We start from the raw sequence: 144,179 nt of genomic DNA, 5'->3' as shown, positions 1-144,179 counted from the left end.
CGATCCAGCTGTAATTTATTTATCAATTCAACTAAAAATTAAACATTGACCTCGTTCTTTGAAAATCCCCCCCTTTTAATCTTGCGGTACGCAGTGACTTGAATACCAAGCAAAACGGTCAAAACGCAGGGGCCTTTCATCCCCAAAAGTGAAACAAGTCGTGGTGGGAGCAGCATCTTCCTCTTACTTTAGAGTTCAAAAGCGAGACTATTAAGCCCTGTGCTTCGACTCCTGCTCTTGCTGTATCCCCCAAACCCTCAGGACTTCTACTTCTGACAATAAACAACTCATAGGATTCTCCCTGCCGTGGCACAACTTCAGTTCCTCCGCTCCACCAATCCGTATTCCCGTCACTCCTCCCTCTCTTCTGATCTTTTTCTTTCCTCTCTGGCTATCACTGGGTGCTGCCTTTTCTTTCGCCGCTCTTATTTTACTCACAAATGCCAAAATATACCTACATGCGGTAACTTGTTTTTTATCAGCACATCGAAGGCTCGTCTCTTCTCATACGCCAACACTCCGTCTCTGCCCTCCTTTGTCCCCCCCCCCCCCCCCCCCCCCCCCCCCCCCCCCCCCCCCCCCCCCCCCCCCCGCCGGTCTCTTAAAACACAAATCCTGCTGACGGCAGAAAAAGTCAAACACTCGTCACATCAGCCTCTCACTTCCTTCCAGTATCCCCGTACCCTTGTTTCTGCCCCTCTGCTTGGACAGAATAACAGGGTTATCTCGCTCGTGCTCATGTCAAACAGCCTGTCCCCCCTCGTCGCCCTCACCTCGCTCTCCGCTCTCTGTCGTCCTCCTCACCCCATCCTGAACCCTCCCCATGACCGGCCCTGTAATCCAATTAAAAGCACATTAGGGGCCAAATGAATAGCGGCAGATTTAATTAGCTGCTGACGAAGGTTGGCTGAATGGCTGGCTGGCAGTTAGGTGGGCGGACGAGGCACAGAGGCTCACGGGGGGGGGCAACGTCCGCCTTTAACCTGCCAGTGTCGAAGGGAACCGAAGCCTTTCACTGTGAAACTTTTTTAAAGGAATAGACCACCAAAAAAAAATCTACATTTAGTTTCCAATATGTTATGCCTTTGTGCTTTGAATCTATAATCTATATCCTCACTAACACTCCACATACGAGCCGAATATATGAACCCATGCTGCCCGGAACCGTGAATCACAAACATTTCTTTCTTAATCTCGCACAAACTTCTCGAACACCAAACTCTCTGTTGTCGATGGTCAGTGTTTGTGTGACAGTGAGCGAGAGAGAGAGATTGGCATTGACGCATAGAGTGCTGCACACAGCTCTACAATGTAACAGCAGTGCAAAAACACCAGAGCCTTCCTGTTGCATGAGCATTTTTAATAACTACGAAACTTAGTTTTGGGATAAATCTTGTGTATATATAGTGTTAGCCTAAATGCAACAGGGGTATGGATCATCCTGATGCTATTCATAACTTGTTGTGTTCATTAAATTCATATGATATAAATGCAGTATCTTTAGGTTTCAGACTAGCATTTATCTGAAGAGAAACCAACCGCCATGATGGTCCGTACAAACACACCGACGCAGACGTATTATACATAGGTGCGGGATGTGCCCGAGTTTCATGAGTTCCTCCCACTTTCTGTCGAGGACTTACATTGACGGAGCGTCTCAGGCCTCCTCCTCTGTTGAGGGAGGGGTTCTCTCTATTTGAACGTAGATTTAATGCCAAAGGTTTCACCACAAACCTAGTTAGAACTGAAGAAGCCCCTTGGATGAGAGGTGAGACGTCTTCGAGAAACTCCATCCGAGTCCCGCTGCTCCTGATCCAACGCCCTCGTGGATATAAACCACGACCCGAAATGAATGAGGGTGACGTGTGTCACAGGAGTCGCAAACCGCAATAAAAGAAGGTTTTTCTGCGGTTACAGCCAAGTTTCAAAGTCACAACAATAGGTGCGTATTCGGCGTTCTCCTCATAATGTCTCTGCCGGGCGGCTGGGGGGGGGGGATTCAAAATTACTAGAAACTCGTGAAACTTTTGCGCCGCCCCACGACATCCGCCAGCACATCGCCTTTCTGCTTTCTAGCCTCCTCGTGTCTCATCCTCCCCTTCGCTCCGCAAAATGGATGCAACCTTTCCGACTCGCAGCCTCACAATGTGCACCGTCAGCAGAGTAGTCAGCGTAACCCACGGTGGCATTTGCATCATGCCCGCCTGTGAGCGGGTGTGTGTGTGTGTGTGTGTGTGTGTGTGTGTGTGTGTGTGCGCACGCGTGTGTGTGAGAGAGAGAGTGTGTGTGTTCGACTCCTAATGAAGAGAGACAGCCTCTGCTGGGGTCCACTCTTTTTTTCCGAGCCACCAGGGGTCTCGGATACAGCGGGTGGACAGTTGGTGTACGTGTCGGGCGCACGCTCGAACGCCTGTTTGCGTATTTGTTCGCGTGTTCATGCAAGTGTGACAGTTTTTATGTTTGCATGCACGCAAGCCTGATCTCTCTCTCTTTGTGTGCGTGTGTGTGTGTGTGTGTGTGTTGTGTGTGAAATGAGATCCAGGTCCCGGCCTCTCCATTTCTCTCTGCAGGTAATAAAAATATAGAGTGCCCTCCAGATCCCTTTATAGAGAAAGAGTTGAGACCGCAGCGAAATCTAGGACAGGCTCCATTGATTTGGAGGCTACAGTATTACTAGCCATCACAGCCAGGGCAATATGAGAGGCCTTTTTTCTCTTCTTCTTTTTTTTAAATCACACAACTACCCCAAGCCCAGAGGGACAAAGAGGAGGAAGAGAGAGAGTGAGATGGAGAGAGAGAGAGGAAGAGAGAGGAGGTGGGGGTTAATTGGAAACCTATCCTTATTTTGTGTCCTCTCCCTGCCACCCTTGCGTCGTTGCACATTTCTGCTCACGTTTACTCTTGAGCGATGGCTTCTCGCCCTTGCAACGCCGGGCGATCAAATCTCCGCATCTTTAGGAAGACACGGACGACGCGGCATGAGCGCCGCGTCGCTCTCGGCAAAGTCGAGTCCCCTCGGTGTCGCGATCGTGTGTTGTCTTTGTCATTTCGGATTGAAATTTACATTTGGGGAATCGACTGAGCCTGCTGGGGTGTTCTATATCACTTCTGGGTCCATTAAACCTGTTCAAACCCCATTATGGTTTCCCAAATGTCAATCACAGGGAGAGAAAAAAGAAAAAAAAGACGGCATTCTGCTCTCAATTTGGTTTTCATCCAACAGCAGTGATTGGTACCATTTCAAGACCGGGGTTTTTCACACTTCAAAGGTGTGGACAAATGGGGGAAAAAAATGTTTCCATAGTGTCTACTTCTCCTGGATTGGGGCTCTTCCAGGTCTCAGGAGAGGGGTGGAGTGTTCTGGGTCGGACTGGGAACCGACCCCTCTGTCTGGCTAAATAAGATAAGACCCTGTCATTGTATCCCACCACTCCACAGCCCTGACCACATCAAATATTCATGGGCCACAGCAGCCTCTTAAGTAAACTGGCCAATTTGTTGCGGAAGACGTGCATTAAGATTGGCTGGGCCGATACGCGACTGGCCCCCCCCCAGGGGACGGGCCAGACAGGGGCAGGCGGCTGCCATTTTGGCTCTCCTGTCTCTATTGTTGTCACCCGTCAGCGCGGTGAGGGCCGGGGAGCAGCACGTGGCGGTCTGTCTGACGGCAACGGCTGGGTGTGAATGGGGGGGGGGGGAGAAGAAGGCGAGGCAGGAGAGCGGCACTGGATGGAAGATAACATGAGGTCACGAGCTGTCTCTCATCCTAGATGTATGTTGCGAGAGAGTTCAGCAGGAAGAGCAGAACAATGCAGGACAGAGACGGAGTCATGTTTGAATGACAAAAGATATTCAGTGGGGCGAGTTGAGGGGCTTGCATTTGGCACGAGAAGAAAGGGCAGAGTGGAGTGGCGGCTCACAGACATCATGTGACTCGCGTCACGGGTTGTGCGATGGCTGCTGAAAGCGTATGGACGAGCTGTCTGCAGTGCAACCGTGAAAGGGTAACGATTTAATAGATCATATCGCAAAGAAACAAACAAACCCATACACGTGTCGCGAGCGCACACGCGCAATCATACAAACACGGCCGCAACTGTTCAACAGCAACACTTTTGAAAGATGGCTCACGCAGCGCGTCCAAACAATAGATTTCAAGGATAGCCCATCTACACATTATATCTCCCCGAGGGCACAAGTTGACAAATCACTAAAGCACATTTTATTTTGCTTTACGAGCGCGGAAGTTGAGCGGCGACCAGGGAGAGGCACAACTTTACGCTCGGCGGTTCCCCGTAGGGCATCCGATGGAAATGAGCTGAGAAGGCAGTCTGCGGAATCGTCTGTTCGAAAAAATAAAAAAAATAGAAGAAGAAGAAGGACGGAGACAATAAGTAGCAGAAGCACATAGTGAAACAGTTTGAGCGGATCTGAGAAGTGAGGATTCCGTGAGGGAGGAGAAGGAGGCAGAGGGAGAGTGGGAGCTATAATCCTCATCAGCAGCAGGGGCGAGATCGCGATCGGCGGCCGCTGAGCGGGGCGGCGGGGACGGCGGCGGCTAGGGCGCAGCGAGGGCCTGGCACAGTTATTAGGTCACTTCCGCAGAGGACCAGCGGGGTGTTCAGAGAGCGAGCGGGTTGCCGGATGACCCCTGACAGCCTGCTCGTCATCTGGCCCCAGGAAACCCGGGGGGATTGGCGAGGCGCTTGTGGTGAATATTAAATGTGTCATTCTGCCTTTCACTTAAGCAGAGAAGAGGAGGGGAGTTGGAGAGAATGATTATCTGAGGTTAAAATGGACAAAACTGCATTCACGTCACTTGAAACCTGCAGTCGCAGCATTGACGGAGCTTATTCCTCATGTCCTCCCAGAGCTTTGATTGTTGCCTCAATGGACTCGACAGTGCAATGAGGCCATTTACATGCTAATACCCATGCAGGGCAATTTTCTTATCACGTATGTAAATGAACACATTTGCCGGATCCATGTTGGCCAAGCGCAAACAGCAAACAATGTGCTGACTTCGTGTTGGCGTTTCACGTTATTTATTCATGCGGCAATTAGACACTGCCGACACTCGCGCGATTCCTCGTCGATAGGCTCGTTAGCATTAATTAGCTCGAATTAGGAAAACGAAACCCATCTCACACACCTGTGTTTTCTATTCACACGTTTGGATTTTGTGCATCCACCAACATGAGATTCTCCCGCCTCCTATAGCGTTGTACCTCAGGCAAACCAAAGCGTTGACATGTGTGGGAGTTCGAGGGGCCTGAATGCAGGAGCAGTTATTAAAGTAGAAGCTGCAAAATGTATGAGTGGAGGAGAAGAAGAAAAAAAAAAAGAGAGGTATGTATGCAGCCGGTGTGCGTGTGGATGAGGATTATACTGAGCTCTGCCATCTGTAAGAAGGCGGACAGGTTTGTTTTCCAGAATGATGAGACGGTGCAAGTAAAAAGGCATAAATAAACAGTTAAAGTCGGCAGAACGCATGCCTAAGATGAGAATAATGATTGTCTTGTTGGTTTGTAAGTGAGGAAGGTAAAAAAAAAAAAAATATTTGTGAAAGAGGAAATATTGCATTCTCTGTATTTTTTTGCCCGATAGGAACTTCAGCATACATGGCTTGGCGAGCAAATTTCAGCACGATGCCGCCAGTTGTCGCAGCTTCCGTACACGTGCTACATTGTGATATAACATTAGAACAAAAAGGATCAAGCAGACAGTATGTTTTCTTTTGAGCTTGTGAGCACATGTTGTGTTTGTGCAGTTTAAGAGGCCTACAGCAGCATTATTCACATTTTAAAACCAGCTTTAAGGTTCTTATAATCATCCTACTCCTAGTGTCTGACAGTTTCGTGTTTACTTTTTTTGGTTCATCACTTCTTTCCAGCTCGTCACTGAGGCTAAATGATTATTACATCAGCTGAAATTCAAGTTTAATGGCGGCACAATTCCAGCAAATGGAAATATAAATATGAAAAAAAAGAAGAGTCTTAAGCATCTCACAATGTGTTGGTTTAATAGTGAGTCCACTGGAATAATGAGACACCGCCGTCCCTGCACCGTTCCCACAACTTCTGTGGTGCCTTAGTGTCTGTGTGTGGCCATTTATGCACACAGAAACAGTGCTATGCATCGCTTTAAGTGCTTGCCTATAGCATTATTTTCATTTTCTCAATTCATCACTTTTTATGGAAGGCAACAAAATAACAGCAATATGATCCCCGTAGAGCGGCTTGGATGCAGCATCCTATTAAATGAATACGGCCTGTGGTCAGACAGGTGTTTGCCCAATGACCCGATGTGTTTGACTTATTATTATGTAATTATTCAGTCACGTAACTTTGATTAGAATGGCCATAATGACGTGTACAGACTAGAGATGAATTTGGAAAGGAAACCTGTGTGTTTGTGGCGCATCAATCGAACAATGATTGTGCGTTTTGGCCTTTATTTTGTACGTTCATGTTCAAACACATTACCAGTGAAGCATTGTGCATTTTCAGGTGAAAGAAGTGTGTATTTCCTCTCAATCTGGATACTGACACTTGAAAAAGTGTGTTTAATTATGTGAGTGACTGTGTGTGACCGACTCAGAGGTCACTCCCATAAAAAAGTAGAGGGGACGTTCTAGGCGAGGGAGGAAATCCAATTAGGGCCGCGGTACAGTTGTAGTGGCATTTAACAAATAACTCTGCTCCGTCTCTCTCAGCAGCGGCTGGGCAAGCGAGCCCCGGCACACCACTAATAACACACTCGTTCTAAGTTATAGTCTTATACCGTGCTATGTCTCCTCTACGTCCGATAAGAGTTACGTTTCCATTCGCACCCATGATGAAAGCATTAGTCAACACCTACTGTAACGACAAATCATCAGCGGTTTTATCCATCATGTGTTTATGCATGTGCACACACACACGTGGGCCCATCCATTCACTGAAATACGCGTATTATCCCAAGGTGGACAAAAAAATCAATGAAAAGCAATATTCCTATTGGATTTAGTTTATGCCATCGACCTATTTCAGTGAGCCAGTGTGTAGATCATCCGTGTGGCGGTGAGTGCGTGACCTGCTAACCTCCATCCAGGGTCGCCGCTGTGCTCCAGAGGTGGTGGGAGGTTTACCCGTTGCTTATGTCACAAAACGTCAATCACAGCATCTCCTGACAAAATTCCGTGAAATTAAGCTAGTTTTGTGATTGTAGACACTCACTGTAGTATTGAGGCACAATGTGTAGGACCTGACACAGGTTAATGGGAAATCTGGATTTGTGTTTTTTCAATACTTTCCATTATTTTCATTGCATTAACTTGTTGTCATTACGGTCTTTTTAATTTAGTTTTTTTTTTTTTTTTACACTGAATCCACTTGGCTGGAACCATTACAACTTCAGGCAGCAATGTTGTTTTCCAGCACTTTGAAAAGTGGTCCGACAAATGAATCATCCAAACCTCCACGGACCCACCATGTTGTGATTCCCCGGAGACCAAAAGCGGGTCCCGTGCACCAACCTGACGTCTTTGCGTCTCCTTTTTGGCCCAAGTGGCTCTCCAAACTGTATATTTACCCCAACGTCACAAAGTGACGCGGTGGCAGGAGACCGACCCCGCTGCTCGTGGCACCACTCGTCTGGGAGGATAATGAGTTCCCATAGGCCAGAGATGGGGCGCCATGTGTGTGTGTGTGTGTGTGTGTGTGTCTGTGTGTATTGACTGAAGGTGTGCATGTGTGTCTTTTCCCTCGTTATTACAGTACAGAGAGATAGCGCTTGAAAGAGAGAGAAATACTTTAAACCTTAAACTTCAAATCGCCCCAGTTCGGTCAACCCCCAGCAGGATTTGGCTGTAATGAGGACCGGTTCTGCTCTGTCTGTCTGCTGCCCTCTGTCAGTTTCTCTCATTCTCTCTTCCTCTTCTTCTGTCTCCGCTCGCCACAGTTGATGGTACAGACAACAGATCACTCCCGGGAGACCTAGCCCTAAAACATTATCCGTCACGCTGACAGCCGTACAGCTCGAGACTGTTTTAAGTGAAGAAAATATCATGTACTACACATAGATGAGCTCCTCCTCAGGCTCTTCCGCACTCCTCATTTTCTTTCTTTCCTGTTGCACCGTATCTCTTTCACTTTCACTGACGGAGCATGTGCTGGAGAAGCTGTCGTTGTTGTTGTTGTTGTTGTTGTCTTCACAAGTTCAATAGCTGATGTTGAAGAAAAAAAAAAAAAAAAGGCATCCTAAATCCATATTTATCTGACAGGTAAACGGCAGCGGGAATACTGTGATACAAGTAAACAGGCGATCGTTGGCGGTAAGTCATGCTGGCTTTATACGTCCTTGTAAAAATAAAACGTACATGTGTGGACAAGAGGGATGGGGTGCAATACATTACGAAGAAAGGGAGGAAGGAAAGAGGACAAGAGGGGGAAGAGGGGGAGTGAGAGGGGAAGGACCCAGATAAAACTACTGCGCGTATAGCTTTAATTTGGTAGCTTTAAAGAGAGAGTTGAAGTGAAACTGTGTCCTAATCTCACAGTGCGTACTAATACTGTGATATGAAATATGTACTATATACAATCTTGTATAATATTGTGTTTTGCAGTTACAATAAATCTGTGTATTTTACCATTTTGAGAGCACATTTTTTACCTGATTTAACCACGATTTATTCAACTTTTATTGTTCATTGTGTTGTGTAACAATAAGATCCACTCAAATATCAGTGTTTTTAGTTTGAAATGTGGTCTGTGACTTTGGAACTGTTCTTTTGTTCCTTATGATCGATTAAGAATATCTCAAAGGTATTTTTTTTTTTTTACACACATTGCTGTGGTTTTAAAATTCTCCCGTTCTGCAACAATATCCGTGCATGAAACTGTTGGTACCATACTGTACATTAAGATGGACGCACTAACACCCATTGTGCAAAATGGATGCTAAAATATCACGGATACAGATGCTACCATCTTGTACTTTTGGTGTCATTTGGAGCCAGAGTCTGTGCAGTAGTGATCGTGGTGATTTGGAACCACGGTCTCGAGGTCCCGCTAATACCCAAGCTCCACCCGAGCGCGAGTCAGTCTCAGCCGTCACTCATGATATTTCATCCAAGGTAAAATAAAAACTTAAAAGTAAAATAGGACCTAACAAGTTTAAAGGCCAAACAACTGAAATAAACAATGACAAGGTTTCAAAAAGTCCACACGTTTATTCTACAATCCCTCATGGGACAGATCCAAACACTATGGTGAAAGCATGGGCTTATGAAAGACTCCTCAAACTCAATGATTAATTAGAAAAATGCCCAGCAGTCCTTCTGAAAAAGGAAAAAAATGGTGCCACAAAAAAAAAAGATAATGGGCTGAACCTATTTTGACAAGTCAGAGAAAGTGCACTTGGTTTTTTGCAGGAAACTAAGGGGCATGCAGAACAATTTTTCATGTGTCGCGAGTGCATTCAATTACAACTTTTCCCAAGGTCTGGGCGGGCTGAAGGAAGCCGGGGTAAGGAGTGGGCAGAGAGAGAGAGATGGAGGAAGGATGGGGGACGGATGTGTTGAGGTGTGCGACGACTCTGTAAGGAATGATAAAGAGACAGAAGGGGAGACTGCTGGTTTTATTGCGCCAAGGCCGACGCGTGGATTTATGGACACAAACGTGTGTGTGTGCACGGTATATGTGCAAAGACCACAAGTGTCCCAACTCCACTGCCGACCTTGTGCAACTCCTAAAAACTGTTTTCTGAATTCACTCAGTGCAATGACACTTGCTATTTCCAGTGGGTTTATTAAGTGAGGAGCAATACGCAGACATTTTAAGAGGGTCTTAAAAGACAGATCTGCCCTCAGACACTTGCACGGCGATAAATCAAGAATCTGTGATGTTCCAGGCTCGCAGGAGTTATTTTGTGATTAAATGTCGCGGCCTCATTCTTTGATTTGTCCAATTTTCTCCTGCTGGAGAATTGCTGAACATTGGTGTAAAACGAGTTTGCACGAAAAAAAAAAAAAAAGTCCTCCCTCCCTGATTGAGATAAATCATGACATTTTGACAAATTATATTTTAGACGTTGGAGAGATCTCAACACCTTGAAAACCATCGCAGCAAGAGAGGAATATTGAGTGAAGGTTCACCAATATGCAACAATAAACCTATGAAAAACGGAAGCAGCTGAATTAAATGCAAGAGCTGAAGAAAAATAAATAAAAAGACAAACGCAAGACATCATGGATTTCATTGCTGGATATTCTAATGTGCACCCAGGAAACATGTAGAGTAAAAGGGGGCGCTGTACTGTATGTATATAAATTGACATCAAGACTCGATTACCAGAGCCTGATCCGGGTATAATGATATAAGCACACTGTGAAGTCAGCGAGGGGGGAGGTGAAAAACACTATTCACAGCAGAGGGAAGGGAGAGAAGAAAAAAAAAAAGAGCGAGAAATGAATAGTCAGGATGTTACCGCAGATCAGCAACCTTGAAACCTTAGGTGGGCGAGAGAGGAGCCTGAGGGGGCTTTATGTTAGTGAGAGAGCGAGCGAGGGAGATCATAGGCATGTCGCAGGCACAGTGACAGGAGCCTGCATGCAGGGACAAGGACACGTGTGCGACTTCACTTCTCTCCTGCTTTCTGTCAGTGAAGGGACACGGCCTGCGCGTCCGCAACCCCCACTGTGCAACGACCACGGTGGAGGTTCATTACTGCATGTCCTCATCTCAGAGTGTGACACGTGTGGGTATGCATGCACACACAAGCGCACACATGCGCGCCGACAAAGTTTTGTAGCTGTCGTGTTATTCAATACGGCATGTTCTCACCCACCCCGGGGTTGAGTTTTGCCATGCAGATGTGTTCAGTTTCAGTATCTGAAACTCTGGTTTGAATGGAAACCGTTAGTGAGGTCTGTGGATTACCTTTACTAATCCTTCACACTGCATCTGGAAGTGATCAAATATTTGCCTGCTGACGTTTTCAAGCAGTTTTCATGTAGAGAAAACAAAACCTTTCAATCCCTTGACTGTAGCTGTTACAGACTTCTCAGTCTCTTAACTTTACATGAAAGTGTCTAGGCCTGATTCCGGCAGTTGACAATGGGAGATTATACCCGCTCACCAAAGTTACATAGGGCAAGGGCAGACGTTCAGGGAACGGAGTGGGAAAGCTGCTAGTATTATCGATTATTGGTGGATTGGCCCTTTAAAAAGGAACTCTTATCACTGTTATACCTGTTGGTAACTTATTTCATGAAAACTAAATCTCTCACAGGGTAATTTTGGGTATATTTTTTTTCAGACGAAGTTGGCCCACAGAGATACAAGCACAAAATATGCACACAGACTCACACACACATACCTTCATTCCCTTTAGGATAGCATCCGCTGGATGAAAGGTGCAGCCCCCCCCCCCCCCCCCCCCCCCCCCCCCCCTCCAACACCACCATCACCACCACCACCACAACCCCTCCTCTCTCCTCTCTCCTCTCTCCTCTCTCTCAGTTGTCAAACATCAAAAAGAAGTGTGCTGTCTCCAGAAAGACTTACCCAGGGCTCGGAGGGAGGGGGGTAGGTGCTGGATTTTCTTCTTTTTTGGGGGGGGCGGGTGGGTGGGTGATAGATAGAAAAAAGGGAACATGGCTGACGTGGTGGCTCTGAGCCTGGCGCCTTGTTCTTGTCTCATTCGCGCCTCGTGTATGTTGGGCGACGACAGTTCCGCTGATTAGTCCGAGAATGTTCTGAAGAAAGAGAGAAGGTGGCGAGCCGCTGCCCTTAGCAAAGTTGCACAGAGGGAGAGAAGTGTGTGTTTGTGTGTGTGTGTGTGTGTGTGTGTGTGTGTGTGTGTCAGTAGAGCAAAAAGAGAAAGAGAGGGTGAGGGACACAGTGATTGTGCACTGGCGCAATGATTAAGTCATTTCTTCTACTCGCCTTTGAGTGTCTTGTCTTTGATGCTGTAAAAAAAAAAAAAAAAAAGCCCCTCCCACACAGACATCATTAAGGAACAGAGGAATTGTCTCTCAAGGTGGATGAGGAAGATGAGTAGCAGTGGGGTGGTGGTGAGCATGACGAGGAAGGGGGTTCGTCAAACAATTCATCCGCAAAGACACTTCAGATTTGTATCACAGTCATGGCATTTTGCTGTCTTTGTTCTGTTGCACCAACATGTCTGCGAGCACGTTTGTTTAGCTAAGAGCTCCGCCGCCTCACTGAAGGCTAATTTAACAACGTGGCATCGTCGGCTGAATCACTTCTTGATGCATATTTTTACATAATGCCTTACCTCCTGCCTGTTTTATTCTTGTCGTACCCCACATTAATCGCTATTGCAGTCACCGGGGTAGCAGTAGCGGGGCTGCTCAAATTAGTACGTGGCAGTAGAGAGGGGTACTCACAGGAGATGTATTTGTGAGTCAGTGAAGAAAGACGTGTTCACATCCTCCGATTGAAAAGCGGCATAACAACAAGGCAGAAACAACTATCGGGTGCTCAAGTTTAAAAAAACAAACAAACAAATTCGCCAATTTCTCAGGGAATAATGCATTAATCTGGATGAAAACAACCGGGCATATTTAGGTGATATCTATGAGTGTGTGCAATGTGGAGCAACAGAAAGAAAGAAAAAAAAGCGGATCTAGCAGAGGCCTCCCTCTGCAATTTTCCCCCAAATCACACCCTGGTAGTACTGATAGTAGTGGTTGTACTGAGCTGTAGCAGTGGCAGTGGCAGCAGTATTGGTACTACTAGCTGGCAATAGCAGTGGATAGAGACTGAGCAGATACAGATCTGTCAGCGTGTGAGCCGTGCGGTGCCATCACAGTCACCGATTTTGTGTCCTCAGTTCAACTATTAAACCATAAAATCGACATTAAGCGGCCGGGGCGCCCGACACAAAGAGCCGCGCACTTGATCCTGTCAGATAACAGCAGATCGCACCTTTGATTTATGTGTCAGTCAGGTAGACCATGAATAACATTACCTCGAGTATTTGAGCGTAAGGTTCTCCTACGGAAGTTATGGTGATTGAAACGTGCATTTAGATAAAATATGGCTCAAAGTCATAATCTCTTAGTTTTTACTATTGAGTGTGTGATTGAAATACACAACGATGGCGATAGGATACAAGACGACATTGAATAATGACAGCTGAACTCCACTTTAGATGCTAAAATGAGACAGACAATCCCACTAAATCCAAATAGGTATCCTAAAACTAATATTGTATCTATACGTGGTGCCTATAAAAAAAAAGTGGTCCATGTGCTTGGATGGAGGAGAACATAACTGGTGTGTTTGTCTTCCTTCATCCTCGGCAAGATGAGAAGAATGCCGTTGAGTGTGATGTTTGTTGGTTCTCTCTGCCGTCAAAATGAAAGAACTCCAAGACTGACAAACACAAAAGGGCTTTTTGAGATTTCTTGCAACTGCAGGAAGCTGCCTCTCCCTCCAAATTTGCCACTTGACAGTGACGGAGTGCCTGTCTAATACAATAATGTGTTAGTCCGCACACGTGCGCGCAGAGGCGCACCCCGCAAACACAACTGGGAGTGTGTTCAAAGACTAGAAGGCTGTCTGACAACATCATTAGTGTGTCTCTGTCTGCGTGTATTATGTCTCCTTTCTTCTCTCTCTCTCTCTCTCTCTCTTACCTCTTTCCCCCTCTCCGCCGCTTCCTCTCTGTCTGTCTCTCTTGACGGAAATCGCGGGGAAACAGGTGGAAGAGTATTCACGGGGAACAGACATCATTGGTTCCCTCCGTTATGTCTAAGAGGCAGATCAATGTGCCTGGGTGGAGATGTGCACCGCTGCCGGGTGACAATGGGGAAAAGCGTAGCTTATTCCCGCTGCAGAAGAAGAGAGAGTCTGAGTTGTACAGTATTTTCCCCAGCAGAGCTCACACTAAGTGTTCATCGCACACCTACGAAGCGTGCACTTGTCGACCATGCCACTCATTTCTGTTTCTTTCGTCAGTTTGAGCCGTTGTTTGCCCAGGAAGAGTTCATATGTCAGCCATAAATTTCAAATCGGGTGTGCGCGATTTGATGATATATATTGTATGACGGTAGAAAAACTGTTTTTTTCATTGTGCTGCAGATCACTCTTTACAGCAATATTCCAAAGTATAACGTTCTTTGCTGGATGCATAGACTGTAAGTGAAGATGGACAACATGTCTCCACTTACTCTCACTATGCAAAGATGAAGCTATCTTGCCCAATTGAAGTTAAAGCATCAAATAGCTAATTAAAACCAAACTCACCGAAAAAAAAAAATTACACTTGAAAATGTGTCAGTGCGATGAAACTACCTGAAAACTACCATGGAAATTCAAAGAGGACAATGTGGCGCAGAGAGAGAGAAGAACTCCAGCCAAGGCAAGACAAGGAGCTCGTACCTGAAAGAGTGGACGTGATTTGGAAATGAAAAGTTTGTCATGGACCAAAACACTGCTGCAGATCGAAACCCCACGATAGACTCAAAACACCACTTCCCTGTGTTTCCACCTACGCAATAAACATGTACAGAGAGAGAGTCCATGGATGAGAACCACTGAAGAACAGTCAAGTGCCTCAAAAGAAAACCCCAATCTGACACGAAGAGTCATGAAGATGGGAGGAGACAAGAGCTACTGCTTTACATCTGCGAAGACATGGACCCCATTGACATGGCCATCAAATGTGACCTCTATCTCAATATGAGTTTTTTTTGGTTGTATCACACAGCCCTACTCCAGATCCTCTTTTTGATGCAACTGCTAATCGTGTGCTTTGTCCACATTCCCTCATGCGCCAGACTTATTTCCCTTTATAAAATAAATTCCTCTTTTTTTGTGTGTGAGTTGTGATTCCACTTAAAGGCCAGGCAAAATGACAATAAGTGGTAGCATTTCATTTGCCGCTCATGGGCCCTCTCGGCTGCAGACAGCTCATCTCGGCTTCATAACAAATGAAATGAGAAAAAGCCGGTAGTTGAAAAGCAGCTAAAGTGAATAAACTTGCAGTTAGTGTGCGTGTGAACCTGTTCCCGATTTGCATCTATGTCACGTCAAGTCCGACAAGAATTGATGCGAATGCAAAATTGGAGAGGAGCAAGCCCACAAAGGGCACAGAAAAAGAGAAGAAAGGGGGGGAAGAGACAAGGAGGTAAAATGGTGCTCTTCACTTCTGGGCCTCATGGGGGGGGGCTTCTCTCCACATGAGAGGGGGGCCTCTGATGAGGTGTTGATTGCCTGTGGGCACAAGTGGTTTCTCCAAACACTCTAAAAATGGCCTATCCTCTGATTAGATTCGAGTGTTATACCGACAAATAGGCCCCGACACTCAACCATACATTACAGTGCGGAGGCAGACCTCGAGGCGAAGGCTTTCATCAGAACGGTGTCTCATAAAAAAGACCCCCGGATGGACCCAAAGGTCGTTTTGAGAGGAAGTGCAAGTTATAGTGGGGGTCTTCTCATACCTGGCTGTGTGGCTGCAGCCTCTTGGAGACACAACAAAGTGCTTGAGTCCTGCAAAGCCTATAGGATGCTCACAGATCCCAGAAGGGTCACCGATAGTGTTTTGTACCTCGGTGAAAACATCCAGTGTTTTCCTCAAGAGGCATGTAAATTAAGTGAACACATGTAGGACCATACATGCTTTAGCCCCTCAATCATACACTCACATTTAATTGAGCAGTCAGGGTCATTATATGACTGAAAAGGCACAATTGCTCTAATGTATACCCGTTTTTTTCCCAACAAATCATTTATTTTTCAAGGAAAATGACTCCCTAAGACTTGATGACACCCCGACTTTTGATTCGGTGTCACTGTCAAGGCAAACTTCTAACTAATCCAGTATGAAATCAGATTGAAAACATTAAGATTGCAATAAGATATTGCACAGACATCGGTGGTGTAGAGAGGATTCTTGTATTGACACTGGCATGGATTGCAATTCAATTTTGGTACAGTTATACACAGTTATTGAAGACGCGTCTCTAAGGCAATGGCTGCGGTCTGCGTTTCGTCGGCGTCTGACGTCAGGTGGTAGTGATGATGATGATGATGATGATGATGAAGATGATGATGGCGATGATGCTACTCACAGCTGGTTGTAGCCAAAGCAACTTCCTAAGACAAATCCTCACCTGTGGCAGAGCCATGCTTGGCTTATTTCATATCAGTCATCTGCACTGTGATAGGTTCTTTGAGATTAACTGCCACCTTGGAACAGTTTCAAGACTTTGTCTGGTCCAAGCAGCTCTGCAAAGAATTTTTTAAACAAAAAATGTACCTTTTTTAAAAAAAAAATTAGACTTTAAAGTCTAAATAACAGAAAGATATTTGTTTTACATTGTGCCATGCTGACCAGGCCTCTTTTGAGAGGACGCTGATAATGATCTCCAGCGAGGATTTTTAGTGTAACCATCAGGTGACGTGTTCAAAATGGCCTGTGATGTTTTAAATGCAAGAGCTGAAATCAGATTTGATTTCTCTCCTGTTGAGATGTTGTACGGAGTCACAGTTTTTACAGCTGACAATGTGGGACGAAAGATATTCACAGATGCAGGATAAGTGTACAATCATGTACCGATATTCAGCCGATGCGTGCACACAAAGAGTGTCCAGACTGACATCTGTCTGCATACTGAATGGATGCACACGCACGCACGCACGCACACACGCGCGCACGCACGCACACACACACACACACACACACACACACACACAAACACACACTGTCTGTGATGCACACAGCGATGCACAGACACACTGACGAGACATGAATATTTAAGAGGCTTCAGTCTCCATGTGTTCCATATATGTCACCATCACTGTCTCGAGAGCTGGTTGGAGGGCAGGGGGCTGATGAGCATCGTGTGTGTGCGTGTGTGCGTGGGTGTGTGTGCATGTGCTTGTGTGTGTGTGTGATGGCGGGCTCAAAGTGGCCATCTTTATATATCATGTAACCCCTCCTTGCCAAGAGCACTGCTTCTGTCAAGTGTGTGTGATGAGCACCCACAAGACCTCGGCGCGCCTCATCCCCCCATCTGTGTGTTTATATATATTTATATTTATATGTGTGTGTTGGGTGTGTGTGTGTGTGTGTGTGTGTGGTAAGTATGAAGAAAGAAGGAAAGGAAAGAAGGGAGAGGGAACGTCATGTGCAGCTGCTGTGTTGAGAAAGCAGGTCAGCGGGGTAAGGTTGGACTGTATCTGGGTTCGTATATAAATCACTCTAAGATCAGTCGAAACCCACGAAACAGATGGATACTTCACATTTACGACCGATACTGTCAATCAGAATTCAGTATGTGAGAAGGCAGTGATTCTAAACAATTTTTTTTTTCATCATGTTTTTCCAATGTAATTAGACAATATCTGATACTGGGTTTTTCCAAACAAGTACAGATTTTGATAATTAAAAGTAGAAAAAGTACTTATATTTTGACCGATATCCATCCAATAAAAATACCTTTAATAGATCCTTTAAATGAGGTTATTACCATGTTGGTTGGTTTGTTGGATTGTTGATGGTTTGCCAGCAGGATTATGGTAAAAACTACTGTGCCGATTTCCACAAAATTTGGTGAAAGGATTTGACAGGTTATAGTAGTTTAGGGCTCCTTGGCGGTGGTGCAGCCTATCAAACCAAAAGAAATTTACAGTTAAAAATAATTAAAAATGTGCAGAATTGCAACAAGGCCCTGTAATACGCTGGTGATCTGACCAGGGTGTACTCCGCCCTCTCGCCCCAATGTTGGCTGGGATTGTCTCCAACCCCCAATGACCCTTAAAAGGATGAAGCGGTACAGATAATGGATGGATGGATGTTAGGAATTGCAATAAACCATTCCAAATAGCTTGGTACCGCTGCAGTGGTGACTCCCATACAGGCCAAAATCAGATGCAGCCCGGTGTCTTCTTGTTGAGACGCGGCCACGCGCAACGGGTTAATGACACGACCGGTGATGCCTCGCTTTCCACAACACTGCGCGATGGGTAAACGACACCACTGCAACCGCCGGCCCCCCCTGCAGCGTTTGACAGTAGCTCGCAGCGGTCCGTCACCTCGTGTCCCGTCTCAGTGTGATGCCTGGCACTCGTTATGTTATGGGATATGCACACAAAAACCACAAGCCTGCACGGGGGCGCCCATACACTGCTACTCCCACTGATCTGAGTGCATCTGAAGTAAAGCTGATGAAACAAGAGAGCCGCCATCTGGAAAATAGGACACTGAGCAAATAAAGGCTGGCATGAAGGTAATACTTATTTATAAGCTACCTACCACAGCAACTGACTATAATTAAATGACACTGAAAACGCAGGTTTTTTCGCTGTAATCAATCACGTAGTACATAACTGTGGTTTCCCAAAATACAAACGTAACTTTCTGAAATCAAGTGGCCAAAGTGAAGATACTTCATTTGTGGGACACGGCTGTCTCAGTGAAATTCATTATCATTCAACAAAGATACAGCTGGCAATAATTTATATTTTTCTTCTTCTATCGCTGTCTTCTCAACTGTTCCAGTCCAAACCAAAAGTGAATTTGTCTGTGCAGCCAAAGCTCAATACAAAATCCTCCGTGGCGCACACTTTCATTGTTGTCCAAATCCATCAAATCACAACCATTATTGTAGTGGAGGACATGTTCCTTCACTCCCATGAACCATGGTGTCACTAAAAAAATGCAGCACCAAGACATTTGAGGACATTAGATTTTAATACAAGGAAATCATATATTTATTTATGACCCATCTTGAGAGAGTTACGTCTTTGGGAGAACTCAATAGCCCCTGGGGTCAAAGGTCATGGACTGGGTTGGGGGTGTTGGAAAATAATGAAAAAGGTAAAAAAAAATGTAAGCAATAAAGAATAACAAATAACCTTGTTGTTTAAAGTATTATTCCAAAAAATTAGTTTTAATACCCAGAGTGTTTTATCATCCAATATCATGTGTGTTATATTGGATTGTTATTTCTGAAGCATGAATGTGTAAATTGCTTTCTCTTTTAACAATTTTGTTTGTAAATTCTTATCGTGAAAACTACTTTCCAGCATTGATTGTTTTCTCATTGCTGAAGAAAAATCAGTATAATAACCCGGCAGCTGTGCTGTGCACTGGGTCACATTGTATAATATGTTTCTTCTCAGGTAGCACAAACAGCTTTTTTACTTCAGAAAATCCGATCCCAGGCTCGAGCGCTTATTTACGGAGTGTGCAACATGGTAATGTGACTTTAATATTTGGCAGATATGAGGCAGAAACAATTGTGCAACACGTCGCCCTCGTCCGTTTGAGCCCAGCTCCGTCGTCGAGAGCCTCCGCTACAGAGCAATCTATAAGTACTTAGCTGCTAAGGAAATTAGCTGCTCCACAGGCTGGAGAATGGAGAAATCATTGTGGAGCCCGGTATACTTCTGTGCGCCTGTGTAATTGTATTTCTTACAAATGTGCTTGCAAAGTAGGGAGCTCCAGACCCTTTTTTTCCCCCCTTTCCACTCCTTCCACCTCCCCCTCCTCCCTCCTCTCAACGCAAACCTCCGCTGCGGCCCCCTTAACATGTGAGCGCCAGCTAGCCCGCGCACCAGGGCCACACCGGTGCACCGCAGCCAACCTCATTACCGTGTGATTATGCGAAATCTGCGGAGAGGAGCGAGAGAATCAAAGCCGCCACTGGAGATGAGTGAGTTGTACAGTAAGTGTCCCTGCCCCACCGAATTGGTCGGGGAAAGATTAGAGAACTCGCTGCCAGAGACCTGCGGAGATCAAATTCTCTCTTAGTTTGCCTCCCTCTTGGGTGTCAAAATGAGTTTTCGGTGATGAGGCAGATGCTGAGTTCCATCCTCCGGTTGCTGTGGGGATGTGAGAAGAGCAGGTTTGGATAAGCTCAGAAAATGAGGGAGATCCTCGCTGTGATAGCCATAAAGAATCCTGGGAGCCTTGCAGAGGGGAGTGGGCTGAAACACCGTCATTTATATTCAAGGGCAGCTGCAGCCAAGGAGTGGGTGTAAAATCGATGCAGGGGCTTTACCTCGTCTCATCCTCACTTTTTTGTTCACGCTGAAAAAGACGGCTCTGTGCCCACCGCTGAGGCCTGCAGTGGCCAGGATGATGTTTAGGGGAAGTTAACACAGGGGGTGACAAACAAGCAGCGCCGGCGAGCGTGCATTCATAGACAAATGGGAGCACAAATGCAAGACGCACACACACAGCCACACACGCACGCGGCAGCCATTGGTACCGCGTGAGATAACAAGACCACATTGAGGATGACCGGAGGGGACGGAGGGAGAAAAAAAGGAAAAACGGATGAGTGAAAGAGTGAGAGAGTGGTCATGCTTGGCTTCCCTTTTGCCATGCAGCCGCCCTATCTCTGCGCCGCACTGACCCTCCACGCGACTAGCTCCGGCGCCTTATCAGTGCTCTCCTCGGTCCCCGCGCGCCTTCTCCCCTGGTGCCGCGCTGACACGTGACGCTGGAAACGTACCGCCAGACATAGGTTGAGTCACGGAGCGGCACTATCAGCCTCAGACACAGAGCCCGTCGGCCCGCGGCCATTGAGCAGTTCAAGGTGTGATTTAAAAGCGCGGAGTGGCCCCCGTCCCCTCGGGCGTATATATAGACGGACATATGTTTCGCGGTGGACACACGTGCACAAACACACGTTAATATCGCCACAGTTATGAGCTTGCCCGAGTGCGGCCTGTTAATTGAAGTGGTAGTCGCAGGTAAAGAGCTCATTTATATGCATTTCTCCAGCCTAAAGCCACTGGCTCACGCTCACGTGCACACACACACACACACACTTACGACAAAGGCAACAATAATTATTAAATCTGACAGGGGCCTTATCTGCTTAATCCAAATTTACATACACCACTTCCACTCGGTATTCCAACAAAGGCAATAACCCCCCCCCCCCTTCTCCAGTGCAAACACCCACAACATTAGGGTTATTGTCCAAACTGCTACCGGTTGGGGCTTTCTGCGTGAGCGAGCGCGGACTACAGGGCTAAGATCTGGAACTACAAAAAGTCAAACGTTTGATTGCAGGAAATAAAACAGTTGCTATAGTTCAGTGGTTTTCAACATCAGGGTCAGAACAGACCCGAAGGATTACTAGATGAATATGAAAGGTTGCAGGAAATCATATATAATTCTTTACGATTTTTTTTCCCCCAACCATGCTTTTTTGTTAATCTTTTGATACTATGGTAGCTTTGTGAGTAGAAAAGGGATAGTGCTTACATAGTGTGCCCGCACGCGTCATTACCATACAAGCTGCGGCTGCGGGCGCCATGGTGATAACATGGGCAGTGTTGATTGTGAAAGCGATGTTGAATAAAATGAAGAAAGGCTAAAATATACCTTTTACAATCTAGCTAAAAAAACGCTTGCTGCCCTCCGTCGCGGCGGACAGAAAAACTGCGATGGCACAGCGGTAGCTTCCACTTCAGGAATGACACAAGACGAGATTAAAGTTAAGCATTTACAACACGATTGCCATTAACCCCCTCTGTGACAAGCGTGTCTGGAATTTGAAACATGATTCGGGTTTATTTTATGAATAAAACATTTTAAATAAAGGCTCGAGGCAAAGTTCCCGACTTTTACACAGAACAGCACCAAAACAGCAAATCAGCCGTGGGCGGCCCAACTCCGCCTCCGCATCCTGCAGGTGTGCTGCATCAATGTATGGCAACGTACGCAGTATGTGACTCCTAATCTGGTTTCGAACCTGTTTTCATTAGTTTCCATTGCTTCATTTTTGCGCTGTCATGAGTCGAAAAGCATGCAAAAAATGCAACTACATATAATGCAGAGTTGAATGACAATAGTGGTATATACACTCATAGTCCTAGTTTGCTTCTATTGGTTATTTTATTCTCAGTGTGACCACACCAATCAATAATGGGCCGCACACTATCCCAATCAGTCGTTAATGAATGCTCAGAGCGGGGTATGAATAATTTGGGAGTCCCTCCTCAGGACGTGCAGCGGGGTGGGGTGGGGTGGGGGGGGTCGGCGTTGCTGAATCAATAGCCATAAGGAGTCTGGCTCCCATTTGCTTTCAAGATCTACAGCCAAAGGACCCAGTCATCAAAAGTTAATGAGCTATTTAGATCGTGCTGTTTCCTCTGTTCTCCAACGAGGAGACGCTGCTGGACAGGGGGTGGGGGGTAAAGAGCCCCCGCGCATGTGTGTATGTGTATTTGTTTTTACGTGTTTTACGTGTTTCCTATAGATCTACACGGGCAGATTGGCAGCTGAGGGAGAACAAAGCAGGGAGAATGGATGTCATGCATGCGCAGTGGTTTCCTGCATTGTTGGTGCAAATAGTTAGATACAGGTCACAACCAGTGACAAAGCTTCTATCTGACTCCCAGTGTGACGCTGTGGTTAGGCTGCTGTCAAGTAAAAAAATTGTACCTCCAAACATCCGCTCGACAGAATTTCTTTGAATGATCAGTTATAGTGTTGTCAGGTCTTTTTACTCGACGAAAAAAGTGGGAGGATTTTCTTATAAAACAAATGAATGGATGAATGGAATTTGGATTTATGTGGTTTCATTGGAAACCGGAATGGAATTCAGTAGAGTGCACACCTCCGCCAAGGCCCCACAGCCCCCTTAAATTCAAGCAACCAAATTGCACACACTCATAAATAGCAGTCCCCTTTCCCCTAAAAAGAAAGAATCCTAAAAAAAAAATCCTAGCTCTCCCCCCCTTTTTCTAGATCTGTGGAAAAAAAGGTTCTTTCTTGTACCCACCTCCACCAACCCTGTCCATTTGTTGGTTGGTTGTTTTGTTTGTTTGTCGGCAGGACAACAGAAAAAAGTACCGAGCAGATTTTCACGAAACGTGGTAATATAGAAAGGGACACGGGAATCAAAAAAGGACCAATTGAATTTTGGGGGTATATCCGATCTTTCATTTTTATTCTATTTGATAGATTATTACATTTCATTAATGTTGCAGGATGGTTTGTTTTTGACATTTTCACCCATTTCCAAAATAATAATTCACGGATCTTAATGTGAAAAATCTGGCATGTTTAGGGGATTGATACCTGTGACTGTGTACAATTTGGTGTGGCTTGATTGAATTGAGGAATGTGCTCTACTCAGCGCCATTCTAGTTATACCATAATAATTATACCATATAACCTTTCCACTTTCTCCTGCTTCTCTTTGTTTTGCAACGTAGGAAAAAAAATACATCAACATTATTTTATTTACTATACAATTATATCAAATTATTTATCAATGATATTGCTGTGATATTTGTTCTTCCTGTTTGAGGTGGACATTTTCTGCACTGAGCCGTAATTTGAATGAAGCAGTGATGATTCAGTGTTTATTAGGCTGAATATTATTATGATATAACTTATGGGGCATCTTCCACCTTCTCCCCTTGCTCTCTATTTCTTTCTCCTTATTTCCTGTCCCTTCTTCTTCATCCAACTGGAATCCGCTAACGAAGCCTCAAGCGTAGCGGCGTGTCAGCCAGGACTCCCGCCAGCTTCCCTTGCTGGTCGTGTCCCTGGCCACTGGCCCTTTTTGAAAGGGATGGCACATAAATGTGGCAGTGGTAGAAGTTATTGCCGTCTAAATTCCCTACAGGACGTTGGGAGAATAGGAAAGGAGATCTTATTGGCAAGACCACAAATTGTGTATATGTGCAGGAAACAACCTCATTTCCACTGTGGCCTTTTTGAGGACTTGAGGGACAGAAGTCTACCCAATAGACAAATAAAATATATATAACTCAAAGCGGCCGGCGTCCCATCCTAAATGCACGTTCAGTATTGCTGCCCTGGTGAGTAACATTTAATATAGAGCAACTTTCCTGGTGGTATTGCCAAATTCCTGTAGCGTGAGAGAATTGACTCAAACAAACTATAGTATTATGTTCTCTTAAAGTAACAGGCTCACTCTGCGGCATGAAAAGCATTGCACCTGCACAGGTGTTTTCATTGTGAGTAAAAGCAAGTGGGCGAAGCATGTGCACAGCTACTAAGCAATTTTTTTAAAAAAAATGGTAAAACGATGATAATTATAAGCAGATTTCACTACCCAATCTGGACTGCTTAAAAGGAAGAAGAAAAGAAGAAAAAAAAGCAGCACCCACAAGGGATGTTAATCGGTCACCGATGAGCGCTCTCCACAGGACTGGAGCAACAGCCACTGAATTATTGAACACGCGGCGGCGTCCCTAAGGTGAGACGCTGCATGGAAGTCTTCAGTCTCCAGCGCTGACAAAGAGAGACGGCGGCTTGATGAAACATGGTGGGATGCTTACAAGCTATCCGTCACGGGCGCCTCCCTGGTCACGCAGAGGCAGGATTGGATTTCCGGCCGCGGGGACTTGTCGTGCCGGCGTATGGGGGGTTTGGGGCGGGGGGTGGCTGAGCAACACTTCAGCAAGACAAGAGCAGTCGGGATTGTTTCCAGAGTTTTCAAAATCGTCATGAATTAAGTACAGAAATAACTCATGGAAATGTCAATGTTCTGCTTACAGATATAGCGTTTATGCACAGCGTGTGTATACTCACGTCTCTCTATTTCCATGCATCAGAATCTATATATTTTGCGTGTACATGTGCGGGTAAGTTATTCGCCTGTGCCCGTGAGGCTTACGCCTGACCCAGCGCACCAGCAGTAATACCATCATAGCTCTCCCACTGAGCACCTGTTTTATTGCATTACATACCCCGGGATCCTCAAGCTGCATATGAAACCTGATAACAGCCTTTGATTTACCTGCCAGGGAGACCATGCGTTGGGCTCGCGTCGTCGGGAAAAGCTGGGGCCACTAGAAATCACTTGCTAAATCTGCAGCCTAATGGCGCTGGTGAAGTAGCAATATTACATCAGATACCGTCGGGCTTGTTGCGGAGGCCGAACTCTTATCGCGCTTATTGTGTTGATACATGAAAGCGAGGAAGGGCAATTTGAACTTGGCTGCATGGGTGGAACAACATTCTTTCTTCATGTCTTCACAAAAAACAGGGCTGTATTCAAATAAGGGTATCAACCTAATCCAATTCATATTTTTATCTTCATCTCTGCAGTTTATAGCAAAAAAGGGCCTCTTCTTACATTAACAGGTTAGAGAATGTTTCCGCTAGAGTTGAAGACAAAAACGAGGAGACATCCCTAAACACAAATTAGCTGCTAAGTTTTTAACACATACCTTCTAAGTGATCACGTCTAAATACTGACAAGGTTTTTGTTTCTGGTATTTGTACGTATTTCAATGACAACGAATTACATTTTCACTCAGATTTGAATGTGTAGATGATGACTTGATTTTTAAATTTAAACTTTTTGAATCCAGGACAATATCTGAATTTATTTCCTTTTTTATGCTGCTTTTGTCCTGCACCTTCTTTTTCCATTTCAGGCATAAATCTTGGCATAAAACTCTCGGCATTCCATTCGCACACACGTCCGCGTCTTCCCGTGCACACCAGTAACAAAAGAAACAGCGCAAATATACGCCCACTCACACTTCAGGCAAACACCTTTCCTTGTTGCCCCTCCTGTCGCCTGCGTCCCATGTGGGCAGTTGCATCAGCAGTGGGGCCTCTGCCTGTTGTCATGATGTGTAACATCCCTGTAACCCCAGTGGGGTTTAACCAGGCCCCCCCCCCTCCGCCTGCGTGTGTGATGCAAAGCACCCTGCCATCCAGCCAGCTGCTTTCCACAGGTGTTGTCAACAGATAGAGGATGTGTGGGAGGAGGAGGAGGAGGCAGAGAAACAATCCGACCGACCTCCTCCCACCTCGTGGAGCGCGGCTCACCTGTGATGGTGCACATTACGAGCAGGGCACCTGAAACTTTAACAGGCCCAAGCCTCCACGCCTGGTGCATGGTCATTGTGTACAATTGCTGGCTAAACTGCTATAAAACCACCGGGGCTGTAAAGAGAGACACACTTGAGAAAAGTCTGTTTGTGTTTACAGTTTGAATCTGCCGTTTTTTCGTGAGTAGCAGTTTTGGTGGGGTCTTTCAGAAATGATCTGCGAGGGGTACTTTTCTCAACATCATTCCTCTCAGATAAGGTCAAATTGCAGGGGGTGAAAAAAAAGGGCCTGGAGATTTATTTTATATCTGTGGAAGTGATGCAGCCCCCGACTCAGAGCAAGTGGTGGATTGTATTGCTCCCATTGATTCCCATTTAGGCTATTGCCCTGATCTGCAGAGAGCACTCCTGATTGGTGGAGAAGGCTGCCGGGCCGCGGTGTGTTTCGGGAGGGAGCGAGGAAAAGTAGATGTAGACGGACACAGAGCCAGAGCAGGAATCGGCTAATGGTCGAAAATGGGGCCGGCTGCTTCCTGAATGGTTAATAAACCCTCTCGCAGGCCCTGATGAGTGTGATTGATTGGTCCTGGCCTGCTGCAACAATGCGAGCCTCTTCAGTGCACTCAAACCCATTCACCTCTTTGTCCGACGGCCGCTTTATCCGCGCCGATCCTTCATGTATTGTCTTTGAATATTACGGGGGCCGCATGCGACATTCATCACCGCATCTCGTGAAGAAGAGTCACTCAGCTCCCTGTGAAAAAAAAAAAGGCCAATCGTGGCGTTGAGTGTGCGTGAGTGCATGGGATTGCTATCAGCTCCCGTTTGCGCTGCTGTTTGGCGAAGATAGCCATCAATGTGCATGTGTGTGTGTGTGTGTGTGTGTGTGTGTGTGTGTGTGTGTTTGTTTGTACGTGTGTGGATGGATGTTCATGACCATGTGTACTTTATTGCATGCGATTGTGCTATCGGTTTGTGTTTGGTATAGATAACTATCGCCGCATGTGTGCATGTAGTGTACGTATGCGTGTGCGGTTTTTGTTTATTACACCACAGACAGACAGGTAAACATCATCGCCGGCCCCTTATCCTCCCTTTCAGATACCGTCTCCCATCTTGTTGACTTCACCTAAGCCTCCAGATTGTATTTTGACAAGCGCTGATCATCTTGCGCCGTTCCTGGCATCCGACACCAGACACGATCCAGCCGCCGCCACGATCTTATTAAACAGTAAGGGAGGGGGTTGGAGAGGAGGAAGTGGTGCAGAATGGAGATGGAAAGCTGAACAGACTTCAACGCCAGCACTGAAGGTGGTATTGGATTTTAATAAAATAAATATCCAGTTTATTGAAAATATTTTTTTAACATTGCGCCTTTTAAAAGAAGCAATTGGATAGACACATATCTTCTGGTCACGTGTACAAGTACAAACATTCTGGTTCCGTGTTAATCCGAGTCTGGAGGAGATATTAAGCGACTATATACCTGGGGTTTGCTTCCGGATGGTATAATTGGAAAAGACGACACTCTATCTTTTTAAAATCCTGATGATTGCGGTTGAAAAGGCCATCACAAGGAACTGCTTGAAAAGTGTGACCCTCCTGGACCGGGTCAGTGGTTTGACATTGTAGAAGAAATGTATTCCATGGAAAAACTGAACTACGGCCTGAGGACTAAAGCAGATAATCTGTAAACGCTGCTGGAAAAAAAAAATATTTTTGTATCTTGGTGGAAAAATACAACGTTTACCGGGAGGTCCGTTTCGCTGAGGGTTTCTCGACGACCCCTTTAGCCGAGAGAGAAACAGAGAGGAGGTGTGCTCAAAAGCAAAGTGCAGGCTAATGTGTTGTCAAGGCTGAAGCCTAGGACGGACAAGATAAGATAAGATGAACGCGGTCGCCAAAGAGCCCCCGCAAAAAATAATCTATGCATGCAGGAGATGGGAGCGGAAGAGCCAAACATTATTCAAACGTGGGTGAGGAAATGAAAACGGTCAGTGAGAAAAGGAGAAGTGTATCCTTTTGTAATATTTTTCTTGATTTATTCCACATGAGCTGGAAAGCGACTCAGAAAAGGCCCCGTTTTAAAGCCTCCTATCAAAAGTGAAGACTTGTCACTTTTGCTTAATGCACGATCTCGACTATAGCCTAGCATCTTTTGCCTCTTTTCACCTGTCTTCCAATATTCTCATTCTTCATTTCTTCTCCCCTGTCTCTCAGGTGCACTAAAGCCGAGGCCAATCTGTCCCCTCACTATCCACTTCATCCCCCCATCTTCGCTCTTTCTTCTCTCCTCGGCTCCCATCACTCCTCCACCTCATCTTCTTCCAGGCGCTCATTCCCCCCGCCTCTTTCACTCTTGCCTTTGCCTTCTCATTTCTTTTTTCCCTTCTCTCTCTTTGAAATGCCTGTTGCTGATCCATCAGGCTTGCTACGAGAGCGTGTGCCCACTCGTTTCTCACACTGAGTAAAGTCTTTCTCGGAGGAGGCGGCAGTGCTGCGAGGGTAGCATCCTCTCCAGTAGGGTACCAGCCAGTTATTAATTACTCCCCAATTCCTCATCTGTTTCCGTCTGCAGAGAGAAGTAATTACGTCTCTGCCCCTTTCTACCGCTCGTCAGAAATGACGCGATAACCAGAATCCCAAATTACTCCTGCTGATGAGACAATCATTGAACGAGAGCGAGCAAGCCCGGGGTTTTTCAGCCCCACTATGTGCCTCAGCCATCGGGATAATGGCACCTCGATTTCTGTTTTGGGATGTCTCCCTGACGCATCCACGGGGCGTTTCCAATTTCCACCTCGCAAAACACTAGAAGATTGGGAGGGAGAGATAGGCAGAATGAATTAAATCAGGGGTTTTTTTCCTCACTGTTTTCTTTATTTCTTTTTTTGCTGCCAATAAGAGAGTGCAATCATGAGGTGGCTCCAGCTCCAATCAGCGTTTTGCAGCTGGAGAGGAGCTGTGATGGAAGAGGGACATTAGCTACTGGATCCTCATCTGCCACATGAGACAGAAGGAAGGAAAGCGGATGCTTTTCTTTTTCTTTCTTTCTTTGAAAGAAAAAAGCAAACAACCAAACCTGAGGTAACCAGGTGTCCACACAGGTGGATGCGGATGTTTTGTGCATATATATATATATATATATATATATATATATATATCAGTGTGCCATCTGTCTTCTGATGTAATTTTGCAAATTGCTGCAGTCCTAAGTGTCATTTTTGCTTCTAGGTGAAGAATCTGCCAGTGCAGTCAATAATCTCCACGCCACGCTTCCTCCACAAACTCACCAGAAAAGCAGGTCAAACAAGGTTGTGATTAAACAAGTTGTATACGGTAAATTATTGAATGCTCTGCGATAAATACATTTAAAAAAGAACAAAGACGGTTGTGGCACACTAATAGACGAAATTTACTCGAAAAAAAAAATCTAGATTTGTTGCGGCCAAATTTTCAGCTCCTGTGTCAGGGCCAATCGAGACATCTCCAAATACATCTCACCCTTCCTCCCACCTCAGCGGTTGGACTGCAGTTTAAACGGAGCAGAAGAAGCAGCAGGCTAGTGCCGCTCTCTATATTGTATTTCAGTACCTGTCAAGTGCTTATTGATTGGCTGCGGTGGATTAGGGGTGGATATGTTGCTGCAGAGTGTCTACGTATGTGCAGTGCATATATACACACATATATATATATATATATATATATATATATATATATATATATATATATATATATATATATATATATATATATATATATATATATATATATAACTTTATGGCCCAACCTGCAGGCTGCTGCCTCTGAGACAGTCCAGCACATAGTCCAGATGCACAGTTGAGACAGCGTATACACTGAGAACCACAATCAAGTAGATGTGAACGGACGTGGATTTAGAAGCCCCCCTTGTCCCGATGTGGCACACCACCAAATGGTTGAGAACAACATGCAGAGCTAAGATCATGAAGCACCGGGGGCTGCAGGGGAACAACTGGATAGGGCTGGGCGATAAAACGCTAACGATATGTATCGCGATAGACACGTAATCAATGTCAATCAATTCCTCGTTGCAAAGAAACCGGAGCAAAGAGTCTAGCTACACCAACCGCTACCTACGCCGGCCGCTAGATACGCTGGCACTCGTCCTCTGGTACCTAGCAACGTATGGAGTGACAGGCCTAATAGCCAATCATGTAACAGTATCACGTTTGGTTGCGCCATCTCGTTGGCTCGTGTTTGTGTTTCTTCGGTCATAAAAATTATCAATAATTATCAATATTGACAGATATGAAACACTTATATCGTGATACAGTTTTCAGCCATATTGCCCAGCCCTACAACTGGAGCAGATGTGGTTGGGGGGGAGTCAGAAGTGGTCCCAGTGTTAAAAGGGAGGTTATAGGAGCTGTGCTGTGACATCCCTCTGCCCCCCAAACTGGGAGAGCGGCTCCACCAGATTACAGGTACAACATCAGAGGCCCCCGGTGGAGGACCTCGGGGAGACTAGTGCAAAAATGAAAAAGCTTTGAAGCTTTGACCTTTGCCATGGTAATCAGTGTCCGAACGAGTATTCGACTGCTGCTAACCCATGAAATATGAACATTATTTATCGTGCATCAACATTAAATTATTATTTATTTCATTGTTTTTCAGACATTGTCAATCTCAGTGATAATATTGTGCAACACAGCCCTCTCCTAACGTTTAATAGCTCTGACACTTTGACAGCAACACATGACCACCTGACAGGCTAGATTGATGATATCCCAATTTTGGACTTATCCCGACTTTATATATGGACACATTAGACTCTTCTATTTCTGATTTGGTTAATATGATTGTTCCTCGTGGGCAAATATCATATCCATTGTAGTGAGTGGAGACATCCTCAGCCTTCCTTTATACGGTTTATGAACGATTTTAAATTGGTTTTCTACTAGTTGAAAAAAGTAAAGTCTAGCAAAATTATGAGAAGGACGTATAGCAATATATCCAGCCAATTGTCCTTTTCATAATTGTCTCCTTGAATGCTGTTCCTACATGTTGGTGTTTTTTGCTTAGCCTTTTGCCTTTGCCTTGTGAGTTTTCATTAATACCCCCTTTTTTGTATATATTCTATTTTGTTTATGCAATATTCTCTTGACATTTATAGCGACCACATTCGTATTTTGCTGTACTGATGTTTTTTCCCCCTACAATTGTAGGTGTCTGCAATCCACATCTGTGAAGATGAAACCAAAAGATTTGAGCGTCAGGTTCCCCAAAGGAAAATCTACAGCCATTCAAAATATTTGTCTTTGTCTTTCTCTGATATATACTGTATATATGTGTGTGTGTGTGTGTGTGTGTGTGCGTGTGTGCGTGTGCGTGTGTGTGTGTGTGTGTGTGTGTGTGCGTGTGTGCGTGCATGTGAACTTGAGAGTTCAGTGTGCACATGGATCTTCACTGGGTGACTCCGTACTGACAAGCGACCCTCTCAAACCACACCACCTTAATCCGCCTCTCTCTCACTTTATCTCTTTTGTACGTCTTCTTCTCACTTTCCAATCACCCCCTCGCTAACTTCCCTCAGCCCCAGTCCAGAATGATTTGGGTCCTAATAGTCTTTTTACAGCCGCCGGCTAATGTTGCCAAGGGGAACGTAACAGGGCCATAACGAGACAATCCCATCCCATATGCAGAGGATATGAGGGGGAATTTGTCTGCTTCAACAGGGACAGGAGCAATCTGTACTGTGGGGCAGTTCCAATGAAGAGCTTGTGGAAGAAAAAAAAGAAACCTTAGTGTATTCAGGATTATGGTGTAGGAGCCCATTGAAAATCTAATGGACTAGTCACATCAAATAGACTTGGTAGGAGCATGCCCAGATGAATACATGGATGCCACCATGCATGCACGCTCACACGCAGAAAGAGAAGCCATTACCACCAGGGGTTGGGCCATTACTCTCTGTCCAGTGTGCCAGTGTGTGTGTGTGTGTGTGTGTGTGTGTGTGTGTGTGTGTGTGTGTGTGTGTGTGTGTGTGTGTGTGTGTTTGTGTGTGTGTGTGTGTGTGTGTGTGTGTGTGAGAGAAAGAGAGAGAGAGAGAGAGATCCAGCCATAATGTTTCCATTCCCAGAGGGATCTCAGTACAGTACAGCCCTTCTAAATAATTACCACAGGCTACTTTATATAAGAACAGGGGAAGGCAATAAAGAGACCTGCATTATTGCATTGTGCATTCGGCGCTGATATGAGGACTGTGGAGGAGAAACGTGTCAGGCGATAATTTCACAGGCCTGCAATGAAAGCATTTAAGCGATGTTAAAATGACTGTGCCGGTCGTGTCGGTCGTATGGACAAGCATTTCTGTCTCTTTTTTGAGACAATGAAGTGACTGGTGATGGAGACGCCAGAAGGAGCTTTTGGTTTGAGCTTGAAACCATCGTCAGGAGGAAGAAGAGACATAAATGTCTTTAAAGCTTTAAAACTCAAGTAGCAAGTACAGCTCTTCAAAGCAGTGGTTTCTGAAACCTTTCCTGAGAGATAAGGTCTCTGGACACCAACAAATCATTAAAACGTAATGGTCTATTTGTGACCCTTTTCAAAGGGCGTGTGAGAAAGTTTTAATACGTCAGACATTTTAATTTTTCATGCGATGTTAAAGGACCTACACACGATTCACCCCCAGAGATTAAGCTCAGGGAGGCCTCCTCACTGCAGCTTGATTGACATCTTCCCCATCCTCCTATTAGGGCCAGACAACATATGCATTTCTTAGCCCTCCTATAAATGCACCGTAAGAAACCAGGGTCTTTATTCAAAACTATATATTCTATGCCCTATGTGCACAGAATGTAAGACCGAGGAGTACAGCAAATTTTCACATCTGACATACACAAGCAATTACTCCCCAATGTTGTCGCAATTTAACGTTCAATGCACTGACTAATTGATTGATCAACAAGTTATTTTAGCTCTTATATCTATTGATCTTACACAATCATTTTCAATGATTAGAGGGCAGTAATCCGCCAAGACTAAACAGTCCCGTTAATTTCAATCAAGCCGCACCAAATTTGACAAATATAGATATCAGTCCCCCACATATGCCAGATACCCTATCGCGCAATTTTAAAGAAAAAAATCCTGGATCTGCCGCACAATTTGATGGGTTCTTTTTCGGCCCATGTGCCCCCCTTCCATTGAATTCCATTGAAACTCGTTGAGAAGTTTTCGCGCAATCCGGCTGACAGACAAATTAAACAGACAAACCAACCAATCAACCAACTAACCAACCGTCCAATAAACAAACAAATGGACATGGGTGAAAACATAACCACCTTGTCGAAGGTAATCAGGGGACATGATGTTGTTGACATGTCATGCAAAGGATCAATATAGGAAGTCAGTTGAAAGAAACTCAGTTGTGCAAACTTTGTTACTAAATCCAGTAAACCTGCACCTAGAGATCTATGATTACCCAAATAAATGAAATGCAATGATCTAATTTTCTGACATAAACTGTCCGGCTGTCAAGCAACCACTGATTTTTTGAGTTTCATCTTCCCCACAAACCCATCTCATTTGCTGAAGTGTATGAATCTGGGAGGAAACGTGAGTGTCTTAAAGTAAAATAAAATAAAATAAATAAAAGACTGAAGGATTCAATAGGTGGAAGGGAGAGATGATATGATCTTACTGATGCAAATCACATATTTTCCACAATGTTGTTGGTAGTGCAGTAATCAGCTCCATTTTCACACACTGTCTGGATTCTTTTTAATTTCCTTTGAAGAAACTGGAAGGTCAAACCGCTTTTTCATTTTTTGGGGTGAAACAAAGTTTGTCAGACTCACATTTTCACAGATGTAATGTTTTTTCACAAATCCTAAAAACATCACCTCATGGCATTTAGGCCTAAACACGTCTATCTATGCCAAGTGCCCGGGCCGCATTGGGAGGAGAGATACGTGCCTGCCGGCGTGGCACATAGGCTGTCTGCTGCCCCGGATTCCTCCCCTCACCAGTCATAATCTGCGTAAGTCATCCTTGATTAACCCCTGCTGAATGACTCTAATTAGAGCCAATTAGCCATGGCAGAATGAGACACTCCATGCAGATGAACGCGGTGGAGAGGTGGTGGAGGGGATGGATGAAGCGATGGAGCGCGGTCGAAAGTGGCGGTGTGGAGAGCTGGGGGTGTGCAGTGGATGATTGAGGCGCGGAGGTGCTGGGGGCATGGAGAGAACCGAGACGGGCTGGGGAGGAGGACGGTCGAGAGAGAAATAACGAGGTGATGAAAGAAAAGAACGGTGGTAGAATCTGAAGAAGCCACGGCGCTTCGATGGCTATCCAGCTGAATGGTTTTCCAGTCCAGAAGTCATGAATAAACACTTCTAGGAGCAGATAAGCCATGTTGCAATATTTCTTGATGTCCACGTGAAAGCTTGAAGGCGTACTGTATGTTCTGAAGGACGTGCTAACATGTAAAAGGAACATTTAAAAGTAATGGTTCAGTGTGTAGGAAATGTTTTAATAAAACCACTTTTTTTTTAATGTCAATGTGAATATATGATGGTTTGTTGTGTACTGGACCAATTTGCTCCAAACCTGGGGGAGGGACGGGACACGGTCCAGGGATGAACCCTGCTGTGGATACAGATCCAGGAATTCTCAAACACTTATATTAAAAAAAAAAATTGTAATTGTTTTGCAGAATTTCAAGTAAAAAAATTAGTAAGTATTCATGATGTAAAGATCTATCCGTTTGTACAGTTTAGTGCAGATTATTGTCTGATGATGATAAAAAACATTATGATCAATCAGACTGATAGGTTCATTCGTGATCCTGGGAAACATTGATCAGTGTGTGGATCATTTTTTCTAATAGAAGACTCTTTTGAGGATCATGTAAAATGATGACTCACTGATTGGTTGACAGGTTTTGATCGCTTATCTCATATTAAGCATCATTTGTCATGGTGATTTACCCCCTGGTAAGAAGTGAACCAGCTTCGTAGGATGGAACACCCAGAGTTGGACATTTATGTTACCTCGATAACTGCAAAATCCTGCTTCGAAGTACAGGGTTCGAGACTGAACTAAACAAGCCAAACTGAACATATAGCTTAACTGAACAGACAAACTCGCAAGGTCGGGCTAATTGTTCACAGGTGAAACACTGAAGGGTATGGCAGACAATCATAAAAGGACAAGGGCACAAAGTCAGACAGGCACTAGAAACATTCGGAAAGCACTAAATAATCTATTCTTACTTAATCAAATGAGATAATTAATTAAAATGGCCCACACCGAAACTAAATATAATTGTGCAACAGTATTTTATTTTATCTGTTTTTTTATTGTATTATATTTTTGGGGTTTTGTTTCCATTTGTATTCATACAGACAGCAAGCCAGCCAGGGCACTAGCAGGCCCACCTATCAGACACCAGTGCCAGCCCGTCCTCGGCCCTCCCCGTGATATCAACCAACAGCAGGGGTGGAGAGGCCAGACTGGAGAGCCCACTCAGCCTGCCCAGTGATTGCCTCAGTCTATCATCGGAAGTAAGATTTCCATTATTGCAGATGGATGATTGGTCTGGCTGACTGCCGGCCTGGCAAAGCTAGCTCATTTCAGAGCGGTTTGAAGTGCGAGTCCCACTGGGGAGGAGCGGGGGCGACGAATTTCCAAAAGGGGGATTTGCTGATTTGGTGTCAAAATAATGGAGCAGAAATGGCCGTAATGACAAGGCACGCTGACGCCCGGAGCATTATGCGCAGAGGACGAGGTTGTTAACGTGGACTGCCTCTATTTACAGCCGCAATTTAAACGCTAATGTTGAGCACTTTTCTGCTGAACAAATAGACGCCCCGCTCTGAGAAGAAAGAGTTTGTTTACTGTTTGTACGGTGATGCTGGATCAGCTCAGAACCCCGTGACAAATTCATTGCGTCTGTTGCAGGCGTCATGCTTTCCTCATCATTCAGTCAGGGGGACATCAGGATGCACTGTAATGAGATGAGTTCATGCAGTTGGAAAAGTGGGCCTGGACCAGATGAACAGCACGGGGCAGAACACAGTGACAATTTGTAAAACAAAAAACAGATTAGAAAATTCCCCTCATTTTGGCTCAACTGATTTGAATGCACCATCCCCCCATCTGCGCTGCATCACACAAAAGACGCAGTATCCACCGCATCAGATAGCCAATGGGTTATTATTTGGCCGTGCAACCTCACCATCATATGACTATCATAGGGCCACATCAACTCCCTCGTCCTTCCTGTTGCTGTTCTGCCGCAAATCAAATTACCACAACGTGTTTTCAGCTATGAGTCCGACTATTTAAAGTGCGTCACGGTCCGATTCTGCAGCATTGGCTTCACTTTACTGCCTGCCCCGAGGTCAGCTCGCTCTGTTGTCAGAGCCCTGGACTATGCGACCTGCAAGTTGAATCGATAGTCTTAAGGGAATTTACAGTATCTGAATACGTGGCCTCTGCACTTGGGAGATTGGAGAAGTATAGAGGAAATGCAACACTACATGGGGTTTTTATGCAGTATTGATCTCTGCTTCCAGAGCTTTATCATAGTGTTTTGCCAAACAGGGGCAAATATACAGTATGATGCTCTTTGTGAATTCTGATTTTTTTTTTTTTTTCATTGACCTGTAAGACTAAAGAATTTAAATTTAAACATGTGAATGGTTATGTGAGATACATGCTGGAGCTCATCTTATCTTGGAACAAAAATCTGGACATGTCTGAAAGCCAAATATTCCTTTCTCTTTTTCTCTCTCTCTCTCTGACTTCTCTCGTCTCATCTGTTTGCGTCGCTGAGGCGCTTTGAACTTCAGCGCATTGGCGGATCTGTGGCTGCCGCTGTCACCTGCTAATGTCACTGGCAACGATGTGAGGCTGCCTTTCCCTTGAAACGGCGTCACGGAGCCAGGCCTCAATCATTGCATTTAAGCAAAACAAAGTGCGACAGAGGAGCGGCGATGCCTCTTCGTCTGCAAATCATTCCGCTAACACCTTTGAAGTGGCGACATGCTCCTCTGGAAAAATAGCGAGAAGCGGGATGAAAGAGGAGTCAGCTCGCTTGTCAACTGTTGACCCCTATAGGGGCGAGATCAGTTGGGGTTTGGGCCAGCTGCCGCTCCAGACGCCACTGCCGCGTTTGATAAACGGCAGCAAGCGTTTTCTCCTGCTTTATTGAATTGAGCTGAACTGCGGAGAAAAGGAAAAATGAACTGAGTCAAAATGAGAACTGAGCGCGAGTCAAACAGAACTGAATCACACAAAGGCAGAAATGCATTGGCTGGGGGATGAGTAGCAGAGGTTGGCCACAGAGCGGCAACTGGGGAGATATTGTCTTGCTCAAGGACACAACAGCAAGGTGGATTAAGGGAAACCGCACCCAGCTCCTCCATGTGACAAACAGCTGAAGAAATGAGAGGGCTTGACCTTAGGTTATCTCTCCCTGTAATCCAATTGAAATAATAATTTCAAATTTACCCCCCACCCCGCAAAAAAAAAAATCACTTGATCTGGCCTATGCTGAAGTGACATAACCCTGGTTAACCCCTGGCAGCTGACAGTGCTGGTCAGTGTGGACTGCAGCTCAACTGAAGTGGGCTTTATGTAGTACAGGGGTCGAGACGTGATGACTAGTTGTGATGAGGCGCTAAGCTGCAGCTCTATGGCAGATGGTATCAACCATTCAGAGAGTCCACCTCCCCTAAATAACGCTACTAAAGACTCTGAGTGTAGGTTAACCTCTAGCAATGCATATAACAATGCATGTACTGATTTTGCTTGGGTTATCTGATAATCGGCCGCCAAGCCTGCCCTTAGTATCGGCTTTTAATTTCATATTTTGGGGTTTCAAAATAACTAAATAATAGTAATTTTGGAGAAGGCTTGCCTCTGTCTTTGTTGTTGTTGACGATTTTGCTGCACCGGCGGGGCCACAAACCCCCAGCCTCGGATATGGGAGACAGACGAGCTAACCATGAGGCCAAAAATGCCATAGCAGTCGTAGTCTCTTGAGGTGTCGGGGAGTGATGTTTAGAGACTGCACACACAGTGTTGTGTGGTGCGGTCTGCACCATTTTTGGGGGGCTGTTCAATTCACAGAGCCAGGGCTGTTTTAGTTTTTTAGACGGACACACAGAACCGGCAGCTAGCAGACCGTGAGGAAATATTCTCTGATCTTTACAAAAAGTGTATTGGATTAATATCTCTTACTGCCCCTTTAATTAACAATTTGCATGTTTGAAGTGACTTTTTTCGAAGCCAAGTCAAAGCCTTGGTATAAGAGGTCTGTGCCTGAATGTTGCCAAGGACGTCTCCACAAAACGTCCTTGGGATAAGGCCCAGGTCCCAAAATCATAATCTCCAATACAACAATAAGATGCACACATGGAATCACGGCATAGTTCAAACAAAAGACCCTGATGTCCATCTTGTAACGAAGGCACGTTGAATTCACCTTGCAAGAGAATTCAAGGCGGTGCATTAGCATTACAAGCAGGAACCCGTGGACACCACATAAGTCAAATTATCGCTCTTGATAGTCTAAGGGTAACATTTAGCATTTGCACAGGTTCCCCGGCGAGGCTTGTTTTCCAACACGGCCACCCTCCTCATTGAATTCAGCTTTCGAACCTGCGAATCGAGTGCGCACTAAGCCCTAACACTGATCGCTGATGCAGTGGGCGTGCTGTCAATATTGGCCCATTCACTGTGAGTGAGCAAATCTCCCCTTGACATGGCCAGCCATGCGAGTAATAGCTAGGATTAAGATAGGAAGGTACACACATGAATATACAAAACACAGTGTGGCGCGGGCGGATCTGAGGTGGCAGCCGGGGGAAATTACCGAGGGGGCCTCAGATGTGCGGCGCGCATGGAAACGAGATTGACTGGGAGCTCGGACATGAAAAGACTCAGTCATTGTCAGTGACCCTGATGACGGATGACACTTCTACATTTGAAGCCTTTGTGAATCCATCAAGGTAATTTGGATTTTGATGTACAATTTCATGTGAACAAATAGGATTTTTTTTTTTTTAAATGTCACGCAGTGTGATTATGTGCCTCTGTGGCAGCGGGAGAGTCTGCATGTGCACCTGTGGCTGCCGATTTCAGGTAAAATGTAAATTTCCCCTTTTGCTGCAAACAAGGTCAGACGCTCTCACTGTAGCTACAGTTGCCATAGCTCGCTATAGAGGAGCTGTGTTTTTCCTGACCCCCAGGTTTCTATTTTATGCCATGGGTCACCTCCTCCAACACCCACACACACACACACACACACACACACACACACACACACACACACAAAATGCTAAACCTGTGGGGTTTTTTTTGAATTTTGTACACATTGAGACTTTGAATCTAACTGTTCTTCATCTGGTCTCGTTTTTTACTCCCAGTTCTCCCTGACAGAGTTGCAGTCACAACACAAACACTGTCACACACTCATTGGCGGGTCTACGTGACTCACTGACAGAGACCCTGAATTTTGGTGCTTCCTTTACAGTAACTCACGCACCTTATCATTTTCTGGTGTCATGGACTAAATGTGTGAGCGAATCCCCTCGCTAATTGGACGCCTGACAGGGGGCATTCTCCTTTGTCATAATGTGACAAGCTCTTACAAAACATTTCTCCTTTTTTTTCGTGGCCTTCGTGAAGAGAGGCTGAGGGCAGACGGAGGAGACACATCTGAATGGAACAGCGAATCACAACCCCACATTTACAGCTGACACTGATGCGACGTTACCTCACAGATAGGGCAGGCAGACAGAGGGTGAAACGAAGAGAGACTCTGGGAAACCGACAGGGATTAGGCCCTATTTGTTTCACTTTCTTCACCGCTCCTCCCTGCCCGCTTGCAGGAGAGCGTGTGCAAATATTTCCGTCTCCCACTCATCGTCGCCTAATTGGCACTCACCAGCTGCCCCCTCATGGCCTCCTCACTGGCTATGTTTCTGCTCTACTTTCCCCCCCTGCATAGGAAGCGGCATCGCCGCATCAAACATCACCCAGCTGAGAGGGCACTTTCTCCTGCACCCTTTACTCCCCTCGCCCCTGTTCCCTTCCCTTTCCCTCGCAGCTTTCCAGTGCGGGAACGGGTTTGCACCCCAGACAGCCCCGAGCGCTCATTATCGCTCCTCTCAGTCAGCCTGTCGCTCTGCAATCCAGCCCCCCCCCTACTCATCGTCGCTCCCACCTCCACCTTCTCCCCACTCCCCTGGTTCTTCCCCTACGGTGGAGCAGCACGGCGAAGGCGTCGGGATATTGAAGATTCTCCGCATCCGGGCTCCCAGCCAAACGGGGGGGGGGGGGGGGGGGGGGGGGGGGGGGGGGAACGCATACGGCAGACATATGGCCACGTTTTCAAAATCTTATCTTTATTTAACCGGGCCCATCAATCACAAGCAAATTTCCTCCTCTGCGCTGATGGCTTTGGCGGGAGCCATGTTCGAGAACAGATGCTGGGAGCGAACTTGCGTGGTTTTATTTTCTCTAAATATAGAAGTTTATCATACCGCCGAGGTAATTTGAAAGGGAAGAAAATCCACCAGACTTGTGTAAATTTTATGTTCAAACACATCGGAGCTCGCGGTTGTCACATTATCCCAAATGAAGCAAAATTAGGCAAAAGCATGGCGCCGACACTCAAGGTCCTGTGGCTGCAGGAGACTAATGGGTGCGAGCCGCAAACCTGGTCTTCCTTCACAAACTAAGTCCGACTGCTTTTTAAACACGGTAAACGACCCCAAGAGTGTTCGAGGAACTAAAGGACCATCGTTTTGGTTTGGCCGCTCCGTCGTCACTCCACCACTCGTTCAGCGTTCAGCAGAAGTTCCCCAGGAAAAAAAGGTTTGAAAAATGGGAACGCTACACAGCCAGGTGAATATTACAATGAAATGCCATTATGAAGTTTTAACCCCGACAATGTCAGCTAACCATATTAGCATTCCCACATGGGGGAAGGCTGCGAGTTGGAATAGAAATGGGCTGGTTCAGTGAGCAGGGGGAGCAGAGGTCCCATTCGTCTTGTCCTGTTTAAATACACTGGTTAACTCCTGCCAACAGGGAAGCCATTCAGCAAAAGGCCAAGGGCATCTGTCATGTGTTCAGCACATTGATAGTGTCCGTTCCATCTCCCAACTCCCCCCCCCCTCCTTCCCACTCTATTTCTCTCTTTTCCTTTATCATTTAGAAGAAAAAAAATATCTTTGTTTATCTCGGCCTCTCACTGTCACTCTCCCGCTTTTCCTCCCTTTTCCGCTGTGCCCCCCCCCCACCCCCGCCTTTCTCCCACAGCCCCCCCCCCCCCCCTCCTCTCCTGATGAAAAGAGTGAATATGCAGGGAGCTGACATGATTAGCAGCCTCATATCCCCATGATGGATGGTGCCTGCTCCATTATTAATACAGTAAAAGCACCAACTGCCAGGTAAGAGCAATGTCAGCATCCACAATATAACGCTGTGTGCCCACGGATAATAGTGAGCACTTATTTTTTTTTAATCTATGATATGCATGGGCTTTGGGTTGAGTAGGCAAAAGGAAGAGGAGGATGGCTAGGGGGGCCGTACACGTCTGAGAACGGGCACCACGACGGGGCTCTCGGTTTTTCTCATTCCTGGTGATGGCGGCGGGGTGGCACACTGCAAAACTATTCCCGCAACTTGGAAGAGTGAGCTAGCCGAATTTCTTCCGATGCAGCTTCTCCAGTTTCAGGGACTTGCGTGAAACAAGTGTGGTCTTGAAGATGGGATGATGAAATAAAATGCAAGATGAGTTCAAACGGGAGGAATATGGCACAAATTGGGGGAAAAAATACACACAATATTAGGACAAAGCGCCAATTAGAGTATGTTAAACTCAGCTTTACAGTTTATATTTTAATGTCGTCAGTACTTCGGTCTATTGATTATATTTCTATATATCGTATATGAAGCAGCTTTACAATTTGACAAATATCAGATTTGCAGGACTCTAGAAATGAATATTAGGTTGGGTTTTTTCCTCTTTCGAATAGAAATCCATATTATTTCTTTGTGTAAATATATGCAGACTAACTTCAATAGAATAATAGTTTTCCCTAGAAGTTGCCTGATTTGGATTTTGAAAATATTGTGTTATATGTGTTGTGTTTGTCCTGTTCCCCACCCGTCCCGATCACCCCCTGACATCGGCTGTGTCCCAATTCAGGGTCTGCATTTGAAGACTGAGTGCGTCGTAGCGCCACAACTGGGCTGTTCCATTTGCGACGGCTATACCTTTCGGACTTCGACGACAAATGCGTCCTTCCATTCCCATGCAACGAAGGACCCAACGGGTGGATCCTTCTCGGAACCAACCGTTCCCAGGATTCATTGCGCGCCAGTGACAAAGCTGATGGCAGATGAGCTGCGGTGCGGCTGTTCAAAGTGGCTAGTGATGCAATGGTAAGAGCGGGAAGATGGTGGCGCAAATGGGAGGCGAGACGTCTCATTTCAGTGGCGTTCTACGCACGCACCGCACGTGTCTTACTTCCCGTCCTACACTCGGTAGATCGAGTCCTCTGTATTGGGACGTTCGGGAGCTGCAGTGTGTGCCGCGCTGGGCGTGGTCCCTGGTTCCTCTCCTCCCGCCGGCTTCTCAACATCCGATCGCCCCACACATGTGCTTCCGTTGTAGTTTTGGTCAACATTTCTCTGTCAGAGCGTCATCATGGTATTTACGCTACAGCCCACTTGACTTGCTCTCTGCCTGTTTTTGAAAGGCCTGTTTTTTGCACGCCTGCAGCCCGTTCCCTAACCTCAGTTCACTGGAACCCTTGCCGCCTGGTTTGATTGTCCCATTGTGTTATCGGACAGCCTCCCTGACTCGCACCATTTTGCACAGCACACTCTAATTGTTCCTCAATCTGCTCGTTTTCCCTGAACCGTACTTCTGACTCCGTTTACAATCGTAAATTTGACTGTTTTAGATGCAGTTGTTAGACCTCAGTATTTCTAAAAATCCTGCCTATGTGATACTGACGTTAATCACCTTTGCTGCAGTGATTTGCTCACAGATTTCAGCCTGAGACACTGCTGGGGATGTAAATTTGTGTGCGTGTCAGCAGCAAGGCTGACATATTTGCGCACGGTTTTTAATGAATGTGGCAGAGTGAAAAACAAACTTGTTTTTCAACAGGGTACGTGAACTCCAGCGCTCATGATGGAAGTTTGAATAAATCTCATCGTAAAATAAACTGTATCTGTGCTTTTTTTGCTGTTTTGTTTCAGTTCCCACGTTGCGCTTCGGCGGGACCACAAAGCCGAAAGACGTTCTTGTGGACGCAGCCGACTTCAATTTCAACCCGTCAGTGTTATAAGTCCACGTGTTTTATTGTGACGTTAACGTGGTCGTTTGAAAGCTCTGCACCCCTCTGCTTATAAAATATGACTTTGTCGCACAGGACAATGAATTTGTTTTGAATGTTTGCAGGGAATAAACCCCATTCCTTCGCATCCCGTTTCCTTGCCGCTAATCCAAGGGACCTCATAAACAATGCATAAAAATAACAGGATTTGTCTCTTAAATATTTTACACTTTCAGTCAGCCGTTCGACCACTGGCTAAACAGGACAGGTTGTCGTTTTTCTTTCCTGCTTTCGTTCCTCAGTTCCCCTACAACTGCAAAGCACACTACGAACAGTGGGTGTTTGCACAAGTAACATCTTCAGTGTGTCTATCATTTCCTGCACAATCTCACACACGGTGAAATACTGACTGTGTTGCACGATTACAGGGAAGAAGTGTGGGCTTGATGGCGAGAAAGGGTATCGGAGATGAGAGGGCAGACAGGAGACAGGGAGAGACGGAGAAGGAAAGAGAGACAGAGTGACTTGTGTCCAGTGGATAAATGTCAGCGGGAGCTTCATCGCCCGTCTGAGCTGCAGCTCTCGCTCCCAAACTGCTCTGTGTAAATCGCATAGCCGGGGCCCTCGGCCAGCGCTCCCACCCCCCACCCCGGCACTGTAATGAGATTACAGACCTCCATAACAGAGAGTGTGTGTGTGTGTGTGTGAGACACTGAGAGAAGACCACTGAGCCGGCGTGGAAGTGTACCATTTCAATGGCTTACACGAGGCGAGCGTCTTCCTCGAACAAGACGTATCAGGGAAGATTTTGCTACTTATTTATCATTAGACACACAGGCGCACACACACACACACACACATAAACACACACCCCTATTCACTTAGAGCACATAAAAGGCTGCAGCCGATGTTTATCAATGTGGGTCAGTATAACAAGCCGCCTGCTTGTCACGTGTTAACATTGTGACTTTTAACCTTGAACCACGTGTGGAAGTATATCTAAATAAAAAATAAATCTAACGCCGGCACTAAATCTTTATGATGGAAATCATGCACACAATATTTTATGATACAGTACAGTTTACAGTGCAGTCTCCACAGGGACTGAAACAGTGTTGCATAGTAGATAAAAAGATCAAGTTTATTTTAATGTCATTATTAAAACAGAACGAGAAAATGAATCCCTGTGTTTATGAATAGGAATATGTTGTTCCATGTAGCCTGATGCCTCATCCTGCATCTCATTATAATTAAATATTTATACAGTGGAACAATATAGCGGCCTATTAATACTGTTCCCAGCTCCTGTTTGTGAGCACATGATGTTTACTCCACGGCTTCTCTTCTCCGACTAGCCTCGCAGACCTTTTTCCAAATCTAATATACCCATCCATAAATAGCTCACCTATCGAGCCCATATTTGGCATGAGTGACGTTGCGCCGGGGCCAATCCCGCCCGCCGGATCTGTCTAGAACCGCCCCTCCACGCTCCGACTCCGCACTAATCACTCCTCAGCCGCCCATTTGCCTTAAATGGACAAGCAGGGGGAGTTGATTGACAAACCAGATAACGCCCCTTCGTTTACCAAGCCCCTCCTCTCCTCCGGCTCCCTATCAGTGTCTATTTTGGCAACACGCGTCCACGCATGGAGCTGCCGCCGCCGCCGCCTCCACTCTCTTTTACGCACCGAGTCCGATAATGCGCGCAGGTACAGGGACCCTCACCAGCCACGTTCCCAGCCGCCACACTGAGCAATCAATCTCCTCCTGAGGACTAATATGAAAGAAGTGGATGTAGAGGTGTGACACAGCCGAGAACGGGAGGCATATTTCTGTGTGTGGATCATTTCTCGTTTCGCCCCCACCTAGCGTCAGCATGGATGTCTTGGCGAACCACAGTATCTTTCAGGAACTTCAGCTCGTCCACGACACCGGCTACTTCTCCGCCATGCCGTCGCTGGAGGAGAACTGGCAGCAGGTACGTCTCAACTTTCAGTCACCAGCCTCCTCCTTCCTCCTCCATTACCGCGGAGCTTCAGCCGCTCGTCCCCGACTGCGCTGAATTGTGAGCACATGCGCTCGAGATGCGGGCGTCAACTTTTTTTTTCTTCCTTCCTCCGAAGCGTGGATGTGTGGAGTTCAAGGGAGAACTGAGGAGGAGGGGATGCTTTCTCTCATTCATTTACATCAGACAAATTTTCAGAGAGATGGCAAAGTGGATGATTTGCGAACGCACGCCGGCGCGTAACAAAGCTGTCAAATGCGATTTGGGAAGATTCAAGAACCGAAACCCATAATAGGGACTGAATTGGTCGTGAATAATACATCGACTACATCCCTAAGATTACTGAGTTGTGTATCCCCCACACAATAGATAACCTAACATGCTTGGCTTTGCACCATTTTGCGAACAAAATGTAGGAAAATAATAACTGTCATCTGCATGCACCCCTTTAACCCATCCCTCCCTCATCTCTCTCTCTCTCTTCTCTCTTCTCTCTCCTCTCTCTCTCTCTCTCTCTCTCTCTCTCACACACACACACACGCGCACACACACACTGCCTTCATCGAACTTCTCTAACGGCCACATGCTGATGGATACGCCGGCACTTTACGCGCCCATTAGTGCTCCCTTTTTTTGTAATATCAGCGTGTGAGTGCACAATGACACCTGTGTTTGTGTTTGGTTCTGGCTCTGGTTGCGGATTCTCCAGACATTCCGGTTGTGATCAATGCTTCTACTCCCACTTGCTTTAAAAATATTTTCTTGGTGTAGAAATGCGGTAAAATCTCAGCTACCTATTAAAAAGAAAATCTGACTTTCTTACCCTAATGCTCCACTTTATCTTTTTGAGTTGCACCTTGCATTAGAGAAACGTCTGTCTACACTCTACCCTCCTACTCTCCTTTTTTTGTCCGCACTTGAGCATAAATAAGGGACCGGACAGCAGCCGTCCCACCTGCATTGGTACTGCTGCTGCTTCTGCTGCTGCTGCTGGTGATGATGATGATGATGATGATGATGCTTCCCATGCTGCACTTGAGCGACCGGGCAACAACAACAAAAAAAATCATTGCATGGAAATTTGATGCCGGTATTGTTCATGCAATAGGAGATTCAGCCCCGCTTCTCAGCTCCATGCGTAACGTGCGTAACAGGGCTGGTGGGGGCGGAGATGGGGAGAGGGAAACCGGTGCGTGACCGCAGACCCATTCGTTGTGGTCGAGCAGCCTAATTGGCCTCCTACTGTTCGCCACCGACGCATCTTTTCATAACAAGTCTCCAACTCCCTGCCTTGCCTTCACTGTCAGTGGATTTTTAAATTGCACCGGCCTACGTGCAGCTGCACGCAGTGCAAGTCTCCCTCCTGTTTCTCACCCACCACAACCTGCATATCAAAAATCAATACCTGATGCAAATGGGAGAGAGAAAGAGAGAGGCAGCTGCATGTGTGTAGGCAAGAGGCAGGGCGAAGCTGTTATCTGTGGAGACTGGAAATGTCAGTTTGCTTTGACTGTCTGCGGCTTGCTCTCTCCCCGAGACAACGTCCATTTTGGAATTACAGGGAAAAAAACCATCACAGTCACTGTCTCTCAAACACACAGAGGCTTTAGTTTCACATCTATCAAACCAAGTTCTCATTTGGCAGCGGCATTAGTCTTATTCCACATGACTGATACCAGCTTTTAAACATGAACCCTACTGTTGAACCTCCTGGCTTCAGGATGGACTCGCAAAGAAACAGATCCATCTCAGGTCAAACAGCATCAACAGATGTACATCAGTGAGTAGGACCTTGCAGCTTCAGCTATACTCAAACATTTCCATTGTCAGGGCATAGATTAAAAAAATGATCTTATTCAAAATCAATCAAAGAAATCACTTGTTTGCAGTCGTGCGTCTCATTACAAGTCACTGTGTTTTTTTCTGGTAACAACCCGTATGTCTCCTTCCGAGCACAAGAACAACAACTTGCCCGGCACTTTGATACCCCCCCCCCCCCCCATCTCCTCAAGCAGCACAGACATGTTCTTGACGGAGCAAGCGTGCGTGTTCACTGTAGCAACATGAAGACGCCACTGAGGCCCACTGAATGCAGGAGTTATGAGCCGCGTCTCTCCTTAAAAAAGCTCCATCTTCAGCCGAGGACCGGCGGTTTGAGCAATCCCCTCTGTGTTCCGGGCACAATTTAGAGTTTGATGCTTTTATGGGGTCTGATGGCGAGATAGGAGGCCGTTGTAGTAGGCCCCTAAATGGTCTCCCTGAGATGCGATGGCGAGAATGAAGACTGTGTCCCCTGTTGGTGTCTGTGAAGCACGGTGCGGGCGGTTATGGAGGGTTGGGGAGTGCAAAATGGGGAAAGTGTTTTGGAGGTCTGCAGATGGCACATTTGAGGCTGCTTTTTGTTCCATTATTGAGCCTAATGGTGCCAAACTGAACAGTGCTGTCTTGCTTCCAAATCCCAGTACAGTTGGTTTGTTCAGAGTAGCAGCAAACAGCAGGGCTGAGCTGGATATGGAACAAACTGGAGCAGATCAGAACGTTACTCATTATTTGTGTATACCCAGTTTCCCTAAAAGCAACGAGTGCACGTGTTATTTTTGCATCTTTACACCAACCGAATTGGCTCGTTATCTTTGGCTCGCAAATTTCCCAGGGCCCTGTTGTGCTCTTTTGTAAACTGGATATCGCTCTGATAGAGCCTCGTTTGTCTCGACAGTCGAACGTTTTAGCAGCGTCTTCGTGGCGTATCGGCGCTGAAATGAAAGAGACAAAACATCTGGACCGAAGCCTGATGTGTGTGTGTGGGGGGGGGGGGGGTTCAATAACCTGCCCTCAGGTTCCACTGATGATGCGCCCCTCACCTACAGCAATTGACCCTGATGGGTAGGATGTAACAGGACACCACACAAATGGCTGTCTGTCATTGACCCCAGTACACACTCCATACCCTCCGACACATATATTATCCCTTAGGGTTACAAAATACACACACGCACACGGAGTGCCTAATGCCTACTCAAGCGAAATGTCTGCATGCAACCGCACAGTGCATTATGAGCGTCTGTATGTGGACAGATTGTACGTGGCTTCGGTGTTTCTATATATGGAATGAGCAGCAGGGCAGCTCCGGCGCGACTTCCACATGCAAGACGGGCGACTCGATAACACGCACAGCTCCGCGGCGGCGGCGGCGGCGGCAGCTTCATCTGTGGGCCGCTGAGTGCAGAGGTGGGGGAAGTTGCCGAGCATGCACATTTCTGCCCGCTGCAGGGTTTCGCATTTCACAGTCCGGTGGGCTCGAAAACCCCCCACCCCCCAGGACCAAAGAGCACATGCAGATAGACAGACAGTTCAGAAGGTACAGAGACATGGTGCCCAGAGGAACAGGTGCAGGAAGCAAAGGATGCAGATAGATGGTATTTTGTATTTCCGGCTTAGGCCACTGGAGGTTGTTAAAGATGTGGTCAGGGCCAGAGAGAACCATCATCAGCATGTTGACCCCCCCCCCCGCCAGCCTCCAGAGAGATCATGATGAGGAGGGAAACAAAGAGGAAGAGGACCAAAAAAGCAACAAAAGACAGCGCCGATAATCTTCAGCAAAACTGTGAATACCCACATCCATAAGCATCCGTACGTGTGTGTGTGTGTCTGCGTACGTGCACGCCGGTGCGTATGTGTCTCAGTATGTTATGTAATCCTCAGTAGGCCACAGCTGCTTTCTCACACACAGCAGGGGCATGCTGGGGATCGCAGCCAAGTGGCCCCCTCCTTCCTTGTCTGCGTCTTTCTCCATCCCTCGTTCCCTCCATTCTCTCGTCCCACTCTTTTTTTTTCTCCCATCTTTCCACTTATAGAATTAGCACAGTATGGATTTTTCATCTCTGCAGGGCTGTTGTGTAAGCAGAGGAGGACTTGTGCGTTTTTTTCCCCGGCGCTTGCTTGGTTCTGCTCGTAACACAGCGGCTGCCAGGTAACGACGTTCCCCGAGTCACTTTTCTTTGCCTTGCTGAGCACCGACACAAGAGGACAAACGAGTTCAGGAAGCAGAAATGAACGACGCGCTTTTTAAAACACACCTCATATAGTCAATGTGACCTTTTTTTACCAACCCCTATTTGATGCAAGTTTATGCAAATTCAAATTAAATCAATCCTGTAACAGGCACACTTCAGTGTTCTGCAAGCAGGCGGAGGAAGGACAAACTGGGACTTAATCTGATTTGTCTCCAAAGAGCTCCTGGTAGTGTCTCCGTTCCCATGCCGGCGGCTTTATTAAAATGTCACATCAACTGTAAGTATGAGATGTGGAAATTCCTGAAATCAGGTTTGGAGACTCGCCAAAGACAAATTTAGTTAAATCCCTTTTAGTTTAACTGACGCCTGGTCCCATTCTCACAGTGCCTCTCAAAGTGTAATGTAGGGTAGGAGAGCAGCAGCGCGGCATCACCCCGGATGGGACGGCAGAGTCATTCCTAGTATCTTGCTTGTATTCATATAATACACCGGCACTGTTTTTTTTCGAGCTGCAGTTAATTCAGAGACATCCTGAAAGTATCCCGGCGATCCCGCGTCGCCACGCAAAATATGAAATTGGTTTCTTCGCCGCGTTGCTTTGCTCACCTCTAACCCAATGGCGGTCAAAGGATCTTGCAGACGGATGCCACGCAGAATCTGTCTGACGTGACTCGGCCCGTGACGTGACGCTCAGAGGCATGAAAGGAAGCCTTTGTGCGCGCCGGTGCACAATACAGCGTCTCCGCTGGATTGTTTAGACACAAGGTTAGTTCTCAATGCACTGATTCTTGGAAGAAAAAAAATCCATGTCTGTTTTGGGGCGGAGAGCCTGTAATGAAAGAGATAGGAGTTCATCTAATTGGTATAAATGCATAAATTAAATACAAAACTAAACTTGCAAAGTGTAAATTCTCAATTTGGCTCCTGAGCAGCAGCAGTTATGTTTGTTTACTTTTTGTTTTCAGAAAATAGAATATCCTCTGAATGTATTCATCTCTGCTCCACACACGCATTGTCCCATGCAGGAGGCATCTCCTCTTGCGACCGGGTTTGTATTTTCTGTGTGCGCACACGCCGCCACATTGCAGGTGCACAGGCTCGCGTGTCTGTGTGTGTGTGTTGTGTAATGAGATGTGCGAGCGACCCCCTGACCCCGTAACATCCATTGTGCCGTAAGAGCGCTTAGTGAACTCTGCCACCTCTGTCCCATCACTCAGGCAGCTGAGAGGCGATTGCCAGGGATAGGTGACTGCCAGTGCTTTATGGGCGTTGATGAAAAGGTGGGAAGTGCTGATGAAAGAGAGGGCGACGGAGGAAGCATTCATTTGTCTGATGCTTCGGTGACTGGCCCCGTCAGGGAGAGAGACGTAGTGTGAGGGGGCGGGAGAGGCAGAGGAGGCGGCGTCAGAGAAAAAGACAGCGCGAAGGGGGCGGGGGGGGGGGCAGAGCAGAGAGGATGAGGGAGGGAGAGCGAGTGTGGTGAACAAGCACATCTTTATGTATGGCATCCGTCTGTGAAACGCTCTGCCACCCCGGGTTTGATTAACAGTGAGAAGAGGAGCCAGTCATTTTTTTCCCCGCCCCACACCAGCACGCATGGCTTGGCAATGACTTTCACATCATTTGAGGCGAAATCGGGAAGCCGTTACAGCACCTTACAGTGATCCGACATGCTCCGCTGCTGCCATCCGGCGTGGCAACCGCAGGGAGAGAAGAGGAAAAAGGAAGGGAAGTCTCAGGGAATTGTTTTACACTTTGGAATCTGCCTCTCTCACTCTCTCTCTCTCTCTCTTTGACAAAATTCAGAGGAGACAGTTTTGACGAAATCACAGCTGCCCCTGTTTGATGTGCCCCGCTCTCGCCTCTTGCTCAAAGCGGGTCCCTCTGCAAAAAGTTGAACCCGGGAGACTTGCGCCATCAAAATGTTGCACATTGCTGAACAAAGGCCCTGTTATAGGCAGCGCGTCATGGATGAAAGAAGCGGGGGAATTGCTGAAGTAATTGTTGCATAACGAGAATGTTTCCGGATATTTCAATAAAGTTTTGCGCCGTGGAGGGACAAGATGGCGGTGAGAGCTCCGCTCCAATACGAGGTGCGCCTGTTACAAAGTAGATTATCGACTGCAAGTGTCGGCGGGGAAGTGGAGGAACAAGCCCTCGCCCCTCCGTCGCGGGGGATGTGCAGCCTTGGCTCCGTTTGGATGGATCGGGTCTGCAATCGTAAATTCCGTGGAGAACGTGGAAAACGGGACAGCTGTTCCACTTTTTTATCATGACGCTGAAAGGAATTGTTCAACATTTCTGGGGGGGGGTATTTGTCGCCTTGCCGAGAGTTAGATGCTATGACTGAAGGCGACGGAATCTGTTTACTGGCGTCCTCTGAAGCTCAACACCTAACCTGTTTTATCTCTGTCCGTGCAAGCGTAAAAATTACACGTGAGCCTACTTTTTCAGTCGGATACAGCGATTTCTTTCCGAAATCCGGTCGTCACCATGAGCTTGCCGTGAAACCAGCGGAGACTCTGGGAAGTCACTTTGAGTGGCCAAGTTCCTTTAAACTCGCTGTCAGCGGCTCTGCAGATTTGCGGATGTGATGAGCTCAGATTTTTTTCCCACTAAGCCAACGACTTTTTACAACCACCTTTTTTTTTTTCTGGGCTTTGGCTGCTCAGGGTGAAATTTTATCTTGAGCATGCATTGTTTCATTCACGGCGTGTTGCTTGTCCTGATCGCTTTCTCCCCGTCTTCCTGCTCGGACCATTTCCAGTTTTATTCATCGTCCAGCCTGCGCACATATTTGCCAAATCCACTGGCGCCGATAATGGCGACATATTCGCACTGTGTCCAGGCATTTTATAGCCGTCGTTGACTGTGACATACCAAGCATTACATCCCATCTTCCATCCTACCTGTTGCTATGGCAGCCTTGGCAAGCAGAAGGACCAGCTTTGGCCTATTTGTTTGTTTAGCTGTCAGTCTGAGAGGCTAATCCCACCCCGAGGGATGGTGAGCCATCCAAAAACCAGAGATCCAGCCATGTGGACCATCTCTCTCCAAAGATGGAGCGGGAGAATGAGGGGGGGGGATGAAGGGGGCAGGAGAGACAAGGGCAATTTGCTGTGAGTAAACACCGCCGCTTGTTGTTGTCATCTGAAGCCAGTCATCAATCACGGCCCTAAGCTCTTAGTGGTGACATCGGCAAGGACACGCCGCAGTCTGAAACCAGTCGGACACTTTAAAAAGCAAGACCGTCGCTGGTGAAGATCAGAGCTCAGTCGTCAGAGCCCGCCCTTGTTGACTTTTTTAAGGGAACGTGTGCTTTTTGTAAAAGGACTTTATCTTGGCTCGAGGTTGCATTCAAGAGGGACGCGGCGATGCCAGTTATGGTTTGGCGAAGGGATTTGTGCTGAACTTAGTTTTAGCTTATGCAAGCGGCAGAAAGTTTGTGCGTCTTTGTCAGAGTCCATGCAGTCATGTGTGTGTGTGTGTGTGTGTGCGTGCGTGCGTGTGTGTGTGCATTTGTGCTTTGCATGCCAGCGTCAGCACTCATGCAAAGCCAGTGGTGTTTTTCCACCTGCTATGGCTCACTGCTCCAAAGCTGCTCGCCTGGTTGGCCAGTGAGTCAGGACCTTCAGTATCCTCTTCCCCTTGTCAGTCCATCTTTTTTCTGTCCCAACGAGTCCCCACCTCCCCTTCGACATCCATCTCTCTGTATCTCTGTCTCTCTGTCTCTCTCTCTCTCTCTCTCTCTCTCTCTCTCCTCCTTTAGGATCTTTTGGCATCATCACTCTCTGTCATTGTTTTGTGTTCGTTTTCCTACTTGCATATTATCTGCAGGACCCTTCTACTTTTAGACAGAACTCCAATGTAAGCCCACAAAGAAGGACCTTAAGTAGTTGTGCAAATCCTCAGATTCAAATTTGCAATCTGAAAAATCAACACCTTATATTTGGTTTGGGCTGAGGAGCCTTCTTGAAATTCTAGCCTTGGATAGACTAAACTGGATGGATTGACAGGTCACATTTCCCAAAACAACAAATTACTATTTCTTTTGGCTCAAAAAAAACAAACATATGAAATCGAGTTTGACTCTGTCTCTAAAAGCTGCGCCGCGTCATGTGCGCCAGAATCACAGCGTACCCCACCTGTTCCGGCAGCTGGAAGCCAGAGGTGAGAGGACTCAGCTGGTCGGTCGGCCAGACAACGACCCAAAGATGTTCTCCATTGTCAGCGGCTGATGCTAAAATCACCGGAAGATTTTGCTTGGGGTCCCACATTACCCTAAATCGGCTGGTTTCTCCGACCAAGTCGGCTCATCGTGTGATTTTAGCCGTCCCGGCGGCCCCTGCTGGGGTTGAGTTGTCTGAATGAGATAAGACTTGTGCCCTCAAAACGGGGCATATTCAGACAGAATTGGGATAAGCCTTTATCTCAAAGCCTGAGAGCACTTTTATTTTTTACTATGAAATATATTATTTTGACATGCACCTTTTGAAGAAAAAAAAAAGAAAAGAAGAGAAATCCTGCTAGTGTCCACATAGACGGACAAAGCGGTCCGAGAAGATGTTGCGCCCGGCTTAACTCCTCGAACGGCCCCGCGAAGTGCCCTACTGTGATTTAATGAGACCTGTGGGAAGAACCATTCATCAGCGTGACAGCGTACTTCTGCTTCCCATTGTTCTGTGCTGGTATGCGAGGAGAACGGTGTGTGTTTTTGGCCTTAATGATGGAGCTGGCAACCCTCAGATTAGATGAATCTCCTGGCGCTAATTAAGATTTGGGCTGCCAGAAGAGCTCTGGGTTCATGCCTTCCTGCGAGCGCAGTTCGATTAGTAATCGACTACTAAATTAATCGCCAACGATTTTCATAATGGATTAATCGGTTTGAGTACTTTTTTATGAAAAAAAGTCCAAATTCTCTGATTTCATCTTCTCAAATGTGAATATGTCCTGGTTCCTTTGCTCCTCTGTGACAGTAAAACTGAATAATCTTTGGTGTGTGGACTAAACAAAACATCATCTTGGGGGTTTGGGAAACACGGTCGACATTTTTCAACATTTTCTGGACCAAACAATGAATGGATCAATCGAGAAAATAATCAACAGATTAATCCATTATGAAAATAATCGTTTAGTTGCAGCCCTACTGAAAGGTATACATTTCTTATGAGGAAATAAAATGAGGAATTAGCACACAATACTATTATTATTTCAGAGACAGATTCGACTGTACATGTATTCATCGAAATTCGTCTATCATATCCCTGTGGTAAGTGTGAGACATTCTATTCAGTGGCAAATCAATAAAAACAAACTATCCGTTTGGGGATCTGTGATACAAACACCAGTTTGTGACTTAAAAAAACATTAAGCTGTGCATGCCCCCCCCTTCTTTTAACTAAACTGATGCTGTCACATAAATGTTTCACTACCCAATCCAATTCCCCCCTTGCGTATTTTCGGGGAAGAGAATTTGATAACTTATGTTAACAAGAACGAAGGCACCCCCTCTCCTCCTCCTCCTCCTCAAATCACTCATCTCTGTGAGCATTTACGCGGCGAGACGCCTCATCCTCCTGCTCCACGGTTTACCGCTACGTGTTATTCAGTCTATTGCCCCAGATATTATTTCATTGTAAAATGACGCCAATTAGTAAAGCCAGTCGCCGTTGGCTGTGGTCTGGCTCCTTCTCCATTCCGGCGGGGAAAGTTATTTGGGTCGGTAGCTATTTTCAGCCTGTGATGTTGCCAGGAATACTTGAGGGAGCGGCCACTGTTTTATAAGAGAGCACATCAATAATTTTCATTGGTTTATGTTTGTGCATGTGGGCCCACTTGAGTACGAAAGTGCGGGGCGGAGAGAACGCGCCGGCGACAGAGTTTATTGGGTTCATGTGTATGTTTATACCTGCGACAAGTGACAGCACGTGGTGCGTGTGTATACAGTATGCCGGGTATACTGTATATGTGTGAACGCACAAACGCACGCACGTGTTCCTAAGTTGCAACTGTCGTGACCTCGACATTTGAAACACATTAACTTACCAGCCCTCAAACTTGAACCCCCGAATCTTAATGCGACTCTTATTCCGGGCTGTGCCCTTTGCCCTCTAATCACGCGCTGAATGCTCTGCTTGTGGGACAGCAGTCAGAGCGCACGCACACACACACACACACACACACACACACACACACACACACACACACACACCATCACACCCGGGGCGAAAGGCCAACGTCAATGAGTACCTCGCACTTCTCTCGTCGCACGTAAGCGCCCTCTCCGTCTCGCCGCTGAGCAGCCGTGCATTGTCGGGACGAAATTGGGGTGAGAAGGCCCTCTCACTCCGCTCGCGCTTCCCCGCTGAAAAGCCAGCCACTCTGCACCGCAGGGTGAACGGGTTCAGCCCGCCGCGCCGCCTCCGCCCATCCGCGCGCAGCCTAAACTCGCATGCACTCTCTCTTCCTTCTACCCTATCTCTTGGAGGAGAGCCCGCAGCGGCGGCAAAGGAGATGTCTTTCAATATTTTAAGCAGCTTGGGCTAATCTTTGTCGCTCAGGTTTGTTTTGAAAGCCTTGCCCGGAATAATAGACGGAACGACAGTGCCCCACCTCCTGTTTGCACGGTCTCGGATACGCATAGGAGTCAGGAAGATGTACACTCTTGTGCGGAACTGCACAGATTCCGCACAAACGCACACGCGCCAATGTCTGCGATCCCGAGCTAACCCACCTTGGCCTTGCAAGACTGTTCCACTGACCCGCTTTTTCGCTGCTCACGCTTGTTTTTTTTTTTCTCGTCGCTCGCCCGCCCACTACCACACCCACGTCCCCCTTTTGCCTCTCAGCTCACCGTGAGGTCCGGCGCTGTAATGAGTGACAAAGGCCGAAACCGTGACGCCTAACTGACATGCAGAGTGTTACACAACACCTGCGGGGCAAAAAACGCTGGATGAACACTGACAGGACGACTAAAACGGAGGTGGCCTCTCGAGGAGCGTGTGAGAACGAACCGTTTTGTCTCTTATCGGCACAGGACGGGCGCCACAGTTGCACTCCGCGGTCTGTGGACGTGATTGGGGTACCGAGCGGCCCCCTCTCCGACTGCCACTGTGCAGGGAGGAAGCAGAGTTTTTCCGCTTCACTGTTCCCTTTATCTCTTCCCTCTCTCCTCTCCCCTGTGTTATTTTCAGCCCCCGTCCCCTCTCTCTCTCTCTCTCTCTCTCTCTCTCTCTTTTCTCCTTTTTCGCCGCTCGCCACTCTTTTGTTTTCTCCGTGCCTTTTCCAGCCAAGGCCCCATTCTCTCGCCCCCGTCATTGTGTGCGGTAATGAAGATTAGCCAGCCCGCCGCACACAATGGGGTGCCCGCATCCGGAGCGCAGACTCCCCCAAATCCCGCTGCAAGCTGCTAACCGCTGTTGTAAAACCACTGTTGTCGCCGACCTCCCTCTATCGAGGCAGCCGCCCGCCCGCACGCACGCACGCGCTCTGGCCCCAGCGAGCATACATGGGCGCACGGACGTGTCCACGCTGCTCTCTGCACTCCGGCGCGTTGAAAGTGAATGGCTGGCTGAAATGTCTCCTGATTAGATTAGGACGGTTTCGACAGCTGAGAGGGAGCGCTCGGCGACTCGTAGGCCGATAAACAGCAGCTCACCCAAATCCAGTTAAAGAGAGACAGAGTTCCCCTCCCCAGCGAGTGCAACACTGCCTCAGTCGCTGGGATTATACCCCCCCCCCCCCCCCCCGCCACCCGCCACCCTCCACCCATCCTCCGCACCCTGCAATTCTCCTCCTCTCTCCAATCTCCTCCTCCTCTCCATCCCTCATCTTCTTCAGTCTCAAAGTGCCTCTTCTCTTCCCATCTCGTCTCCCCTCTTCTCTCTCCCATTTCACCCCCGCCACCTCTCGACTTAATACCGGAACAAAGACATTTTCCACACTTTGTCACGAGCTATTTAGACGGCAGCCGCAGAGGTCTTTATACGCGGCTGCACTTGTTGTGTCCCCAGCCTGAGACCCCTTAATAACGTCCGTGTCACTCTCAAGGTCAGCCGATCTCCGCGAGTTCAATCTGTTTACTTGTCAAGCTTCCTCGGGCATTTAAGAAGATACATGTGTAGCTTTGTCCGCGTGGAACGATGGATTATCCGCGTGTGACAGCAGCTGAAGTCCTGGAGCAAATGTGTGCACGGAAAGTCGGGAGTATACACTCAGGGAGCATAGGAAATCGAATTACTTCCTGTTACTTTTTTTTCCTCCAAAAGTTGAGATGTGATGGGAAGATTGATGCCGCTCTCATAGTTTTGCCATTGATACGTCTGAAGCTTGTGTCCAGCTTTTTTTCAGAAATGATTGCGTCCAACGTTTTCAATTTTATTACACCTTTATTCGTTATTCCTATTTGGATAAATTACGCAATTCAGGAAAAGAAAAAAATCCCAGCTCACTTTTGCCTAAAACTCCGTAACGCATCCTCAAACTGCTTCGGGATTTGTCCAATCAACCGGTTGTCGCGGAAAGAATCGACTGGCAATCGATTTCCTCCCTTAGATATCTCACTTGGCGTCCATTGTTGTGTCATAGGCGGGAAAAGAGAGGGGAGGTCCCGTGGATGCGTGTGTCCTGTTGTGCCTGCTCGGAGAAAGCGGCGGGAAATGTCTCTCTGCTCCATTAAGCAGAGGTCACCAGGTTTTTGTGTGCTCTGAGTGCTCCATCATTGTGGCTTTCCCACTGGATGAAAGGTGCTTTGAAGACCCCCCCCCCCCACACACACACACATCACTACATACACGTGTTGTGTCAGCCTCCAGTAAGCAAGGACTTCGTTGGTAAATGTCTTTCCTGAAAAACCAGGAAACTGAACCTCATTTTGCCTTGTAAAAAAAAAAGACTTTGTCCGAACACACAGCTAATAAGACTGGATACTAAAATAAAGCGTCTGAATCTCAGCGATAAATCCGACAAAACTAAACATGCTGCCTCATCCCCTCTATTAGTGCAGCCATCCAAACAACAACTGACTGTGTGTAGAGGAGGTGTCAGCTTTACAAACCAAAATGCCCATTATTCCCTCAAACTCCGTCAGCAAATGGTGATTTAACAACTGGCGGTGTCTGTTATCAGCTTGACGCCCGCGCCGTGTATGAACTGCCTCGGGCTGCTGCGTTGCCAGGTTGTTGTTTTTTTTGACGGAGGCGCTGACCGCGGCTCTGATTATTGCTGTGAGGGTAATGTCGTCTGATAAGGACGCGCGCCCGCGTGTGTGTGTAATTAAGCTGTTTCCGTGGCGCGTTATCTGAAGCAAGGTGAGGCTCGGCACGCCTGGAGAGATGGAGGTGTTAGTCAATGAGGAGCATCTCTCCCCCGTTTTCCCTGGTCTCCGTATCCATGATATTATTATTTTTTTTTTTCTGCTCATGCATCTGTACGAAGGAGGAAGCCAGGGCCTCCTCCTTCACCTCTCAAACTCTCTTCAGACTCACCCCTCGTACTCTGAAATCGAATTCCCCGCACGGCTTTTTTATGGAGGCCCACTTCTTCATCTTTGACCCGTGTGCCTCTGTCTTCTCTCTGGGAAGGCAGATAAATTAGCTTTGTCTTCACCCTCTAGCTTTTTCTCTCTCTTTGTGTCTCGGCTCCTTCCATCTCTGCTTTGCCCCCGTCGGCCCAGAACCCCGTCAGGGCGGCAGCAGCTCTGAGAGCCCCTCTGGCCAAACACTGCAACCCCCCCGCCGCTTTCTCCACTGAGGATAACAGGGTGACGCGATCGGGCGCTCTGCTATTCAGATCAGTGTCGAGGAAAATGAAGCATCACCCCCCCCCCCCCCCCCCCCCCCCCCCCCCCCCGCTCCCCCTCCTCCTGGCCCCCGCCGGCAGGTTCCCCGCTCCGACTGGGCTCCGCTGATGACGCCACGCTGCTCTCCAAGGAGTCTGGAATCTTGGGGCCGGGGCTCTTAGTGAGTGCACAGGAAAGAGCAAAAACCCTGGAGGGGTGCTGAGGGAGTGTGTGTGTGTGTGTGTGTGTGTGTGTGTGTGTGTGTGTGTGTGTGTGTGTGTGTGTGTGTGTGTGTGTGTGTGTGTGTGTGTGTGTGTGTGTGTGTGTGTGTGTGTGTGTGTGTGTGTGTGTGTGTGTGAGAGAGGTGCTTTTTGGAGGTTTTCGGGTGTGTGTGTTGGGGGGGAGGCTGTGCAAGTATTGCTCAGCGAAGCTATAGATTACCGTCTCTGTCAGCTGCGATGGCCACCGCTGATGAGCTCCTGCGCGGTATCATTTCCTATCGATTAAGCACTGCGACGCAAGCACACACATACACACACACACACACACACACAAACACAGGCTGTTGGCGAGATGGCCCCTGCCCAGGGCTGCTGGTCATTTAGCTGCCACCTCAAAGTGATGGCTTGGCCCGGCTCACCAGATCAATGAGGGACATAGGCGCTAAAACACACTGTGGCAGGATAAGATACACACACACACATGTCTGCGCGCACGCACACAGACACACACACACACACACACACACACACACTAATGGGCACATACCATGTGTAAGACTGCTCTTTGAATTAAGTGCCCACCCAAACTTTTCTTTAAATAAAAGTGCCAAGTGCATTGCAAACAAAGTCAGCGAAACAGTGTCATAAAAAGGAAATTGACAGTAGTTGCTTCATTGTGGGCCAGATTTTTCTGTTGACGTGAGAACTGATGTGGTATAGTTCAGCCTTACCATATAGGGTAAAACTGTGACAAATATCTGGAGGGATTTTAATCCGCACCGGTGTTGCAGCAGTATTGTGTTCTCACATTGTGAATCAAACCAAGGCCCTCTCTTTTTTTTTTCTCTTTCTGCGACATTGTGCAATTTAAATAAAAGCAATAAACAGACTTGTCAACTGAATGCAAAACTACGAAAGAGGAGAAGCAGAGACGGCGGTGTTAACTCATCCATGACGTGAATGTTACTTACTTCTAAAATGGGTGATCAAAGCTCTGCTATGATATATGAAAATGGCCGAACCAAGTCATCAAAATGTCGCGTTGGTGCCGGAAAGGATTTTTATTTTCTTCCAATTTGCGGAAGGCAGCGATCAAAAGCACATCAGACGTTAGTTTTTTCTGTTGTGAAAGCTTCAGAAGACAACTCCTCGGATGTATCCGGCCACTTAGTCCGACTCGTCTGATGCAGGCTGTGGACGTAAGGCTGACATCAGGTGCCTATTTCAGGTGGCGCTTCCAGCCGGTTACTGTTTTCCAAAATTCCCCATTCGCTCCGGAAAAAAAACGGCAACGACCTCCGAGCTGCAACCTACACACCGAAAATCATTGACAGTTTTTTTTTTTTGTTGTTGTTGAGATTTACCATGAGAGAGTGAGTGAGCTTCTCATTTAACTCGTTGCTGCTCCGCGCTGCATCAGGCCCCTCCGGCTCCGGGACCCCCTCGTGGTCCCGCCCTTGTCGACCCTGCTGGCAGCAGCTCTGCATATTATTCACAGCACCTTGTCTCCATCACGGCATCTGTAAAAACTAAACACGATCATCCTAAAATTAATGAGCCGTATCCACCCCATTACATTTATCTGTTTAGTGGCGTTTTGGGCCTTCCTTTAGGGCATTATGCATGCTCCTCTGTTCATATTTATAACCCGGGCTTTTTATTAGCGACATGGCGGGGTGCTAACAGTTGGGAGGCAGCCGGTGCTTTGACGGTGATGGCAGGCGGCTCGGCGCAGGCCAAATGTAATGGGAGGTGACACGGAGGGAGAGGATCAGCTGCCCGGCCAAGGGCCCCCATGTAGGAGGGGATGAGGGGGGCGGGGGACAGAGAGAGGAGCAAAGAGAGATAGACTTGTTCTTTCACGAAAAGCAGAAGTGAATGAATCGTGACCGGTTCACGGCCGGTACTCAGCCCGTTTGACTTTGCGAGAAGCGCGTGTCTCGCGGTCCGGGCGGGTATTTGTCACCGCACCGCACCTGCTGTATTTGAAGCCTCACTAACCTGAGCTGTGTGTTCCGCATGCATGATTGAGTGTGTGTTCGTGCATTAGCTCAATTTTTTTTTTTTTTTTTCGTGTATGCAAAGAGAAACATGAACCAAATACACATTTTTCTGTGGGTCACTTTCCATCTTTATTGGCTTTTTAAGCTTGCGTTTGGTTTAAATATATATGGGTGTCTATTGGGTAAAAATGGACAGAGGGTTCAAGGACTAAAGATCAAGATAAAGATTTAAGTAATTTGACCTAAACTGCAAAATAAATGTGACCTGTGCCTAACCCCAATCCTAGATTTATCCTATTCGAGTGAATACTCTATCAGCTGTTCCAAGACAAAAAAAGTAGTAATAGGACAATATTAATAATAGTTAAATTAATGCCTGTGCCCCATGCACACTCGAGTACTAAACACTATAACTGTTGGAATGATGAATGGACCTAAGCTACCCAGATATTTCAGACAGGACCCCGAAAAACCCAAACATTTTTGCACAGTTTTGGAGATTTATAGCTGGGGAAATCAAACGATCCATCAAAGGACGTTTGGCACATTAATTGATCGTGAAATTTTAACGACAATTAATAAAAATTATACAGCGCAGGCGGCAGGGTCGCGCAAATCTCGAGCTTCTTGAGAGGGCGATAATCCCGTACCTTGCAGCCGGCGCCATAGCTTTTAGATGTTACACCCCATCTCTGCCGCGGAACTCGGACCATATTCAGTTTGGTTTCACCGATCAGCCCATTATATGAGACATTACCTGAAAAGGACTAAAAAAGGTTAAAATAGTCCACCCAACGCCACCTGACTGATCTCGACAGGTCCCTTAGACACGTCACAGCAAGGAAAAGCGCGGGTGCAAATATTAAAATTAATGGTGGCTGAATTCCATTTAGCCGCCTCAATTTCAGGGTCCTGGTGTTGTGCGCGCTGCCTCAATGTCTCTCTGTCATGGCTGACAGGGACAATGGAATGGTTCATTAGAGAGCGACTGTGTTAGACAAGTTAATACTCCAGGAGAACACTTGCATGACCAAGGGTGTTTTCACACCTGATAGTCTGAACCAAGGTTAATGTTCATACACATTTGATCCTGTCACTTTTGGTCTCACAGTAAAGTTTTGTGCGCCGAAGAATTTTGCGTGACGTGCACCCGTCCCGTCGTCCTACATCTGACATTGATTGGATTAGAGACGGACGTCCTCTCTCCTTCATTGTCTCAGAAATTAACTTTTTTTTCACGTTGAGTTTTGATTTCGTTGTCGGACCAAATCACAGTTACATATTTATCCTCCTCCTCTCCAATGGGTGACGACAAAACCGAACCGCACAATACATTTTGGTCTGAGGCATCGTTCCCACCTCCCGTTTTGGTTCGGACTAAACTTAAAAGTCTAAATGAGAGATGCTTGATAATAACTTTCTTAGAGGTTGAAGTGGGGATGCTGGAACAGACACTTTGTTGTTGTCTCAGCTTATCCTCGGTTCTGAAGGAATCCTCCCAAAAGCCTTTTTTACGAACTGGACGCCGGCTCAGCATGAATTGGCCCCGCAGATCGGCTTCAGTCCCAACAGTTGGGTTGAAACGAGCCATCGGCGCCTCCTTATCTTGGCTATTGTGCAGTGCTTCTTGGCGCTTGATTTCTTTTTCCTGCACACAAAACGCACAGGGAAGTTGCACATTCACTCGAGCCCACGAGACCAGTAAATGGACGAGTTTATGCACGTGCGTAGGTGTTCACACACAAGCGCTGCATAATTGCACACAGAGCAGCATAATAATGCTACTCACACACACACACATGCACTTTTATGTTGCATGCACAAATTATGCGCGCACACACACATGCAAAGTAGCATAATCACGTGCAGCCACATACAGTACGTACACCCACATTAAACTACACACTACACACACACAGGAACCGCTGATCAACTGCATGACCTTCTCTCTAACAATGTTAATGTCACCACCTGGGGGAGGAGGAGTGAGGAAGGAAGAGGGGGGGGGGGGGGGGGGGGGGGGGGGGGGGGGGCGTGACGGATTGATGGGAGGAAGGTGGCGAACGATAAGCTTGTCATACCTGCCACCCCCTCACCTGCCGCCGCCGCTTCCATCCGTCATACTTTCTCAAACATCGCGTGTTCCGTATGCGCACGCGTGTACGCGCACGCACAGGGACAACCCGGGCGCACCCTCGCGGTGGAATCGTCACCTAACGTAGGTGTGCGTGAGCCCTTTGCACCTCTGTGCACGCGGTGGGGCCCGTGGTTCGCCCGCTGACAGGATCTTGTTACGCCAAATGTCACACTTCCAACACAGATTCGCCCCCTGCAGAGAAAAAAGAGGTCGAAACCTTCCCCTCCGCTCCGTCTCCCTCTTCTCTCTCCTCTCCAGGCTCCTTCACCTTGTCCCTCCGTCACTCTCCTCCACCCTCCTCCGTCTACTTCACCCTCCACTCAGCCCACACACACACATATCTCTTTCTATCCTCTTTTCCACTCCCTTGAACTATCTCTAGCTCACACACAAACCCTCACCTTTGGTTTGCCGTCCTCAGCGTTTTGCTGAATAAAGTCCCCTTTAACTGGCTGGTTTTAGTGGATAATTAGTCCTCACCTTGGGAGAGTATAGGAGACCGCAAAGAGAGGGAAAAGAGGGGCAAAGGAGAGGAGAGGGGTGATTTGGGGGGATCGATAGGGGGTGAAGCAGAAGGAGAAGGGTAACGGCAAAAATGAGCGAGAAGGAAAATGATGTGGGGGGGTTTAAAAGACTGTGTAAAGAGCGGCGTTGTGTGTGTGTGTGTGGGGGGGGGGGGGGGGGTTCTCAGCACCTCATGGAGCAGTGCATTCTATCCCCTTCATCATGTCTCAACACCTTCAATATTTAATTGTGCTCTGAAAGGAAGAATGAGGGGGGGGGGGATCCCTTTTCATTAAATTTACGATTCGCTGGCTGCAGCCACCAAGGAAACAGCAGAGACCTCACAGATAGTGCATGAAAGAAGTTGTTGTTTCTTTTAAAGCCATCACAGAAAAAAAACATGTGGGCGTTCACCGGAGGGAGGAGGCGCAGCACATTATCTTCACTTCTCGCTGTAATTGTGGTCTCGAGCAGCTTTTTAATTTGATGCCGGTATGCAAATCAGGTAAGAAGTACAACAAAAAAAAAAAACAACAACTCCAAATTCCTTTTCGTTCCTGTGACAAGACGACTTGGAGGAGAAGTCGCACTCCCTTGGCAACAGACAACCCCCCCCCCCCCGAAGAGGGGGAAAAAAGAGAAAATGTGCGGCTTTATTTTTAGAAGGTGCAAACAAGGGGAAGGGGGGTCTGCGAGATTGTAAATGTCTCTGATGTGTTCAGTCTGTACAACCTTATTCCTGATAATGGAACTAGCTGCTCTGTCTGTCAGTGCCTATTTACGCACAAATGAAGTGGCGAGTAGCGCGCGCCCAGCGGAGCTGCTTGCCTCCATCTCGGCTGTCAGAACGGGTTAGTGGCTACAAGTGAGACGCAACGATCCCTGGGCTCAAACTGGCGCCGTCCGTTCAAACGTAATAGCTTCATCCTTGGACGAGGAGCGTCTCTCCCCCCCGCCCCCCCCCCGCCGGCTCGCCTTTTTGCCAGCTTGTTGCAAAGTAATAGACTTCTCAGGACGCCAGGTCGCACAAGTCGGGGGATGCAAGTCTTTTATTTGCCCTCTGCGGCGAGAGGTGTTCGGTGTAATAGGGATGAAGCAGACCATAACTGCAGCTGAATAAATCTTCCTATCTCGGCTCTGCGGAAAGCCGCTGCACACATGGCTTGTCAGAGCTCTATAAAATGTTGTTTGATAGGAGTTCGGCGCAGTTTAGGACGTCTCCCCTCGCGATCCGCTCGCCCCGCTTTTGTTCCGCGCTACAGCGGTCGCAATCAATCAGTGTGTAATCAGCCGTCTTGCCAGAGCTGCCAGGTAATCCTGGCTGTCTTCGAGGCTATCTGTGTGTGTGTGTGTGTGTGTGTGTGTGTGTGTGTGTGTGTGTGTGTGTGTGTGCGCGCATGTGACAGCTGGCAGGGCTGCAGCAGAGTTGCTTGTCTGGGTGAGCGGATGGCACCACGCAGATTTTCTCTCCACAGCATGTACGGGCACATCATCGGACGATCTGATGCCTGTTGAAGTGGTCAAGTGGGGTGCAAGAGTGTGGATGGGCAATTCCTCGGCACGGTCGCCCAAACAAGTGTGAACTCGCCTGAGCTGAATCTAAAATGAGTCCGTTCTCCCACTTCTCTCTCTTACAGACCTGCCTAGAATTGGAGCGCTATCTGCAGACGGAGCCCAAGCGTCTGTCCGAGCTCTTCGACCAAGACCTGGACGGTCTCCTGACTCCGGCTTACCTAAAGGAGGATGGCGAGGAGGAGCTGACGGAGGCCCTGCTCCCCGGCCTGCCCAGCCTCCCCGAGCCTCCCAGCCCACCTCCAGTGATCCTCCACTGCCCGACACGGAAGAGCTTCCCTCCCGCTGGCGCAATGAAAAAGGACCACAAACCCAAAAGCCAGGGGCTGGAAAGCGTCGACGGGGTGGAAGGAGTCCACCAGGCCCAGCTGAGTGCCGTCACCTCGCTGACGCCCCCGTCGTCACCGGAGCTGGGCCGCCACCTCGTCAAACCCAACCAGACGCTGACGGCCTCGGCCGACGGCACGCTCACCCTGAAGCTGGTGGCCAGGAAGGTGGGGCTCAGTGCGGCCCGGCTGGTGGCGGCGCACGCCCTCCCCGTCCGAATGAAGGACGAAGAGGAGGGGGCCGCGTGCGTGATCGGGGTCGGGGAGCTCCCGGAGAACAAGAAGAGGATTCACCGCTGCCAGTTCAACGGCTGCAGGAAGGTGTACACCAAGAGCTCCCACCTGAAAGCTCATCAGAGGACACACACAGGTGAGAATACGTCATACGTCTTAGGGCAGATTAACTGATTCTTTATCGTGAAGTGGAAAGTGGTTACTTTCTTTAAAAAAAAAAGGAAGTTGTTCAGCTATTTTGTCCTTTTAATTTCGAATTCCTCAGTTTGCATGATCAGCACAAGGGAATAAAAATGCAGCGACCCTTTTATTCAGTATGTGCATTAATTTGGCTTCAGGATCGGTTGATATAACTGTTTGGAATTGCCCACGCAGCTCACATTAGTATACAGTCATTTGTGTAAATGTGTGTGTGTGTGTGTGTGTTCGCGCTTGTGTGTATGGATAGGCGCTGTATGGAGACACAAGGTCACGCGATGTGTGAATACGGGCATATTAATTGGTGCGCATGTCATTAAGTGGCCCTCAGAGACTTTTCAGCAAGGCAGCTCGGAGGACACCTGTCTCACCAGAGGCAGCTACCTGTCCCACATGTTGGTGATGAAACTGACTGACACCCACCGTTAAAACGACTCAGTGTTGAGGCGAAACGGCTGCTGCACGCTGAAGGGGACACAGAAGCAGAAAGAACAGAACTGAACGCACCTTTTTCTCTCGTATGTGATGGGTTTTGACTAGAACCTGATGCGATGCACTCCAGCTCTTCTTTTTGATATTTTCCTTCCACAGGTTTACTGTTTTTCGACCGGTGGATTTCTTGCGGCCGTTCGCTCACGGATTATTCCTCCGGTCTACGACGGGAAAGAAACCGTGCAAGCATTTTCTACAAGAGAGAGATAAAAAATGTGGGCTGTGCAGAGAAGACCGGTATCAAAGTCCACGCGAGCACGCCATCCATCCATCCATCCATTTATTCACACATACTTCCAGCTCGCCGGGCCTCCGAATCCCTCGATAACCTCGCTTGAGATAATTGAGGAAAATCCACCTGCCTCACATTCCTCGGAACACGTCGAAAAAGGCACATCAAGCGATAAGAAATTTTAAAAGAAACAGCCCTGTAATCACTGAACAGACCGTAAAACCCGGTCCCCTCTGTGCCATATGGAAATATCACCGTGTCGGATAAAAAAAAAAAAAGTGATGATTTAGGAAAACCCCTCCTCTCTTATCCCCACCCTTATCTACCTAAGTACTTCTCTCTGCCAAACCAGGACGGGTCCTCCTTGTCAAGGTTCTTCTCAAGAAGGAAGGGGGTGGGTGGGTGGGGGGGGGAGGGTTCAGGAGCTATAACTCTCGCGCTCTTCCATCTCAATCCCAAACCACTCAGACCCCTGTCGGGGAGCTGTCCTCCGTCTGAGTAACTGCGCGGTGATGGATGGATTGACCTGGATAGGCCGCCATTTCCCTGGTTTATTTCAGGCCCTCCCGTCCTCTGTGCTTCTGTATTAGTCTAGGTCAGTGGTTCTCAATCTCAGGTTGGAGGCTGATTTTTCGCAGAGGCGGTAATAAGATCGTTTTTAAGACAAGGGGAATATGTTTCAAAAGATGACAGCGAATTATAATCGAAGGGGGCAGGTCAGACGATGTTTGCCTACAGGTCGTGTTCACACACACACACACGCGCACAAAACATGAGTGTTTGAAGTCTTTTTTTCAGGAAGGTGAGAACAACGTGCAATAATTGGGCTGCAATGTCTGAAAATTGCAGACCCCCTCTCCCTCCCCCACCATTCAAGGGTATATTGACATGTGTATTGACACCTGATAGGCAGCCATGGCTCATGCTTGCAAAGCCCAGGATAACAAATTAAATGTGTGGTGGACTGCCATCTGGACTGCTGCTACAGCTGTTTCCTTACACGACGGAGGTACATGAAGGAGCGTCCATCACGCTAAATAAAGTTACAGTGACTGGAATTAGATTATAAATCCTGAAATGAGATTCCAAATCCCTGCACAATTTGGTTGGACGGATCACCTAAGCTGTCCAACAGAGATGCAGCATGTGACCAGCTCTGGCTCGACTTGTGTCTTTTTGGGTGGGTGGGCGCGGAGGACGTGAGAATTTGAGGAAACGTGTCAACTTGCGCACGCTTAGGAAGATGAAAACATTGGCGTATGTGCGATCACACCCTCGGAGGCGCGCACCACGGGTTTTTGGGCGTCAGCCCGACGGGAGCCCAGGGCACAGATCATCGGTTTTGCCCAGTGTGGTGTGTCTCCGGCCCCTGTGATCAAACTGCGTGCCAACATGGGCAAGCTCCGGGATAATTGTGCCGCACAGGCAGCCCACTCATTATGCGAGCAAGAGGGTTTCACCAGCGAGGCCGAGATATCTTATGAATCGAATCCCCTGACTTTTCCTGTAGAACCATCATCAGGTCAAACGTTTAATACTGCCCCGTGCTGTATCCAAAATATCAGAAACATATTATAGACTGTATTCTTCTAGTATATTCAATCAATTGATAATAATGTTTCATAATTTCACTGTCATGTCACAATCTATAATGATAAAAAAAACTGAGATGAGCGGCAAATTGTTATAATCTTCAAAACTGAAACCAGTGAATGATCCTTGTCAGATTTAAATATCCCCATTGAAAACAATCGTCGTTGTAAGGTAGTGAGGCATCCTTTCTTTCAGTGAATTTTTAAAATTCATATGACATACAAGGTTACATACTGTATAGCACCGTAAAGGGCTCACATCCTTGAGGAACCCCTCCGCCTGGAGCTCATCGTTGTCCCTTAAGGTGCATCTACCCAAAGAACACGTGGGTTAGGGGTTAGGGTTAGGGTTAGGGTTAGGGGTTAGGGTTAGGGTTGGGTTAGGGTTAGGGTTAGGGTTAGGGTTAGGGTTAGGGTTAGGGTTAGGGTTAGGGTTAGGGTTGAGAACCACTGACCATAAAGCGCCGAAACTGGAGAAAAGGGCAGAGGAGGAGGAGAGGCCAGCGTGGAGTGAAACAAAGAGTAGGTGAGGTGGAGACAGAAGACAGGACACGGGGGGGGGGGGTTACAGTAGACCGACCCTCTCCAGAAAAAGGACAGCAGTGCCACAGGCTCCCCCATTCAGTGAGCCATTATCCTGACAAGTTTAAAGATGTCATTACTCAAATCCTCTTTTTCTTAGTTGTTATTTCCATAAATTACCGACGGGAGAAAAGGCTACGATTTAATCTGGAATTAGACGGGCTGAGTTGAAATGACAGTGCCCTGTAGAGCTTCTTTTTTGTGAATAGGCTTATGGCAGATAAGGAATGGTACAATTAGATTTTGGGCAGGGTGAGGGAACGGGGTAAAACGCCACGACTGCTGGGTTATTCCGACTTCTCTCCCTCTCTCACTCTCACTCCGTTTCTCATCCGTCCTGCTCTCTTGCTGTTTTTCTAATCTCTCTCCAGCTCTCTCGTCTTTTCGTTGTACATCTGTGTTTTCGTAATATGTCTGAGTATTTGCGTCTCTCTCTCTCTCTCTCTCTCTCTCTCTCTCTCTCTCGCTCACTCGTGCTCTTATTGTGCCACGCTCTCTCAGGCCCAAACGATTATAGGAAAATGATATCGCCACAGTTGTCCTGACCAATGTTAGATCCTTTTACCAATCCTAATCACAGATCCACACAATATGGACAAATGTATGTGGAGACCCTTATCCTATGTGCACTGTGGCTGCTTTTGATGTTTTCGACATGGTCCATTCGTTCCACCTAAAGGAAATCACTCTGCGTACAATAATATTTTAGGCTTCAGACTTGGCGACGTTATGCAGTTGTAAGTCACATCTAGTCTGTGGTACCAGTTCATGCAAAACTCCTGCTAGTTAAAGACACAATTTTTTTCTGCCATCAATATCTAGTGATGGAGTTCATTGGAGTTCTTGTCAATGCATTGAGCTTCTCTCCGTTAGGATTTCTTCAGTGTTCACGGTTCAGGAGGTTTTATCCGGGGAGCTGAATTCTCCTCAGGGGTCTCCTCCTCCTCTCAAAAACGAACAGAGCCGCTGATTAAATCCACTAAAAAACATTGAATAAAGCAGCTTCACGATTCAAATCTGTGATTTTTCCCGATGCTGTTCAGCGGTTCCTTGAATCGTAAAAATTTTTTTAAAATATCATCTGGAAAAAAAACATTGGCGCCACGAACATGTGACCAAATGAAAAACACTGTTGCCTTAATTAAATTTACAGATATTTCTAGGTTTGAAAACGTAACGTAAGAACACGACTCAACCACATATATTGCACCTCTCCGTTGTTTTTAGACTTTTTAATGAGAGGACGTTACAGATTACACCTCTTGACTGTTGAGGGTTTATTCTTTTTCAATCATTAAAAGTTGAGTCTCTCACTCACAATTGTCATTATAGCTGGGGAAAAATCTACAGGCGCAAAAACGTGAAGATGTGGTTGACTGCTAGAGTTATGATAAATGATTAAAATCAAATAATCCATTGTGTTAATTCGAAAATAAATAATTCAATTTATGGCTCTCGTTCATGAAGACGTTCACTTCTCATTCCCTCTGCGTCACGCTCATGCCTCTCTTCAGCATATTCCTCGCTCAGCTCCCCCATCTATCATCCATTTCCCCTCTTCCTCTCGTCCTCCCTCTTCCTCATCGCCAGCGCCGGTTGTGGGCAGGCGCCCATAAAGCGTTCTCCGAGAGCCTCTCTAATGACCCCTGAGACCCGGGTGCCCTGCTCCAGCTCCGGCTAATGGAGGCGAATGCAATTAACTTCGACACTGGCACCTGAGAGGCTGCAGCGAGTGCATGCATGCATGATCGTGATCGCAGGTGTGTGTGTGTGTGTGTGTGAGAGAGTGAGAGAGCATTTGGAAGTAACAGATTACACATAATGGGATTACAGTGACTCAGGAAACACCCGGTTATCAGATTACGCATGAGAAATATGTGATTGCTTATTTGATCACTACAACAACAAAAAACACAAAAAAAGACATTTTGATTCCACATGATGATGATTTTTGCCTGAAATGAGTCGATGGTGCGAGCTGCTGGGGGTCGTATTAAATAATGCAGAATAATGAATGGTCTGCGACGACAGCCCTGTCTGAAAGCCAGAGATTCCTTGAATCCGAAGGGAAATAATCCACTTAGCTTTATGATCTACATTATGTGTTTTACAGGCAAAGTAATCCAAGAGTAAAAGAGCGTAATCTGATTATGCTGGTGAGTTCGAGCTAATCCGGTGGATTTGGTTACTGATTGCCATTTTAAATTGCCAATCACTCACATTGTGTTATAAAAGTTCCAGTGTGTGTGTGTGTGTGTGTGTGTGTGTGTGTGTGTGTGTGTGTGTGTGTGTGTGTGTGTGTGTGTGTGTGTGTGTGTGTGTGTGTGTGTGTGTGTGTGTGTGTGTGTGTGTGTGTGTGTGTGTGTGTGTGTGTGTGTGTGTGTGTGTGTGTGTGTTTACATGTGCGAGGGACAGGAGTGTGTGTGTGTGTGTGTGTTGGGGGGGTCTGTTGCTATGCAACGGCGGGCAGTGTATCGTTGGAGGAGTCGGTAGCTGAATGGTTATGTACTGCTGCGGGCTCTGGTCTCTTAGTGCCCCTCCTCTCTTCCCCCCTCTTGCACCACCACCACCACCATCGCCACCCCAGCCTTGTAGCTTCCTCCCCCTCCCGCCCTGCACAGCTCTACGGTTACCGTCGCTAGGCAACTGCCTCCGTGCTCTATACCGGCGTGCTCGGTAATTGGCCGGTGGCATGGCGGCGTGCCGTTGGCAGATCCAGCCAGCTGCACTGACTACTGCCTCCTCATGTTTCAGCAACACCCCCGCCCCCCTCCTCTTTTCACACACGTATATACACCCCGCCTCCTTTGCTCCCGTTGCTTGGCAACACAATCAGGCATCCCTGCCTCCCGGGACTCTCATTGGCCAGAGCCGGATGGCCTAGGCCTGCTGTTCTGGGTGTTTCTGGGAAGTGAAGCAGTTTGAAAGGGATGTGTGTCCACAATGGGGACAAGTAGAAGAGGAGTGGTTGGATTTCTGGGTCTCCAAATCCAAAGGGACTCAAACTGCACCTTTTTTAAAATTTGAATACACAAACATTTTCACTGTCAGGGAAACTAGTCGAAATGTATGAAGTATTATTACTTTGTTTCCATGATCTTTTCTTTTTTTTCTTCCGTGATAGCTGACTGGAGGTCATTCTTTTTCTCAGTTGTTCTTTTAGCACCTCATCGCAGCTGTAACCCAATGCACTTCTGTTTTCACACCGTAGAAACTTTACACGATTCCTGCTAATGGTGTGCTCGTGTAACGTGGCTGATCCGGCGAGGCCGGTTGATAGAAAATGCTTGAGCGGGGCCACATGTCCAGAGATTTGTTGCTGTTTATTCTCGCACTTGAGGGCAGCTTTGTCACGTGTGACATTTAACACGCAGCAAACAAAGAAATGTACCTTTTTAATTGGAAAAACACAAATATTGTATACGCTATTGATTTTGTCTTCTTTTTTTAAAGCTTCTGCCCTTATGAACACATTTGCACACAATCATCAACAGCTGCCACAGACAATGGCGCCAGACCACAAGTCCCCAATCTTCGCTGGATGTATTGATTGTTTCCCTTTCGATAATCACATTCAACACATTAAGCCAGTTTTTTCTTGTGGCCAAGCTCACTCGAGCGGAGCTGGTCAGTGTGTCAGTCGTGTCTGTATTCAGCCACTGAGCCAGCCGTCCAGATGGGGTGTGAGTGATGCAGGTGACATCTTCGGAGCTGGACGCAGCTGGCAGATTGTGGCTCCTTTGCCATTACGCCATGTGACTGGCCTAATTATCTGGCCTATGTGTGGGGGGGGGGGGCGCAGACATCTTTTTTTCGGTGAAATAGAACGGCAGCAAAATCGATACGCAGGGTTTACAAGTATTGGTATTCATGATTCCACACTGTCCGCAAGGATCGTTTTTGTCCGCAGAAGACGATAAAGCGTGTGATTGGTAGACGTGCAATGAAACAGGTGCTCATGTGTGTGCTTTTTTTCTTTTCCCCCTTTTTTGTTGTTGTTGTTGTCGTCTCCGTTCCCCAGGTGAGAAACCGTACAAGTGCTCGTGGGAGGGCTGCGAGTGGCGATTCGCCCGGAGCGACGAGCTGACGAGGCACTACCGCAAACACACCGGCGCCAAGCCCTTTAAGTGCAACCACTGTGACAGGTCTGTCAAAACACAACTCTGCCCTCCTATCCTCCCCCCTGTATGTTTTTTTCTTCCATTTTCTTTCTTCCAAGGGTTACTTGAAGTACTTCCACTTGCACAGCGGGCTACGTTTTCCGCATTGTGTTTTGTACACAGTCGGGTTGAGTGCTATGAGAAATGCTACCAGATGCTGGTAACACACCCAAATGTGTTTGATACTGACCCAGTTTAGAAGTGTGCTGGCAGGATTACTAATGTGTGCTCCTCCGCAACACACACACACACACACACACACACACACACACACACCCACACACCCCAACCTGCTCAGTCTTTCATTGGGGATCCAAAGGTTCTGCTCTATACCCACATTAGGCCCCGTGCAGCATATTAATAGTGGATCCTCTCACATGGCGATACATGGCCTTGATTCGGAGGCTGCGTTCACATGGGGGCCGACGTGTTAAACGCTTTTAGAACTCGTTAGCATCACCACACATTTTTCTGTAGCAAATAACAACTTTTTAAGGGTTTGTAAGTTAAAAGATGAGTTAAAGACAATTTTATTCTTATTATTATTGTTGATCAGCAAACCAATTCTATTCTATACACCTTCTGGTTGGGTAGGAAGTTTAGAATAAAAAATGTACCCGGTGAATTTCTGAAGCAAGCGTGACCCAAAGTACAGGTGTGTGTGTTTTGGTGTAAATAAAGCCTCAGGCTGGCTGAGAGACTGGACAAAGATCAGCGCAGCAGATTGCGACACACAATATATATTTGCTGCGGCTCCGGTGACAAAATCATCAAGCATGCAGAGGCCCCTCTCCACTCGCAATAAAAAAAACATCGGCTCGACTCGACAGTCGAGACACAAAAATCTTTTCTCCTATTTTAATTACATCCCTTCTGTCTGTGAGCCGTCCACGGCTGACACCTCTGGGGTCTCAGAGCAATATTGTCTGTAGGAGTTAGCACAGTATTTAAGGCAAAAGGCTCCAGGTGAACATTTGGTTCAAAAGGTCATTTTGAAGGTATTACACTGCAAATCTATGGCTTTATAGAATAGTGCTATATTTCTCATTTGTATCCCTGCCGCACTAAATATAAACACCACAGTGGCCATGGTCTCCAAACTATAAAGTGACTGAATGTAAAAGACACAAGTGTTTGTAATTCAATGTCTAATACATGCTAAAGTATTTTTTTTTATGTAATTGTTTTAATTGGTTGCTTTTTCTAAATTTTCACAATTAAGAGTATTTCAATTTTATGTTTTGAATAGATTTTTTTTGCCATTTACACTTTTTTAACCACATAATACTTTTTCTTTTGTGTGTGTGTGTGTTAAGCGCAGCATCTGTCACAGTTGGACAATGGCAGGACACAATACAGAATATGTGACCTCTTGAATCATGTATAGGTTCATTATGACAGGACAAAAAGAAATCCCCCCTCACCAGGGGTACTTTGCCTTAATGTGTGTGAAAGTGTGTGTGCGCCTTGGTCATCGGTGCATAAGCATATGTGTGCACACACACACACGCACACACACACACGCAGGCACGCACACCCACACACACAGCATAGGCCCAGGCAGTGTCAACTTAATCAGGTCTCAGCTGGACAGACTGTAAATACAGTATCCCTCGCTCTACCTCCCCCCTGATTTGCCACCTCCCCTCACCACCAGACCCCCCCCCCCCCCCTGCAGGCACATGCCTAATTTGGGCCCACCTCTTTCATGTGTCACAAGATGCCCAACCCCTCCAGCCAAAACACACACACACACACACACACACACACACACACACACACACACATACACCCTGCTGAGATAAAGGAAGAGGGGAGAAAGGGGAAGACAGGGAAGACGGGGTGGAAGATTGAGGATGAGGTGTGGGGGGAGGGGGAGACAGACCTCCGGTGTGCCAGCTGGTGTCGTGCCCGCAAGTAGTGACTCATACTTTGCCATCTGTCTCGCAGAGCAGATGCGCATGCACACACACACACACACACACACACACACACACACACACACACACGCAGAAGCACACACACACACACTGTCTCCCGAACCATCCATTGATCTGTGATATGTGTTTGTTCGCATGCACGCGTTCGTGCAGGTGTGAGTGTGTCAGTAAGACAGATGACTAGTGGCTCATCACAGTGTAACTCCCCCTCTTGGCCAAACACTGATTCATGCTGACATCTGAGACAGTCGTGGAAAGACCCAATCCGAAACCCGGTGTCCAAAAAAATCAACAGTTGCACAGCTGTCTCGCCGGGGCTTCGCGTGTAGCTCCTTTTGAGTTTGCCGCACCGGATGAAGGCATAATCTTACCATTTTCAAAACGTCATTTAATTCGATGAATTGTTAATATTTTGCAGTGTTTTGTGACTAATTCTGTGATTTGGTCACTAATACAAAACAATGCTTTCATGGGAAAACTACCCTTTCAGCCTGTCATGATATTTCCTTTTAGCATTAACAAGCAGACATTATGGACACAATATCAACTTTTCTTTTCGTTTTGACGAAAACATTTCTTGGCCTTTCTGTCACATGGTTTAAAATAACATCCAGAAATGAAAGCAATCTGGGGGCCATTTAAATAAATCAAAGCACATCAGTGAACTCTCAAACAAGCCCGCTATCTCAAATATTTCTCTGCACACTAGGCACCAGAACATGCGTCTTCTAATTACCTAAAAAGGAAGCGACAGTTTTTGCGAAGCCCTTCCCTCGAGAACGGAGCTGCGATATATCAGTTCGGCGGGCGACGACAAAGTAGGTCTCGCCTAATGGCTGCATCTGTATGCAAGCATGCGTGGCAGAAAAACAAAACACCCGCTGAAAGCATACATTATGTCAATTTGTGTCAATCAGGTTGAACTAATCCAACATTTTTAAAAAACCCTCCCGTGGAAAAAAGAAATAAAAGAAAATATGCCAGTGTGGCTTTCTGGAGCAATTTCGTTTTTCATCGCGCAGCTACGCCCCAGCAATTCCACGAGCCGGATTTCATGATGAGAGGCTTCGATTCATCTAATTTAGCAATCGTTTTTACAGCACATGTTTTTGCGTGCTGCCTCCCCCCCCCCCCACAGTGTTTCAACAGATCCATCTGCGGGGCTCTCCAGTTATTCATGGCGCAGCTGAAGTCATTAGGAGTGCTGCTGAAAATGCTGATTATGAATTAGTTACACATATACTAATTGCGCGTGCATTAGTGGTTCAGCACTCACTAGCAAACAGCAACATTTAGCTCCTTCAACAAAACAAACTCTTTTTTTTTTTCTTGCCCCCCCCCCCCCCCCCGCTTGCACTGGTAACAGTCTAACAAGCTGTTCTCTGTCTCTCTCTCCCTTTGGTTGCAGGTGTTTCTCGCGGTCGGACCACTTGGCGCTGCACATGAAGAGGCACATCTGAGGAATTTGAGAGAGGTCAGCGGGAGTGGAAGAGACGGGGGGAGAGGATGGAGGCCGAGTTTGAAGATACAATTTTTTTTTTTTAAAAACGGAAAAATTACACGTTGGATGTGAATGAGGGAGAGTGAGAGAGAGACAAAAGACCATTCTGGACTGGGTGGGGGGGAGAGGCACCACACGGGGACGCTGACTACAGACAAAAAACGCATTCAGGCGGGCGGGCGGACGGATCCTGAGCGGGTCTGTGAATCTGTGAACCAGCCGCTCCGTGATTCCACAATGACACGTCAAGACCTCACAAATGTCTCCCGGCGTTGCCGTGTGGACAATGCAGGCGCTTCCATCCCACCTTTGCGATGCCTCTCGGCGGGGATGTCGCGGGAGCAATGGTGGGCCGCGTGCCTGTAATTGGCGGCTCTTTGTTTTTTGTCGTCCTTGCAGTCTTTGCGACCCCCCCCCCCCCCCGATCCGAGACGCTTCCGAAAATGTCGGCCCCCGTCGCGCGGCAGGGCTCCTACACGCCGGCGGGTACACCGCCGCCAAGCGGGACCCGATGTACAGTAAATCGAGGGCGCTGACCGCGGAACCGGCGTTTGTATATTCAAAATGTCCTCGTCTTAGAACCCTCCGAGGCCGAGGAGAACTGTTGGTCGCCCAACAGTAGCTGGCTTTTCACTTCCACGGAGTTTGCCGCGGCCTTTACCATTCCCAAAGGTTTTGTCGTCATCATTATGTACAGGACAGGTAATCGTTTGACAGTTTTTCATCCGACCTCTGTGTCACACACGCCAACCGGATCCATTCATAAATCCTCCCGGTCCGATGGCATCGCAGCGCACGTCTGAACGGCGCATCCGATTGGACTTCCCGGAAACTCGAGGATGTGAGTCTGCCCCACCGACGCGCTGGGAGGACTGATGGAGGTCGTACCGGGGCCTGGCTCGCTTTACGAACATCCTCCATCGAGGGCTACCACTGGACGAGGCTAACTGATCGTCTCTGGGGAAAGCTTGCTCCTCTCCTAGAATGTCAGCTGAACCCCGGGCGTCTCAACAGATGCTGGATGGATCCCTAAGAGTGGGGGGGGGGTTTTCCCCCTCTTGTCAGAAACTGTTGCACAATTGACTCTTCGCATAAATTTTTTGTAAAAAAAAAAAAGAATTCCGCACCGTCTTGGAGAGAAGTTGGGACTCACGGAATGCTGGCTTTCTCACGTCCAAAGGAGAGTGGCCGGCCGAATGCACAAGTGGAAGCAGCTTGCTGACTGCGATAGCACACAGACAAGATCACTATGTATGTAAAGGCTATATTGTTTCTAAGGAAATATTCTCCTATTTGTTGGACGAAAACGAGTTGAAAAGAACATTTTGAAGAACACATTGGAAATGGATGCAGCCCCCCCCCAAAAAACAACACGAGTGTCTACCGCAGATGCCGGACATGATCTCTTTGGCCTTTGAGAGGGATTGGCACCTAACTAGTCACTGGGTAGAGGACGGTTTTTCATGTTCGCACCAACCATGTAGAACTCTTCCAATTCCGCAGCTCCTGTCAGAGAAAAAAGCAGCACCCAATCTGGCCCCTATGCACATCTCGAAAAAAAAACATTCCCGCTGACGTTCCCTGACGGTACACGTCGGCCCGAATGCAGATCTCTACCCTGCCGGACACGGAGGGACTTCTGGGAAGACCCGAATTCAATCAATTGGGTGGCTCCTCTCGGAGCAAATCAATGTGAATGTATCTGTTGTGAGTCTGTACATGTCGCCGGGCCCCTAGGTGAGAACATAGCGGACACCGCTGGTGTTCATAGTTTTCTCTTTTTTCACATGACAAACAAAAAGGTTTCAGAACAACTAGGTAGCCACGCGTCGCACTGGACCGGCCGGAGTGCAGTTTTGTCCAGTAGGGGGGGGGGGGGGGGGGCCCGAAGTAGGTTGGGGAAATAACTGCAGTGGAGTGAAAAACCCACGTGCACACAGAGATGCATGTGTGCACTCCCAGCCAACTGGAATAAACATTTGTTTGAGGCTTGTTTTGTTTTTTTACACTTAAAAGTGTCCCGTCTTTAAAATCCACAAATTAATTGAGGGGGTGAACGTCGTCTCAGCCCGAGCGCACACAAATCAAAAAAGGCAGCTGGGACAAAAGTAGATTATCAAGATACAGATGAACTTGATTGGGAGCAGCTACATCAATGTGTTCATTCGTTTTTTTATTCTTTTCCTTTTTTTTTCTTTTCTTTTTTTACAGGACTTTTAATGCTTTGAGGCGAAGTGAAGCACACAGCAATCTGCTGTGCTTGGCAAGGGACAAACAAAATTGATTTCCTTCTGTGTACCAGAGGCGCTTTTCAATTTCGGGGTATGAATGCAGACCAGCTCAATCATATCTAGTCATGATCTGTCTGCGGCTCTGGAAGTATAGATACTGAATCAACTCCTGCGTCGCATAAGCAGAGAGCGCTTTCTCTCTTAATGTGCGAACAAGCCCGGCCCCCGTCTTCTCATTGAACATCTATAGGTGACACAGAGAGGGGGGAGTGACCACAGAGGAATCCGACTGACAAAGGTTTTTAACCCCTGGTTTTTCACTTTCTAAGAGAAAAAAAAACTGTTCTCATCGTCCATCCAGGTTCCACACAATCCAAGCTGCCAGTCGTTTAAATAAAGCGAAGCGGACGACAGACGAACCTTTGAGAATTTGTTCGGTCGTTAACTTATCCAGTTATGATGGGAATGTAGATGAAGATACAATGAACACGAGCAGTTTAACCCGTGGTTTAAAAACTGTATCATCAATGGCAGCTCTAGTTTGTGTGATTCAGTATTTTAGTGGGACACTCTCCCGTTACACTGAACTGTTGCGTATGTGCGAGGATTTTTTTCCGGACTGGATGTGTGTTTTCACGGTCGGTCCGGCTCTTCTTGCGACTTGACGTGAAACGAAATTGTTTCTCACGCGAGCTCAGAAAAACGTTTCAAACGTGAATGTGTTTTTTCTGGAAAGGTTTCCTACCACGTCGTCTCCGGGGATGCGGTTGGGTTTTGTGTCATCTTAATGAATGATTGTCAATTCTGCTGTGCCTGTGTGTTCTTCGTCTGTTTGTATTTGCACTCTGAATTTTTTGGGGGGAAAACTCACTTGCATATCTGCTGTTTTTTCTGTCCGCTTGTACACCACACTTCGAACGCCCAAGGACCACGCCGATCACCGAGTCTGTATAGTCGAGCCCTTTCCTTTTTCTGAATGCACACACTCATGCATACATGCAAACATACCACGCCAAACGACACTCGGCAGCCACAGAGACAACCACGTTCACACATGAAATGCAAAACTCCATCCCGAATCAACACAAAACACTTGAGCATACTCACAAAATACTCACCAAAAAAACACACTGGTACACTTGTTCCCCGTTCTGTGTCTCACTGTTATTCATGCCACATTGTGAGTCTACGATCCAGACCGCAGCTCTCGCTCTCAGCAGAGGGACTCTGTGTTTGTGTGTGTGTGTGTGTGTGTGGGGGCGGGGGGGCTGAGGGGTTGGGGTCCATTACTATGTGCGACGCCACTTCTCTTTCCACCAGGTCTGAATTTCAAATCAAACGCACCCGCTATTTCTACCAGCATTTCCTCAACGCTTACCCTGCCTCTCTTCCCTCTACCCCGTTCTTCCATTTTCTCAGATATGATCCCTTTCAAACTCCTCTGTCCAGCCCCCCCCCCCCCCCCCCCACACACACACACACACACACACACTTCACCACCCCCCACCCCTACCCCACCACCTCTCCTCCTCCTCTTCCCCGTCTCCACCTTTTTTTCCCCCCTCCATCGACCGTCTCCTTTTTCTTTCGCTGTACAAAGTGTTTCAAATTTATCATTTGTATATTATGATGTATGGGTACGATAATGTTCTTTATTATGGAAAAATGAGAAAGATTTATTTTTGTTACTGGTTTGTTTCATAATTCTTTTTTAAATTGGTATTGTAATATCTCTATGCAAGGAACTGTTCAGTGAATCGTTTTTATTTAAGAATGTAATTATGTGTAATAAATGGTAGAAGCAGTTTTGGGGCACGGAGTATTCATGGTTCTTGGCCGGTCTGGTCGCGGCGGGCTCGTCCGGCAACAATGTGCACCTAATCATCCATCTCCCTCATAGAATGTTTTCTGATTTCTTATCAATCCTCAATCACGGAGCCATTCAGTTTGCTGACAATGGGCGCCCGGAGTACATTCACACAGCCTTTTGCTTTCATTCCCACTGACCAGTGCACTGCTCACTCCGGCGGGTGTTTCCATTTTACTTTCCGGAGTTAAGTCTGCAAACCAGCTGGGTAACTGGGCAGGAAAATTCCTTTATACATTGCAGCAAACCACCAGTTGGATGAATTTAAAAAAGAAATAAAAGAAAGCCTCTGGTTTATTGTTCCATTCGATGATCTCCCTCCGAGGGAGCCATGGCGCGTTAATTACATCTGTTACCAACCAAGGTGATGACTTATCCGCTATTCCTGCCTTTTGACCATGACTAGCTGATAAAGGAGTAATCGGATAACTAATGGATAATTAGGGAGTAATTACTCCCTGGTAAATGGCCCTATGCAGTGGATTAATTCTCCTTGTGTCTGGCAGCGAGAAAGTCCCATACGTTTTTTTTTTTTCTTTTTGTTTCATTTAATGCTCCTTAATTGAAATGGGCACCCTCATCAGGAAGCTAACATGTATCTGTCGGACTTAATGTTCTTTTATCTGTAATTACAGATGGCCCCAAATTATCTACCTAACTACACCTCCTGCGTCAATCCCAGGGACGCGTTATAAAATTAGAAACGATGGAGTCATTTTTCAATAAAGGTCGCGCGTCCCGGGGGCGCTCCGCCGCCGTCATTTTCCTTCCATCTGATGGATACGAGGTTGTGTGTGAGTTCACACCCGAGCTAAATGGGCTTAATGCGTTTCGGCAGAGGAAGAAGTGCCACATGCACCCGGGCACGCTGTGGATTCACAAAAAGGTTAATGCACACATTCACAAATGCGGTTTCGTGCCGAATATCTGCCTGCAAAGACAAATGCGATTTTGACCTGATGACGGCCCCTGGACCAAAAGCTGTGAACGAGCTGCAATAGTTGGTGTTCCTATTTCAAATGTCAACCTCATGGTGGCGCTAGAGGACAACGACAGTCCATCCAATCCAGTTGAACTGTCTGCAACAAAGTGGCGGACCGACCGACCGACCGAATGATCTCACCATTCCTGGATGACGTAATCTGAACAATCTTTTTTTTTTTTTTTGTTCACGTATCGCTAAGCGGAATCGAAACACGCAATCACGGTTAAATAAATCTTGTTTTCTCACGACAGCGAGTGAGACAAAGACAAAATCAGTGCACGGACAGACTGTGTGGAGAAAAAGAAGGTGGATTGTCATCCACATAATTACACCGGGGATCCCCAGCAGAATAATCTGAATGATAAGAAAGCTGCGTTGATAGACACGGCGTGCTGGGGCTCGGTTTCATGAACCACGTCCCCTTCTGTTGTTCCCGCTCATCCGCATCAACCGATAGCATCTAAGTTAATGTTGTCGGACAATAGGATTAAAACATCCCATGATATTATCTTGTTATAATACCTTAATGTATTTATCTTTTATTCAATGTGCTGTTTATTCTGTGCCCGGGCGAATTCCTGTCCATGATATTCGCTTTAAAAAATAATTATTAAGAAAGCGAAATTAACACCACAGGACAGTTTTTTGTCTCCAGACTTTGCAAATATACCGCCTCATTGTTCGGCAGCTTGTCAGCGCGTCCTTGGATCACCCTACTGCCCCTGCTCCGCTCTTCGCAGGCCCCAACACCTGAGCCCTGTTCACAAAAGTCGTCTTCGATTCATGCGTACGACGATTTAGCCGCAGCTCGCGCGATTGAAGGGGGGTATAAATGGCGTGACGACGCCGAATCGGAGAAAAGAAAAAGACTGATTCTCCTGGCAAGGCAGTGATTCACTTAACCAGCAGAATATAAAGCCTTTTTTTTCCTCCTTCTTTCTTCTCTCCCCTCAATGTGGTTGTGCAACAGAAGATTTTCGCCAACGAAGCTGCCAACGCCCGCGGGCGTCTTGTGGGCGTTTTGGCGGCGACACAGTGTTGTTACCGTCACATCTGGCAACGTGGAGACGCCAAACGTCCTGGGAAGCAGCTACAAGTTTTAAAGCCTGCCTCACAACATCTTAGTCAACGCTCAGAACGCCGGTGCACCCTGCCACGAACCCAGGTGAGGACGAGAAGCTCTGGCTGAGATATATCGCGGGATATACTCAGCAACCGAGGCCTCCATTCGGAGAGGTCTTAAATGATCTCCTGCTTGCAGCGTCTACACGTTGTGAGTATCGCTCACCTAAAACGAGAGTGACGCTTGTCCTCGGAAACGGTCACCAGACATGGATTCCTTGGTTTCGTGCCACGAGCCGCCGAGTGCTTAGGTATTTCCAATTATAGGGAATATGTCGAGGTGGCCCTCGGTAATTAAAACCTAATCATGCTGGTGGATTCAGAGGAGCATCCTCATCAAGCATTCATTAGTCTCCCTCCTTGTGTTGCCCGGGAGCAACCCAACCCCCTTTCAGGCGTGCCGAGACGGCCTGTCCCCAAACCAAATCTAGTTATTTAGTGGCGCGCGGGTATGATTTCTTTTTTTTTAAAAAGCAAAAGAAAACATTTAGCACTGAACGAGAGACGAAAATGAAGCGCTGAACTAATTCTTACTGTGATTTATTGTGAGAGGAGAATCGAAAAAAGCACTCTGTGGCTTTAGCGCTGCGTCCATCTCCCTAAAGGAACATGTCCTCGGCTAAATTTGGATCCGAGCTGCGGTGGCGTCGCTTTCAGACGAGGGGAGCGCACGAGCGCCGGTCACTGCACGACCCCTTGAAACGATCGCGTGCGTTTTAGACGCACGAGTGCTCTGTTTTCCAAAGTGCTCTCCGTCACTCCGACTGGGCCGATGCATATCACTCGTCCCCCAGCCGCCCCCCTCTCCTCTCTCTTCGCCTCTCCGTCACCGGCAGATTTGAGAGAGTCAAAGGGGGGGGGGGCCGACGTTTGCGTTCGTAGACGGGACGAGCAGCTGGACGTAGGCCAGTGGTCCGAGGGAGATCAAGCAGAGCACCACGCGAGGGCACCTGGCTCCCCGTCCACGCTCGCTGTTTGACAGAACACCTGGAAGGCCCAGCGAGAGAGCAGCAGTGTGGAAGCCATTGCTGCTCCACAGGCCATGCATTATGCAGAAAGCCCCCCCCCCTACCCTTCTCTCTCTCTCTCTCTCTCCCTCTGTTCCCTTCTCTGCAGTAAAAATAGATCAACAGACCTGAGCATTCAGCTCTTTTTTCTTTTTTTTCTCTCATGCTTCTCTCTTTCACATAGATCTCACCCAGGTGCAGGTGCGGCGGCTGTCGGCTCCCGCCTCGCATTTCTCTGCCCGAGCGAGTGTTAGTTGCGCGCGTTCCTCGCGTGCGAGCTTAGACACGCTCGTTGAGAGCACACGTGGGCTGGTGGATGTGTGCGTGTCAACCGGGGGGTTTTTTTGTCTGCTTAGTCGGTTTGCCGCAGCACTCGGCTTTTTCGACAAATGTGGCATATTAGTCTGGCAGCGGCCTTTCCACACACGACCGTGGCGGAGAGGAGGATGTGATTTGATCCCGCGGGGTCAATGGTGGCTTGTGCAACCTGCAATTAAACCTGCACTACAGGGCCAGGAGTATGTGGACTAAGGCTGGGCGATATGGCCTTTAAATAATATCGCAATATATATTTGTTATATCGTGATACACGATATATATTGCAATTTAATTTTTTTTAATCTCCTCTAAAGCTCTTCCTTAATGCACAATTTAACCCTTTGATGCATACAATCACACCAGTATAATGATTCTAGTAGTCCCTGAAACCTATGTCTGTATTATAACATTCTTTGATCTTAAGCATATTCATTAATGTTGGTTTTCTATTGGGACAATTTGAAATGCCGGCGCCTTTATTGTACAAGACAATTTGTAGTCGCCGTATCCGCAATCTAATCATTTAATACATCTCATGTGCAACAAGCGATAGATACCGCCCACCCCTAAATGTGGACAGCTCATCCTTTTGTGTGCTTCTTGGTTGAAGGGAAATCTCAAAGCCATACGTCGCACTGGGATTATTTAAGATGGGCTTCCGACTTGGTTTCAACACAATGTGGTTTCCCCAGTGAGGAGAGGGGGAGAACTGAGCCCTGACCTCAACCCCAGCCAACAGATTTGGCATCGGAACAGGAACACAGACTGCCCAGCCAGGCCTTACCACCGAACATAACGAGCCCACGCTCTCTTATGCTCTGGTGGCTCGGACGGAGGCCGAACCCTGCAAAGCCTTGCAGAGAGCCGTTCCGAGGAGGAGATTAATTAATTCCCATGGTCTTGAAAATTAATTCAACAACCATATGTTGGGGTTAAGGGTGTTCAGATGCTCTCGGCTATATACGGTCTTGCACCCTGGGTGGAGTAAAGTCTTCAATGCTGAATAAGTCTCAGATATGTTTGCATATCTGAAGCGAAACGGGTTCTTAAAAACCCACATTCGTGAAATGCGACCTTTGCATTGTGTAAGTGTGGATCAGCGTACACTGCATGCACATGCCGCGTGTGTCGAAGTCCCCTGTTGCTGAGTGCAGAGGCTCCCTGAAGACCATTGATCCGTGTCTATGACTACAGAGGTCTCCGACTCCTCCCTGATTGCCGTCCCGCTGCTAATTAAACAGTCCGGCTTAACGAGTTCGCTCTGATAACAAGGTTGGAGGGAAAGGTCACCCCGTCACGCTCGCTTCGACTGGACACCGTCAATAATGAGCGTGCACTGGGAGGACAGGTTCACGCACACGCACGCACACACACACACAGGGAACGATTCGAAAGATATGATGTGCCGACGGGTCTTACGTAAGCTTTCAGACTCTGATTTGTTTGGAGTGTCACGCTCGGGAGAGTAATGGCGTTCATTTCTGCGACAGTATTTCCTTTTTTTAATCTTTTTTTTTTTTTTTTGCCATAGAGTTTTCTGTTTCTCCTTGAATTTTATGCCTTGATTATTTATTTATGGATTGATTTATTGATTTATTTATTAATATGTTGCTGTTGTCATTAAGACCCGTCGCGGTATTCTCCGCTGAAACACCAATGGCAGTCATTTGGTGCACGAGCAGCACTTTCAGGGCACTGATGGTTTTGCGCGTTGCACGTTTCAACCATAACCACCTCCGAAGCGTACTTTGGATTTGTATCCAACCACGTGCTGGAAGCATGCAAACCAACTTGCAAAGACAATTAGATATTTCTTCCCCTTTTCCTGTATTTTTTATTTTAATTTTTTTTTGTCAGAAGTTACACTTAGTAGTTTTGTAATTATTAGGTCTTGGGCGCCGACCAGCAGGAGGCTGGCGAAGGCCCTCTTGTATTTGCTCCATTTCATTTTATTATGAATTGGTTTCTGTTTCTTAGTGAAAGGCTTTGACCTGGTAACTTTGAGAGTTAGGTGCTGGAAAACATTCGACAAGCATTATTTTGAAGGACGTGGCAGTTTCCAGCGCCACCTTTGTTTCCCACATACTCTTGAATGCATCAGAAAGGGGGAAGAAAAGAACATGCTGTGCTGGCATCAAATACACTTGCAAGCTGCATGAGCTATTTAATAACTGGCAAAACATATTAGACATATCCCTGCATATATCTCATCATAAGAGTTTGTTTTATCTTAGCAGAAATGAATTTGGACTGCCCAGAGATAAATAGCTGAAGCATAGACCTGCATCGAATTTACAAAGATTTCTTTTTTTTTTTTATCTTTATGAATAAAAGTGAGCGAGTCTGTAAATGAGAAACCTTAAAACCATACGCACACAAACACATGACCTATACAGTGTGCGCTATCTGGCCTCCTCATCATTTATCTTGCAGCAGCAGAATCAGGATAGATTGGTTCAATTAGACTGGCCTTTAATGTAATCTGTTTAATCCATTTCTATCATCAAAGCCAATACCTGCCTCTCCCCTCTGAGAGCGGGATTAGGCCTCTCGAGTGTGCGCCTCAGTGCGAGAGGAACGCAGCCTGGGAGACGCTCACGTCCTCCTCGGTATATATATCGTTCTTCACAACTGGCTTGCGGAGCAAAAACAGAGACTCCCGAGTGAAGTTTTAATGGGATGAGATTTAAGATCTTCATATCCTGCGGAAGATTGTGCACAATGCACAGTTCCACAAAAAAAAAAAAGGCCCAAGGATTTGACTAATGCTCCTGTCTTCTTTCGCTGCTGGGATTTTCATATGTTTTTTACGCCTTCAACGGAGAAACCTTAGGATTGGGTCGCGCCAGCTATTTGCCATTAAGTTTGTACGGTTGTTGAGCCGCTGCACCTCACTCATGAACCCCGATTTTAAAGATAGTCCCTGTTCTCTTCTTTTTCTCATGCTGCCTTGCCTTATGCAAAGTGTGTTTTAAGGACCCAGGGGCCTGTGAAACCTACTCAAGAGCCATCACAATTTCTAAATTCATGGATTTTTTTAACCCAGCAGCTGCAATCTGCTTTTACCTGCCGATATTTCCACGGGGAAGTGGGATTTTATGCTCAACACCCATATTTATCCCCTTGCCCTGCAAGTCTAGGATGCTCAGGCATTTACAGCAGCACACACGTACCTATTTTTGGCTTAAAGCCACGTTTAAGATGCATATGCACTGTTCACACAGTGCACGCAATTACATCTTCTCATATTAGGCTTCTTCTCTCTTTTTCCCACTATTCCAGATTCATTACATAAATATTCTTCCCCGACCTGTTTATATCCCCAAACGGGTTTCACTGGGTTTACTGCACCTGCCTTCATGGGACAAAAAAAACCCATTTTAAACACATTATTCCTATTTCTTATTCTACTCCTACTGTAGATTCCCCGTGTGATTACTTTTTCAGGAGAATTCCCACCGCAGCATTAGCAGCACCGCTCGTCACAGTCAATGGAAACACTCCCAGGGAAGCGCTCTCCTTCTTTTTTTTTTACTGTGCCTGAGCTACAGGTAAGAATGAAGAGACGTTCACTCTGATGCAACATTTACTTTCTGTAGTGGAAATTCAGAAGTATTCTCTGCCATGACACTCTCAACCTTATCCTGTCGTACCATGACCAAATAGATCCAGCATCATCATCGTTGGACTGCTGCTGACAGACTATTCCCAATAGGCAGGAACAGTTGCATTTAACATTTGCCGTCCTCGCAGGTTATGACAGGTACGTAAAGCATAACCTTAATTTACGTGGAAGCACAAGCTAAAATGTATTTAAATTCTGTCAATGGTTTGAATACTATGACCTTCATTTTCACACTTTTAAACATATATGGATTGTGCTTAAATGAATTAACCAAATAACTTAACCGTCTTATACAATGACATTATGTTTTGAGATGTGTGTGTGTGTGGACAATGTAATAAGACTTGGAGATGAATTGGTTATGTGTGAGCGGACACGTGTACGTGGATGACAACATTGTCCTCCATCAGCGTGGAAACACACACACACACACACACACACACACACACACAGAGCGGTGGACAGTTGTGTGACTTGAGTGCAGCTGACATGTTTGATCAAAGCTGATTGATTGGACGACACAAGGCAGGGCTGGACACGGCAACATGGCAGGGTTGAGGGTTGCGGGTCCTGTGGTGTCTCAGGAAAAACAAACACACACACACACACACACACACATACACACTCTTTGTTAACACATCCCAATTGCAAACCATATCTGACAATGGATATTGATCAGGCGAGCATGAAGGATCAATGCTTGTTGATTGAGCAGAAAATACGGGGCAAAGAGTGCCCCCCAAGGTTTAGGATTTTTTTTCATGGAATTCCAACTTTAATCATGGCGAATCACGCTCAATAACTTACACCATATTTGTGTTTATGAGTATCATTGATCATACGTTTTTTTGGGAACACATTTATTTTCTCTTCATATGAGAATTCATGCCAAGGTAAATATTCTCATAAGCTATGGGAGATTAAATAAGGGAATGACTTGATGAGCTCAGCAAATATCTATCGATGTGTAATTACAATTAACATGTGATTTGCAAACATCCCCAAAATCTCAGCAGCTCCTTCCTGTTAAGCACAGTGTGGTGCATTGTACGTGCATACACTGCCACCTGCTGACATTTACAAGCAAGTGCATGTGCAAAAAACTTGATTATTTATTTTTGTAAATACAAGGAATAAAGGTATGCAGTTTAATATATATCATTAGATAGCAATTGGATCTCTGCAGTTACTTCTCATCTCTAATGGTGAACATGTCAGGTTTTTTTTATTCACTGTCGAATGTGTCTATATTTGAGGCTTGCAGAATCAGTGACATCTTTTAAATCACTTGAAGCTTGCTCTGTTTCTATTTTAATGTTTTATTTCAGTTTCGACCATGTTCCTGTTTTAAGAAGGGCTGCAAGGATAAAGTTAATTATTTTTATTTCATGATATGTTCACGCACAGTCTGGGAACAGTGAAACAGTTGTCACCTTCAGCCTGTGTCTCGTATGATCGAGGAGGAAATATTTAGAGAAACATCATGTTGAAGTTTTACAGTGCTCACAAACACACATGAATCACATTCATTAAGCTGAAGCTTTCTGTCCAAGGCGACTTACATGAAGTACAGTAAAAAATACAAAGCACTAAAATGTGAAATCCACTGATGCCTTTTAATCTTCATGCAGACTTTTTTTGTGGCAATGGCGCAGAGAGGAAAAGACCATTTTAGTTCTAGCAGTTAATGTTCAACTCTGTGTTTAAATATTACAGAAAGCAGTGAGCTGAATTTTTAAGTAATCTTAATCAGCGGATAAAAGTTTGGAAGCACATTTATCCAACCTTACTTGGAGCTTAACTCAAGATATTGTACACAGTATATCTCCAATGAAATTGACCTTGCCATTTCTCCCTATTTTATATTTACAGGTTGCACCAACCATCACTAAGCAGACAGTATCCAGCAAAGGAGCTATACCGTGTGTGTGTGTGTGTGTGTGTGTCTGTCTGAAGAGGTGGACTGAGACAGACATGACAGAGGCTCACGGGTTTGTCCGCCAGTGGTTTCCTCCAGGAGGCTGACAGGGGGACTGAGGCCCAGAGGCTGCCTGGCGCTCCGTGGAGCTACAGCATAAACATGGAGCTGAAGTACAGGGACGTCTCCTACGCACAGAACAACATCAGTGAAGAGGATTAAATGTGAAAACTAAATGTGATGATGGTTGCATTGTGGGAAATGTAGGACTGGATCCGGCCTTAGCCATATATCGGCACGATGGAGACCTCCGTCTAAACAGAGGTCGCGAGATAAGGCAGACTAACAAAGTGACCTCCAACTCATCCACAGGTCTATTCGTTAAACTTCTGGCCTTGAGCTCTCACCTGCATTCACCTGCGGCGAGTCGAAGATCCGCTAATCTCCCCGGAAAATTTATCATCATCAAAAACTGCTGAAATTCGTATTTGAATGCTGCCACCGTCTTGGACATTAATCAGAAAAGCCAAACATTGCTTGACTAAGCTTAACCGTTGAAGGCCTTTTACAGCTTTGATAATATAGCCGCCATTAATTCCCCCTGCCTCTGACAGGACAGAATAGCCCAGCAAGCAAAATATATGGAGGGGAAGTGCTGAGCCATAACTTTTACATGGATAAGAAAAAAGTATGACATTGTATTTAATTACTATCACAGTTTGGGGAGATTTACACACACACCTCTGCTCTCTGTCTCTGGAAAGAGCCTGACCTGTGTTTTTTTCTGAAGGGACGACAGCGGGTCAATATAACGCCAACTCTTTTGCAAATCATTTCAATTATAATTTAGCTTATGTCCAATTTTTTGTTGATCCTGTGTCTCTTCTCGTCTTCCTGTGTCGAGTTGACGTCTACCGCGAAAGCCTCCGTGAATGCGTAGAGTTTCCGACATGTTTTGTCGGAAATGTTTTTGCCCCCCCCCCCGAAAACAAACCAATTTCTTCATAAGCAACTCAAATCAAAAGTGATTGTGCTTTATGAGTCACAGGGAAAAGACAATTTTTCTCCTTAATTGAGCCGCTGCTGTGGGTTCATCAGAAATGGACATAAACCTGGAGAATAGGGTGTTTATTTTCTTAAAGTAATATAAAGATTTTAGAATTTGTAACTTATATATATTTTTTTAGGGTTAGGGTTGAACAGCTATGCAATGAAACTGGTGTCCGATTAACTCTTAGCCTTTTGAACACTGACCTCCGTGCATGCCGAGTGAACACCAGAGAGAGCCCTGTCACGCGGTGATGGATGATTGTCCACTCTGAGCCTCGTCTACAGTCTTCAAAGCTTATATTTCTCAAATCATCTCCCCATTTCATGAGCAGGAATTAAAATAAACCATCAGTCTCTGACTTCGACACTTTATATTCATTTGTACAGATAAATGAGGCACATTTGGACACAATTCAACTGCTAATTGCATTAAGTTTTGAAAATGCAATCGAGGGACAAATTGTTGTTTTTTCCAAAAAGTAATATAGCTCTCGTCTGTTTTAGGGACTGCAGATGAGTTGAGAATAAAACCAACGTTGTGCTTGTTTTCTTTCACATGATAAACGACCCCGGTCTCTATTCTCTACCTCTATCTCCTTCTCCCCGTTTTTCCCATCATTTGTCTGCGTCACCGCCGTCTCCCTGAGTGTCGTCCTCTCCGACCCCGTATTTGTGCGTTCACTGATTGTTTGGGGCCGCGAAAAACAGGCGGTAATTAACATGCACGGCCTCCGAAGCCCCTGAATCTAAACAAACGCCTTTGCTTTCCCCCAGCCAAACTTTGACACGCTCGTATCGGTGCATGCTGCTGCTAAAAAATTGAGCAATTAGAGGATTCATTGCATATTGCTGTTTTGAGTTCCACCTTCGCTGCAGTTATTCACATCAACACAGGAAGAAAAAAAATACATTTTCACACAGAAATCAAGAGTCAATTTGTTTCTCAAAGCTTAGAGGCCAAAAGGACCCCCTATAAAACCCCCTCTGTGCGTTTACTCCTCCACACCACCAGGGCAGTCATGAGCAGGGTGACCAGTACTGGCACCGCGATGAACGGGGCCAGGATGCCGACAGGCGGGTCGTGGAGGAGCCGGCCGGTCAGGGCACAGTCCTGGAAGTAGTTCCGGTGAATGTGCATGAAGAAGCGGTCGACCACCTGATCGGGCCAGAAGCAGCCCATCCTCAGGGCCACCTGGTAGGTGCAGTTTGTTAGTCCACCATAAATCCTGCAGGGGGCGACAAAGCAAAGCACAATCACTCTGGGGGGGGGGGGGGGGGGGGGGGATGGATTCAATTAAATGCAAATTTACTGAACTCAAGCAGCATTACAAGATTAACTTATTCCCGCTCTCATTTTGAGTCACAGAAAATTAGCAATTGACTGTTGAAGAATGAAATTATCTCTTGAGGCGCTCTTTCGGGGAGGGACGGGGGTGGTGGTGGTGGGGGGGGGGGGGGGGGGGGGGGGGGGGGGGGGGGGGTTCCTGTTGGTTGGGAGGGGGAGGAAAAGGCAAAGGAGGAGTCTAGAATTACCAGCGGGCTTAACACAGCTAAATATATCTGCGAGGCAGGAGAGCGCAGGGGAAATTGAGATGCATACCAACATGGCAGCGCCCTCACTCCTTTGCTTTTGCGCCATACCGGGAGAGATTCTGTTTCCAGATGGCCACTGCCGAGTGGGCACGTGGTCAGGGAAAGGATAAATCCTTTTAAACCTCAACACATGAGTGGCATTTACTGATGTGTGCAGTTTATTGTTTCGGAGGGGCTATTTCCCTGTATTATTTTTTAATAACGGCTCAAAACACATCCAGAATGCAATGGTGCAACATGCCATAGTTTGGGTTTTTTTCTCATATGGGGCCCAACACCCTTCTCCCCTGACTTGATTTAGTCTTAAGCATATAGACAAGTCTGCTGAAGGTGAGCTGGTGCCTTCTTAGGTCCCTTTGTTCCCTTATTGTGTTTGGTTATAACTCAACGATGTATTTAGGGAATACACACTATGGATGTAATGTGTTGTAATTGTTTTGAATTAGTTTATCTTCTGCATTCATGTACTTCGTTTATTGCTCGTTTTAATGCAAATCACTCGGTTGTCATCGCCATGTGAATAAAGTTAATGTTACTATTACACGGATAAAGTTTCCACTGTGGGTTACATAAATGTGCGAAAATTCAAAACCAAAATACGACTGCCGCACAGGGCGCCACCACCATCAAGAGAGGACAGCGAGCCAGGAGGGAAATTGCACAGTTTTGACAGTTGCTTCTCCTGTGAGCCTACCGGTTCTTTTGCGCCCTCCCTGTCCAACTGGGTTTGGAAAAACACTGCTCCGAGACACTGTCACGCACACGCGCGCACACACACACACACACACACTCACACTCACACTCACACACACAGAGTGGTCCGGCGGCTATAGTAAAGGGCTGTGACTTAGTGATGTGGCGAGAGAAAACACAGGCCATAAGGAGAAAACAATTCTGAAGGCAGCATGAAGATGTTCTGTTGTTTTTTTCAGTAGGACGAGACAAAGAAAAGAAAAAAAACTAATTTAGGTTTTATTTGTATCCAGTATGGTTGAAATATAATCTATACTCACATTCTGATTTGGAATTGAAGGGAGCATTAGCATTATCTTATAAACTACATGGCCACCAGCTGACTGTAATGTCCAGTCGGGGGGGGTCCCAAGCGCCCCAAGCGTCTCCGACCGAACTGTTTCATTAATCCATTTCTTTCTTTTCTATTTATTCTGTTGGCGACCTATATTTACGGCTTCATCCCCTCTGTCACGTAGCTGAACTCACTCCATCGTGTCCGGCCATCTGCACCACAGGCCTCGCTCCAGTCCGCCCATGTCGTCTTCGAACTTGGCGAAGCAGAGGTCATTGATCATCCTCTCGTAGAAACCCCTGTTGCAGCCGGACACCGAGGGAAGGAAGTGAACTGCGGAGCGAAAGAGAGAAGGGGATGGGGGGAAAAATGCATTGATTAAGTTAAAAATATGAAGATGAAGATGGATTTGGGGGACATGAGTCGACTTGAGCAGGATGGCGACGTGAGTGACAGGCAAGATTTCCCAAAGCTCTACAGAGGTTATCTACTCTGTTTATTTCTGGATAATTAGAATGCCTTAGTGCAACAAACAAGTCTGAGTCCTGGCAGTTGTTATCCCTGAAGGACCATTTCCTCCCTATCAGACTGTTACTTTTCGCTGAGAAAACGATTTTTAATGTGCAGTCAGAGTCCCAATCCCATTTGTTTACTCCAGACGTGTGTAATCAGCCCTCGTAACATGGAGGCAGGCCGCCGCCGCAGCCGTCCCACAGGACTCTGAGCTGAATGTAACACCGCTGAGCGGTACAGTATAGGCAGGGGGGGCTTAAGCTGGCGGGACATGGGCCATGCGTGGAAAACAAACAGGTTGTTGTCACGATCGAGGAACACGGAAAAGCCCCCGGTCTGCGCCGGCCTGATAAGGGCCGACCACGTGCTTGCTCCGCCGCCGCCGCCGCCGGGTTTTGGGGGGGCTCTGAACAACTCGCAGGCTGACTGAATGTGTTGACATGGGTTTTTTTTTTTTTTTTAAAGAGATGCTACAGAAAGAAGAGTGTAAGAAATGAGTCGGTGGGCCCGTGATGATTAACCCACGGGCTAGAGGAGATGTTACGTCTCACCTGTCCCTCTGTTGTTAGCAACAGCTGGTGGGGGAATCTGACATTTAAGTTGACCCCCCTCCCCATCTTGGCTGCTAACCAGCAACGCATTCACATTCCACTGTCCAGGAAGCTCTACACAAACCAGGACTTTTATAGCTGCGGGTTCACCGTGAAAAAAATAAAGTGAGCAAAGACTCTTGAATGGCGTTGGTAAAGTAGAGTCCGGAAAATGAATCCAATGAGGGAGTGCCTGAGGCCTGTATTCTCTGGAATCACCAGCAGAGGGCGACTTCGCTGGATGCCAAATGAGAAAACGACTCTGCGCTTCTCACTTGATTCACGACGTCGGTAAACTTCCCCTGAGGAGTTCATGGTCTCAGTCGTTGGTGGATGGTCCACTTCGAGTAAAATAGACGATGAAGCACCGTAGACGTACATATACAGGCAGATTGACAGCTAGTCAACTGTTACGATTCTGCACCCGCACAAACTACACGGGACTGTTAAGTGCTTTGGTTGTGGAGTATATTTACTTTATTTACTTTTGTGCTTGTGTTCTGTGGTCATCCTTTTTCATCTAGGTTTCAGTCAAGTTCCCTTTCTATTCCTTGTTGGTCATTTCCTGTTTTATTTTTGAAGTCCTGTCCCTCGTGTCTCTGCACTTCCTGTTCCCCCTGTGTGTGTTTGGTGTCTTCACTCCTCCCGTGTCCATCCGCCCCCCCGCCCCCCCTTGATTGTCTGCACCTGTTGCTAATGCGTCACACCTGTGTCCAATCAGCCCCGCCCACCTTGTGTCTAATTAGTCTGTGTGCTTCCCTTTTGTTTCCGTCACTTCGTCTGTGTGATTCCCGCCCTGTTTGCTTCCTGCTCCGTTCCACCCTTGCTTAACCCCGTGGACAACTTTGAGTTGGATTTTGTTTTTGTTTCGCTCTGGCCTTCGTAAGTTTGTTTTCCTTTTTTCAATCGATCAAAATATTCAACGGAGTGCACTCTGCGTCCGGGTCCTGTTCCTGCACGCGTGCAACAAGTACCGTCAAGCAGCGGTGCATGTTGGTGGGGTTGCAACCCCAACTGTTGGTGGTGGCGGCAACCTCAGCAGTGGAGGCAAGTTAAAAAACAAAGTTACGTCTTCGGTATAGCGTATAAATTCCCCCTCGGCAGTGATTGCACATGAGGACGTCTGTGGCTCGGGAGGTCGAGAGGGTTGTCCGCTAAACCAGAGGGTCAGAGGATCAATCTTTGGTTCCTCCAAAGTGTCCTTGGGCAAGACATCGAGTTTGCCTACGAAACCCAAATATCTAGTGGGGCAAATTGCCTTTGAAAATGTGGACTTTTTCCCCCAACCGTTTCATTTTCCAGTGTTTGCGCCGCATTGACTCGTCCCCTTCGGGTTTATTCCTTCCATATTTTGCGTGCAGGAAAACCCCATCGACCTAACGGGCGCCATCAATTCCGGTCGGCCACTGTAGGGGCCCCTATGTTTTAATGGATTTTTAAAAAAAGTGATGCTCATGAACATGAGATGATGCGGTAGCTCGCGCGTTCAGCCATCTGCCGTGGCGCTCAGCACGAGCGCGCGGTTTTCTCGCCTTCCGCCTGAGAGCCAAAGGGAAGCCCACTGAGAAAGAAGAGTAGCCTTTCTCTGTCACGACGGCCCTTTTTTTTAAAAAAAAACAGGGATTTAGATGGAGCTGTGTAGAGTCAGTAGAATCATTTTTGTTGCCTTCTTATTACTGCTGACGTGAATATGTTTCTGTGCATGGTACAAGCTTGTTTAGACTTCCCTTTAGGAACCTGTTGAATGTCCACTCACGCAAACTATCATGGCCGCGGTCAGCGGCGGAACGTAACGTCGAGTCGAGTGCTCCCGCTCGGGTACAGTTCATGCAGTCTCCGTTCATCTGCGTTTCACCCTCATGGTGAATTATTGGACATCGACTTTGACCATTTAAGATTTCACACACACAACCTACGGTGACCTCATGAAATGAGATGAATTGCTTTAGATCTAAACGGCTACGTATAATAACCACAGCTTTGCCTCCACGAGGACAAAGACTACATCCTCACTGATGCGCTAGTCACGTACTGTACTCCGAGCTCATCCAGTACCATCTCATCCCAACAGATCACTCGGCTCTGTGAACTCCGGACTACTTGTGGTTCCCACAGTCTGTAAGAGTGGAATGGGAGGCAGATCCTTCGGCCACCGGGCCCCTCTCCTCTGGGACCAGCTCCCAGTTTGTGTCCGGGAGGCAGAGACACTCTCTACATTCAAGGTTAGACTTAAAACTTTCCTCTGGGACAAAGCTGAGAGCTGCTCAGGTGTTTGCTGAACCATCTCTTAGTTACGCTGCTCTAGGCCCAGACACCGTGAGCATCTCTCTCTCCTCTCTCCCCCATTTCTCTCCTGTCACCCCCAGCCGGTCGCTGCAGATGTTTCGCCCACAACTGAGTCCGGTTCTGCTTGAAATGTCTTCCTGTTGAAAGGGTTTCTGGTTTTTTTCTCCACAGTCGCACAGTCGTTGGGTTTCTCTTTGATATTGTGTCTCGACCTCACTATGTAAAGTCCTCTAATCCAATAATATAACAGTCAAATACCTACAAGGGCAATATTTCGACTTTGAGTCGTTGTAATTTTAATACTTTAACCTAGTTTTTCCTACAGTACTCAAGCAAATGCTGAACAGTAACTTTAAACTGTCAAAATCTTCAGTGTGACCAGTTGAGCGAATAGAATAAGAGAGTGGAACAGTAATAATTGAGCAATAAACTATATCTATGTCATAAAACCTATGTCCAAACGCACACACGTGTGAATATGATATACGAAAAACCTCAAAGGGTTTAAGGCTAAGAGGCAAAGCACAGCTCCAGTCCACTCACCGGCCATCAACACCACGAGCCCCGCTGCGAGGAGCCCCGCGCGCTCCCGAGCCATGCTGCGGGCAGCGGCACCCGGACACGGACACGGACACGGACGGCGCCGCGTCTGTTTTCTCCGCGCTCCGCTCAATGCCCGGACACCTGCGGCACACGCACCATTCCTCCCGCCTTGTTTCGAGCCGGAGCCACCGATTTCGGAGAACAACTAGTGTCGCTCCTCGACCACCAAAAGGGACCGGCGCGTTAGAAAAAGCCCCCTTGACCTTGGCCGGTGGCCGACACCGTCCCCCTTGGACGCGGCGGGGCCCAGGAATCGCAGCAGCTCACATGCTGCCTGTCACCCGATCCCCTTGTGCTGCTGCTGCTGCTGCTGCTGCTCGTCGGGGACAAAACAAAGTCACACCGAAATGAGTGCAGTCCAAATTGACCCAGACCCGCTTTATAGACATGTTATACGGTAGAAGAAATATATGCCGACAGTAGAAATGAGAGTAACAGCCTCCAAAGTATTGTCCCGCGTGGAACATTTAGACAAGAAATTCAAATTCGTCAGGAAAATAAGATAAGATCGCCGTGGCACATTTTGCACAGAACAGCCCTTTAATAAAGACAAACAATCGTCACAATTTTCATAATGCACCATTTGAACCGTGCTCTCTTTAATATGCACCATTATATCTGCATGGGGCCTGTTGGCGAGATCACATATCATTTATGACTCATTAGGAGATTTTAATTAAATGCTCATGAGTCGCGCTTTTCCCATCACTTACTTGTTATTTATTGTTTTTGTAATGGATTATTTGGAACACCCTTGTTTTGTGAGACAGTGATACGTAACCCCCCCATCAGACCTCACCATGGACCCATGTCAGGGAACAAACACAACATGACCCACTCCATGTTCCCTCACTCTTATCGGAGCAGATCTCACGCAGATTAGTGATGTCGCTAATTTAATGTTTTATGCGGATGCTTTTTTTGTGCACGTGCAGAGTGACAGTGTTCATTAATATTCTCTATGTTGTGCTGCCACCCAGTTTGAGTCTGTGCCCGTGTGTGTGTGTGTGTGTGTGTGTGAAAAACCCCATAATTCAAATGAGAGCACAAGTGTTATATTGTGTGCCTAATGTCCCTAGAGGTCATATTTTACATCTTTTTTTTTGGTTTAGTTTGTTATTATGGGAAAACATCAATTCTTTAAAAAAGACAGACAAGACAAGATTTATTTTAAAGAGGAAGATGAGAGCACATGAGAGAGGGTGAAACGCGGTCCTATCCCGGATAAAGAACTTTGGATCTTTTGGATCTTTTGGATCTTTTGATTCCTTTAAAAAAAGGGTTAGAGGGTAGACATTCCGTATTAACATGTAGATTGGATGGCAGGATCTGTAGGTGCAAGAACTCAGTTGAGGAATGTATTCATACAAGGTGTTTGTTTTTGTGTGCCTGATATCTGTGGACAATAATTTCACGCGCATAAAATCTGTGTGGACAATATTCACGCGAGCTGCAGGTGAAAGTGGCTTTTAAAATAGTCCAGTAATACCGGTAAACATCCTCTAGAGAGCAGCAGAAGACACAGAATGCACCTCCTGTCTGGCACCGTGTGGACATTACGAAGGATCGCTCCGCTCCCCTGTGCGCAGCCTCGGCGTCCGGAACTATGGGAGAACCGACGTGTGCCAGATCCAGTTACGCTCAAGGTTTCACCCTAACATGGGTCACAATTCAATATCCCTTTGCCCCCAAACTTCCCGCATGCGTCGACACACACGAAGGCGCAGAGCAGAATAAAGAGTAGTGCACGGACTTGTAAAATAAATGAGTTGCCCTGAACGCATCACACCGTCGGAGCCCATTTAGATGCAGCGTTGTCAAAAGCATATGGATCTTTAAGTGGCTGTGGATCTGTCTGTGGTGGAGGCTGACTCTCCTCGGCACCACAGGAAACTTTTTGGTTATGTTATGTTATATTTTTCATATTTCCACAAACTGTGTGAAATCTAATCTCTCCAGATTATTAATATGTTGCTGTGTAAAGGAAAGCAACGGGCTGTGTATAGCGATGTGTGATGTTTCAAGTTAACAATTTTTTTACACCACACATCGGGGAAACCAAAAACAAAACCGGCCCCTGACAGGTACATTGACAGCAGTTAATGGCCAATCAGGGCGAGGTGAGAAGTTGATAAGTGAGGTGGGCGGATCTCCCCCCCCCCCCCCCCAAAAAAAAACCCACTCTCCAAATCTTATGGATCGCCGATTTAATTGGCTGAAGGAGGCGTCAATCACGCAGAAGAGGCGTGTGCAGAGACCCAACACACGCACAAGCACACGCACCACCCCTCCTCCTCCTCCCCCCCAAGCCACCGGCGCTATGGCACTGTGAGGAGTAAATGGCTCAGAGTGTCCGCGGCGGAAACCGACCTAAACACTGGTCAGGGAGACGAGAAACAAACACAACAGCGCGCGGTGCGTAAAAAGACTCTCCACGGTGCCGGCTCTGGGGCGCGCAGAGGACAGCCAAGAAGACTCCGACGTTTTTTGTTTTTTTTTTAATTTTTGTGGTTGTTTATTTGCGTGCGTGTGAGTGAGTGTGAACAACGTTCGAGGATATCATAATTGGACATGTGAGTTCCGGGAGTTAACAATACCAGCAGACCCTTTTTTTTTCCGAAGATGAAGTTCCCCACCTGCGTCCTCGTCATGTCGGTGTTGATCCGAGCGAGTGCGTCACAGTCAGGTGAGTGCCGGGACTCGCGTCCCTGTGCCCGGGTCGTCGGTCAGGTCACACTTTCGGTGAAGTGAGGGTCCAAACCCAAATCTGGTCTGGTCCGCCACCGTACATGCCCTTTTTACACACACACACACACACATTGCGGCGGAACAGTTGTGGACGCACAACGAACGGACATCGTGGCTGTTGTTTGTAGCGCTGCATCATCATCTGCTTCCACAAACTTGACAGAACTTCCACATCCAGCTACGCTGATGCTGATCTGACTCACACGCACCCAGCGGTAGACGGTGACATACAGCCAAACCGCGGGAGCGTGTCGGGCTCCGCGTAAAGAGCTCTCCAAACTCCCCATCCTCACATGTGCCCTGTCTCTCTGCCATCTATTTAGATTTCTAAGCTTATAGGACACAAAACAAGACAAACGCGTTCGAGCTGTGCTTGGGTGACCTTTTTTTTTTACATACAGAAACATCTGATTCTTTCATGCTTACTGCTGCTTCGTATTGGTGCCTAAATGCGAACTGGATGCGGCATCGCTTTCGTTTAATTCCCCTAAGCAGACATTGATAGACCGCAGACTGCGGCTATTTGCGCTAATTTATATGAATTGAGCTCTGGTTGCACCAGTGGCACAGTTGTTATTCCGTATATACTGTCTGTGAATAATTTAGATGTAGCAGATATACTGAGGGCTATACAGAGAGTGGGGAAAACATCTCGCTTTCATCATTAGGAACCCCCCCCCCACCCCCTGGTGTCAACCCCCTGGACGAAAATCACTTTAATGTCCCTGCAATATTTCTATAAAGGCTTGTAACTCAATTTCTAGTGAAGTTAATGATATTTTCATTTTTGTTCAGCTTTTGGCTCCCCTCTAGGATATTTGTTGAGAGTAATTCAGTGATATTTGCTCCTGCAACATGCAGCACTTTGGGGGTTTATATGTCATATTTTGTTCATGGAGTAGGGTTTCGCAAGAACATCTCTGTTTATCCAAGCAAATAATTATTCCACACTTGAGGAACTGAGCCGTTTTAACTCTTTTCAATTAGACTCACTGAGCAACGAGGGTGTTAGTAGCCCGTGTTCTGCTGCAGTCAGAGTTTGGTGTGATATCTTCTCTGGAAGGAGATCACACGATGAGATTCGCTTCGACTTCCTTGCACAGTGCGCTTCACTTTGGGTTGATAAGCAAGTTCCCGGTGCCAGAATCTGCCTTTTCTTAATTGATCTGCAAAGAAGCAGAAATGCACTGAGGAAGTGGGAACACATGAGGAGTTTGTGGATTGATGTTCAGAGGTGAACTTGGCCATCGCCCAACCTCTCAGAGGCACAAATTGGATTCCAGGATGCCTTCTCTTCCCCGCCTCCAAGGACAGGTCGAGTTTTGGCTTGATCTCTGGTGGTTTGTGGTTCTCAGGCAGAGCAGGAGACAAACACACACACATATGCGCGTGCACACACACACACACACACACACACACACACACACACACACACACACACACACACACACACTTACTTCCCTGCTGGCTCTGCTGTGGATTTTGGATGGAAGCCGCTGAATTGCTGCCTATTAAACAGGAGTGGATGGACGCTCGGATGGATAGCTGACAGGCGGGATGAATGGAGAGGAGAAGCGACACCCTCACTGGCTTATTCATTCTGCATGCATATACACTCCCATCCAAGATATTTGTGATGCAAATTCTGTCCAAGAATCCCAGCTATGCCTCATGGGAAGTTCATTGTGTGCGTGTGTGTGGGTGTGTGGGTGTTTGGGGGTTGTTGTGGGTGTTTACTGAGGAGACAATTGTGTGACCCTAACTTCCTACTCTGTCGTCTCTTTTTCACTCACAGCAATCTGCTCATCATCGTAGTATAAAAATTCAAACCCAACACCGCACATGGGTCGTTTTATAAAAATCCAGGCTGGAGTGAGTTGAGGCTGGAGTCGTTCCGCTGTCTGTCTGCTCCCGCTGTGAGACAAATTTCTGCGGCTCTCCTGCCAGTCAGCTGGCGCGCCGCGCTGCGCACACTAAACTGTGTGTATACTTGTCTGCGTTTGCATGATGTACAGTATAAGCACACTGTGAGAGACTTGATCCATGTTTTGCCCCATCCCGGCTGACTGCTTGCCGCGTGAGGTGGATCTTACTGCATTTGGGCGGAGGCACGGACCTTCGCGGACTCATATTAATCTTAATTTTGATTTTAAACAAACAGAAAGAATAAGTGATACAGATTTTGGAAATTGGCCCTTGGTTAATAGGTGCAATTTAAACAAAGGTCAAGGCTGTCACTTCCTCTCGAACAGGTTTGATCATGAGGCAAATTCCCAGCTCTTGAGGCAAAGCAGCACTAAACTCCGAAACTGCCCAAAATCCACAATCACATTTCCCTCGTCACTGAGACCGGACGGCTCACTTATCGATTGGGCTGCTCCCAGAAAGATCTCCGGTGCTGCATTTGACAAATATTGTCATTGTTGATTCATCCGCCCAATTATTTTCTCATTTAATTATTTTGTCAATAACATGGGGGAAAAAAAATGGTCTGTCATATTTCCTCACAGGCAAACGTGGTACATTCAGAATAGCTTGTTTTATTCGACCATCACTTTAAAAACTCAAAGACACTCAGTCCAGAGGAAAGCGAAAAAAACATCCGCACATTTGAGAAGCTCGGACATTTTCAAGGATCAAAGTAGCTGCTATTAGTTATCTGATGATCAATATTTGGCTGCGAATGGCAGAAGGAAGGTGTTGAAATTCTTGAGTTTGGAGTTAACATGCTCCTTTGTCAATTTTCTTTTGCTTTCGAGGCCCAACAGGGAAACATTGTTCTGTCCTGAAGCTGTTTGAGATCCAAATATGAAGCTTTCTTGAACTTAAGACACATTTCGAACAGTGTCATTCGGTATAGAGTGTTTACCTCCACCAAGAAACCAACAGTCTCCCTGTGAATCCACATTTTAACCTGCTAAATCCAGATTTTTACACTCTCATGGATATCAGCCCCCTAAATATGCCTGATTTTTTTTTCCCATCAAGGTCTATGAATTACTCCCTGGGAAATTGGTGAAAATGTCAATGTTAAAGAAGGTGATAAAAGATCTCTGGATACATGCCAACATTTAATGGGTCTTTCTTTGGCCCGTGTCCCATCCTTCCACCAAGTTTTGTGGAAATCCGTTGGTGTTTTTTGCGTAATCCTCCTGAGAAAACAAACAAACAAACAGACCATCAGTGGCGGAGGTTATGAGCCCCTCCGATAGAGGTGCTGCTTCTCGAAGCCCGGTATCACCAAATAGCAAATGAATAACATGGCAACATCTCACGTCATTTTTCGCGTCAGTCGTCGCGTCTCACCTGATACCCCCCTAACCCTAGGACTATGCTGTTAAACGAAATGCCAAAAAGCCTCAAATGCGAAGACGTGCCGCTTGAAATGATCTGAAATGCGGCGGGCAATTTATTCACCGTGCCGTGACATCGTGGTGGGAGTTCCCCTTGAAGAAGTGACTTCCTTTGCAGAGCTCTGCGGCTTCCTCTATCTCTGGTAGAGAGCTCATACCTGTAATTTTATCACCCACTATTTGGCGCGAACCTTTTAATCGCCCCAGCTCCTGAGTGTGTGTGTGTGTGACAAATGCTGCATTCGCACGTGTGTGTGTGTGTTTTGGTGACATTTACGGACATGCTCTCCTGTGAAATGGCCGGGGGAGAAGGGGGCAGCTGGAAGGGAAAGCCGCTGAATGCCAGTATCGAATTACTGGGCGTCCGTCAGCTGGCACACACCGAGCTGGCCGCGGCCTTGTACAAGACTGGCGGAAATGAGAATTTATTACAAACTAATTAAGCTCTTTTTTTTGATAGCATCAGTCTAGACCGCGAGGCCTTTATTTGACAGCATGAGAGATGAGGGGGGTGAAGGAATTCAATCTTTCTGCAAATGAATCAACATTGCTATCATAACTTGATATCTGCCAGGCTTAACCCGTGCCAGGCTCTCCCCCCCTCGACGTCCGTCAAATATCTTTATTGACAGAGAGACGGAGCGAAGGAGGACGAGGTGGGGATAAAATATGGCCGTTTGCCCAAAAGGAAAATAATTGTGGTTCAGCGAGGGTGACATTGAGGTGTGGGCTGTTATTTGCTTCCTCTGTCATAGCTGGACAGTCTCAGCGGGCTCAAAGGGAAGCCTTTTACAAATGACTATGTGACGCGTGGGGGGTGATGGAACGCTTTTCCAGGGCCCGAGACAGCAGTACACTACCTCTCATGGTACTCGGGCGTCTGAATCAGTGCTCAGAGAAAACAGCGTCAACTTTGTTTGGCCCGTGCAGATAATAATCTGAGGGTAAAAAAAAAAAAAAAGAACGTTTTTTGTTCCTACTCATCTCTTCCCAGGCATTCGACAGCGACGCAGCAACGTCTTAAGGCTGTTTGCTCGACATTTTTTTCTTTATTCGTTTGCTGTACAGAGGGGCTTCTGTTCTCTGAGTTTGCGAACCACCCAAATATTTACATGCGGAATCACAACTGCACAGCATGGGGAAGGAAGACGTCCAGGACTTTTTTTTTTTTGGCCCTCTGTAATCATCCCGATGCTTCTTGCTCTCCTCTCCACGGCGTCTCTGGCGCCGTGTTTGGCCGGGCAGACTTTTGAACCCCCATCCCTTTTGCTGCCCTAATGATGAGCATGGCTGGCTTTGGTTTGTGCCGAGGCGTCTGGTGCCAACTCCTACTGCGAGTTAGATTGGCCAGTCGGAGGCTGGAAGCCTGGCACAGATGTCCCCTTTCAGCAGGACTGAGCTCTCACTCACACACAGGAAACACAGGACATGCATGCACAGGCATTTACTGTAAACACTTGCGCACATTCTTCTTTTTCCGCTCGCTCGCTCACTCGCTCGCACATACACACACACACACACACACTCACAACGTCATGTAAGTTCATTAGGCTGAAGGGGCGGCGGAAGCCTTGTTTAGTGTTTTTTAATTGCGGGGCAGCTTAATGCTTCCTCGTTGTTTGCCTTTAGTCTTGAATCCACACGCGCGCACGCACGCACGCACGCACGCACGCACGCACGCACGCACGCACGCACGCACGCACGCACGCACGCACGCACGCACGCACGCACGCACGCACACACACACACACACACACACACTCATGCTACACGGCCCAGGGTAACAAAAGACAAGAAAGATGGAGGAATCTTTTTTTTCCTCTTCTCTCTTCTGTTTCTTCTAGACCACTGGAGGGTTTGTTCAGGCCACCACTTGTAATTCCACTCAGAGACAAATGCCTCCATTCTGCGTCAGAGGGGCTTCCTACACACACACACACACACACACACACACACACACACACACACACACACACACACACACACACACACACACACACACACACGCACACACACGCACACACAGATCCTGCCCAGCAGTGCCGGGTGGCTGACACCACTTGAGAGTTTCTCTTCTCATTTGGGAACCTTTCTTTTCCTTTTTCTTTTTTTTACTTTGACTTTTATTTCATTAGCTCCTTTCCTCTTTCTCCTGCCTATTTCCTTATCTCTGCACCCCCCAACCCACCCCATCACAGTGTCTCCCCCCTGTTCTCATCCATTAACATCTCTCATTGTGCCCCTGTTTTACTTCCCCGCTCGATTTCATCTGTCTTCCACTGCCCCTGCTTTTCTTTCCACTTTAAACAGCTTTCTATTTCCTCCCCTTTGTCCTTCGCTCTCTCTCTCCCTTCCTCCCTCCCTCCCTCCGTCTTTCTCTCCCACACTCCCACACTCGTCCCTGTGCCTTTCATTAGCCGGTGTGTGTGAGCCTGTCACTGAGCACACAGGGGGAACGGAACCCCTCCAACCCCCCCACCCCCTTTACTTACGACACCTAATTTGTTTCATGGACAACATGTTGTCAGTGCCTCCTTCATACGCCACTGGAACTGTCATTTACATGCTTAGATGCGTGTGTTGGTCTCCGGGCGTGTTTCCTTTTCACGGGGATTCAAACCCCCTCGCACGGAGGGTTGGATGCCGACGGTGTGTGTGTGCAGACAGTGGTTTTACAGTGTACATCAGAGCCTGACTTTGTTTTAAGATTAACGTCACGTAGATCGGCGGGTGTTGGAGAAAAAGAAAGACCATTATCGTCCATGTGCAGCATTTTTCATTGCCGGCTCCTCTGATCAGAACACAGCTGATCGTTAAACTTAAAGATATGGAAAGTTTCCAGGGGCAAAACGTTAATCCCATTCAGACATAAAGTGTTTCTTTTTACATCTCTTGAAGCAGGCATTTAAAAGAGAAACCTGAGAGTATAGACTAAAATAGTACAAGGGTAGCTACTCATATAGAGTACGTATATCTGCCCGTTGTATTAAATGCACTGTGCATTAGTTGCGCAAATCATATTATCCTTTTATCGTATGACATGGCTCTGCATACAACTGCATAAATGAATCGAGAGATTATCACTCGAACCTTGGGGGAATTGATTTTTTGGCCACTTGGAGGCAGCACAGCAAGCTTTAGACACAACATTGACACATTACGTCATCTTTTTAAAACACACAGACACGGTGCATCTTTACCGTTCACTTGGAGTCACCTGGTGAATGTAATTCCAGTATTCCTTTCCTATTTAGCTCCTTTTTCTGTCTCCCCTCACTCCTGAGGGAAATATCCGACTCTTCGTAGAATTCCTATTGGGAATCTGTCCATTAGCCATCCATGTGATATACATATTCACACATGTATGTTTGCATGTTTTTATTTGTGTATTCAAGCTTGTTTTTGCAAGTGCTGGCATTAGATTTACATTCGCAGTGATTCGCTCAGGCGCCGGGCCAACGGCAGGAAGTGGAACAGCGTTCGGCTTCTCCTTTGATTGGCAGCAGGATCAAGCCGCCATCGACTCATTCTTTCACCGCGAGTCTGGGCTTTTTTTTCACGTCTCTTTGCCTTCTTTCACGCTCTTCCCTTGCTTTCTGTTCGGGCTCTCAGAGCGGCACAACAGAGGGCATCGGAATCACTGTAGAATTATTGTTTAATTTATTAAATTTTGTGCCCTGTAACCTCTACGAAGGCTTGTGTTTTAATGAAAGTCTGTGAAAGGAGAAGTGATCGCTGGTCTCTAATCCTCCATGTGTGTGTGTCCAGCATATAAGGTTACTTATACACACACCTTTACACACCACACACCAACTTGTCTGTCTCACAGTTGCATTTTACAAGTTTACTCCCTTTGTGTGTGTCCGTGTGTGTGCGTGTAGCCGAGACCGCCTGGTGTATTGTGTGTGAGCTAATCCCTGTTAAGATATTCACGGCGGCTAATCTGTTTAATTACACTACAAATTAAGGATATTTACTGTTCCAAGACTTTCATGCAACACCCGCCTTAATCAGGGCCTTAATCTGCCTGGCACAGTGTGAGTGTGTATTAGTCTATGTGTGTGCGTGCATGAGTGTGTGTGTGTGTGTGTGTGTGTGTGTGTGTGTGTGTGTGTGTGTGTGTGTGTGTGTGTGTGTGTGTGTGTGTGTGTGTGTGTGTGTGTGTGTGTGTGTGTGTGTGATTGATACTCTGTATGCTCAGCCATGTGCGCCTTTGTGCCTATCGGGCTCTCTAAATCTCTCCTCCGTAAATCTTTCTCTGAATATTTGCCTGCAAAAAAAGAAGAAGAAGAGGAGGACAGAAAAATAAAAGATTATTGTATTTTTCCAGTTGTTTTCATGACAGAGAAAGATGTCATTTACAAGGATTCATTTGTAATATCAGCGATATGTTGCCAATGTGTGGAAAAAGAAGTCACAAGGAGGATTTCTCCCCCCTCTGCTTCATGTTCAGTCATTTCTACAAGATTAAAAACCGTGTTCCAAGCATGTAAACACGCCGTTTTTTTGTTTTTTTTGTCGAGGGCAAAAACAATGAAAGCAGACTGCCGTAGCCAAGTGAGTGAGTGTGTGTGAGTGTGAGTGTGAGCATATGCATATGAATTTGTTCTGCAACCCAAGTCCTTGTAGGAGTTTTGTCTGAAAATCTTCGCTCCTGAAAACTTTAGCAGTTTACTTAAAGAAAAAACCTTATTTTTCCAGCATTTCTTTATGTTATTTTGTGTTTCATTTTGGCACTTTTTAAAAGATGTCAGTCATCTGCAATAGATATGTGCCACTTTCAAGAATTCACTGATAATGGGTGAAGCAATCGCTAATGATTTTAGGGGCAGGGTTTGGAGAACTCGTCTCAGGAACCTTTTTGGGGCCCCGAGTAGAGTTTGTAAGGTGCCTACATTTTTTTTTTGGGCTGCTTAACCAAGTGGTGAATTTGAGGTCAGAGGAGCTTGTCGGGAGTCATGCAGCATATACTGCCTGAGAAGACGAGTTCTGTGGAGACGACGGAGAAATCGAGGCTTGATTTTAACTTGACAAAAATTTGTGATGTTTGTTTGATGATGTTTTGGAGGGACTTGTTTCTCATCACCGTACATTTTCCGAATTTAAAGTCAGCATTTATGTGTATAGTTTGAGGGACCTTTTAGCAAACCTTTCTTCACAACCGCATTTGTGGGGAGTTTGCAGATATGGAAAGTTTTGTACACGTCAATTTACCATTAAGGTGCCTGCATGCATTACCAAACCCATGCATCCTGTATGAGATTCAAGTTGTGTGTGTGCGCGTGTGTGTACGTGTACGTTGTGTGTTTGTGTGTGTCCGGATGGGGAACGTTGTCCTTTTTTAAACGGCCCCTCCTGCAGTGGTGACCTGTAATAAATGAGTGGGCGCGAGAAAGTGGCAGTCGTGACAGCTGACTGGGGAGGGAGGGAATAGAAGGAGAGAGAGAGGGAGAGAAAAGGCGGAGCTAGGTGTGAGCGTGTAGGTGTGTGTGTGTGTGTGTCGAGAGGAGTGTGCAAGGGAAGACAAAGCGAGACAAAGCGGATGTAAAAGAGATGGAAAGTCTCTAAGGAGAGATAAGGAGTGAGCATGAGAGGACGAGAGGAAGACAATAGAGGGAGCAAGGTGGGCGATAGTGAGGGATTGTGGGTCGTTCGGTGGCGAACAATACCTTGACCAGAGGTGGAGACTCTTTCTCTGCCGACACTTGTTCTTCTTATCCTTATTACAGTCCCCCCACCCCCTACTTTTTTATCCTTTGTCTGTCTGAAGTCACCTTGCAGTCCAGGAGAAATGTGGCAGCTCCTTAAAACTCATGGAGGAGAAAACGCTGTGGTCTGTGTGTGTGTGTGTGTGTGTGTGTGTGTGTGTGTGTGTGTGTGTGTGTGTGTGTGTGTGTGTGTGTGTGTGTGTGTGTGTGTGTGTGTGTGTGTGTGTGTGTGTGTGTGTGTGTGTGTGTGTGTGTGTGTGTGTGTGTGTGTGTGTGTGTGTGTGTGTGAAGGTCAGTCACCTGCAGCAGGAAGAAAGATGAGAGAGCTTTGGAAAGATTGCAGGTATAATAATCTGTTTGTGCATGTCTGACGCTTTTGTGTGTCGCCCCATTAATTTGTCTGTACCTGAGAGTCAAAATCAAACACACACACACACTATCAAAAACATGCGTGCACGTGCACAACTGAGTGCTCCCTTGCGTCGCGCCCTAACCGCTGGCTCCGCAGCAAAAGCACTATTGCTCTTGGCAAGGTGAAATTGAGCCGATGGTGGGTCATTTGCAAGATGGTAGACGGTCCGACAGAGACGGAGAGAAAGCAAGAGAAGTGGTCGAATTTCAGCTGAGAAAGGAGGAGAGATTGTGTGTGTCTGTGCGTGTGTGTGTGTGTCCAGCAAAGGTTAAGGTGGTGTGGGAGAGACAGTGTGTTGTCTCTGAGGAGTTCAGCTATCACCGCTGCTGAACGGTCCAATTAATCAGCCTGGGCCACACAGGCACTCACTGTGTGTGTGTGTGTGTGTGTGTGTGTGTGTGTGTGTGTGTGTGTGTGTGTGTGTGTGTGTGTGTGTGTGTGTGTGTGTGTGTGTGTGTGTGTGTGTGTGTGTGTGTGTGTGTGTGTGTGTGTGTGTGTGTGTGTGTGTGTGTGTGTGTGTGCACGCGCACTGAGGTTTGCAGTTGTGTTGTTGTCAAGAATCTTTTGTGTGATTGGGAAGTGTGTCAAGATCTATATTTGCATCTACGGGACCATGTCTCTCTCTCTCGCTTGCGTGCACACACACACACACACACACACACACCCTTGTTTTGTCTTGTCTCCATGGATAATGCTAATGGGGCCACATGTTTTGTTCCTGTAGAAGATAAGATGGAGCACAATTACAAGTGTGTGAGCTCATATGTTTATTTTTACTTCTCTGTTGTGCATATGTTTATCCTGAACATATCTTAATTATGAAACATTAGATAAAGCTTGGTCCGGATCACCAGCCCAGACTTAGCTGCAGCTTGTTAAAATACTGATCATTTGCTACACCTGACTCGTTGTGGTGCAACGACACACGTATGAAACCCTTCCTAAATCCGTCTTGGTTCACTGCTTTTCAAGGGTGTAAAAAACTAGCGATGAAGTAGACTGCCTTCACTCGCGATGTTTCTTGTATCATATTTTTACTATTTTTACAACTCCTACGACAACTACGTGGTATGTGGTAAAAACGACCAACGTTGACCGTGTCCTGAATTAGCGCCCCTACCGGTGACAGGAAGTACGCCACAAATACGTTTTCTGCCTCAGAGCATCATTAACACATGCTTAATGAGCTTGCAAAGGCAAGGGTGATAGTTAAGGTGACGGCAGAGAATCAGCACCATTACTTTACAGAATATGAGGAAATCCATACACAAACTTCTTGTGGCCGTATACTGCCATTAAAACGACCACATAGGTCGTAATAAGCTGCTTCAAAAGACATTGTTCGTCGTATGAGTTGGAAGAAAGGCTCAAAATATCATATGGACATGGTAGTACGGTTAAACACTTGGTTTTCATTGGAGGGGGTCTTTAAGCAAAAAAATAAGAGAGGCATCAAAGCAGCTCAATGCAATAATACCAAATTGCTAATAAAATGCCCCAGAACCGTCAACGTCATTCTCCATTCCAGGGTTCATTCCAGTGCAGCTTCATGCACTCGTGTGTTTTCCTGCAGATAAGCACTGTGAGAAAACAGAGAGAGCACGGACGGGAGACAGAGAGACATTGAGAAAAAGCCGAGATAAATACTGGGGCAGATGGATATGCCGAGGCGCATGTGGTCTCATCGTCCGGCGTTTCAGACAGTGCTTCACCCCCGTCACGCCGCTGCCCTCCGTGAACCCGTGTTCTGCTCGAAAATGAAATTCTCAAAAGGCCTTTTCTCTCCGCCGAAATCATGTTTCAACCGCGGGGCAGCGGGGCATACAAACAGGTTCACTCACAAAACTCATTGTTGCGGTCTGTCATAGCTTTTTGTGCCGGATTATGGACCACTTTCAGAGGTTTTTCCAGTCGAGGAACTGCTGTAAATCCAATTAGGTAAAAAAAAAATATATATATTCATATATATATATATATAGTTGTAAGGCATAGAGAAATGTTGGGGTCTATTTCATCCAATGTGGGAATGGTGGACTCTATAGCGCTAAAACAAATGGAGTTGTTCATCACACGTTCACAAATGAATTGGCTGTTGCTGAGAAAACATGCAGGCCCAAAAATAGAATCCAAAAATTGGATTTGATTTTTAATTAAAACCTTGAGCGTCGTAAATTTTTTAAACGGATGAAAAAACTAAAGAGAACAAAGCCAAACGGATTCCCACAGCGAGAGATTCTATCCAAGCTACCTCACTAAAAGTAAATGTCATGGTTTGACTGAGCCCGTGAGAAGAGAGCTGGTGCAAAAGCCCCCCCCCCCCTTTTAAGTGGAGATAAGACGGTGAGAGAGAGTTGTTGTAATGCCAGACAGAGTATATGCACACACGCACAAACACACACACACACACACACACACACACACACACACACACACACACACCCCTTCTCAGTCAGACGAAGCAGCAGAGAAAATCCACTGACATGAAATAAGGGAAGGGGAATGCAGTTATTTTTTTCCCCAACAAATGTTAGGACATACTAAGTATGAGTCATTTCCCTCCCTAGTCCCTACTGAGAGTTTTCATTTCCTTTTTCGAGGAAGGTAATAACTACCTGCTGGACATGTATGGACAATATATGGAGAAGAAAAAAAGCAGAGGTGAGAGGAAGGGAAACAGTTGCGGCCCCGTGGGCAACAACAGACAGGAAAGAGGAGGACGTGTGGCTATTTGCCTCTTCTCCTTCTCCCACCATCTGCCCCTTCGATCCTCTCATTTACTTAATTAGAGCGCTGTGTCTCAAAGGCCGCTGCTCCCTAATTGTGTCAGATGTGTGTTTTTTGTGTGTTTATGCATGTGTGTGTGTGTTCTAGGCAGGCTCACGTCGTGTGTATAGTGTGTTTGTGGGGCTAACCTAAGGCAGGTCTTGTCCGGAACAGAAAAAGGAGGTGATTTTAGCATCTGCTTCAATAAACAAAATCTGTTCATGTCGTTAAAAAAGAAAAAGAAAAAATAGAAACAGAGCAACTGACCTGTATTTAGGCTCAAACACACCACCCAGTGTAAAATAATAGACTCATGCTCGCCTAAGCTTTTATTATTAATTATCCTGAGCTACTTTAATCTCAACTTTGATGTCATGTCGTCACACATTTCGTTTCTCGTTTTCTCTAAAAGTGAGTAAGAGAACTTTACTTCATAAGCAAACACACACCCTGGCCGAACGTATGCGGACAAACCTGCCAACATTCTTTTGTATGGGCTTTTTTTAATTCTCCATCGCACTTGGGTGTTTTAAACAGATTTGCGGCGAGTAGTTTTCAAATAGAACACACAATCGACATGTTTTTTGAATCAAAATGATTGCATGTGTGGTCGCATTATTTTTTTAAACACTGACCTGCGAGTACCATGTTTGAAAATCGTGGACTTCTGCTGATTGACTGATTAAAGTCTCTGCATGATAACCCACATCTCATCCGTGACAACGACTTATCCAAGTTTGGTGATGACAGCAATTTTCTTTGTAAAGAATTACCAAGAGGGTAATTGGGAAAGTCTTAAAAACAACATTTACACCGTCGGGCTGCTCTTCGTTTCAGCCCGAGCTAATGAATTTCTACTTAATAGCCTCGCAGTTCGCTCAGCCAAGGTGACCCGCTACAGCTGCCTTTCAAATGGAAGAGTTAATGAACAAAAGTATATATATACAGTTAAACTAATAAAGGAGGACACGGAAAATAAGTCCGCATTGCAGATATTACAGACTTTTTTTTTCTTTTTTAAATGTCACTGTGGTTAGGGATAGAGGACACTCATATCTGATATTTAATAAAAGGCCAGAGTCTGTTAGATAAAATGGCAAACCGATATATCTAACCCCCGCACGGCATGACTGTTGGAAGTTTCACAGTTTTAAAGTGCCTTCTTTTCCGGTGTCGTGGAGACTCCATCAAAACGTTGTTTGATGTTATTCAATAATACAGATTCATGCTAATTATGAATTTGAATACCTGACCCAATCACGTCGTGTGGTTAAAATCGCAGATTGAGTCCTGATTGTTGGTCGCAAAACATTCAAGTGATTTCTCGAGTAGCGTGAGGAAAACGGGCCTAATCAATGGCTGATCGTAATCAAGCTTTGACACTGGTTCAGGGGAGTGACATTTTACATGGATGGGGTCATGCTGGGATTGAGATGGACAGACTCACTCTTCACTCACCCCCCCCACCCTCCGAATCCTGTCTTCTGACGAGTATCGACTCCCGCATTTCTCCATCTCATCTCCTTCCCCCTGGAACTTTTTGACTGGCATGAGAGGGAGAGAGAGGAGGAGGGAAAAAATTCAGCAATGCCGGAAGCTGACATGGGGTTCGTAGTTCTTTTTTTACTGTGCCGCGTTGCCGATTTTTTTCTCGGCGCTGAGCTTCTGGGCTGAGCGCTCTCTGTTGTGTGACATCAAACATGGGAAAAAAAAACAAAAAAAACAACCCTGCCTGCAGGCAGGGTGAACAAGTTTAACTCGAACTTCGCCATGTATACAGACGCACCTCCAGACGTATATGCATGCCATGGCAGAGCACATAAGCCCCCATTCAGGCCAAACATGGGGGTGAACGGAAACATTATGAGGCTGTTAGATTTCAGCCGTGCAACGTACCGAAGGACGTTCATCGACCCCGAGAGACACATTGGTTAGTTTACTTCAATGATTCCCTGCAGTTTTGTGTTCCTGCCAAAAGAAGCACCTCTCTCAGAGCGGGAAAAAAAACTGGCAACAGCTCACATCAGTGTTTTCTATCCGGAGCAAAGCGTAGTCGCCATCCCAAAAAGTAGATCTACGTTAAAGGGGGGGGGGGTGTTATCGCTAATGAAGCTTTGTAAAGAGATATGGCGTTGCAAGGAGCCAGTTTTACCAGTGGGAGGGCCGCGGTAATCGCCTATCAAGGGGAGGGATGCGCCGGGGGGGCTGCTAGTCATCAAGTGAACTTTGGAGATTCACAGAGAACCTGGAGCAATGGGGAAGAATGTGTGTGTGTGTGTGTGTGTGTGTGGCGTGTGTGTGTTTGTGGAAAGAAAAAGTGGGATAACCTCCATTAACTACTTCCTGTGTAAATGTGATCGCTGCTTCTAAAGTAGGAGCAAAGTTATTAATTATTTTCCAAATACAGTGTGTGATTGCAGTAAGTCTGACTTTTGCAGATGAAATGAAAGTTTATCTTTCGGTGGTGAAAAGCTTTTTCTTCCTTTTTTTTCTTCAGCAAATTGGAGACAGCAATTTTAAGTGCTTAAAAAAACGAGAAGAGCATTTAGTTTTCTTCGGCTGGTTTTTACTTTGACTTGACTTTGCCAGTGGAGAGGTAAAACAGCGTGTTGTTAATTTCTATTTCATAACGGGCTTAGTTACGGATAAAAGATAAAACAATGAAAGGACTACCCCCCCTGGTGTTCTGATGGATTTGCACACTCCTCACAGTTAACTATTTGTTCGATCTGCGAGATGTCAGACAACTGTTTTCGGAGTGAGTTGCATCTTCATACTGCCTGTTTTATCCGAATATTTTTAGATTATTGCTACACAAGACAAAGAAAAAACTGGAAGTCTTCATATTTGAGAAGCTACAACCAATCGATCAATTGATTATTTTATCTTTTTTGATCCACAACACCAGAAGGTTTTCAAAACTCTAGTGCGAGACATTTCTCTGGCATTGATTTATTGGTTCACTATGTTCCAAACAATCGTTATAAACCGTTATACAATCTGTTATAAAATGGCAAAATTAGCTCATTCTTGCAAAACGCAAGAGCCACAAAAAGGCGACATTTTAAACACCGTGAACCCAGATGACTATCAATTATGTTATGATGCTTGGTAGAGCGTTTCTTCAAAAGGAAATGCCGTGTGATTGGATTCGGGCAAACTGAAGTTAGCAGAAAGGCAAAAACTTTATATTGCACTTCATTGCAGTGGTGCCAATGCAGCACCCTGCCCTCTCTGTAAATAATGATGTGCTTGTGTTTATGCATGTGGCATTTGAAGGCTGTTTGTACCTGTGTAATATAAGTCACAGACGCGTAATTTATTATATGCAAACACAAATTGAAACTAATCACCACATTAACACTGTGAATATAAACTGCGTTCACTGCCGCTGCGTTCGTATCAGCACCGAGTCACAAACGGCCCGGCGCACACATCGATATAAAAGTGCACCGGTGAATAAAACACACCGCTCATTTGCCTGTGTGTGCCTGTATAATGAGCATCTGTGCTTTTTTAAAAAAATGTAGCGTTATTACCTTTAACAGCGCACCTGTCTATTCTGCGCTGCTCTTTTCTGTGTTTTTTTTTTCTTTCTTTATCTTCCTGGAAGCCCTTTTAAATGCCAGCCGGCAATGGGCTTGGTGGGTAGTTAGACAAAAGGGGCGACTGACGCACACAGACACACACACACACTCGCGTGGCGGAAAACATTCTGTTGGGAAAATAGTGTTGCTAATTAGTGGAATTAGCCACAGATCAAAAGGTTCAATTAAAAAATGGTGTTGTAGCGTGGAGGCAGCGGGGCCTCATTTGCATCACAACACATGTTCAGTGTGGACAAGGCGGACGGGCGGACGGACTGAGGGATGCGGCAATATGGCACGTAGTTCGCGGGAAAGTGCAACGAAAAGCTCAAACCAACACCAACCTACGAGCAAATGTTCAATTACCAAAGCACGCGAGGCAACTTTTGGCTTCATTGGCGTACACGTCGACACATTTCTCGCTACCATTTGTGCCATTGCCCCAGTTCAGTGAAGATGAATTAATAACAATCCACAGACCTTATTACAGGAACTTCCCCCCGAGAAAGTGAGCCAAATGAAACCAACCCAAACTATCTGCGTGGCAATCATTAGGCCTTTCACGATAACGGCTTATTGTTGCGCGATATATTGCGATAAACAACATTATCGTCACTTTTAGACAATTTTTTTTGATACTGAATCATGTGAGCTTGCGGTAAAGGCCCATTGGTCGTTGCGCATGCAACTCCTACACGATTTGTGTTGCTGCTGAGAGAAATGTTTTTCAGTTTAGACTTGCCTCAGACAAAACCAGCGACTTGGAAGTCTTGACATTTTATTGACCAAACCACTAAAAGATCAATCATACGACGAGAACAGCCGAGAGGAAAGAAGCAGCGAGAGTTGCTGCACTCTTGTTGACGTTCGTTTTTATGCCAACAAACACGCATGCAGACACAACGGGTGTTATTGAGGTTGATAAAAAAAAAATTGAGTTCATATTCATGTATCACAAGATAATTCGATAACGTAATTGTCATGACCGGTCCTAGCTGTCATTACAGGTAACTAGGAAATGAGCTAATTTTGGGAGAAGTGGACCTTTATATTTACTCACAAGTGGGCGTATGGAAACACATTCACGTCTGCGAAAGGCTCGCATGTACCGGGAGATGAGAAATGGCATTAATTTGTGCCAAGACTCCCAAATGGACACACACAAATCAGCAAATGAAACATGGGCATTCATTTGCACACACACACACACACACACACATACAGTACACACTTTTGACTTGCCGTGCGGTTTTCTGCAGTGCGTGCTGTTGGCCTTTTGAGTTCCAGGCTTAATTAAGAGTATAATTAAGTGTGTGCTGTTATGGTTGTGCTCATTGCGGTGTGTGGTTTTGTGTGCGTGTGTGTGTATGTGTGTGTGTGTGCATCTGTGCGTGTTTGCATGTGCGGACATCCCCGGAGCAGCTAAGCGCATTCGCTGCCACAGCTTGGATCGACGCGGCCAATTCACAGTGACGCTAATTTACCATTTAAATACCAAATGTTTGACTCCTAATTAAATACAGTGCAAGCACCAGCAGCTCATACATGTCCCCCCCCCCCCCCCCCCCCCCCCCCCTTCTCTCCATGTTTCTGTTTATTCCAGCTGAATTTTATTGTCATGCCATGTAAAATGTGATTTCCTGCTTCACTTTTATATGTTTCATTTATGGGTATTGTGACAATGTCCCCCCTCTGGCGACATGTACAGTTTCCTTCTTGCTTTCTGTTTTGTTTCAAAGTCGCCCTCGTTGCTCCCTCAGCCACTTTCTTATCAGTGACATGTGAGAGTGTGTGTGTCGGGTAGATCGGATGTTTCCATGCCTTGAATGTATTCCCATATGATCAAAGAACAACTCGATATGAACATTTCCTAATCTGTCACCCCCATTCTAAAGGTACAGTCCATTTTAGGCAACTTAAACCCGGTCCCACCTTCTGCCAGCAGTTCGACAGTGGTCTCCGTTACCCAAGGATACGGTGTCGAAAAGATATTTGAAGATGGTCGTTCTTTTTGTAACAGATGGTCATGGTGCAGAAATTAAAGCAGAAACAAAGGCCACTGGGGGGCAATGGAAGAAGTTGTTTGCAAACAATTCCAAATCTACACCTCCAGGAAAAACAGAGCAAAATTAGCGTTTATATGAAGTTATGTTTTGGCCATCTAATGAAAAGAAGGAGAAAAAAATAAGAAGCTTTGTTTTGGTCTCTGCCAACTGCAGTGAAAAATATCTGGCTGCTAAACGCTGCACTGTGTTCACGAGCTATAGGTACATATACAGTACATGCATTCATTTCTCTATCATGTATTCCAAGGCAAGTCTGTAAAACATGCGTCAAAAGTGCAAGATGGCATCGCCTGTGTCCGCAATATTTTTGCTTCATTTTCCTACAGTGGGAGGAAGCGGGAGAAGGCTCGTCACATATACGTAGATTTTCCCGGAAAAATCAACAGTCAACAGCTTGCTATATGATAGAACTTCAAATTTTTTACACGTAGAACCTTTGATTACATTCATAATCAACCAATTCTGTCATTTCTTTAGCCAAAAGAATCTCACTTTGTTAGTTTGAGTCTGCAGCCGTGTGTGTGCATGTGTGTGTGTGTGTGTGTGTGTGTGTGTGTGTGTGTGTGTGTGTGTGTGTGTGTGTGTGTGTGTGTGTGTGTGTGTGTGTGTGTTTTCCCATGCTGCTACTGTCTGCTACAGTGGCAGTTTATAGCTCCATGCCGTTTTAAATGGGAGTGTCCAGGCTGCTACCAGGCCTCATTCATCAGCCTCACACTGGAACAGACCTGGCTGCTGGGAAAACTGCTGGGACACACGCACACACACGCACACGCACACTCGGTACATACACAACTATTAAGCAAACAGCAAATACTTAAACAAAAGATATTTTAAAATGTGCACATGCTTAGAGCAAATGTGTATAGATCCAAGCTAAGCTGAGCTCTCGACCTCATACTGCCGATGTTTGACGCTGACACCCTGACCTCCATGACCTCCCTGACCTCCAAGTCCTCCTCAGTGACCAAACTGCAGTTTTTTCCACTGCAACTCAACCCATCTTTTTCCTGCTTTCCTCCAGTAGCATCCACAAGAATATAAAAAAATGAGTCATATTAAATAATATTGTGAGGCACCTCACTTCCATCTTTAGGTGCTAAATGGTATTGAAAAAGCACCATTTTATTCTTTTTCAATGTTGAAAGGCAAAAAACCCAATGTAAAATCTGTAAATTTTTGCCTTTTTCAAAAACCAGTTTTTTGAACGGTTTTGACGGCCGTTCACAAAGCCACAATTGCTTGTGTGCCATTCGGTGAACCCCCCTTTTTGCTCAAACTGCCTTCCAGCGCTGTGAGTGCATCCCCTGTTCACTAAGTATGGCTGAATATCCTTTTTTGTTCATTGCATTATTTAAATCAGCACCTTGAGAGAGCGGCGGAATTTGATAGGTTTTTCCTTCCTCAGAAGTCTCCGCCAAGCGCTCAGCCATCAGAGTTTAGTGTTGGACTACTTTTGAAAGCACCAGGGGGAATACAGTGTTTTAATGATGTCAGATTCAAAATACCTTGGTTTTGCCATTATTTCAAGTCACAAATGATGAGGATGACAAAAACAACAGGCTTTTGAAACTGGGCCGAGTTTTTTCCAGCTTTGGGATTTTTTTTAACTGAAGCGTTTCTTTTACAACTGTCGTCATCTATTGCCTACAATCTCCAGGTGCTCTGGTCATTTGCAAGAACTCCCTGCTGAAATTAAATCATTCCTTCATTAGTATACCACGGGGGTCTTTTCACATATACTCTGCAATGAGGAAAAGACCGCCAAAGAATTGTGGCTCACATCAGCTCTTGAAAAAACGTCTTGAGAAAGAGTTTCAAAAATGCTCCCATCGTCTCTTCACTCCCGTGAACTGAGGGGGAGCTTTGTATGGTTGCCCTTGACCTTGAGTTCCCTGTTTTATCCTTTTTCTTTACCCTCATGAGTGTTCTGTTCCTCTGAAGGCTAATGCCTTTGTAGTCTGAAATCACCATTCCCCGTGTTGAGTTGTGGTTAAGGAAAAGAGACAAAAAAGCGAATGTGGGAGAAGGAAAAGCCGTTTAGAAGGACTTGATAAACCACTTTTATCGTCCTGACAAGTTTAAAAGCAGTGGAAGCGGAGGCACAGACATCTGGATCAATCCTGAATTATAATTTTTTCTGCAGAAATGAACTTAAGAGAGATAAAAACTAAGCGATGAGACAGCTTTGCAGGGTCGTGACGTCCTGTTATTCCTCTCTCGGGTTTTTTTACGCCAGTGGAAACGGGCATGTCAGCAGCGTTCAAACAGGTCCCATTTTGATCCTGTGAGCATCTTTCTGCTCACCCTCATCGGAGCTGCTCGCATAGAATTTTTCCTTTTTCTAATGAGGTTAACTCAAATCCGGTGGGCTACCGCCTCCATATTGTACAAGGGATCAAAGCCAATGAAGACCGTGTAAAGCTTGTTTACTGTTACTGTGCGACCTTCTTACTCCTGCAGAGCAACACGTGCCACCTGACTCTCCTCGCTTCATTTTCACCCCGTGCCTGCGTGAATTAGTGAGAAAGTGCACGTGTTCCTCCGGTTAATCTTCCCGACTGTCAACTTTGCTCCTCTATTGTCAGAATCGAAAGGAAAAAGTGTATGTGAGCGGATTCCCCCCTCCCCATTTACCGCTCCTTACTTTATCTCTCCGCTGTGAGGTCGGACACTTATGCTAATTGGCCATCCATGCCTCCCCCAGGGGTTCGAGGGTGTGTGTGTGTTGGTGTGTGTGTGTGTGTGTGTGGTGTGTACGTGTATATGTGTGTGTGTGTGGGGGGGTGGGGGGCATTTGATTGACATGGTTGATGATCAGTGTAATGGCAGCTAGGAGAGGCCAGCTGCCCGCCAAGGTGTTGAGAAGCCTGCGGAGAAAGGTGGGAGGCTGCCTCTCATCAAATCCACTACTGGTGTGTGTGTGCGTGCCAAGATGGGCGCACAGGGACACGAGCTCAGCCACTGTAACCTCCGCCCGACTGTGAGCTCATTGTGTCCACTCACCCTCCTCGGAGTTCGTATCTGCACTGAGAAATGTCTCTCGTTTCTGCTCCCCCCCCCCCCCGCTCCTTCCCTCACTTATTTCGCTTCCTCTCCTTTCTCGCCCCTCGCCGCCCGTGCAGCCATGGAGGTGTCATTAGCGCCGTGTCCTAATTAGTCCGGGCGCCAGCTAATTGTGCCTGTGACGCTGCGTCTCTGGGGAGGGAGGCCTCGCTAATTTCAATAAGAGTAAACAAGCAAACCGCTCCCCACTGACGGCTATGGATTAATTAGGGGCTATCCACCGCATGTGCCGACTTAAGGAGAGGGAGGGGGTTTGAGGCGAGGGGGGTGGGGTGTAAGCGTTTGGGGAAGACGTAGTGTGGAAGCCGCAGATGAAGGCGGCCAGGTGAGGGAGAGTTCGCTCTCACTGTTGTCGTGCGACAAGCCCCAAAGACTGACACTCATTTTTAGGAAATTACCATTGTTTTCATTTTGCGCAGTGCCTCCGTAGCTGCGATCCTCCCGAGCGGCAGCTCCCCGCCGAGAGGCGGTGTGCGGAATGTAGTTGTTTCTAACAAGTCTCATTTAGAAGGTTGAAATGAAGCAAACAAGCCTGTTTTCTTTTTCCTTGAGAGAGAGGGAGAGAGAGCGTGCTCTCCGTGCGCTGCGGGCCCAGATCGCTACAGTAAAGGGGCTGTCACTTCTTTACAGTCACCGTTCTCATTTCTCATTCAGCCGTGCGCAGCTGCCGTGTCTTTTATTTAATATTTCAGGTTGGCTGAGTATGCATGCTTCTCTTCGGCAACACTTTGCCTCATGTTCAAACGGCTACACCTGAGAGCTCCTTCAGCAAGTACAACTACAAAAACTCTTGTAATTTCATCCGCTGAGTGGGCTCTGGTTTTTAGTGCCTTGCTCAAGGGACCTTCAGTGGCATTCCTTATGAAGACTCACGCATTTGAATCATCTGTACAGTAAAGTGGCACAGTGATATGTGATGTGATGAAACGCATTTTCTGTCTTGTGTCTGTGTGTGCTGCAGGTATTTATACAGAAAACCTATTTTTAATACCACATAGAGTACTGACAACATACTGCATATGCAAGTATTCAGTGAAAGGCTTCAATTTGCTGTCCAGGAACTTTTTTTTTTATGACAAAAGAGTCACTGGCTCTATGGTTCTCGGCTGTTATGACATTACACCTCTTTGCGTTGTGACTATTATTGGAATTCATTTCAAAACAGTCTTAAAAATCTACAGAGAGCAAGTTGGTTCGGAAATACGAGGCATTGACCTCTGCTCCCATTTCTATTATTGTTTTTCATTGGCAAATGAGCTGACGAGCGGGTTCCACGCTCACGTCCACCCCCGCATGAGTAGTCTGCAGTGAACGGATGGATTGCGACATGCCTTCCTATCTGAGTCTCTGGCTTCGTTTTTTTTTTTTTGTTGCTATCTGTGAAATGCAAGTCTTCACATCTCACTCTGCTCCAAACCATATCACAGACTCCCTTCTCACCTAATAAATCACACCATTGAACTACTGAACAAAACAGTTGGCAGAGAGAGAGGTGATCCCCCCCCCCCCCCCCGCGCCACCACGCTCTATTCGAGAGGTTCAGGTTTTTTTTGCCGCACCCGTTGTTTAATCGGGTTCACCGAGGGTCCCTCTTTATCACCATGAGCCTGTCTGTGTTCCGTTGGGTCAGGCATTAACAGTCTGGCTCCGCGTCCGCTGGTGATGGAGCAAGCTTGTAAATCGGAGGCCGCGAGACGGCCGTAGCTCCTCCCTTCAAGAGATGAATGGACTAATGGACTTTCATTGCAAGGCTTCATTGTCATCAAGCATCCCCGCATCCACGTCTACTCTGTAGAAATTTAAATATAGTCACTCTTTTGTAAAAGAAAAAAAAAGAAGATATACAGCCAAACTGTGAAAGTGGCAAAAACACACACTCAAATCCAGGTACACACAGATTGCACACATCTCCTCACACCGTTTAATGACAGCAGTAAGTGCCGCCTCGATGGAGCGGAGGTGTTAGCGCAGACGATGTGATGGACGGTTATTTTTCAGGGCGACGTCACAGTTAACACTCTCTTGTCTGTGTGTGTGTGTGTGTGTGTGTGCGTGTGTGTGAAGTTTTGTCATCTAAACATGTGGATGAGAGGGAAATGGAGAGAAAGAGCAAAAGGAGGGGGTAGGCAGATGGGAGGAGGGAGAGATGGGGCAAGGATTTATGGGTGTAATAATGGAATCTCAGTGGCTGGGCCATTGACACTGAGGCATTTTTCTCTCATTCTCCTCCCATTATTAGATGGATGGAACAGGAGGGAGTAAGAGCAGCAACATACGGCCAGGAGAAAATGGCACTCTGTCGTGTTGGAGCGCATCTCACACACTGCGGTGATTACCCTGCCTTTATACCAGCCGGGCATCCTCGCGCACATATTAGATCATTTCTTGGCAATCGACTCCATTTGGCTGCCATGCTTTGGAAGTGTTCATCTTCATCTTGTGCTGCGTGTCGAAATGTAATTCATCATCTGATGTTTGGAGGTTAAGTGACAAAAGTTCCCTGGATTTGCAAGCCAGTCGGGATGAATGGGGCGATTTTTTTTTGTTGAATTAAACGGAATGGAGTTCGTAATGGAAAGAGTGTCCCAGGGCTTGGTTCAGCCTCCCTTACCAGTCTGATGCATAATGAAGACCAAAATAGTTTAGACACTCATTACCTCACCTCTTTCATTTTTAATGCATATCAGAAAAGCGTCAGTGCTAACATGCACCTTTGAACTAAATAACCTCCTGTCTGGTACATGCGTATGCTTTTCAAATCCTTCTGCATATTCAATAGGATTCTGCCTCATGGCATGTACACTCCGTGCTCCGGGTCTATTCTGTTACTCGAGTCAAATCTAGATTTGGTTGTTGTCAAGTAATACAATGAGATCCCACCTTTCTCTCTAATTACAGCGATTAAACATGCAATACCCATGTGGGAAGAGGGTAAAAGTGGGGGTTTAATGGCCAACTTAGCCTGTGGGGCTAATGGCTGGTAATGGAGGAAATTATGCAAATGTATAGCTTTTATTAGGTACTTTTATAGGACTGAACTCAGGCCCTGAATTTAGAAGTGGCAATCAGGTCCATTCAGGTTGTGTCTTTGGCAGGATTCAATTCACATTGTGTGATGGCCTCATGCTAAAACCCGATGATTCACGCAGCGCACACTCGTCACCTTTTTCATATTTATCTTTTAAAACTCCAAGGCCATTATGTTGCCACTTCTGGATCACCCCTGCTGTTGTAAACACGGGCAGTGATGGCCGTTTAAACTAATGTGATTTGTTTTCTCATTATCTGTCCTTAAGGTCACCACTGCATTCAGCAAATCGCTCAGGCGCGCGCTCTCTTGTCCTCGTCCAGTTTTTGCAAATGAATTAAAGCTGCAGAGTCTGGTAGAAATCTGCCCTGGCTCCAGACTTAACCGTTCATGAAGGATCTTGTGGTGTGCTCTATGTGGAAGATAGTTTTGCTTCATGTGGTGGATGTTTACGCACTTTGATACAGTTCACGTTACTTGCACTTTAAAATAACTTTCAGGTTGTTTACATGCAACTTTCTTGCTTTTTTTCTTGGATTAATGTGTCCATCCATCCATTTGCTGCAGCAATGGGGAACATCTTTCACATCAAGGGTCATTTCAAATTTTTTTTAACATCGGTCTTGATCCATTCTAAATTATTGAACATGTTTACCAAACTACTCTCTATTATGCAATGGCTGCAACTGCAAAGTGTCCAATGTCAGATGGTGGCGACGATGATGATGTTGCTACTCACAGCTGGTTTTAGCCAAAACATGCTTGCTCAAACAAATCTTCACCAAGCCATAGCTTGTAAAAAATGGAATTCCTCCCTCTGTTCAATATATAATCTGCTCGGCAGAGTGTTTGTGCTTGTATCTCTTCCGTTTTGGCTTCATGTTTCCTGCTGCAATGTTGCTGCGTTGGCCTTTTCAACACTGTGAGCACGTCCCTGAAAAAACAAAAACAAAAGAATTGTTAATTTCTCTTGGAAAGCACGTCATTCTGCATCTGCTATCCTTTCGATGACAGCCAAGCATGATGATTGTCAACATGTTTCCTTCACCCTCACTTTGACCTGACAGGTAAATAGCTGCAAGGGACCAACAGGACATTTTAGTCTGCTGTTTTATGTTGGTTTTTTTTATCACAGAATAATCACAATTGATTTATTTATTTATATATTGTCTGTACACAGCCCAGAGGCCAGCTGTTCCCCCACCCCTGATGTATTGTGCGTTACGTTTTCCAGTTATCTCGTCCTCCTTATGTTCCAGAAACCTCCTTCCAGTATGGCAGATGCCACGGACACTCCTGATTGGCTGTCACTGAGCGACAAACACCTGCCATGTCAAAATTGACTCCTGCTGAGTGATAACAGACACCTGCTTTTGCCCGCATTGATTGTTTTATGGCGACAGGAGTGAATAGAATATCACTGTCATCCTTTCCATCAAAGTGGGATCTGGAACTCAATCACAGACACGTTCTCCACTGCGGCTGCGCTTCCCTTCGTCAGTGCACAGACGAGTTAGCTCTGCTCTGCGAGGGGTGAAGGTCAGCGTTTATTATGTCGCATGTTTAATCGCTTAGTTTTAATGTTCAAAACTAAGAAAAAGAGGTCTCAACTGAATTGCCACAGGCATCGAGTGGCAAAGGTGAAGAGACGCTCATAGTGCATCAATAGAGCATCAGCGCTCGCTACCAGCCATTCAAAGGAGCAGGCATTTCTAAGTAAACTCACAAGAATAGGCGCAGAAGGTCAATTAATCCATCCACTTCTCCGCTCGTCTTTGCCCAATGCTCTACTTGTGTAACGCAGCCCTGGATTTAGCTGGAGAAAGAGAGAATAAAAGAGGCGGCCGCTGGAGAAAGACTGTGTAGAAGTTGTTTTGTTCTGTCTGAAGGCCAGACAGAATCAGTGTCTAACAAGTGGAAATAACATTCATAACCATAGAGGAAAGCAGGCAATTACAAACTCAAGATTTTGAATTAAGCTGCAAGTGTGCTCTCAAGCCCAAGAGCCAAATAGCTCTTGAAAATTAGTTACACCAATGTTTCGCGGAGCATCCTGACCTCCGCACTTGAGATCAATGCTCCCTTTCTCAACTTTTCATCACGCACACAGAAAATGAGCGTTGGCAGGGGCTGCGTTGGGTTGCCCTCGTGTTCACCCGCCGCTGTATTTCAAACAAAATGAATTGAAATATATGCTAATCCTCAGCTCGTTTCTGCCGCTATCCCACAGTGCAGAGCGGCATAATATTTCCAGAGCGATTCGGACATTTTGGGGGGATTTAAGGGGGTGAGGGGGGTTAGAAGGTAGCCAGGGAAGCCCAGGCGGCTCTGCACACACTCACTACATCAGCTGACAGTGACGACGGTACAGGGCATGCGTTTAACTGTGATTGATGCACTGTCAGTAATGTAGAAGACAGTGGAAATCCAGATTAGGGGAAAATGACCCATGGGAGTGGAATGAGAGATGGGTGGGGGAGATGGGGAGAGAGCTAGACACAAAGTGATTGCAAAAAAAGATGTGCTCTGTGAACGTCTGATAACCCGTTTTCTCTCACTGCAACACACTTGGCTTTGAAGCCCAAGTCTATTGGCGCGCCGGCCCAGAAAACCAAGATGTGCGCAAGTTTCTTTTTGCTTCCTGCTGTTTCCCTGTTAATCCCATGTTTGTTGTTAGTGTCTCATGTTTGGTAAAGAGGACTTCATTTCTGTCAAATGCTACAATGGTGGTAACCAAGGCCCCCTTTTTCACGAACATCTTTTCCCAGTGACTTCAGCAGGACCGTTTTCAAGCTGTGAAATAAAAAGTGACATTGGGCAAGTTGTGCTGTATCGCTGTCATGGCAGGAATTTATCAAAGTTATGTCAGTATGTTAACAAATTATCAAATTAACATTTGCCCTGTTATGAATTCCGAGCCTCCACCAATATTTCACAAAGGCTAAACATGGCTCCATAGGAGGTTTTGTTTGTCTTCGGAAAACCGGTGTAGTACTATAAACATGATCGGACCTTGGTTTGATTGCCATTCATCCTGGTATTGAATTAGAAATCCCCTCAAATGTACTGAGGGGCAAATGCTTCACAGAAGCTAAATAGTTTTTTTGTTTTTTTAGTACGCGTGTGCTCTTGTGTGTCTCTGCAGGCCGTCAGACCTCATTAACATGCATTTGTTGTGGGAAAACACAAGCATGATACAAAATCTTCAACATCCACAGATTTTTTGAAAGAGATATTAAAAATAAAGGAATATAGCTCCCATGTCTCAAATCAGCAATATGTACCAAATTTGAAAAACCTTTATGAACTCAGAAATGAACCATGGTCATAGGCTCCTATGTAATACTTAGAAGCATACAAAATACAAAAAAAAAAGATTGAACTTTTCTTTACTTCCTTTCTGGGAAGTTAATGTGCTTCTATAAAGGCCCGCACAGGATAAAAGTATCAACCCCCTATTATCTGTTTCTCTTCATGCTGCTGCTTGACTTCATGATAAAAACCCAGAGTATTTCCTGGGAGGACAGAAACAGTGGGTGGTTATGGTTGTAGCTGCACAAAGGAAACCTCCAGCATGTGGCGAACTGTGTCATCCATCGCCAGTGAAGGGGCCTTTGCTGCTACTATGGATGTTTGCTTCGACTGGAGACGGGGTCCGTCTGTGTCGGGGGCCAAAGAATAGAGCTGACAGCTTTCTGAAGGTTACTGGGACCCCGGCTAGGGGACCGCAGTGTGCAATAGTGGGAAACGTTTTGAGCCCGGGTGACAAAATAATTTAGGGTTTGTAGTGAAAGGTGTATATTGAAATTGCACGAGTGTTTGCACGGGTTTGAGGTTGCATGATACTCCCTACAAAAGGGAGCAGAACGAACATTTGCAAACCATCTGTTGTGGCTATAAGCATGGCCCCAACAAAGGGTAATGGCCCTTATTGTAATCCGCTGAAAGATGAGGGATACAAGAGGTTGAAATGCACAGAGACAAGAGGCAAAAAAAAGAGGCAGGGGAGGGATGGAGAGGCCCCATTCCACACCTCATTGAGTCTTCATTCCGAACGACCAGCACTTCATTAAAAGACGATTGTGTCTTCGGCGTAAACCCCCCCCAAAAAAAGAAAGGCTGCTTGTTCATACTCCATCACGACGCACAGGAAGCCCAGAGAGTGTATTTGTTTTATCGCAACCACAGAGCACCCAAGCATATCTTTTGAAGGAGGCAGCCTGCAAATTTGTAATTTATGATAATTGTTTTCTCGGGAAAAAAACCCCACAACCAACTCTCCAGCCAATGCAAAATTTCATCAGATGAAGACTGAAAAATAGCATGAGCAAAAGGTTAGCAGCGGCAGCAAAGTGAGCGAGGGTGAAACATGGTGGCGGGAGGGGTTGTACTTTTAAACATGAATGCACGGAGACATGGCCACACATGCAAACACTGCTGCCTTCAGATGACTTAGCAGAAACTTGTGTTACCCCTTCAAAAACGTTTTTCAAACAGCATTTTGAGTGCTTTTATTCCGAAATAGTAGCAGCATTTTGGCCCAGTGTAGCCAGACTAATACTCAAATGCGTAGTAGCCTGGGACCTCTCGGCTCCTACAAGCAGTGAGAACGTCGAATCAGGTGACGTCTGTTGAGCGTGCAGAGAGGAGACGCCTGTGATGACGATTCCACAATGTCTGTGAACGAGTGTTGTCGTCGTCGTGGGGGAAACCTGAAAATATCGGGTACTTTTTGGTCACATGCTCGTTCATAAGCCGCAGCCTCGGTCGTTTACAAAAGTCACTACTGTCCGCAGCACGGTATAAACCCCGCCCATTTATAGAAAGTCAGTTGCGATTGGACCGGCAAGTTTTCTGGCGAGGGAAATCACTTCCCCATGGAGGAATTTGTCTGGGCCGGCTGCATTTCATAAGGGGAGAGCTTCTCGAAATCACAATTGTGTACATTAGGTACAAATCAAGGTAAATATTAGGTTTTTTTTATTGAAGAATGCAGTAAGCAAAAGTAAATGTGCAGACAGGCTTGGTCCTTCTTCGTTACCGTATTATGACATTTAAAAAAAAATTGTTACATTTTTGAACCTCTCAAAATCATTGGAAATACAAACCAAATAATAAAAAAATAAAAAATAATACCTTTTTTGGTGTTAAGAAAAAAATCCTGCCTCAATTTTGCAGGACACAGGACACTTTGGCTAGTTACCGCTAGTAAAAAAACAAAAACAGACCAAAAAAACCAAAAACATAGGGGGGGGCGTGTCTTTTTCAATCCAGGAAGTAGTGATTGTTTTCAGCTAGCTGAAAGTCCCGAGGTAGCTAATGGCAACAAAGGCCGCACTTCACTCAAGATAAACTGGGACGTTGTTGCTGGTTTGTCTGTAAAACCGTCGGAGATCCTTCCGTTATCGTGGATTCAGTGGCGACCGAAAGATCCGGAGGGCAACTTTAGACCTTCGCTGTCGCCTTCATTCCAACCAAAGTGAGCTCCAGTCATTTTTTAAGCTATCAGGTTGCGGTCTGCTTTTGAAGCGTTTGATTTTTAAGCGTGACTTTGGCTGATCAAGGTTTGGTGTAAGCTGCATTATTTTTTTTTTGGTCTACTGCAAGCATGTACATTCACTTCAGAGCCCTGCGCCAGGTTCGGTACAAATCCTCTCATGGATGCAGCGGGTCGATTCATGCCCTTCTACCTTGTGATATTCTTTTTCGATTTAAAATACTGGATCATGGTTTTGGTGTACATTTCATATTTGTTTTTTTTTTTCAGTGGATACATCACGAGCGCAGGTTGTGCAACTAAAAACAACTCTTCAGTCACAGTATTTGTTTCTGTCTTAACCTAAGAGCAGTGTTTCCCATTCATTTCTCAGACCGTGGCGGCCCGCGGCAGTCTAATTCGCCCTGCCCCAGTTTCATAATTAACCACATTCTTTTTACACACTCATAATGACAAATATTGAAACTTTAACTTTGTGTTTTCAAGCCCCCCCCCCCCCCCCCAGCTGCAGCACAATATTGTCATTCAAATGAGCTGTGACAAAAAAATATGCAAGCAAATCTTGTAAATACATAAACTTAATGGAGTAGATAAATCAGTGCATCCTCTGCAGTGGTCCTTTTTTTTTTTTCCTTTCACATGTCTCGTGAATTTCCTGCCATGCGTATTTGTTCACCTGCCATCCACCCGAACAAGACGTCTTCATAGCGTTTCTGCCATCGGCTACTTGATTCGCCAGGGTCAAGGTACGTCTGTTCTCTCCCTCCGAAATCGCTTGTGTGAGAGGGTCAGAACCACAGAGCGGGCACGGTGGGTTCCTTTTTTATCCCGTCTCCATCTTCGTCCTCCGCGTATTGATCGCTCCCCGACCTTTCACCCCGACTGTGAGTAATGGAATTGCCTCGGACACAGGCCCTGGTCAAGGTCTTGTAAATGTGCGGCGCATGTTTGCGCAAAAACTCGCCGATCGATGCCTCGCTCGCTCCCATGTCAGGGAGAATGGAGCATTCCACGGTGTTATTTCTGTCGGAGCCCTATCTTTGTTCCTTAAATTCACCTATTGGTTTGGACAGCACAGCTGCTTTTTATCTTGAAACCACTTCTGTTTTTGATATATATATATCAAATTGATTGATGGAGCACAATGACCAGTTTTACAGATAAAAGACAGGGACGAACAATCGTTACACTGAGTTAAAAGCCAACAAGTAAAAATGTGTTTTAAGACGGGATATATCTCTCAATCCAACAGGTGTAACGCCCTGTAGAGACGATTCTTGGTTTATTTGTTAAAGAGTTTACCTCTAATTGGGAAGGATTTTGAACACCGTGGACACCTGCACCGAAATAAACGATTGCTGGCATGGATGGAAACCAAATTCCTTGATGCGGTGAGTCATCATCGGATCCTTCCTCGCTTGCGAAACAAGTCTTTAGAGAGTGACTCATGTGTCTTTGAATTAGTGACGGATGCATTTCAAGTTTGTTCCCTTATTTAATAACTGAAAGTTCTCCCACAAAATCCAACTCTCACAATGACGGAGCGCTCTGACCGCTGCAGACAGGAAGGGAAAAGACGCAGGCTTGCTCCTGGAGAACCACTGGACCGAGATGAGAAGACAAACGGATCTAGAGTCAATCAGATTTCGTTCTGGCAGATGAGACCTGTGTGTGTGTGTGTGTGTGTGTGTGTGTCTCGTTAACATAGCACATGGGGTTCAGCTATTTCAAGGGGAGTCCAGATTCCTGATATTTTTTTTTTATTTGTGCTTATGCTTGTGTGCAAGAAAGGATATTAATGGTGGTGATCCTCAATCATATCCATACAATGCATGTGTTTATGATTGAATTCTTTTATACAGAACACAATTGTTTACAAGAGCATAAAGTACTTCATGGATCTAGTCTCCTAAATTGCTAGTTCACCAGATTGATGCGTTTAACTTTGAAAATATACAAAATTATATAGACAGTATATATAAATGAGCTTATGATGCAATTTGATTTTGTCTCCCAAAATCAACCAAAGTCTTATTTGAAAAATGTGATTATATCACACCAGTAAATCTGTTTTGTTTTTTTCAACAAAACATGGTAGACCTATAAATATATTGTAGCCTATTCAACATATATACACAAAAACGTTCTTCAAAATAAACAAGGTGTCTCTGTGTGACCCATAAATAAATAAGAATAAAAAAAAAACAACATAAAAACTTACTTTGGGCTATTGAGCATTTTCTGAATAGTACACAACCTTTTGTGGCCAAACATTTTTTTATAAACAGATAAACGTGTAAACCAGAATACTACTGCATGAAACTACAGGGGTTTAACCTGTCATTAACATTTTCCAACTTTCTCCAGGTTTCAGATTAGATTAGATTAAATATTTCCTTTATTCGTCCCACAATGGGTAAATTCAGAGGTCACAGCAGCAAAGTGGATAGCAGAATGTTTTTTAAAAAGAGCAAGCAACAGATATGTACAAAATATAAAAAAATATATAAATACTAAATAATAATAATACAAATATATACAGAGCAGCCATAATAATTGCACAAGGTGAAGTAAGTATTGCACACTTAGTAATTGCAAGGGTTGAGTCCTTGTGTGTGTCCTACTGTGTCGTACATGGGGTGGGAGTCCGTGGCCGTCCATCACTGATGATAGCTTTGCGATCATCCTCCTCTTTCCCACCAACAGCACCGAGTCCGAAGGGGCGTCCCAGGACAGAGCTGGCCTTCCTGATCAGTCTGTCGAGTCTCTTCCTGTCAGCTCGATTCTCGCTGAACAGCCTGTTTAAAGTTGGTTGTCACCGGCGCTCGCCTCACTGAAGAAGGTTGCTGCCTCCGGCCTGTACCCACCGCTTATGTTTGTTCGTTCTAATATGATTTTGTACGTTGGCATTTTCCACCGTGGGCGACACTTGCAGTGTGTGCAAAACGCAGCATATTCATTGCCTGGTACGTTTTGCAAAGGTAGCTGTAAAACACTGAGTTTCCTTCCGGCACGACAGCTATAGCCCACCTGAAGTTGTGCAGCAGGTCCTCTCAGACGGGGCTAAGCTGTGCAACAGCCTCGCACTGAGATTGATTGACACATTTACAGGCGAAGCAGTGTTGATCTTTGACTTGCCGTGCATTGTCAATGATTTTTCTATTGGATTAAAACGGCAACAGCCTTGCCGACGACATTGATTGACATATGTACGGATAAATCAAGCATGGTGCATGGTTTGGAGACAGGGACTGTTAAAATCCGGGATGTATTAGAGTTTTACAGATATTTGTCGGGACTCGAAGCTTGGAAACGGCCTAGAGAGACCTTAGACGGTCTGATGTCCACCCACCATAGTCTCACAAAATCCTATGGGAAACAAGTACATCCACACGCACACACACAAACACAAATACATACACACACAATCGCACAGAGTGGGAAGAGTTAGGGTGACTTCGTAATCTGTCTCAGGAGTCCGCACAACTGGAAACTGCCGGAGTTCGTGGTTGACGTGGTCACCGCTGCCGTCAATGAGACCCGGGTCATCTTGGATCACCGACCCCATTGAATTAAATCCTTCCCCTTGTCCGTTCATCGTGGACACGGGAGTCACACAATCCAACAAACAAAAAAAGTCTTTGAGTAAAGAGTTACTTGAACGCAATGTCAAACGTGCACAGTCTGATTGTGATCTGAAGTGAACGCCGTTTAATATAACTGGGATGTCGTCGATGACGTCATCAGATTATGCCTTTGATGTCGAATGTGTCTTGTCTGGTTGTGTTCTGAAGTGAACCCTCTTAATATGCCTGTAATGTTGTCGATGATGTCGTCAGAATGCCTTTGATGTCAAACGTAATTATTTGAAATCCGCCTTTTTGCTGGCCTGACATGTGCGCTAAATCGCAGTGTTGTCCCAGGCCCCTGTGGTCATGAGCAACTCTTCAGTCCCTGGTTGTTGCATCACTACACTTTAACAATTTACTGTATTTAGACTTTATTCCCAGTGAGATTTAACAGCTTATTTTATCACATAGATTTGTATATGATTTAAAGCTGGCCTGTCGCGGTGGCTGATAAACACAAATCTGCCTGTGAGTGAGTCACCGGCTTGTTTGTGAACAACTCTAATCTGAGCCACTGTTCTTGGACTCGGGCCACGTCCCGCTGTTCGAGCCATCGTCGGATCATAAAGGCTTTGTTTTCCCCCTTGCGTGGCGAATAGCTGAATTCAAATCTATTATGACAGGTGACAGGGCCATTAAGAAGACGGATGGTCAGAGCCCTCCGTGGGTTTGGCTTGCTCTTTGTCCACCTCGGGGCCCTCTGTCCCAGCAAAAGTTTCGCCCCCTGGCAGGGCCGCAGGGCACGGGGCTCTGACCTGGGGGCAGTGAGTTTTTGTGGGGGGTTTTTGTGCATGCATACATGTATGTGTGTTGTGAGGAGGATGCACTATATGTCCCAGCTTGGTTTGGACAGTGAGATCAGTGAGCAGGTCAGAACCACGTCGCGCTCTCGAACCCAATGCACTCCTGGGTTCACGTTGGAGGACGAGAGGTGAGGGACAAAGGGGGTGGGGGGCAGAGACATGATGGATGGTCGGGAAGGAGTTTGGAGTCAGGGACGCTCACAGCTCAGTGGGAGGAATTTATAGATTGAAAAGAACAGTAAGCACTTGTCTGTGTCACTTGTGTGTGTGCACGCGTGTGTGTAGGTGTCTGTGTGACGTTTGCACTTACTCGTGTGCATGCGGTTATCTCCCCGCTATCTTCGGAGGCGTCCGGTCACCATGGTTATATACGCGAATGTTTTGTCTGCCAGCGCTCCTTATTCTGCTGCACGTGGAATAGCTCGCCTCCGTCTCCGCTCCCTCTCATGATATATGACATGTACTCCCCTCCCCTCCCCGCTCGCTCCATTTGTGGCCGCTTGTTATTTCTCCACCGACTCAGGTGTATTCAAGGAACATGTTGCTGTTCGAGGTTTCCGCATTGATTTCTGCTGCAGCTGAGCTGACAACATTTTTATTATTATTCTGTACATTCTTATCATCGACCCTGGAGAGATGCAGGGCCGGGGAAAAGCAAAAGGAGAGGTCTTTGAATCACAGTGAAATTCTACATCACACTTCCAGATTTTTCACATCGCACGACAAAATTGATTTACTAGCGGCAATTGTAAATATACAGTATTTACTCTCATGAAATGGCTCTGTAAATGCGTTTCACAATGCTCCTGGGGGAAATGGTGTTGGGGAAAAAAAATCCCCCAAAGTGATCTTGCATAATAAATGAGCTCCAAAGTTGCAGAGGCAACTATTGTCCTTCTCTTGTGCACCAGGATTTCAGGAGCTCATGCATGGCGGTCATCTATCACCCCTATTGACCAATTACTGTGCCAAGCCGGACAGCTTCTAATGAGCTGCGAAAAAAGAAGAAAAAAAAAGCCGCAATGGAATAAGAGTCAATATCAGGCAAATAAATTATTAATCGGGGTCTGAGGTTTTTATGTGCTCGCTTGCAGTTACACTTGGCAGGGGCTGAAAGGAGCGCGGCTAAGAAAGGAGGTGGTGAGGCTGTGGCTTTTCAATTATCTGATTTTTATGAGCTCCAGTGTGGTCTGTGTAGCCACTGCTGGACTGGATGGATTATCCTCCGTGCTCAATGCCTTTGAGGGCAGCTTTCTCTTTGTCTCCGATTGTTGGCCTGTGTTTGTTTCAGGTGAGAAACTTTTTTTGTTTCCAGTTAAAATCCAATCATAATCAATTCTGCTGGTGGAAGAGAAGTAAAAGTAAATAAGTAAAAAATACTTACTTACAAGTCATGCTTTTTACTCAATAAATGTACACATGCATTGGTTACAAAATTTACTTAGAATAATTTAAAAAATGAAGTGGTATGGCATTTTTAACCTCAGCGAAGGAGGTTATGTTTCCCCCCCAGTCCATTTGTGTTTTTTTTGTCGGCGGGATTATTCAAAAACTATTGAACGGGTTTTTCGCGAAACTTGGTGCAAGGTTAAGGCACGTGCCAAGAAAGAACCTGTTGAAATTTGGATCTGGACAAAGGGGCGGATCCAGAAAATGTTTCATCACGTCATTTTTGGACAGGAAACAATTGCGTGGATCTCAATATTGCATTTCCTTGTACCTGTGCTAGAAAAAAAAAAAAGAATACTGAGATACCACACCTGTGCAACATACCGATGAAATAACAACAGAGTATCTACCCAGATTAACCTTATCACCGCGCTAATACACACCACGGAGATCGCTATTAACAACAGCAGCAACTTTTTCCCTGCGTCAAATGTTCCTTTGGGTTCAATAACTACATTTCATTTGTTTTTTTATTGTATCTTACAGCACTTATCATCTTAAGGGCATTGTGTAATGCTGCTTAGCGGACTCTCCTCAGCATACGCAGCCAATCACCGGCGTCAGCTCATTCGTCTGTTATCGAGAAAGTTTATATTTAGGAGGTTATTCCGCTAATTTCTCCTTTTATCTCAGTGAAATCACTTCATAAAAGATGATTGCAGAACATTTATGTGGGGGGGGGGGGGGGGGGATTGGACCGGTTCTAGGCTCATTAATGCTGCAACAGTGAGCTCCACATCGTGGTAACATTAGCAGGAATGTGTCTTTATTATGGTCAGCCCCTCAGACGAGGCCCGTCTGAGGGGGGGAAAGTGAGTTACAATCAATCTGTTCTCACATGTCACTTATCCGGTCAAACGAAGAATCATCTCTTTTTTTTTCACCTCGTCTGCAGACAGGCCCTGATATAAATATCTTGAACACGAGTTGTCTCCATTTAAGGTGGTTTGGTTTAAAACTGTGAAGAGAAAAAAAAAAAAAGGAAAAAGGAAAAAGAAAAAGGGAGACAGATTATCATCCAAAACGGCGTGACCTCTGGCGGTGTGCCTCTCTCACTACCTAACTGCCTTTAACTTTATTTGGCTGTCGAGTTAAAAGAGTCTAGCTGGGCTGGCTGCGCGTGCACACACACACACACACACACACACACACACACACACAGATTCATAGATATCCTCCCATATGGCATCATTTAAAAACTCCTGGCAACTAATGTTTGTGTTTATCGGGACAACAAAGCCCACTCCGTGGACAGCCACAGCGAGAGGGAGCTAAAAGGGTTCCCGTTTAATTTCGCAAACATGCTAACAATTCATCCCATGGCTATTATTGCAGTGCTAGGGGTCACCGGAGGTCACGGCTGGGACTGGGCACTGGCCTATATTTAGACCACATTGCGAACACTTGTCTCCGTCCAAAGCCTTGATGGTGAAGCAACCCGCGGCTCCCATTTGATACCTTCACAGTGTTAGGTGCTTCAAGTTAATCCTCTGATAAGGAATCACTGCTCCTATTATGAATAAATCAGTGGATTAGTCTTGTAAAAAAGCCTGTAAATAGCGGCGCTGCCTGCATAGGAGCATGAGCGGAGCATTATCCTTTCATGCTCATTATTAAGCATATGTGAATTCACTACATATTCAGTGTAGAGGGGGGGTATCATTACCTGACATTCAATTATTCAACTCATTGAATTCATTATTCAGTATCGTAATAATACAGTGGAACTACTCCCTACAAGAGTTATTTTTGTCAGGCGGAAGATCCCAAGAGCCGTCATTTGCCTCTGACTCTTTAAAAAGTACTTTAATTTGTATTAGTTTTGTGCCATCAGTCATTGTGAAAGGAGAAATGTCATTTACATCTAATTTTGGACCAAAATGACTCATGGGTAATTGGAAGACGCTGCTTTATTGGGCGATTTTTTTTTTTTACCACTGCTTCCTTGCAGGTCTCCTCTTGTTAGTCAAGCATGTGAAACAGCACAGTGAAGACCTCGACCGTCGTCTATCTATAAGTGTGAGGGAACATAGCCCTGGCCCTTTTTGGACTTCCTTGCAATTCCTGTTATTCACACCGCCTGCCAATGAGTCCGCGCATCAGGACTCGGCTCTGACCTGCAGAACAACAAGCCGTGTGTGTGTATGTGTGTGTGTGTGTGTGAGATTGTTGGGGGGTGTGGAGTTGAAGGGGCAGCAGGAGGTAATGTTGATGGTGATGATAATGACTGAGCAGAAATAGCTGGGCTGCTCCGCTGTACGACAGATGAATTATTGCACGGACGCTAAGAGGCACATGTGCAGTCGTGGTCCCTGCTCCCAAAGAAGATCAAACTCTAGCGCATGCACGCACGCACGCACACGCTCACACACACACACACACACACACACACACACACACACACACACACACCTGTTCACTCTGTAATGGTGACTTGTTGTAGAGGTCAGAGGTGTTGGAGCTCAGCTCTCTGGGCCTGGTCATAATAACAATGAAAAATGGCCTCATGGCACACGGCCTCTTACCTCTTGTGTCTGACGGGCAACTTGGTTCGGGTTTGCTTTGCGAACGTTCGTGTATGCGTTCTATTTAACCGTCCTCATTTTCCTCTCCCGCACTCACCTGCCTCTTCCCGGCCTCCCGTCTGCGTCTGGGCTTGAACTCGCCGAGGGAAAATGGGAAACAATCAGGGGGGAAATTGTTCGCACCACCGCCGCCCGCCCGCCCGCCGCACACAAGTGGAAGGGGAAGTGCTGTATGCTCTCACAGGGCGCTCGCTGGCGGCGAGCGAACAGCGGCCCGCTGATGGATGTGAAGCAGAAATGATACACGCTGATAGCGCTGTGCCTGTTTGAGTTGCCTGAGAAGATAGATGGAGAGCGAGCGCTGCGGCGCGGGTCGGGCACGACGCCTCTTGCGAAGCGACTGCCAGCCCGACCCCTTGAAATGTATTCATGGCCATTCGCGTCGACTGCGGTTTAAAGTGCTTCTGGAAATAGCCCGGAAAGACAAGCGGTCACAACAATGCATGACTGCTGCCAACTCAATTGTTGCAGCACCGCATCGACTCACGATTCACACTCTTGTTTTCTCCCATGCGACAAAGCGGAGTGAGAAAATAACCGCCTGGCTCCCCGGGTTGAGATTGGCCCAGCGTTAACTCTGTTAGCAGCAATGATGAGCATCAACATTGTTTGCAGGCCGGGAGTTGCCATGTCAGCGCCCACCTAATGGAGAGGTGCCGCGCAAATTGACAGACAGACAGACAGACAGGGCAGAGGTGGAGAAAGTCGGCGTGCAGGTGTGTTGCGAGCAGGGTTTTTTTTCTTCTTTTTTTCTGCTGATTGGCAATTCGGTGTCCAGATTTGTTGAGCTCTGCTGTTCCACGCCGGGTTTACCAAGCTTTGGCTAACGACCCTGACCGACCGCCTGTTTCCCTTATCTCTGCTGGATAATGGAGTCAAATCTGCTTGGTTGACAGTGATGATGTAGTGAGGGGAATTATTTTGTGTGTGCACATCTGTATTGGATTTATTCTGTAATAAGCTTTGGAGATTGTTTCTTTTTTTCCCTCTTTTTTAAAAAAAACTTTTGTGCCTTCTATGTGTGAGAATGAGTGGGAGAAAAGATAACAACCACTATGACAGACCACACATCTTTTTCATTATTGTTCTGACGAACTATACTTGTTACGTACACTTTTCTCTCCGTGCAGCTCACCCTCTCTACCTCTAACCACTGACAGGTAGCACTTGCCCTGCACACTATGGCCAGATGGACAATGCGCCATTGCACGTACCCCTCTTGGTGGCACAGCTTGCTTCTTTTTGCCAAGCCTCGATGCTGGCACCTGAACATGCACACACACACAGTTGGGGCCCATGGATAGCCCCTCTCCCAACTTGGCATGGCCCGGTCTATAGCACATACAGTATAGCCTTTTGCAAGCATACATCAAAGGTGCAGGTTTGCTTTAATAAGGCTGAGGTTGCATTGAGGTTGTTGCTTTAGTCTGTATTAGTCTAGCAAAGAAAGCATCATATTTGATAATGAAGAATTTAACATTGTACATTTAACACTGCATGTAGTGTCAGAAACCTATAGATGTTGTATTTGTAACATGACATTCAGAATGGGGAGACACTTAAAACCTAAAATGTAGTTTCAGTTGCCAAAAATCTTTCAAAAAGCACTCTCCTGCACTGCCTCGGCTTTATGTGTAATTCTTCCGTGTTATGGAAGTATATCATAATCACATTTTTGTGAGAGCGCTGGATGAGATGATCAATACCACCCTCGTGTCTGTATGGTGAATGTAGCAGCGGCTTGTTGGCTCATTTTTTCAAAAGCGTTATGCAAAATAAGGAAATCATTTTTGTTTCGGCTCTTGAGGTGCTGGTGTGGTTGTCATTGGACGGAGCCGTACTAGCGCTTGTCCCCTGATGTCAGTCGTCAAGCTATGCTGAGATAACCAGCTTCTGGTTGTATAGCTTCAGACTCCTATGAGAGTGGTGTCAAGTTCTCACCAAACTCTTTCAGCCAGAAAGTGAATTCAAAGCATTTGTTTCCCTGAAATGTTGAACTATTTCCCTTAAGTGTTGTCTGCAGACCTCATCCCCTCACCCCCTCACCAATGCGATGTTCAGGACAGTTTCTATGTAGCTGAAAGTTATGGAAGCCAGGGTAAAATAAGGAAACAAACCCTCAATCACTCAACACTGCTCTTTGTTGTGAGTGCAACAGCTGAAGGCCACAAGCCTCCCTGCCCTGGATCATGACAACTGGATAGTAAAAGACATTTTACTAAGTCACTCAAACTGTGAGAGCAGTGTGTGTGTGTGCGTGTGTGTGTGTATCCTTGCACAGACAGGTGGTGAGCAAAGACAACAGCGGTAAAATAAAAAATGGGAACTTTGCAGGAGCCATTCCAATATGCCACCGAGGGGGGTGGGCGGCCTCTGGGGTATAACTCCCAAAACACCTGTGTTTACTGCGAAAGGGAGGGAGACGGAGATAAAGAGAGAAGGGAACAGTGTACAGAAAGAAACTTGGCACCAGACAGGCAGAAAGCTGGTCACAGAACCCCCCCCCCCCCCCCCCCACACACACACACACACACACACACACACACACCCCTCTCCCGTCTCCCCCACCATCCTCTCAGTTCGGTGAGATCGTGTTTGATTCGCCCGTCCCAACGCCCCCTCGTGGCCCGAGGATGTGGCTGGACATGGCAATGATTTATATGTGACGTAGTGTGAGCTGACATCTTTATCTATCATCTATCATCATACAAAATTATAGATCATAGATACTGATCTCTCTGAAAGTATTTCTCTAATTCAAAATATTGCTTAATTAACCGACTGCCCCGTCACGTGTGACTCACTGGAAAGTCAAAACATGGGGATGAAAATGGCAAAAAAGAAATCCTGGCCACCTCCCGTGTGAAAATATTTAAAATAAAATAAATTATGTTTTCCTTCTGAGTGAGTCACTACCACCCCCTCCTCCCTGCTCTGCCTCAGACAGAGGTCAGAAAGGTGTCATGTCTTCCTGAAGCAGAGGAGGTGGGCAGCCTTGCACCTGCTCTCATATTTTTTCAGTCTCCTTTCCTATATATATATTTTTTTTAATCTTCTATATTATGTGAACACTTTGGAATGCAACACACATGCTTGCAAAGCCGCACAGTTTGCATATTTGTGTCGGCTGCTGTTATCAAAGGGTGAATGTGTTTTCATTATCAGGTTGTCCCAGACATGTTCTTAATTCTGTCTGTTTACGTTGAATTGTCCATTTACTAAAGTTATTGATGTTTGAGTTCTGCACTCAGACACACACACACATCTACACTCTTTGATGATGACAAGATTTTTATGACCATCTTCTCTGTTCCCACTTTCGCTTCACGACTCTGCTGAGAAAAAAAAAAAAAGATAGAGTAGCATAGAAGCCGGGGAAGAAAAGGGAGTGCAAGATAGTATTTGTTATGTCATGCATACGGAGGTGGGCGACAGCTTCCCTGATCACGACCCTCTTTGCGCCGGTGACAAGGAGACGAAGAAATGCCTCCATATTGGGGCGGTTGGCTGGACAGATTGCCTTTTTTGTCCTGTGACAGATACACTCCACATGTGTCACAGCTGTGGGCCCGTCACCTCGCCAGAACAGAGATGAGATGAGATGGTGGGGGGGGGGACGAAGAAAGAGTATGGGAACAAGGGCGCTACCGCCGCTGAGACTGTCAGTCCGTCTATCACCACGCATTAGAAGAGACATCGGCCGCCCCCTACTCCCTGTCTATTCCCTGCAAAACCTGCAATGTTTTTGGAGGAGGTGGATGTCCATGGGACCTGCGGTTGCTAAGTGCTTACGGAGCACCGCTCACTGTCACAGCAAAGTGCCTCAGCTGCAGCAAGAACAAGGGACCTAACATGGTGATTTTTACGTGGCTGCAGCAGGCCACCATATAAACAAGGGAAAAAAAAGAAAAGAAAGAGAGCTATTGTGTCATACAAAACTACAATGCTTGAGAGTTCACTTGCCACAATAGTACAAGTAAAGGGATCTTTTTTACCCGAGTTTCTTCCAGGAACAGGTTCACATTTTGGCATCTGCATTTATTTGCTTTTTTTCAGGAAGTTGGGAAGAGAAGATCCTGGTATTGATTATTGATCCTTGTTTTCACTCCTGTCCATCCGTCTGTTTGTTGGTGAAATTCACAATTTTGGTTGAGGTTGTGTGGAATTGTGCATTTTAGCAGAGTAGTTGTGTCTTAATTATGCAGCTACAGATAACGGGGCTTCATTATACGTTATATTGTGTTTAAATATACTGTACTGTTGGGATAAGATGAGTGAGACATTCAATAATTTTGTAAGCTTAGGCGTCAGTCTTATCTTTTTAGTCTCAACTCAGCGGCTATGCTAAAGTGTGGCTGCGTTTTTCAATTAAGGCGGGGCCTTAACAACGTGCAGGGATCATGTAGCAGTTCGTTCCCCCACTTCTCTGGTCACATGCTAGTCAGGGGCTGAATCTTATCAAAGCCTTCCATTTCGGGTCAGCCTTTTCGAAAAAATAAATACGGTTGAGTTAATCTCCGAGTCCAAATTAAAATGAAAAAGCGAAGGAAGGAAATTTAAGGAAGCAAGAGATGCCACGCGTAAAAATGGCCTCCCTTCCAGGGGAGTGCACGCACTGCTGCTCTGAGTTTCCTCAGGTATATATGCCTCCACATGGTCTATTCCAATTGAATGCAATCGCTTGCACGACGGGTTAATCTGTGTGTTGGCTACTCGAAGGGTTTCTTTTGAATTTTTTTTCATAAATAACCTGATATCAATGTCGTGTCCAGACCAGACATTTGCTGGAAATGAGGGGGGCACAGTCGGGCCACCAGCTCGACTATCTTTGCTATGCGAGGAAGCTTCTGGATGAGTGTCAGGGTCAAGGTATTTTTAGCCCTGCATGCATACACACAACCCCGCAAACGCCATGTGCCACCTGCTGGACCCCGTCAGCTGTTGAATAACTGAAGGGGTGAGAGGGGGGTGGGGGAGCAGGGACCGAGGTATGCTTCATGTGTCCTTTATATAATTGTGTCTTTTTCATACCACAACGAAAATAAATCTCCCCGCTATCTAAAAAACATCTTGCTGTTCGGCCAGCAGATGGAAAAATAAATGAATATATATATAGATATATATCTATATATCTATATATATATTGACCACTCCGATATACATAGGAGAAAAATAAATACTTGCAGTTTTGAAGGAAGGAGCCAAGGTTGGTTGTTTACTCCACCCGAGAGAGCCAGAGGTGGTGGGAGATCAATACTCGGCAGATATCGATGGCGCTGTAGTGGTTATTTGTTCTTGAACCCTTTGGCTGCAGACATTCCTCCGATAGGTGAAGGCGCGGCGGGAGTCTCTCAATATTCTCTCCCCACTCGCCACAGCTGGTCTCATAAACCGAGGTTCATATTGCGGCAGCTGGGCCCACCTCGAAAAACCAGACTAATTGTAACACCATTTCACCCTCTGCTCCGGAGCCAATTTACGGAGCCGCGGGGAGGCCAAGTAATCAATTTCCACATTTTTTTTGTGTGAAGTTAATAAATGTTGATTTGATCTGTGCCGCATTGAGACAGTTCAAAGTTGTTTCTGTTTCCTTTTGCCTTTTTTAGGCTCTCCTTTAAAGATTTGCACATCTTAAGATGGAATTTAAGCCATACCTATATTTTGTCCTGTGCTGATGTCCTTGTGGATTTCATGACAATTGAGAATGTTTTTTCTCAAACTGAGACCTGGAAACTGGAAAAAAAGAGTGTATGTGCACGCGATCATCCTCCGTTAATGATCTGCAGCAACTTTGCTCATCGTGAAAGGGGCCGACCCTTGAGAGTTTCTTTCGTTGCTTGGCAACGGCGCAGATTGTGCAGTAAACAAGGGTATAGGGGGATTTGTGTGTTTGCGCGTGCCAGTCCGCTTTTAACTTTCCACTGAGCACTCGTGCACTGGACATGACAGGCCATTTTGAAATCCACTCCACGCTCTAATTTTAGATGAGGTGTGGAGGTGAGGGTTTGGCCGGTGGGTGGCTGGAGTTGGGTCGATGTCGGACTTTGCGTTTCGGTGTTGGAGCTAAATACAGCTTGTATTGCATAAGTAACGAGCAATAAGTAACACAAGGCGGT

The 144,179-nt window shown here is 46.3% G+C and overlaps 3 protein-coding genes across 6 annotated transcripts in view; 2 read left to right on the top strand and 1 right to left on the bottom strand.

The window, feature by feature from the left end:
- Positions 1-44,778: 44,778 nt before the first annotated feature.
- klf7a (Kruppel-like factor 7a) lies at positions 44,779-80,665 on the top strand. Its single transcript, XM_035640727.2, has 4 exons — positions 44,779-45,125; positions 65,446-66,076; positions 73,058-73,181; positions 76,545-80,665. Exons 1-4 carry the CDS (start codon positions 45,024-45,026, stop codon positions 76,594-76,596), a joined length of 909 nt encoding a protein of 302 aa, XP_035496620.1. The 5' UTR covers positions 44,779-45,023; the 3' UTR covers positions 76,597-80,665.
- An 8,724-nt stretch (positions 80,666-89,389) lies between these two features.
- Positions 89,390-97,638, bottom strand: LOC118314309 (receptor activity-modifying protein 1-like). Its single transcript, XM_035640686.2, has 3 exons — positions 97,313-97,638; positions 93,575-93,713; positions 89,390-91,986 (listed from the first exon to the last, which is right to left on the bottom strand). Exons 1-3 carry the CDS (start codon positions 97,365-97,367, stop codon positions 91,731-91,733), a joined length of 450 nt encoding a protein of 149 aa, XP_035496579.1. The 5' UTR covers positions 97,368-97,638; the 3' UTR covers positions 89,390-91,730.
- Positions 97,639-99,690: 2,052 nt separating this feature from the next.
- LOC118299130 (receptor tyrosine-protein kinase erbB-4-like) overlaps positions 99,691-144,179 on the top strand; it is a 226,021-nt gene continuing 181,532 nt past the window's right edge. For all 4 annotated transcript variants that reach the window (XM_035622625.2, XM_035622606.2, XM_035622616.2 and 1 more), the window contains exon 1: positions 99,691-100,058. In XM_035622625.2, the coding sequence (XP_035478518.1) occupies positions 99,995-100,058 (64 nt within the window). In that variant the 5' untranslated portion in view covers positions 99,691-99,994. The remainder of the gene's footprint in view (positions 100,059-144,179) is intronic.

Source organism: Scophthalmus maximus, chromosome 1 (genome assembly GCF_022379125.1).
Source record: "Scophthalmus maximus strain ysfricsl-2021 chromosome 1, ASM2237912v1, whole genome shotgun sequence".
NCBI classification, from domain to species: domain Eukaryota; kingdom Metazoa; phylum Chordata; class Actinopteri; order Pleuronectiformes; family Scophthalmidae; genus Scophthalmus; species Scophthalmus maximus.
This window is presented reverse-complemented; position numbering and strand designations above follow the sequence as displayed.

Coding starts and splice junctions, on each gene's coding strand:
- LOC118314309 (XM_035640686.2), bottom strand. CDS start 97,367: ATGGCTCGGGAGCGCGCGGGGCTCCTCGCAGCGGGGCTCGTGGTGTTG. Junction 93,714..97,312: donor GCTCGTGGTGTTGATGGCCG/GTGAGTGGACTG, acceptor TTCGCTCCGCAG/TTCACTTCCTTCCCTCGGTG. Junction 91,987..93,574: donor AGATGGCCGGACACGATGGA/GTGAGTTCAGCT, acceptor CGCCCCCTGCAG/GATTTATGGTGGACTAACAA.
- klf7a (XM_035640727.2), top strand. CDS start 45,024: ATGGATGTCTTGGCGAACCACAGTATCTTTCAGGAACTTCAGCTCGTC. Junction 45,126..65,445: donor TGGAGGAGAACTGGCAGCAG/GTACGTCTCAAC, acceptor TCTCTCTTACAG/ACCTGCCTAGAATTGGAGCG. Junction 66,077..73,057: donor TCATCAGAGGACACACACAG/GTGAGAATACGT, acceptor TCCGTTCCCCAG/GTGAGAAACCGTACAAGTGC.